This window comes from Ochotona princeps, chromosome 9, assembly GCF_030435755.1.
Source record: "Ochotona princeps isolate mOchPri1 chromosome 9, mOchPri1.hap1, whole genome shotgun sequence".
Classification (NCBI taxonomy): domain Eukaryota; kingdom Metazoa; phylum Chordata; class Mammalia; order Lagomorpha; family Ochotonidae; genus Ochotona; species Ochotona princeps.
In genome coordinates this window covers 14,611,678-14,739,557 of record NC_080840.1, presented here as the reverse complement: position 1 = coordinate 14,739,557, position 127,880 = coordinate 14,611,678, and the positions used below count along the sequence as shown (strand labels likewise).

The following is a 127,880-nucleotide window of genomic DNA, read 5'->3' as shown; positions in this document are numbered from 1 at the left end:
TTTAGATAAGGCCGGCCAGGAATTGCTTCTGGAAAAAGAGGATGTTTAGGCTGAGTCAGCCAGGCCAAGAGCTGGCAGGAGAGTTTTCCTATGCCAAGAAAACAATGTTGAACGAACTGGGAGCAAAAAGATCTCGACTGCAAATCTGGTTCATCATCCTACGTGGAGATTCCAGCCGATGAAATCTTTTTATTAGGGTCCGGCGCAGTAGCCTAGTGGCTAAATACTCGCCTTGCGTGCACCCGGATCACTTACGGGCACTGGTTCGTGTCCCAGCTGCTCCACTTCCCATCCAGCTCCCTGCTCATGGCCTGGGACAGCAGTGGAGGACGGCCCAAGGCCTTGGGAACCTGTACCCAAAAGGGAAACCCAGGAGAGACTCCTGGCATCTGGCTTTGGATTAGCTCAGTTCCGGATATTGCGGCCACTTGGGGAGTGAACCAGCAGACAGAAGATCTTTCTGTCTGTATCTCTTTCTCTCTGTAGCTCTGCTTTTCCAATGGAGGTAAATAAATCTTTGTTGTTGTTATTTTTATTAGCACTTTCCTGTTTTCACATTTAGGGTCTCCTGTATTCAACCAAGATTTATTCAGACACTTCACTCATGAACCTAGAGCCATCTCACTGAGCAAATGGGTCTTTATTGGATTATGGAAGTGTAGAGTTTGGGATTCAAAATTAAATGATGCTTTGATAGTCTAAAAGCAAGGCAGAGCTAGGTGTAGCATCAGGTTAACAAGAGGGTTGGGACTGAGCCGAGATGCCGATTCACAAAAGTCTTTCTCCTTGGAAACCTGAAAGCTAAGATCAATGTGCAATGTTGCAGTTTGCTACCTGGAACGAACGTCCTGCTTGAAGGGGGCCTACATGGCTCAGATTCCTCAGGCTTACACCAGGCGTCTGCTGACACCAGCACAAACAGCAAAGTTCTCAAGGGCCTGTTGCTTCAGAGAACACCTGCCAGCACCAGGCCCTTGGACTTGCTAGACGAAAGCAGGGTTTACCAAATGCGTAGGCACCAACCAGTCCACCCCTGATGGAGAGGACACAACATCCACGGAGCTGATGAATTCAGTACCAAGCACAGCAAATGTGGGAGGGAACTCCTCACTGATACACAGCAGGCAGGGATACAAATTGGTACAATCTTACAAGATCACATGATACAAAATAAAAGCTAGGGTATAAATAATAGGTCTAGAGATGCCTGAGGTACCTTCTCTGCATCTCCACCCCCCCTTTTTATTTTGTACCTGTTACTTATTATACCCAAGGTATGGTTGGAGGAGTAAACAAAGTTTGTCTGTTGGATTGGTAAGTACACATGCATACACACACAAAAAAAAAACACAAGAACAGCATTTAGTCAATGTCTGCAGTATGTATCACACTCTAGAGCAGAAGTTCTGGAATTCAACTTCAGGCTTTAGCAATACTGAAGTTAAATCATGGCAACAGCACTTACTGGCAGTAACACTGAAAAAAAATGATTTAACAGCTGTGCCCTTCAGTTCCTAGGTCTATAAACTGGGGCAAAAGAGCAGAATAACTCCCCTCTTGAATCCAAAGGACTGTTGTTAGGTTTTAAATGAGGTCAATTTATGACAGCCCAAAAATTCAAAATGGTGTCAGTTTTATCAGACCCTCTGAGTCTACATGAGTCTCAGGGCAAGCAGAGAAACAAGTGTTCAGTTAGGGACACATACGCAGAACCAGAAAAAGACATCTACTGCCCTCTTCCAAACAAGGCTAACTGGAAAAATAACCATTGTGTAAACCAAGCTTGGTTGCTTGCTTGAACTCCTCACTACCAAGTAAGATGTAGCTCATGGTCCGTGTAAACACTTACCCACCCATTGGATAATTTCACATAATTGACACTGTTATTGTTTCCCCTGGTGCTGCCTGGCAGTTGGGTTTCAAGTGGTCAACCTTCCTCTTATCCTCAGATTAGCACTCAGCCATAAAGTTTTCCCTGACAGGCCAGGCAAAAACACAAGTCTTTTAGAACCCTGGGAAGAAAGAGTGACCAACCTTGCAAAGACAAGAATTCTTAACTATTGCCCCTTCGTCACATTGCAACAATACTAGCTCAGTTGATTGGATAGTTTTTCATGCTAATGTGAGCTTAAAAGACCCTAAGGACAGGCTACAGAGGCTGCTCCTCTCTTCCATCTGTGTTGGTATCAGACTGTCTGCTAGTCTGCTAAATAAAGATTCTTGAGCTTTTAGGAGTCTACCTCCAGCTCATTTTGGGGATAGAATGGCCAGCTTGCAATAAATTGGTCTTAGCAATTGAAACTGTATCAGTGTTGTCGCTACCTTCTTTTCTGCTGTCTTTTCGAAATGTTTGACGGTGAAAGTGTTTTCACTTTCTAATTTTTAAAAGATTAGTGTGTGAGAGTACCTGTCTGCTTGCCAATTATCCTACCCTGAGGATGAAGCAATTGTTTGCAAATGACAGTGGGTGACAGGATTATCAATGAGTTCTCTATCAAAGATTTCAAATGCCCTAAAACTACTTTTTTTAAAAAAAAAAGATTTATTCATTTTATTACAGCCAGATATACACAGAGGCAGAGAGACAGAGAGGAAGATCTTCCGTCCGATGATTCACTCCCCAAGTGAGCTGCAACGGCCGGTGCTGTGCCGATCCGAAGCCAGGAACCTGGAACCTCTGCTTTCCCAGGCCATAAGCAGGGAGCTGGATGGGAAGTGGAGCTGCCGGGATTAGAGCCGGCACCCATATGGGATCCCGGGGCTTTCAAGGCGAGGACTTTAGCCGCTAGGCCACGCCACCGGGTCCCCTTAACTACTTTTGTATCCTTTCTTCCATTCTCCGTGCTGTTCTGAGGCAGACGATGTGCCCACGGTACTTGGAGAACCAGCAAACTAAAGAAGTCTCTGGGACTTTTGTATTTCTCCTTGTTTTTTAAATTATTATTATTGTTATTATCTTGATGATATTTACATAGTTGATTAGGGCGCAAAGGGTCAAGGGCTACAGAAAAGTGGGTAAGACCATTGTTTTCACATTTTTTTTTTCCTGTATTTGGGGAAAGATGGGAGATAAAGGCAGAAGCCACACCCAGCTTCCCAACCATCCCAGGTCCCCAATATGGGGCATGCTCTGAGGGCACTGCTCAAGTGGTTTCGATAGTTCAACAGTACTAAACTGCTGCCAATCTCGCCATTCCAAGCACGATGAAATTTCTCCAGAATCCACTGGCTGACATAGTCTACCTTAGAGTCTCCATTTGCCCAGATATTCACTGACAACACTTGGCTGGGATTGGGGATCGATTTGCTTTGTCCTCTGTTGTGGTACCAGGTGTTTTCTGCAGGCTCCAGTGGACTGCCACATCCTCCATGTACACCTGAATGTGCTATCCATTGCTCTGTCTGAGCCTCTGAAGATGCTCGGCTTTTTTTTTTTTTTTTTAACTGCAAAGTCAGATATACAGAGAGGAGGAAAGACAGAGAGGAAGATCTTCCCTCCGATGATTCACTCCCTAAGTAACCACAATGGCTGGTGCTGCACCAATCCAAAACCAGGAGTCAGAAACTTCTCCAGGTCTCCCATGCGGGTGCAGGGTCCCAAGGCTTTGGGCCATCCTCAACTGCTTTCCCAGGCCACAAGCAGGGAGCTGGATGGGAAGTGGAGCTGCCGGGATTAGAACCGGGGCCCATATGGGATCCCGGGGCGTTCAAGGCGAGGACTTTAGCCGCTAGACCATGCCGCCGGGTCCCCAAGGCTCAGCTTTGACACATGCATTCCATGGTCAGACCATGGAACTTGCACTTCTCTTCATGGTTAGGATTCTGAGTTCATCAGTTGGGGAGATCCCCAAAGAAACTTCATCTGAGGTGATCCCAGACCTGATTCTTGTGTGTGCTTGCCAGTACAGGGTTCAGCACAGTCCATCGCCCCAATCAGTTTAGGCATATGCTGGTGGTTGCAATTGCTGGGTCAGTTCTGTTCATGTCTTCTACATGAACCAATGGGTGTTGGAACCCATCTCCATCCTGCCCACCACACACTCGGCTCTCACACAAGCCAGTGGGAGCTGCAGCCTAGCCTAGCTGAAGCGACCCACAGTAACCCCACCAGGCCCGCCCCCTGCCCTGGTTCCTGTGCTTGCCAGTATGCACAACAGACTGGTCTTGTCTGTCCCACATCTCATTCAGCACTGAAGCCTAGTTCAACCCAATCAGCCCCACTATCCAGCCCACAAATGTGCCAGTGGGTGCCATTCTGTCTAGCCATGCCTGCCCAAGTTCTGGTTCTCATGCTCAACAGTGGGAGTGGTAATCCAAGTGGAAGGAGCTACTCCCACTCCCAGATCATACACTCTAAAGTTGGTTCTGCAGTTAAATTTGACAGAAGCAGCCACCAGTGTCAGTATCTGCCAGCTGATGCTGCAGCAAAGTCCAACCAACCCACACCCACTCTGATGCATGTACCAGTTGGAACAGTCAACCCAGCCTGGCTTTTCCTGATGTAGCTTCGCATGAGGCCCACATGTGTTGTAACCCTGCCCGGTCTGGTCTGCCCCCAGCCCAACTCATGCTGTCCAGTGGGAGTGGCTGTCCAGCAAGGGAGCCCTCCACATTCCCCCTACTGGCTTTGCCCTCTCCCTCCCTGGGTCTCATGTGTGCTGGCTGTGCACTGCGGCCCAGTCTGGCATGGCCACCCTCACCTCGGCGTTTGCCAGTGGGTGCTGCAGTCTGGCCCAGCCTGGCCCACCCCCAATTCCAGCTGACGCTGGTGGGAGTTACAGCCTAGCCCAGTTCAGCCAGCACCCAGTCCCGGCCCTAATGTGTACTGGTACATGTTGCGACCGAGCCTAGCCCAATTCACACTCTTTCTGGTGTTAAGAATCACCAGCGGGTAATGTGAAGAGGCCCTGCCTGGTCTGCCCCTGACCTGTGCCAAAAGGTATTCCAGTGGGTACAATTCCCTGGCAAGGTCTGGGTTGCTCCCTGTCGTGGTTCTTGCTCTCACTTTTGTATTTGTCTTTGTAAAATCACCATATATGGTAATAAGCGACTCAGGACATAAAACATATAGGTTGTTTTTTCTTAGCTATCTTGAATAGAGGATGACTTGCTGCTGCAGAGTTTAATCACTGCACTTTAAAGAAGTCCCAGTGTTTGGGTCATCAAAGCAAGCCATCATTTCAAAAAAAAAAATGCAAGTCCCAGGCTAGATTCTAGAAACGAAGTATGGCAATGTGGAACAAATGGACATGTGCGTGAATGATCACTGAGACTCTATTCATCCAATACCATGCAACATTTCATAGTGAAAGATAAGCCCAAAGTGGGATGCTCTCTAAGAAACAGTACTAAGGAGACACAAGTGATATGAAGCAAATACGAAGGTTCTAAGACTCCCAAGCATCGCATAGGTTCTGCTTCATAGCCTGCTTCAGCGCTAGTGGACACAAAGCACATCGGGAAGTGGAGGCATGTGTTTCCTTGAAACAGTTACCCCCGGGAGGCGGAGCTGAGGGTGGGCGGTAAGGTTGGGAAGCCGCTTCAACACATACCCTTTTGTAGCTTTTAAGTGTTGGCCCTGTACATGTATATGCACTATGTGGTCAAGAAATGAGTTTTTAAAACACAATTTATTTAGAAAGGAACAGGTTTATCAGAAACTTCAGAAAAATGAAGAAGTGAGAAAATGGTGTTTAAATATGTCTTTCTTGCCATAATGGAAATGTATTTTCTGTTGCTTCTCCTAAAAACAGAACTTAGGGGGGAAAAACTGGAAACTGTCAAGAGAACAGTATTGGGACCTGCACGATGGCTCAACAAGCTAATCCTCTGACTGTGGCATCAGCATCCCATGTGGGCACTGGTTCCAGTCCCATTGGCTCCACTTCCAACCCAGCTCCTTGCTTAAGGCATGGGAAAGCAGTTCAGGATCGCTGAAATCCTTGGGCCCCTGCACCCATGTGGGAGACCCACAGGGAACTCCTGGCTCCTGGCTTTAGGTCAGCTCAGCTCTGGCTGCTGCAGCCATCTAGGGAGTGAACCAGAAGAAGAACAATCTCTTCCTCTCTTCCTCTCTCTCTCTCTCTTTCTTCTTCTTCTTCTTCTTCTTCTTCTTCTTCTTCTTCTTCTTCTCCTTCTGTCTGTAAATTTGCCTTTCAAATAAAAATATATATATTTAAGAGCACAGTATTGCTTAACACTGAAGTATGGCACTGCGTAGTTGAAAGGGGGCTGATGACCCAAATATGCCATCCCAACAGTCACAGGAAAACGCCGCCCTGGGGGAGGCTGCCGCCTACTTAAGAAATTCAAAGAACATGGCAGATATGTAATTAATCTTCATGTTAATTAGAAGGCAGGTTCATTCGTCCCACCTTGCAGGTAAAACACTCCGTGGCAAGAACAATAACTTACCAATGTCATGTCCAGCAAAAGCAGTCCTGTTTTCAGACATAGGTCTGGGAAACTTTTCCAATTTTGACACACTGTACTAGGAGATATGCAAATGACTAAACAGCATACAAAGCGTTCTCGCTTGTTATTCTGATGCCTGGCACGTTTCTGTGCATGCCTGTGTACATGCATGTACAAGTGCGTTTACACCGATAAGGTTAGCCTTCTACACAGTGTACAGGGTGTCAGTCTGGGCTTCAGTCCTCTGCTGTCCTCTGTTAATTGTGTCACCCTGATCAAGTCACTAACTTCTCAACTGACTCACCTGAAGTCACCTGCTTTGAGGTGGCTTGCTCATTTGCTTTCCTTGAGAGCCCGCTGTTTGCACTATACTCCCATCATCTCACGTCTCCCTCATCCACATTCTTATGGGTGAACTGCAAAACAGACGAACTCGCTTAGCCATGGTCACAGAACTGGAAAGTTATGACCCAAATTCTGGTTTGCATAGTTTTATCACTCATCTTTAGTTACTAGACTTCCGTGGCAAATATGAAGGTTCTTAGACTCCCAAGCATCCCATAGGTTCTGGTTTTAGTTCTAATTGCACAGCAGATCCGTGCATGGGATGCCGTCAATGTTTTATAAATGAACAAGCCAGGCTGGCTAGTCAAAAGAGTTTCTATAGAAGTTCCCGGATGAAAATGATTCCTATAATATCCAATCCTCTTAGCTAAGAATTCTGCAAGTATTAGCAACAATGATTGATATTAATCAAATCAGCTTATGCTCATAAACAGAATAGTTAATGATATGCATTCAAGATCTGCCCTAAGGAAGGCCTGTACGTATCTGAAATGGCCTTCCTGGGAATCTAGTGAAAATTGTTGGAGCCCAGCAGAAGGTATAAAATGCCACAGGTCCAGCAGCTGACCTTGGGCCCAAGTCATCATCCTTAGCGTGGGCATTGCATAGACTCAAGGTCAGGCAAACTCTTCAGATGACTTCAGCAGGTGACACATCTAAGGAAGAACATGTTCAAAAAAAAAAAAAAAAAAAGAAGGGCATGTTCAACCCCAAGCCTTTGCAAACATAGCAAGTCTGTCTGTGGTGACAGGAAACAGCTGTCAACCAAAATGCAAATGGGCCTGAGCTTGTGGTTAGAAACACTAGGGCTGGGCCATTTCTTCAGACAGAACAAAGTACCAAGGAGTGATGGGAGGGAGGGTGCTTATCACAAAGGGAGGCAGGTATAAAAATCTTACCACCTCCCAGTGCTGGCTCACACACAGGTTGTTATCTGCCATTTACGTTTTTATAAAAGGCTATCTCTGCTTTTATAGAACCTTATCATTTTAATTGCTAATATCCTACCAGTAACATGGCATAATTTTTAACCATTTTGCTATTTCTAAAGTTTGTGGGTTTTTTTTTATTAGTATTAGTGGTATTTATTTGAAAGAGTGTTCACAGCCCCAGACACCATCAGTACCTGCAATGCTGAGACGGAGCCAAGCTGAAACCAGAAACCAGAGACTATCTGATCCTAGAAACTCAAATGGAAGTCATCATCCGCTGACATTCAAGGTACATCTTAGCAGGAAACTGGGTGGGAAGTGGGACTCAGTCCCAGGCACTCTGAAATGGTATGGGGCATCCAAGCAGCAACTTAACTCGGCGTGCCAGAATGACCACCCTTGTTTTCCTATTTCTGGTGTTTGTTGTTGAGAGCTAGATATAGCTCTATAGTACCATCCTTATGCATATTTGATTTTGTACATTAACTTTTTTTTTTTAACTGACAGCTAACCTTTGTGTGGAGCTTTACAGAAGCTTGACTCCCACACTGTCACACAGGGACGAGCTATATGCAAACTGCAACACCCTCACCAGCCTCCTGAAACCCTTGAGTAACTACCTCAAGGTGGCAAAGAGCATACACCTGCCATAGGAAGAGGACATGTCCAAGGTATCGAGGTGGGGTGTGCGTGGCACGCGCACCATACACTTGAAGAGCAGGGGTGGGCAGGCACTGTTGTGGCATAGCCAGTTGGGCTGCCATCTTCCATGCTGGTATTCCATATGAGACACAATTGCTTCTCTTTTGATCCAGCTTCCTGGAAGTGTACCTGGGAAGGCAGCAAAGGACGGTTCAACCGCTTAGGCCCTTGTGTCCATGGGGAAGATCCAGGAGAAGTCCTGGGCACCTGACTTTAGCCTGATACAGCCCTCACTGTATCAGCCATTTGGGGGAGTGAACCAGCAAGTGGAATATTTCTCTTGTTCTCTCTCCCTCTCAAATGTGTATATATATATACACATATATATATATATGAAGTGGAGCAGTTGAGACACAAACCAGTGCCCATATAGGATGCTGGCACTTGGAAGTGGAGATTAGCATTTGAGCTACCATGCTGGTCCCATATCCCAGCCTTTTCAGCACCCAAACAAGCTGATGTGTCCGCCAAGGGACCATGGCAGGCTCTGAACCCATCCACAGTCCACAGGACCAGCCCTCTCGCTCTCCGCAGGCAAACCATGAACAGGCTTAGGAAACCAGCAAAGCCACTCTGTGAATGTGTTCAGAATTCCCCAATAGAAGCCTATAGAATTTCTTCCATGAGCACTTTGAGCTTTAGGGTTATTTCTGATTTCTAATTACAAATAAGGATAAGAACCTTCATCTTTTTGGATTTAAAGTCTGCCTCTTCAAGTCTCAAACCAGGCCGTTTTCCTAATCAAGTCAAAGTTCTCTTCTTCTTTTACCTGTTGTTCCTCTTGGAAAAACCGAACAACTAACCAACCAACCAATGAAAACAAAAAAACGTCCAGGTTACCTGAGGAGATGGCATCACACCGTCCTCTGGCTACAGCCTGGCAGCATCAGTGAGCTTTGCCACATATACTGCAACAAGCACTAATTACTTGCACCAATACAGGGAAAGATCTCAGACTGTGTTCTAGAATGTGAGGAAGGAGACCTGTCTCTGTTCACTGAAATATTCCCGATGCCTAAAATTGTGTTTGGAATATTTGCTGTGTGGTTGAATTGTTAGTGTTTATTTATCCGAGCACTTTGTCCTCCCCCATGCCTGTCACCACCACCCAGGCTAGGGTTAAATGCCCGGCACCACTTTCACAGTACTCCTGAAACACTTTGCACAAATCGCCATTGCTGTCCCTATGCTGTGGGTGTGTGAAATGTGTGTCTCCTCTCAAGTATGTGCTAGCTCTAGGGGAGTATCGAGTTACAGGATTCAGCCCTCAAGATTAAAGAAGTTTCATGAGAGCCCCTGCCCTCTCCACCTTAAATATATCCCAGCTCAACCAGTGCATATCTTCCCATGCCACCTGCCAGCCCAGCCTACTAACAGACAGAGCCTGCACTCTGCCTAGACCAGCAGCTGGCTGCCTGCCGCGGCTGTGCCCCTCCACCTCAACTATGCCAGTCTGCCACTACTGTGGCCCTCTGCCACCCTTTTGTCCCCTTGCCACCTCTGTGTTCCCTTGCTGCCCCTGTGCTCTCTGTCAACACTGTGCCCGTCTGCCGTCTGTAACCACACACCAGAACCTAAACCAGATTGTGCCATTCCCTAGTTGGTTCATTTTAGTCCAGATGTAATGGAAAACATGCTAGAAACGTTGACCTCCAAGACCTGATACAATAGGAACGGCGGCTACTCCTGCACCTCATTCCTCCCGTGTTCCCTGTGGCTGTGCATCAACCTGCCCAGGACTGCCAAGGCAACTCCCAGACTTGCCCGAGGCATCACCCCATCCCCCAAGAGGAGCAGAACTCTACCCTGACCAAATGCCCTCTTTTTTTTTTTTAAGATTTATTCATTTTATTACAGTCAGATATACAGAGAGGAGAGACAGAGAGGAAGATCTTCCATCCCATGATTCACTTCCCAAGTGAGCCGCAACCGGCCAGTGCGCGCCGATCCGAAGCCGGGAACCAGGAACCTCTTCCGGGTTTCCCACGCGGGTGCAGGGTCCCAGTGCTCTGGGCCGTCCTCGACTGCTTTCCCAGGCCACAAGCAGGGAGCTGGATGGGAAGTGGAGCTGCTGGGATTAGAACCGGCGTCCATATGGGATCCCGGGGCTTTCAAGGCGAGGACTTTAGCCGCTAGGCCACGCCACCGGGCCCGCCCTCTTTTTAAAACAAATATTTGCTGTTCCTAAATGAAAGCCAAAGACAACAGATTACCAGTGCAAGAAAACACGTGAAATGCCTTCACTGTCACATGAGTGAACAATGAAAGGAAACGAAATTATGTCATGTTTTGTTTTTTATGTTAATAACCAGACACAACCATATCAGTGGATGTAATGAAGTCATCTGTCACTTGCAGCTATAAATAGTCACGCAGAATGAGGAGATACAAATGCAGACAGACCCGTGCTTGTCGTGTTCATGCTCCAACCACCACCAGTCACCGGGCCTGCCATGGCTTACATGATTAACTTGCAGAAAAGTTCTGAATATAATGGAATGCACCAAAATTCAACCGTGATAAAGTAAAAGACAGATTCAAGTATGTAAAAAAATTGCTTGCATAATCACCAAATCATATAGGTAGAAGATATATGACAAAGCGGGAGAAAATGTTTTCAAGGCATATCACAGATATCCCTGTGGTATAAAACATTTGTAAAAAATAGACCAAAATCTAAAAAGAGAAATGAATAAAATCCCCAAAATCACAAAAATATTAAATTATTGTAAAGTATATTAAAAGGTGCTCAACTCTACTTATAGTAAGATAAAATCAAATTAAAATTATATTTAGACACTGCCACTATCAAACTGGCAAAAACAGCACAAAAGGAAATTTAGAACAATAGAAATAATACGTACATTTACGCTTTGGCTCAGCAATGCTTACTTGAGTCATTTATCCTGACAATAAACCAGTAACGGCGAAAAGAGCTTACGCAAATCGGACACAAGGTTGTTCAATGTTGTATCACTTGAAATTACAGCTTGTTGGAAAGAACCCATGAGCTCCTACAAAGCAGATTGTTTTTATAAATTAGGGTGCGTGCACGCATGGGAATTTTTTTATTTGCAGCTGCAAATAAAAGATAAAGAAACTTCCACACATGCAGAGTCATTTCCAGGAAAGCTCACACAACAACACACAGCGCAGAACCGTGCCACTCTTCACGAGGAGGAAGAGGAAGACACAAACATCTTTTACAAGGGACAGGTGAGCATTGCCTTTTCTCAATGAAAACAGTGGGGACATTCCAGGAAAGTTTGATGTATGCTAAACTCCCGGAAATAATCTGTTGGTGTGTGACGGAGTTCATTCTAGGTTCCGATATTGCAAACAGGCTTTTCACTTGCAGGAGTAACTCAGGAACTTGCACACGGGTGTGTGACCACCTCATTCAAGGCAGACTACCTGCCTGGACACCTGGGTCCCTTCCCTAAATGTCCATTGCGCCCCCTAGTTGTTGTGATAACCTGATGGGGCTGGCGGTTGGATTGCTTTGCAAAACACGTATGTTGAAATCTTGACCCTTGGTACCTGTGAATGTGGCCTTATGTCGTCTTTGCGCATGTTTCAAGCCGAGCTGATCATGTGGGTTTAGGGTGAGCTTTAATTCAATGACGCGTGCCTTTATAGAAAGAAAAGGCCTCTGCCCACCCGCAGGGGACACAGCTGAGGGAAGACAGAGGCAGAGATCAGAGGAATGGGTATACAGCCAAGGAATGCCGCAGCTGACCAACAACCATCAGGAATGACAGCACGGGAATGGAACGCTTCCCCTTAATGTGCCCCATCTATTACCAGGCGCCTTGATTTTGAACGTTTGGCTCTAGAAATGTGAGAGAAGCAATGTTTGTGCTACTTTGTCACCTCATATTCGGAAACAGATACAAACCCCACACACCGAGCAGCCAGCACTTTCTGGAAAACCTGTGATTTTCACCATTCAGACACAGCCCTTCAAGGGAGTCTTCCCTGCACACCTTGCTCAAGGAACTTTTCATGCTCTCATTCTCTTCCCGTTCCTGCACTTAAATTTTCCCTTGCTTTTTCATTCCTTAACCCAATATGATTTGCTTATTATTAGTTTATTGTCCGTATCTCTAACTGGGAGGCAAGCTCCGTGTAAATGCAGCTCAGCACCCAAAACAGCTCTTGCACACAGTAGGAGCTCAGTAAGAATGTACTGAATGAATAAAGCTCCTCTTTTTTTGTGTGTCTTTTTTTTTAATTAATTACATCGTATTATGTGACACAGTTTCATAGGTACTTGGATTTTCCCCACCCCTCCCCAAACCCTCCCACCATGGTGGATTCCTCCACCTTGTTGCATAACCACAGTTCAATTCAGTTGAGATTCCCCCATTGCAAGCATATACCAAACATAGAGTCCAGCATCTTATTGTCCAGTCAAGTTCAACGGATGAAGCGCCTCTTTTTAACTTTTGTAACATAAGGAATAGAAAAATGCTGTTAACCTGGAAAACAGCACCAAGAGAGGCACAAAAACAATCCAAAGCCAGGAAACCAGGTAAAAACAGTTGGAGATGTGTTAGGGCAGCTCACCTGTGTAGCCCCTTCGCATCACGGGATATTATTGCTGTCACTACAGATGTGATGTGCAAATATGCACATGCTTGACTGGCACAGCGTTGAACCCCAGCTGCTACATCTGTCGTGTCGGTTTGAAGCCTCTCCAAGAACACACAGTAGGAAATGCTGACAGGATTTACTATCTAGCCCATGGTATCAAAGCAAAAGGGAGAAGCCTGTTGGGAAGAGAAAGCGTACATTGTAAACAGCCACGGTCGGGCATCTATTAAGTTGTGTACAACGTCCCTCAACCTGGAGGCTGGTTGCACTTTGCACTAGTTCTGCCTGGCTTCGAAGAGGCCATCTCAGATGCCTCTGGGTGATTGCAAGCATCCTTGCCTGTCATGTGGCAGCAGCAACCCTCATCCCAGTTCTGATCACCAGAACTGTGCACAGACATGGGCAAACAGCCTCAGCAGGCAAAACCTTGCCTAGAACCACGGAGTTCTACATGACACATGATGCCTGTTCACTCGCACACCGACACACGCCACTTACAGGACAGCCCCGGCCCAAGAAGAGTGGTTTGTTCTGTTTATATTCCTTCCAACTATGCTCCTGAGTCAACTATCACATGAGGAACCTCTAACAGAACCTCTCTGTCAGGATGCGTGCACTGTGTCATTCCCTGAAACGCTGATTCTGGTCTTTTTCAGCCAGTGCAGCCAGCCTTAGCAGGTGATACAAGCAGGACCCTGATGAACACCTGGGTGTGCCCTATTGTGACATACCTTTCCCAGAAGCCAGGGCCGTGTGAAGAAGCTCTATGGGACCACAGAATGGAGAAAGGCATTGGTTTGTGAGAGAAGGCGTCTTAATCCCCTGACAGGCTTCAGGTCAAAGCCATCTCCACTGTTCTGGGCCATATCAGGTGTATCAGAACTGTCCCTTTGAGCTCGGTTAACACACGAAATCCTGAGAAATATAGGAAATCATCGTATCACTTCTTGGCCTTTAGGCTAAGGTCAAGTGTAGGAAATCATCGTTATCCTTACCAGATCAATCTTAGGTGGCCTATTTTACCCCAATAAACAACTCCAATGTCAAATGTCTAAGGATGAGAGTGAGTCATGTGGTGTTAGAGCCAGTTCACACCAGCTTGCAGGATCCAAAAGCTACATTTCCAGAGTCAATTATCAAACGGCAGATGTGATTAAAATTAGGTAATAAAAATCTACATTAAGATAAATTGTATTTTAAATGCCTACACCTAGTATTGTACTCTTCACTCTTGTCTAAACTTGACATTGTTCACAGATTTGCAGTGTGCAGACCACATAGCAGCAGAGTGCGCTAACGCTCACCGCTTCATCCTGCTACATGCAGTGACGTCGCTTTGACAGCTTGAAATCGCCCATGGCAGGAGTATGCACACCCCAGAAACTGCCAAATGAGATCATCTGGATCCCTCACATTTAAGTATTGCACCTATATTTTTCAAAGTGTTACTCAGAGCACAAGACCTAACAAGTGTACACGTACTTACAGGGAGAACAGACTTGGTGCACTGGCCCAGTGAGTCCTCCTCACCTTGCAGGCCCAGGAGCCTATGTGGCCATTGATTCGTGTTTCAGATGTTCCACTTCCCATCCAGATCCCTGCTTGTGACATGGAGAAGCCGTGGAGGAAAGTCCAGAGCCTTGGGATCCTGCAGGAGGCCTGGAGGAGGCTCTTGGCTTCTGGCTTCTGATTCACTCAGCTCTGCCTGTTGTGGCCATTTGGGGAGTGAACTAGCAGATGGAAGATCTTTCTATTTCTTCTTCTCCCTGAATATGGATCTGATCTGCCTTTTTTATAAAAAAAAATTAAAATTCTATTCACACTACTCAATTAGAGGTTTTGATTTAATGTCAAATTTGAACAGGAGCTTTAATATCATTTGAAATCAAGAAGTAAGCAGAAAAAAAAAGAAGAAGCAAGCAAGACCAAAGAACAAATGGCAGTAAAGTGAAAAACAGTTAACCTAGTTAGCCTACCAAGTACAGGTGCTGGCACCCTACCCCAGCCCGGTGTGTCCACATCTACCTGCATCTACAGAATTCCCTGCAGGGTTAGGTAAGCAGATGCTCCCTGCATTGGAGCTTGGCTTCGCTGGCAAAAAGGACTCCGAGATTAAACCATTTCACACATGCCCTACCTGCTCTGTGTCCTGTCTCAAGTGGCAGGTTTTTCACAGTAGTTTTCAAAGCTATCGATGTAATCAACACAACAAAAACACTTGTGAAAGACAGTTTGTATGAACGAGGGCGCCTTATAGCCCACGTTAGGCCACAGAAGGGCCACAGAATCAGTGGGGATGTGATGACATGGGTCTAAGGAAGTGACTGTCAGGCACCAAATTCTTGCAGGTCAGCTGTATACAGGAACGTGCCCTTCTCCCTGGAGAAGGATGCCACAGCACCCAGGAACACTTAGCTGGACAACGCTTGTGTAGTTAATCAGCGTGTCTTCCTCGCTTCCAACATTCAGAGGCATTTTCTGCTCAGTTTGCAAGCATCCTGCAAGTTGGATTGATGGTTTATCCTCTGATCTCACAGGTGTGCTTAGGAGCCATGAGTCATGGAAACCATGCAGTTCGTGGGATACACTCCCAACAACCTCGGGCTGCACAGCCCTCGGCCCACAGAGGGCTCCACACTGGACTGTTGCCTGTCAAGTTTGGTTTGGAAGCTTAGCCATATGAGATCATGACCAGCGAGCTCATGCTACTGTCTGCACTAGCGCAGTGAGATGCAAACTGCTTCAGAAAGCCCGGCTGCCAGGAAGGCGTTTGGCGCGACTTTCAGCTATGCCTGGGATAGCTGGACCTCGTGTCAGAGGACCTGGTGGGAGTCTCAGCTCTGCTTCCCATCTAACTTCCTGCTTATGTGCACCTTGGGAGGCAGCCAGTGGCGGCTCAGGTACTTGGGTCCCTGCCACCCATATGGGAAACTCAGAATGAGTTCCAGGCTCCCAGTGTTGGCCTGGGTCAGGCACAGCTGCTGTCAGTATTTGGGTAGTGAACCGACAGATGTCTCTCTCTCTCTCACTACCATTCAAAAATAATTTTTTAAATACTCATGTATTTATTTTACAGTTACAGAGACAGAGGGAAAAACAAACACAGATCTTCCATCCACTGGTTCCCTCCCCACATGGCTACAGTGGCCTGGGCTGGGCCAGACTGGAGCCAGGAGCTAGGAGCTTCTTTAGGTTCTCAGCATAGGTGGCAAGGACTCAAGTACTTGGGCCATCTTCCGCTGCTTTGCCCAGGCCGTTAGCAGGGATCCGGATGAGAAGTAAAGCAGCTGGGGCATGAATCAGTGCCCACATGGGATGTCGGCAACTCAGGCAGTAGCTTAACCTGCGACATCACATTTATTTGTTTTTGTTTGTTACTTTATTATTGGAAAGTCAGATTTACAGAGAGGAGAGACAGAAAGATCTTCCATCACTGACTCACTCCTTAAGTGCCTGCAATGACCAGAGCCGAGCCAATCCGAAGCCAGGAGCTTCTTCTAGGTCTTCCCTCAGGTGCAGGGTCGCCAGGAGCTTCTTCTAGGTCTTCCCTCAGGTGCAGGGTCCCAAGGCTTTGGGCCGTCCTCCTCCACTTTCCCAGGCCACAAGCAGGGAGCTGGATGGGAAGTGGGACCCCTGGGACATGAACTGGGGCCCATATGGGATCTGGGCAGTTGCAAGGCAGCACTTTAGCCACTAGGCCCCTGCACCGGACCCATCCTTGTTTTTTTTTTTTAAATCCCACCCACCAACAATTGGGGAATTATATAAAATAATGCCACATTTACCAAAACAGAGAACGGCACACAGTTGTGCCTAGGTGCCAAGAAGCTCTAGCCTGGCCTAGCTTCTTCAGCCACCTTGAGACGTGACAGCCCAGGCTCAGGTTATTTGGTCGTGGAACGGATTCCCTGGCTGAGCACCTGCTCTCGTTACTGTGGAACAAGCCCTTAGAAGCCTTGAACCGTGTCAGCGTGTCCTCACTGTACTGGCATGTGAACTTCAGCCTCCGAGAAGCACTGACGTGGACTGACATGACCACAGGTGCCAAGTCCTTTGGATGAAGCCCCGTCCCTGGTCGCTTTCATGTGTGATGAGGACGCCTAGGTGTCCGTATCACTCCAGCAGCCTAGAACACATCGCTCTGCTTTTCTTTCTTTTTTCTCTGCTCTGACTCACACTGATGGGGGCAGGGACATGCATGATGCCGAAGTTCACCTCAAGTGGCTTCTGTCTCTTCCCTCCCCGCGCTGAGTCATCCAGGAAACAGGAGCCACGGCCTCAGCTGGCACCCCTTGGAACCATGACATGTCTTTCTCTTTTACTGATGCAACACAACTGCTTCTTTTGCAGTCTTTGTTTTCCTGCAGCACGTGTCAAGAGAGCATCGTCCAGGTGTGGCCTGTTTGCAACTTCCGTGCCAGGCAGCCTGCTCAGCCCCTCATCACTGCTGGTCCCACCTGGAACAGCCCCTCTCCTCTTCCCGCCCCAAGCCCCAAAGTTTGTTTTTTTTTAAGAGTTATTTATTTTCAATCAAAACGCAGATTTACAGAAAGAAAGAGAGACAAAGATCTTTCGTCTGCTGGTTCTTTCTCCAAAAGGCCACATGGACCAGAACTCAGATGATTTGAAGCCAGGAGCCAGGAGCTTCCTTTGGATCTCCCACATGGGTGCAGAGGCCTAAGGACTTGGGCCATCCCCTTTTGCTCTCCCAGGCCATGAGCATGGAGCTGGCTTGGAAGTGGAGCAGCCAGGACTAGAACCAATACCCATCTGGGATGCTGGTGCTGCACGTGGAAGATTAGCCTGTGGAGCCACTGTGCTGACCCCACCCGAAACTCTTTCAAGTGACCTTCCCACAGCACTCAGAGGGATGCATCTAGAAACAAGAAGCCTCTCCGGAACCTTGAAGGATAAGATCCAAACCCCTTAGCCTGACAGGTGGAGTCTTTCCTGTTCTCTCATTTTGCATATCTTACAGTGTGATTCCCCTGTCCATCACCCCTGTGGTAGCAATGGTAACTGTTATTGCTGAGTTTCCTAACTGCTAGGCATGTTCTGTTTTGGTCATTCTGTATTTTAAGAGAAACGCTCCTGTCCTTTCTGGAAGGTACCATATGCTTTCACAACCCTTGACCCCTCGCCTTTTGGCAGAGCCTGCTTCCTCCACTTCCTTCTCTGCCCTGATAACCCCTTTGTGATCTTCCAGACTGAACTTGGGTATCAATGTCTCCTGAAGCCTTCCCTCAAGGCCACCTATTTCAGAGAGAGAGAGAGAGAGAACGAGCAAAGAGAGAGTTCTTTCATTCCCTGGGTCACTTTCCAAATGGCCACAATGGCCAGGGCTGGGCCAAGCTGAAACCAGACTCAGTCTCCTGTGTGGATCTCAGCCTTCCTCTGCTGCTTGCCCAGACACATTAGCAGGAAACAGGATCAAGAGTCCCAGCCCGTGGCTTAACCCACTGTGCTACCACATTAACTAACTCCCAAGTGCATGCATAAATTCTTCTTTAAAAAAAAAAGATTTATTTATTTTTATTGGAAAGGCAGATTTACAGAGAGAAGGAGAGACAGAGAGAAAGGGCATTCATCCGCTGGTTTACTCCCCAAATGGCTGCAATGGCCAAAGCTGAGTTGATCTGAAGCCAGGAGCCTCTTCCAGGTCTTCTTTGCGGGTGCAGGGACTCGAGGCCCTGGGCCGTCCTTGACTGCATTCCCAGGCCACAAGCAGGGAGCTGTATGGGAAGTGGAGCAGCCAGGATACAAAGTGGTGCCCATATGGGATACCGGTGCGTGCAAGAGGGACGATCAGCCATTTGAGCCATCGCGCCAGGTCCTCATGTATTCATAAGGCACCGGAAGAAGGCCTGATCCCTGGGAACGCACCATAAAGGTACTAACAGAACTTTTACAAAAACAACTTAGGTGTCCATGCAGCTTACTGTTAATGACACTTTGCCTCTCGGGACTGCGACTGGAGGGCCTGTGATCCCAGAGCCTCTCGTCAAACTCTGAACTGAAAAATCCTGGCGATAGTGAAAGCGCCAAACTGAGCTGCAGTCACGTGTCACTTCACCGCTGGGAAAGTTCAGAGACAGGCGTGACTAAGTGGCGTGGCTGTGAGAACGCCAGGGAGTCTGCTTACCAAAAGCTCGATGTAGTAGGTCGCTGGACATCGAGGCTCTCGATGTACCCAGCATTGTACACCTGGGTCCACCAAGAGATGAACAACCTGCACGCAACGCATTTTCTGTTCCACCCAATGATTCTTCCGACCCAAACAGTTCTATGAAAGAACTTGCATCCCCAATGTGTTTGCCTCCTTGCTTCTCTGTAAGCTACCCCTTAATAATCCTTTCGTCCCTGAAAGGCAGTTTAGAATGGACTGCAGGGACCACAAGACAAAGTTATTTTTGTTGCCTCTGGCGAGAGACTAACACCCAAAAGCGCAGAATTCCCAAGCCCACACACACCCCACAAGAAAAACTACGATTCCCAGAAGGCTTTGGGATCCCAGTTGTAGTGGATTCAAAAAGGGGCGGAGTCTAAGGGAGGGTCGTTGGCCGATTCCATTGTTTGAAGGGGGACACCCGGGCGGAGTCTAGGAGTTCCGCCTTCCGGTTGGTTGTAAGTAGAAGTGGACGTCCCTCGCACGGTTGGTGCGGTCCAGGACCGGGCTGGAACTCCGGTCGGCGCTCGAATTTCCCGGGTCGGGAGCGCGGCGCCTGCCGGGAAGGCGCCGGGACGGTTACCCACCAGGTTCACGGCTGTGGCAGGTGGACCTCGCCATGCAGAGCACCGACCTGGGCAACAAGGAGAGCGGCAAGATATGGCATCGCAAGCCGTCCCCGGGCACTCGGGAAGGGTAAGGACGGCGGAGAGGAGAGGGTGCGCGCCGGTGCAGACGCGCTTGGACGGGCTGCGGCGGGTGCATAGGAGTTCGCCTTCTGCCTCTGCCCTGCATCCCTTGCGGTGGGGGATGCCTCAGGAAGCTCCGGACGCCACGGTCCTCGGGAAGTTCCTTCCGGGTCCTGAGGCTGCAGCCCGGGGAGGTTCGCAGCAGGGAGGCAGGTGCGCCTCTGTGTGCGCGGGAGCGTTTGCGTGTCTCGTGGGTGGATCCCGGCCCGGAGTGGTGGGTACTCGGATACCCGAGAGGACAGAATAAACTTCCGGTGCTCTGGAGTTGGTCGTGTTGGCCTGTGCGTCAGTGGCCGGGAGTTGGATTGTGTAGCTCAAGGCTGAACTTTCCTTTGGCCAGGCTGCTTTTGCTCCGGGCAGGCCCGGTTATCTCCTGGGCTGGAGGTACAGCCCCTTGGAAATTCCTAGGATGCATCCCCTTAGTTGCTGTCCCAGCCTCTCCCTCTGGTGGATTATTCTTAGCTCGTTGGGTTGCTTCTGGACTAATTACAACTTGGCCAAAGTACCAAAGCACGGTGCTGAGAGTACCAGCAGCTTGATTGCTTTCTGGTTGCTGTGACTGTCACATCGCAGCGCTCAGGTCACATCAGCTTTGCTGAAAAGACTTTTGTCTTAAGTGAGGATTCTTTGGGGTATCATGCCCAAATTTGGTGTGTTTGTAAATCCCACCCTCCCCTCTGCTCTAAACATTGTAATAGTTATTCTTTGATTCATTCTCTCTTACTGTTAGAAAGTATCTAGGTACACCTGCAGTATTTAAAAAAAAAAAGAATTGAAGGTGTTCTTTGTTCGAATGTCTTTATTGTTTGTTTCTTCTGCTGAAATGATAGCTTTCTGTTTATTCCCTAAATGCCTTTGCTGATGGTATTGCCAGAGAGGCAACGCACCCTGCGTGGGAAGTTAGACGAACTGAGTTGGAAATGCACTTTTCCCAGTGCTGTGACCTGACAAGCTGGTCGCTGCCTCTATCCCACAACCTCGGTTGCTGACGGCTGCTTTGGTCACCATCCTGGAAGCTGGGACTGGGGCTGAGGATCTTCCTGGATCATCCCATGGTGGCAGGACAGAGAGACTTACAAGGGGTTGCGGGCAAGAGGAGGAACTCTGCCTTTCAAACCACTCAGTCACTCTTTACAAACGTACTTAACATGGAACATATGCTTTTGTGTTTAACAGAATTATCGTGAACATCATCCACAGCACCTCCGACTACCATCCCAAAGTGTTGCGATTCTTGAACGTGGCTTTCGATGGGTCAGGGGATTCCCTCATTGCTGGAGACCATCAGGGAAACATCTATGTTTTTGACCTGAATGGAAACAGGTAAACAGAGCCTGGTGATACTTACCTCATTAACAAACTACTAATTCACTGACTTTTTTAGTTCATGCCATTGATTATTCACTCAGGAATTCCAAGTTGAACTATAATTCACTTAGCTTGCAAAACATAAGAAGTGCTGAGAAAAAATAGGAAAGGATGGAGAGCTACTATTCAGTATTTTTAGGGAACTAAAGTGCTCATCTTCACTGGTTTTGAAACAACTTAGTTTTTTTTAAAGATTTATTTATTTTTATTACAAAGTCAGATATACAGAGAGGAGGAGAGACAGAGAGAAAGATCTGCCATCCAATGATTCACTCCCCAACTGAGCCGCAACGGCCGGTGCGCGCCAATCCGAAGCCGGGAACCTGGAACCTCTTCCGGGTTTCCCACGCAGGTGCAGGGTCCCAATGCATTGGGCCGTCCTTGACTGCCTTCCCAGGCCACAAGCAGGGAACTGGATGGGAAGTGGAGCTGCCGGGATTAGAACTGGCGCCCACATGGGATCCCGGGGCGTTCAAGGCGAGGACTTTAGCCGCTAGGCCATGCCGCCGGGCCCAACAACTTATTTTTAAAATTTAACTGCCGGAAGTTTATCACTTTATTTCTGATATTTCATCAGGCAATTTAAAAAGAACACAGTTTCTTCTGTACGTTATCGTTACAGTGCGGTATAGGTAAGACTTCTGAACACTTGGTCTTCACGCTGTCCTCCTGCTCCTCTCCTTTTGCCTCATGGAACATTCTAGTCCAGAAGCAGTGAGGTGGTGGGTATCTGTGTGCTGGGGTTGGGTTGTGGTTCTGCCAGAGGGGCCGAGCGTGTCTGTGTGGGGCACACGGTATGGGCCAAGCTCGATTGACACGGGAACTGTGCTCCAGAAAGGAAATAACTTGGGAATAAGTGAGCCACATTTCCCTGCATTGGAAGAGGGTCTCACCTGGATATGGAAAACCGGGAATGGACACTGCTGTGAGCTTAGGATTGGAACTCCCGGTGCGCACTCTCCTGATTTTTCATGTCTACACACATAGGGGTGCCTGGGTGAGATCGGGGGAATTGTACAGGTGCGCCCTCCCCATCTTTATCCTCTTGAGGACCCGGGGGCAGTGCCATGCCAGCAGCAGTCAAAGTGTGTGCTGCCCAGTTCTGCTGGGGTACTCCGGTCTAACTGAAGGAGTTGGGTCAGGAAGCACCTCTTACCTGTTCGCTTTTAGAGCCGACAAGGAATTGTACTGTGTGCAAACGAGCTGGACGCCAGGTGGGAGGTGCCCCGAGTGACTGTGCTAGAGACCCCTAGGACCCCGAGGTGCGTAGTGAGAAACTAATTAATAAATAGAGAGTAATGGGTCATATCCATGGACGATAATCAAAATCTGTGAATCATGCTGCCATCAACAAACAGATGAATGAAAATGGGATACTAAATGGTATTTTGTATTTTCACCAAAATGCAGGAAAAGAAATTGTTGAATGAGCCATTGGCAGAATAAGGAGTTTCAGCCTCTTGGATTCTTAGCATTTCATTGCTTGCCTACTGATACTAACTTTTCCCAATTTCCTTGTCTTCTGGCGTGGGAGCCTACTCACCTAGCCCCTTCTATGTCCGTTACCTTAGTAAGCATGGTCTTAGTCTGGCAATACCAATCCCTGTTTGTTTTTTTTTTTTAAGATTTTATTTTTTCATTGGAAAGTCAGATACACAGAAGGAGAGACAGAAAGCTCTTCCATCTGCTATTGACCACAATAGCCAGAGCTGAGCCAATCTGGAGCCAGGAACCTCCTCCAGGCTGCCTATGCAGGTGCAGGGTCCCATGGCCTCGGGCCATCTCTGCTGCTCTCCCAGGCCGCAAGCAGGGAGCTGGATGGGAAAGTGGAACAGCCAAGACATGAACCAGTGCCCATATGGGATCCCAGGCATGTGAGGTGAGGATTTAGCTACTTAGCTACCATGCTGGGCTCCCAATCCCTCTTTTCTTTCTTTCTTTTTTTCCTTCTTTCTTTTTTTCTTTAAGGTTTATTTATTTTTATTGAAAAGACAGATTTACAGAGAGAAGAGGCAAAAAGTTCTTTCATCCACTGGTTCTCTGCCCACATGGCCACAATGACTGGAGCTGAGCTGTTCTGAAGCCAAGAGCAAGGCGTTTCTTCTGGGTCGCCCGTGTGGGTGCAGGGTCCTAAGAACTTGGGCCATCCACTACTGCTTTCCCAGGCCATAGAGGGAGAGCTGTAAGGGAAGTGGAGTAGCTAGTACACAAATTAACACGCATATGGGATGCTGGCACTTGCAGGTGGAAGATTAGCCACTTGAGCCATGGCACCCAGCCTCGCGATGTGTATTTTCCAGAAGTTCCTCCTGAGCCTTTGGATCACAAGTGTCCATTCTTGTGTTATCCTCTGTCTCCTTTGCTACCTATTTTAGTGCAGAAAAAATAATTTTTCTCTACCCTTCTAAACTCTTGGCTGGGGCTCCTGTTGGAAAGGAGAGACAGGACTGACAAGGGAAAGACAAGCAAGTTGTGCCCTTGTATCACAGTGTGACTCGTGGGTGTTAGACAGGCCAACCACAGGGAAGAAACACATCTTTAGATGGTCTTTATTCCAGGAGACCCGGGTCACCTGCTTTACTTCCCTGTGCAGCGGAAAGGCAGAGGTGAAGCAGGGAGCTACAGAGGTAAGAAAAGCTAGAAGGATGCATGCAAGGGAGTTTCTAATCCCTTTTGACATGAAAGCTGAAGCGGGAGTCGCTCTGGCCCTTATTTGACGGGGAATATTTCCTTCGGGGTCCCAGCCTGAGGTTAGAGTGATTCACCTGGATCGGAAGCAAGTTCTGCCCTCCTCTGGTCGCCATGGCAACCATCAGTGGGGCAGGCATCCAGCAATGAGAAACCCTTAGAGGTGACTTAGCACCAGCTTGTGTAGCATCTTGCAACACAGAATTTGTTGGAGATTTGATGGTCTCAGTTGACAGCAGGTTTCCAGATGGCGTTGATGTGAGAAACTCAGGTGGGTAAAGGCGGCTGAGTGATGTTTGCTTTGCTGCGGTCTCTAGGGTGATATGTCCCTTCTAGGACTCAAGCCCTGGTCCCCTGAGATAGGAGGTAGGGAGCGATGCCTTTGGAAAGTGACTCAGGCAAGCAGGGAGACAGCAGGGAGTTTCTCTTGTATCTGCTCCTCAATTGCTTTCAACTGAAAATAGTATTTATGGCAAGTACTAGATTGGGGGGGGGCTGTCCTGTCCCTCTACACCAGAAACATTCATGGCTGAACTGAGCAGTACGTGATAGAGGGAAGAGATGAAATTAGACTTGAATTATTTTATAAAGATTTATTTAATTTGTTTGGAAAGTAGACTTACAGAGAGACAGTGGGGCTGGAGGAAAAGAGAGAGAGAGGACTTTGATCTGCTGATTCACGCATCAGATGGTTCACACCTAACTTGGCCACAGCATCTGGGGTTGGGCCTACATGTCCCATGTGAGTGCTGGGCACACAAGGACTCGGGCCATCTCTCTCAGGTGTATTGGCAGGAAGTTAGATGGGAAGTAGAGCAGCCAGGACTTGAACTAGCACCTGCCTGGGATGCTGGTGTTGCAGGTGATGGCTTAACCCATCATGCAGTAATGTCAGCTCGCTAGACTGGATTCCTAAGGCCAGTATACTGGCTGCTTCAAGGCTTCCTCCTTGCCCAATCCAGTGATCGCATTTCAGTTTTCATTTTACCGAGGCGACTGAATGGCATGTCATCAACCCTTTGTCCTTCCGCTTCGCTGACTGCCCTGCCACACTGCCAGTTTTCCCTCTGTTTGGCTGGCTCTTGTCCCAGCCACTGCTGGCTTCACATGCCACCCAGTTGCCTGTCCTGGTGCTCTTCCTTCTGTAGTCCTGGGAATTCTCTCAAATCATCCCAGCGCCGTGATTCATGAGCTGTAGGGCCGGGTGTCTTGCACACGGACCCTTTGGTAGCCATGGGCTGCATGTGGCTCCTGAGCCCTTGCAGGGGGCTACTCCAAAGAAAGAAGTGCCGCAGATACAGCGTTGAGAATGCACCCTGAATTTTGGAAGCTTCATGGGAATAAACGTGCCATTTGATGAACTGTCAAAATGATGTTATTGTGGATATATTGTGAGTTAATAAAATGCACTTGAGATGAACCCCAGGTTTCTTTTTACGTCTTCCTGTGGCCTCCTGAAAAATGTCGAGTGACACGCATGGCCCACACCAGAGCATGGCCCTAAATGCTCTGCAAGACCCTCAATCTCAACATGCTTAAAATGAGACTTCTTCTAGTTCTTTTAAAAAGATATATTTATTTTTAATTGGAAAGGCAGATATTACAAGGAGAAGGAGAGACAAAGGTATTCTATCCACTGGTTCACTCCCCAAGTGGCTGAGCTGATCTGAAGCCAGGAGCTTCTTCCAGGTCTCCTGTGTGTGTGCAGGATCCCAAAGCTTTGGGCCATCCTTACCTGCTTTCTGGGCCACAAACGGATTTGGATGGTAGATGGAGCAGCCAGGACATGCACCAGGACCCCATAGAGATGCTGTGCCCCAGGTGGAGGCTTGGTCTATTACACCACATCGCTGGCTTCAAGAATTCTTATGTTTCACGGCGAACCTTGATCCCCTTTTGCCTAAGCTCGAAAGCTGCTTTGTTTCCAAGGTGAACTGCGTAGGCATTCAGTGTGCATTATTTCATGTAGTCATCACAACAGCCTTCTAAGATAGTGATTCTTCATCTGGTGAGAGCGTGGGGAGTGCCTGACCCCTCCGTGTTGACGTGGGTCGTGTACACGGCCTCTTCCTGCTTACCCTTTGGAACCGCTCCCGTCTGTGCCTTCCATCTTGTCCCAAGATCATTGGTTGGATCTCTGGTAGCTTCCTTTTAAGCCATGCTAGTTTATTTAAGAGGTCGAGGAAAAGTGCAAGTAAGAGGTTACAACAGCCGGGCCTGAGCTGGGGTGGGAGACATGCTGGAGCTCCCAGGTGGGCTTCCCGTGGAGGTGGTCAGCACCCAGCCACCCAACTGGCTGCTGCCTCCAGAGTTGAACCCAGTGCCTTAGCTGTGGAGCTAGCGCCAAACACCTGTCCCTCGAGTCTCTTTCTTTATGTTCTTTTTTTTTTTTTTTTTTTTAAGATTTATTTATTTTTATTGGAAAAGCAGATCAGATTCACAGAGAGAAGGAGACACAGAGGGGAAGATCTTCCATCTGCTGGTTCACTTCCCAAATGGCCTAAATGGCTAGAGCTGAGCTGATCCGAAGCCAGGAGCCAGAGTGGCTGGGTGTCCCATGTGGCTGCAGGGTCCCAAGGGTTTGGGACATCCTCTACTGCTTTCCCAGGCCACAAGCAGGGAGCTGGATGGGAAGTGGAACAGCTGGGACATGAGCCAGCACCCATATGGCACTTGAAGGTGGAGGATTAGCCTGTTGAGCCGTGGTGTCAATCCCCCAAAGATCTTTTCTTCCTTTTCCATCCTATTGGCGGTGGCGGTGGTGCTGGGATCATCTTCCTAAAAGGTATGTCTGATGACGATTGCTCTATGTGGAAATCTCCTGGTGGTTCTGCATTCCGTGACTGAAGCCCAAACCCCTGAGTGCATCGCATGGCACCCTTCATCAGCTGTCTTTGACTGAGCATAGTGGTAGGTCCTTCTGCCTCCCAGCGTCTTGCTCTCTGGACCCTATGACAGAAGGCTCAGTTGTGCCAGTGGAATTTCTGATGCTAACACAGTGATTTCTTCGTAGGTTTAACCTCGTTCAGCGAACGGCACAAGCCTGCACGGCCCTGGCCTTCAACCTCCGGAGGAAGTCGGAATTCCTCGTGGCATTAGCTGATTACTCGATTAAATGTTTTGATACGGGTAAGCAGTCCCCCTGTGTGTCTCGAGAGACGGTGCTGCAAGGAATGTAGCAGGCTCTGCAGGTTGAGGGCGCAGCCCCGCAGGCTGTCTCCTTTGGAGAAAGCAGCCACAGGATGTCTGCGGGGAGCATGCTCACTTCATGGCGCCTGGCTGCTGACTCGGCGTCCCTCACCGACCCTCGCATTGGGCATTTTACTGGAGCCACCCACAAGCCTTGGGAAAGCACTTGGGATTATAATGCAGATTACAACCAGGTGAAAGAAGAGGTGCTTGAGGTGGGGTGTGGAAAGTTCCAGAAGCAGAGCTCCCATGGTCCTCAGGGACAGGTGACCCTTGCTGCATGGCAGTCTGCGCCTCATACTGCTGGCCCAGGGAGGCTACCCAGGCTTGGGACCCGGGAGATGTTAGTGGACTCTGTGGCATAGGGGTAGTTATATTTTGTCCACATAGTTTCCAGCCCCCCTCTTCTCCTGAGGCTGACAGGGCATGGCCCGAAGTCCCCAACTTCTAATCACATGGTTGATATTTTTTGGCATGCCCAGCCCCGTCGTGTCTTCCTAGCGTAAACTAAAGCAGTGTCCTCTGACCTGAGAGACGCACCACGCATAATGCAGGGACTCCCGATTCGCTCAGGTTTGAAGGTTGTCTCCCACGAGCCTAGACAGAGGACACACTTCTGTTTGATTGCTAGATTCCTTAATGTTTGGACGCAGCAGTAACACTGCGGGAATCCTGTACATTTTGTGTCACATTACGCACACACGTATACACACATATGAATGTAGTTTGATTTAGTTGAAAAGCAGAATTACACAGAGACATATTTTCCATCTGCTGGCTCGCTCGCCATTGCAATGGCCAGAGCCTGAATCTCCATCAAGATGACCTGCGTAGGTGGCAGGGGCCCAAGCACCTGAGCTGTGTTCCGCCGCCTTCCTGGGCACATTAGCAGCGAGCGGCACCTGGACTTGAACAGATATGGACGCTTGGTGTCACTGGCAACAGCTTCATCTCTTGCCCCACAGTGCTGGCCCCATATGTGGAAATGGAGGCTTGTTTTTCCCTGTTTTGAGGATGAGGGAACTGAGGCACAGGAATAGCTTAACCGAGATCCCACAAGTGGAAAGCAGGGGAGCCCAGATTATGGCAAGGTAGTCTGGTGGGTGTTTTTACTCCATGCACACTTTGGTTGTGCCCAGAAACACAGTGTGTCTAGCTGTCCTCCCTGGGCTGTTTTATGGGGCTCCTTTCCCCCTGTTAAAAATTCATGTATTTCAAACCACCAGTGCCTAACTTTTCACCCTGCAACTGTTTGTGGTAACAGAATTGTTTTTTATATTATCCACTGTTGGACTTCTAAGCTGTTTGTACTTTTTGCCATTAGAAACAATGCTAGAACAAACATTCCAAAGTCAGCCTTTATGCATAGCTACGTTTGCTTTTCTTGGATTCCGCCACTGTCTTCCTCTCCTCTTGTAGTTCCCTCTTCACAGCCCCGCCCATCTTGCTGAAACGCTGCCGCCCAGAAAGCCCTTCCTTAGCTGCTGCTGCCACCCCCAGCTCCCCAGCGGCCTCCCTCCTGCCCCACTGTGTAGACCACACTCCCTCACCGCATCCTCACCGCATCCACCAATACACTGCTCTTGGTCCCACCACTCCAGGCTCTGCAACTTCTTCTGTTGTTGTGCCAGTTGTTTATGCCCTCTTGGTACCACCTGTCATCCCACGTGGTGGCACTCATTGTTCGGGGTGCTTTAAGAGGCCTTGGGGTTTATACTCTTTCCTCTCTTGGTTCCCCTTTCTGACTGCTTCTTTGTTGTCTATCCTGAATTCTTTCAATGGTTCATGTGCCTGCGGATTTTGTAACCAATTTCTTAAAAACTAGTCAATATTGTTTTGAGAATTTTTTTATTTTGCAAATTCATGTTGCAAAACAACATGGCTTCACTTCATAAAAATGAGAGACTTTTGGGCCTGGCACGATAACGTAGCTAAAGTCCTTGCCTGAATGTGCCAGGATCCCATATGGGTGCCGTTGTAATCCTGGTGGCCCCACTTCCCATCCAGCTTCCTGCTTGTGGCCTGGGAAAGCAGTTGAGGACGGCCCAAAGCCTTGGGACCCTGCACCCGTGTGAGAGACCTGGAAGAGATTCCTGGCTCTTGGCTTTGGATCGGCGCAGCAGCAGCCCTTGCGGTCACTTGGGGAATGAACCATCGGACGGAAGATCTTCCTCTCTGTCTCTCCTCCTTTCTGTATATCCACCTTTCCAATAAAGATAAATAATCTTAAAAAAAATTTTTTTTAAATGAGGGATTTTTTTCCAACATAAATTTAGAGGGACATAATACTAGCTAGAAGGAAAGTGCTTTCAACTTAGCTCTATGAAAAACTCCCTTTATCCCTCCTTTTCTCATGTCACTAAAGACAAGTGAAAAATTGATTGATCATTAGCAAATGCCACTTTGGGATTGGTGTTTGGAAACTGTTCTTGTTCCTCTAAGGAATTTGTCTATCCCTCTGGCTTCAATGTTGACCTACTTTTTGTATCCTAATTTTCCTCAGACTTTTCTTATTGTCTGACTATTCTCAGCTCTAACTTTCTGGGGCAAAAATTCTGATCACAGAAGGCAAACAGGCCCACTGTAGAACACTGGGTACCATATGGGAAAATGGGAAGAGAAAATAATAACCTAGTTGTCCACTGGTGACTAGCATGAATAGTTCTTGGAGGCTTCCCTGCCGTACCGTTTTTCTCTCCTCAGACAAATGCGCACATTAGAACCATTCGACTGCTAATTCCTTCTTAAAGCATTGATTGTATCACTAGTATCCTTCCATGTTTCTCCTTAATAGCTCTTGAATTTGTTCCTTTCTGCGCTTCCACTTTCTTGATTTTGACCTTGCCTGCATTGGTTTTTGCAGAAGCACAAATCAACTTGTCCAATTCCCTCTTCTCTCTCAGAACACCCACTGAATATCCTCAAAGTGTTTGTTCCAAACCATGAGCCACAACTGTGGCTCTTCCACATAAAGCTTACCCCATAAGAGAAAGCCCAAGCTTCCTAATATCACAGTCAAGATTGTTCTTTTTTTATTATTTAAAATTTTAAGATTTATTTAGTTTTATTTGAAAGACAGACGTGTTACACAGAGCAAGGAGGAGACAGAGAGAGGTTTTCCATCTAGTAATTCACTCCCCAAATAGCTGCAACAGCCAGAGCTGGACCGATCTGATGCTGGGACCCAGGAGCGTCTTCTGGGTTGCCCACTTCAGGGCAGGGGTCCAAGAACTTGAGGCATCATCCACTGTCTTCCCAGGCCCTAAGCAGGGAGCTGGGTAGAAAGTGGAGCAGCCAGAACACAAACTGATACACGTATGGAATGCTGGCACCACAGGGGAGGCTCAACATACTGCACCCCAATCCCTGTCTCCAGGACTGTCCCTGAAACTACTATTAGGACCGGGCACAGTAGCCTAGTGGCTAAAGTTTCCACCTTGCATGTCCTGGGATCCCCTATGGGTGCTGGTTAATATCCCAACTGCTCCACCTCCCATCCAACTCCCTGCTTGTGGCCCGGGGAAGCAGTTAAGGACAACCCAAAGCCTTGGGATACCTGGAAGAAGCTCCTGGCTCCTTGTTTCAGATAGGCACAGCTCCAGCCTTTGTGGCCACTTGGGGAGCGAATCAGTGACTGGAATATCTTTGCCTCACCTCTCTGTAAATGTGACTTTACGGTAAAAATAAGTGAATCTTTAAAAAAGAAGAAGAGATATAAGAACAGTTAATTCATTAGACTCACCTTCCAGGACCTCCCTGAAACACGGGTCCCTAATGTGATGCAGTTGCTGAGCTGCCGGAGCCTTGCACCTGCGGGGATGTTAGTGAGGGTTGCTCATAGAATACTGTCGTCGGTTGAATCCATTCCTGCAGCATTTCTGTGAAATGTTGTTCAGATGCTGCACGTGCATAACAGTCTTCCTTGTTGGCACAGTCACGAAGGAGCTGGTCAGCTGGATGAGAGGGCACGAGTCATCCGTGTTTGGCATCTCTGTGCATGCATCGGGGCGGTATGCCATGACAACGTCTTCTGACACTGCACAGCTGTGGGACCTGGACACCTTTCAGAGGAAAAGAAAGTTGAACATCCGCCAGTCCGTGGGGATACAGAAGGTCAGTGGGAAGTCCAGCTCGATCTCTCGCACTGTTAGCGTAGTTTCTTGGTAGGATTTATAGATGACATAAAAACAATGGTTCCTTTTGCCCCACGTACTGGAGCCGTGTCCGCACGATGCAGCAAGAAGCAAGGCACAATGGCCAGCACAATTAAAGGTGTTGCTTGTTGCTACAGTTTGTAAATTAACAAACTAAAGAAAACGAGTTATGCCCGTGAAACTGCAATGTTAATGGTATTCTTTATTTAGTTGGTGGGCTTTTGTTTGTGCTGTAACTTACCTACCTCGTCAGCAGATTTGTAAGAATTTCAGGGTGCACACATGTGGTGCCACCATCTGGAGTCTACCTTTTAAAGATTTACTTTAAAGCATGATGGCTCAGTGGCTAAATCTTCGCCCTGCAAGTTCTGGGATCTTACAGACGCCAGTTCGTGTCCCAGCTGCTCCACTTCTTGTCAGCTCCCTGCTTGTGACCTGGGAAAGCAGTGGAGGATGGCTCAACGCCTGGGACCTCTTGTGTCTGCGTTTGACCCCTGCTTTGGATTGACTCAACTCCAGCCATTATGGCCATTTGGGGAGTGAACCAGCTGATGCAAGATCTTTCTCTCTGTCTCTCTTCTCTTTGTAAATCTGCCTTTTCAATTATAAAATAACTTATTTTAGGGCCTGGCGCGATAACCTAACAGCTGAAGTCCTCACCTTGCATGTTCAGGGATCCCATATGGGCGCCGGTTCATATCTTGGCGGCTTCAATTCCCATGCAGCTCCTTGCTTATGGCCTGGGAAAGCAGTCAAGGACAGCCCAAAGCCTTGGGACCCTGCACCTGTGTGGGAGACCTGGAACAAGTTCCTGGCTCCTGGCTTTGGACTGGCTCAGCTCCAGGTGTTGCAGCCATGTGGGGAGTAAACCATTGGATGGAAGATCTTCCTGTCTCTCCCCCTCTCTGTTTATCTACTTTGTAATAAAAATAAATAAAATCTTTAAAAAATAACAACTTATTTTATTGGAAAGGCAGATCAGATTTATGCAAGGTGAGGATTTATCCACTGAGCCATAGCGCCAGGCCCATGTCTGTTTTAAAGTAAATTCTGGACATCAATGTACCTTTCCATAAGCATTGAAGCCTGTTTTTAATCAGCTATTCAATATTTGTTGATATAAAATTTATGTATAACAAATGCATATGTTAATGATTTTGAAAAGTGGAGAAACCTTTACAGCCTGTGTACATTTCGCGCTACCCCATCGTTTTCTTATAAACATAAACATTACCTTGAAGCTTTCCCACTGTACATGGGTTTTGCCCATTCTAAAATTTCATATAAATAGAACTGCTCATAATAGTTTTAGGCTTTTATCACTCAGCAGAATGTTTTTGAGATTTTTCCATCTGTATATGTCACTAGCGTGTTCCATTTTACTGCTGGTAAGTATTGTATTAATATACTACTTTTTTTATAAATTAAGTCCATTTTTTGAATTTTTTTTTTTGTTTGTTTTTTCAGTTAGCTACTTCTTCCAGAAATAGATGAGTATCCCATGTGATTAATTATTTTGCTTTAGGTTATATTATGCAGTGTTGCTTTTTAATTTCTTGGTTATTAACATGAACAACTTACAATGCATGTCAACCAAGAATTTATTTTGTAATCTCTGTGGGAATCCCAGAGTTCTTTATATTGTGCCTGTAATAATTAAAAAGAGATAAAAGTTGTGACCAGCTTTTTCATTCCAGAATTAGGCCAAATGTCTTAGTAGGTCTGTTCTTCTTTAATTGCTTTAGTACTTAAATTGAATTTTAAATTCCAAAACAGGGAGCGCATTGGGAGTTGAACCCACAATGGAAACAAAGTTATGAAACAGTGACATAGAAACCATCTGTTCTTTTTACCATGAAACTAAAATTAGTGCACACTGGGTGGTTGCCAGGCTAACCTTGCTTCATCTTTTAGATGTTTGAGTTTCCAAAACAGTATCATGAAGTGCTAGTGCTGTAAGAATAGGATTAAGTGTATGAAGAGAGTGATATATAAACTAGAAGTGTATTCTGCGTTAGCACACCAGGGTCGCAAGCAAGCTGTTTGGTTTTTGTTTGTTTGTTTGTTTTTTATGACCAAATAGCAAGTATTTTTGGCTTTGCAGGCCAAAAAAATATTATGTAACCATGTAAAAACCATACTTAGTGCTGGGGCTATGCAAAAATTGGAAGATGGCTAAATGGTTACCCCTCCTGGTTTTCACTGTTAAAAAGTAGCAAATAACTGATCTTAATGAAATCTTAAACTGTAGCTTTATTTCTTACCAAGTTTTTATTAAATCTATGTTTCATTCCAGTTTCTTATTCTGTATTTTCAGTAGAACCATCATACGGCTAGATGACCCTCGAGACTCTTGAAGTAACTGTCCTTGAGTTTTTTGCTGTGGAGCGCACCCATTTTAGGATGACTCTTCATGCGAAACAGTCCTCCGTTTCCTTCTCCCTGCCCTGCCCCAGGACATTAATTTTGTGCCGAGACCAAGCCAGTTGCTTAGCCAATGCCCCACATTCAGGATTTGTCTCAGTGGTTCATCATTGTTGTTTAACTTACTTTCCTATCCTCTACAGTTTAAAAGCTTTTGTAGGCTCAGATTAAACAGTTGGACAAACTGTTTACCTTGTGTATAAGATGATAGCAATAATAGATTGATCTGAGCATTGAATGTAAGCATCTGCCAGCCACTTCGCACAGTGCTGATTGTATAGTAAGTGCTAAGTAAAAGTCAAGCTCGCTGCCATTTCTTTTATAGTTAACTCATTCAGCTTATGGAATTACTTCTGTGCATTTACAGTTTTTTTATTTAATTTTTTTTTTTTTTTATTTTATGATACAATTCCATAGGCTCTGTTACAGTGTTCTTAACAACCCATAAGCAGAGGGTTTAGCTATCTCTTGAGATATCAGTATCCCACTCGAACCCAGAACTGGTTCAAGTCCCAACTGCCCAACTATTTCATCTCTTTATATATATATATATATATATATATAGTGTGTGTGTGTGTGTGTGTGTGTGTGTGTGTGTGTGTGTATAACAGGCAGAGTTACAGAGAAGGTGAAACCCAGAGATCTTCATCTGCTGGTCACTCCCCAAGTGGCTGTAATAGCTAGAGCTAGGCACACCTGAAGCCTGGAGCCAGGAGCTTGTTCCAGCTCTCCCACGTGGAGGCAGGAGCTCAAGGGCTTGGGCCCTCTGCCACTGATTTTCCAAGCATGTTAGCAATAATTTGGATCAGAAGTAGAGCAAGCAGAACTTGAACCAATGGCCCTATGCTGGCATCACAGGCGGAGGCTTAGGCTGCTTTGCCATAGTGCTGCCATCCTGCTGCCCTTCTCCCCCGCCCGCGGCTGCTTGATTTCTGGTCCAGCTTCCTGCTAGATATGGCTCAGGTGGTTGGGACCCTGCCGCACAGGTTGGAATTCCTGCTCTTGACTTCAGCCTGGCCCAAACCTGACTGTTTGCAGTCATTTAGAAAGTAAATCAGCAAATGGAAGCTTTCTCTCCATCTGTCTCTCCATATCTTTATCACTCTGTTTTCAAATAAATAATTTTTTAATAAGGAAATTATGTTTCATCTTAACCCATGTCATAGATGCACCATCTCGTATTATCCATTCAAAACTGCTCAATTAATCCAGTTAGTGCCAACATGTGATCTGACCTAAATTCCTTTAGTAGCAAAGTCTGAAATGAGTGGACATGAGGTTGGAGTATGAGTATATTTCAGTGTAAGTTGTTTCCCTAGGTACTTGGGCCTCATACATAATGCGTAGAGTCTGGCGCTGTGGTGTTAATGAGTTCAACCTGCACCTGTGTCAACATCCCATTTTGGCACCAGTTCATGTTCTGGCTGCTCCACTTCTGATCCTGCTCCCTGAAAGTGCACCTGGGGAGGCAGCGAAGGGTAGCCCCTGCTGTCCCCTGTGTGAGAGCTAGATGAAGCCCCTGGCTCCTTGCTGAGACCTGGCCCAGCCCCAGCCATTGTGACCATTCGGGGAGTGTCGGTGAAAATTTCCCTGACTCTGTAACTCTGCCGTTCAAATAAATAAAAGAATCTTTATTTTTAAAAAATCCACATGTTACTTTTAAAGAAAATATTAAATTACCTTTCTAAAATTGCAGATAATTCTGAAAGACACTTAGATTTTTTTAGATAAGGAACTATGAATCTTTCATTTCAGGATGTTTTTAAAACACCTAACCGCTCTAACTTCTCACTGATTTTTGTGTGTGATAGTAGTGGTGATTAGTAGCAACAGATTGCAGTTGCTGCATACTTCCTGTATAATTTTATACTTTACATAATCCTTTTATGCTTAAATAATACTGGAAGTATTTTTAAGCTGAGAAGGTGCAGCAGGGGACGCGGAAGCGCGGAAACACTGAGTTGTGTGACGGTCCGTAGTTTATAAAACAGCCATTGCACTGTACTGTCTTACTGCTGGAAACCAGTTCTCTAGAAAATCATAAATTCTGTTGTTGGCTTAGAGGTAGGATAGTCAGCTCTTTAGTTACTGAGTTTGAAATAAGCCTTGGGATTTGTCGCTGCTCCGGTTCAGTATATATTGAGACAGGGTCTGTGAGGGAAGTTAGGAAACATTGGATTGAATGTGTCATTGAATTTTTTCTAGTCTATGTGATGAGACCTCACTTGCACGTTTGACCCAAACTCTAAACTCTTTAAACTTTGTTTTGTTGTATTTTAAAGAGTTGCTTATTTATTTGAAAGGTAGAGTTACAGAGAGAGAGACAGAGTACAGGAGATCCTGCTCCTGCTGGTTCACTTCTCAAATGGCCACAATAGCCAGGGAGGGGCTTAGCCAAAGCCAAGAGCCAGGTACTGCTTCCAGGTCCAAATACTTGGGCCATCGGTCACTGCTTTCTCAGGCCACTAGCAATGAGCCAGATCAGAAGTGGAGCAGCCAGGCCGTGAGCCGGCACTGTATGGTATGCCGCCATGTCAGGCAGTAGGTTAACCATTAGGTCCCAAAAGCTTCTGGACCTTTAAACTGCAACTTGAACTCACATTCTACAGGGAAAATCTGCAGCCCTATCTTAGAGTCCATCCCCCTCCTAAACTACATTTTGTTAATGTTTTACAAAATTTTTTTATGCTTGTCAAGGGATGACACTGTCTAAATAATAATGACATGATTCATTAGGAACAATTTTATAACCATTAAAATATGGCAATTAAAATCAAAAATCGAGTAATGAATAATCATGCCAGCAATAATCTATCACAGCTATTCCCCTAAAATAGCAGTTGATGCTCATTAACTCATAAGCTTTTGCTTTTCCCAGTAGGAATAAACTTTATTACTTTTCTGGGAAAATGACTGCTAATTATAATAAGAATTTTCTAGAGTTATTTCTTGACATCCTCTCTGAGTTGGTGACTTTTTTTTTTTTAAATGAAACATTTATTTAAAAAGCAGAGTGACAGAGATAAAGAGACAGAGTTCTCTGCTGGTTCACTCCTCACGTACCCCAGCAGCCAGGGTTGGGCTGGCGGGAAGCTGGTGTCCTGGCTGGCGCCTGGAACCCAGTACTCAGTACTATGTGCTGTGTTCCCTACACTGTCACCAAGAATGAGCATTTTGTAAGATTTAGCTGTAGTTTTTTTTTGTTTGTTTGTTTGTTTTTTTATCCATTTTATTGTATTGTTGTTGACAATCTTTACATAGTTAATTACAGTTAAAGACAGAAAAAGAAAAAAAAAAGGTTCAGGGGGATAGGGAGGTGGGCAATGCTATTATGTCCATATTGTTTCCATCATGTATCTGAGGTAAAGGGGGATATTGAGGGAGAAGCCCCACCTGGTTTCCCGCCCACCCCAAGTCCCGGATGTGGGGCATGCTCTGAGATATGTGCTCAAGTGGAGTTAATAGTTCTCCAGTTATGAGTCACTGCCAGTTTCGCTTGATGAGGTGGTCCACTGATTGATATGGTCCATCATGAAGTCTCCATTTGTCCCATATTTCGCTGCCAACATGTAGCTGAGATGAATGATTGTCCTATTCTGTCTTCTGTCTTTTCTTGGTTAGAATTCTGAGTCCAGCAGTTCAAGTGGGGAGATCTCCAAAGATACTTTGAGGTATTCCCAGATTAGTTTCTTGTATGTTCTAGCAAGCACAGGGCCCGGCACAGTCCATCACCCTGATCAGCTGGTGGTTGCAATTGCTGTGTTGGTTCTGTTTTCAGTCCCGAGTTGCACTGGAACCAATGGGTGTTGCAGTCCAGTCTGGTTCGGCCCTTACATCAACCAGTGGGAGCTGCAGCCTAGTTGGGGCGACCCACAATAACCCCCACCAGACCGCCCCCTACCCTGGTTTGCCAGTATGTGTAGCAGAAGACCAGTCTGTCCCCCATCCCATTTGGCTCTTGTACTTGTCAATGGGTATTAAAGCTTAGTTTTATCTAACCAACTCAACCATCTAGCCCTCACAGATATTGTTGAGTACCTCTCTATCTAGCCATCCCAGCCCCCGTCCTAGTTTTCATGCCCTCCCATGGGAATAGTGACCCAAGAAGGGGGAACCCACTTTTTCCCTCCCAGGTCTCTCTGTCCCGGTTTATGCACTCTTTAGGTGGTCCTGTGATTTGACTCGACAAAATTAGTCCCCAGTGCCAGCTTCTGCCAGCTGATGCTGTGGCCCTGATCTAGTCCACATGCAGCGCACAGGTGTTGTAGCCTTGCTTAGTCGTGTCTGTCTCTATCCCAGCCCACGCTCTCCAGTGGGAGTGGCTGTCCAGCGAGGGGACCAGCCCCTTAACTCCCCCGCCAGCTCTGCCCCTCCCTTCCTGGATCTCACGTGTGCTGGATGGGTGCTGCATTCATATCCAGTACAGGCAACCACGCCCTGGCGTTCCATAATGTGTACTGGTTTTGTCGCAACCAAACCCGGCCCATTCCACACTCTGTTCTGGTGATCGGATTTGCCAGAGGATGACATGAACTGATTCAGCCTGGTCTGCTCCTGACCCATGCCGAATGCATGCCAGTGGGAAACTTTCCATGGCCTATTCTGGGCTGTTTCCAATCATGCTTCTCGCGCTTACCTGCAGGGACTGTGTCCTGCCAGAGGAGTTGCCCAGGCTCCTCCATCAGAACCCCTCCCAATGCCAGATTTTGCGCTTGCCAGGGGGTTCTTGAGCCAACCCTACTCAGTTCACCTCCTGTCCTAGCAGGAACAGTGGCTTTTCCTGGCTGGCTTTCACCCCATTCTGACTCTTGTTGTTGGATGTTTCAGCCCAGCCATGGCTCGTCCATACCCACATACAGCTCACACATGGCTCAGAAGGGGATTGAGACCCAGCCTAGTCAGTCCCACATCTACCCTGTTTCTCCATAACACTAGATGGTGCTGGGATCTGAACCGGCCTGGTGCATCCAATCCCAGCCCACACTAGTTCCTCGGGTGACTGCAACTGTTTCCTAGATAGAATGCAGCCCCCATTCCAGCACATACACCCCTTGGTGGGAACCTCATCCCAGCTGTGGCATCCCAGATTGGGACCGTTCCTAGCGGTAAATCACGCACCTGCACGTGGTTGCTCCGAGGACCATTAGGTGCCAGCCTGCTAGACAAGCCGGAGCTTATCGTTTACTTGATAGGTGTTCAAAGCTCAGCATTATTAAGGGATTGGAAGTTCTTCAAAGGAAGAGTTACTGGCATTGGGAATCTTTAGGATTGACTCAGATCCCAGAAACAGTGGGGTCACTCTAGAGCTATCTCAGCAGCGATTCAGACGTCCAATACCCCAGAGCTCCCCGGCCGGGCCCAGCCCGGGCCCAGCCCGCCATGAGCCATGGGCACATGGCGGACTGGGTTCGGGATCCGAGCTAGACGTCCTCTCCCGCAGCCCTCGGCTCGCCTCTCATTTAGCTGTAGTTAATATTTAATATAGTTTTATATTAATTCACAGTCAGTTTATGCATATAGTTTGTGTATAGGTATTTATATCACTTTTGAAAAGATGGTTTTTATTTTTTGAAAGACGTACAGAGACAAAGAAAAAGAGAGAGAGAGCTTCCATCTACTGGGTCACTTCCCAGATGGGCCAGGCTGAAACTAGGAGCCAGGAGCTTCATCTGGGTCTCCATGTAGGTAGCAGAGGCCCCAACACTTGGGCCACCTGCTGTTTGCTTAGGGCCTTAGCGGGGAGCTGGATGGAAGGTGGAGAGGCTGGGACAGCACCCCTAGGGGATGCCACAACTGCAGGTGGTAGCTCTACCCACTGTGCCAGAAAGCTAGTCCCATGTGCTTTATTTTTTAAACAAAGTTGAAACTCAAAATGGTACCGTATTTTCATTTAAGTCTTTTAATAGAAGGTAAAATTTCATAAATTGTTATTTAGAATTTTGTGAAATGCCTAGTCATTGCAGTTACCTTCTTGATTTAAAATTTTAATTAAAAATTATTTTAATTTTTAGTTTATGATAGTTTGTGAAATATCAGTGTTAGCCCTTATATACAAGCATGTTTTTCTCCAGTTTAAGGAAAGGTGATTTAAAAAAAGAAAGACTGACTACTTTGCTTAATTTAAATATAGAGAGTCCTCTATCAACTGTATAAAAAACAAAACAAAACCTTTTCCTGTTTTCCTTGTAGGTCTTTTTCCTGCCATTGAGTAACACCATTCTCAGCTGTTTTAAAGATAATTCCATTTTCGCCTGGGAATGTGACACTCTGCTTTGCAAGTATCAGTTGCCAGCTCCACCCGAAAGCTCCAGTATATCGTACAAAGTTTTTGCTGTGACCAGGTAACGCACCTTTTAAAACATTTTGAATTTAAATAAAACTTAATATATGATCGTCAACTTTGAAAGAAAGAGGCAGAGCTCTTCCACCACCTAGCTTATTCCCCAAATACCTGCAGTAATTGGAGTTGGGCCAGACCTAAGGCAAGGGCCACGCAGTTGGCGGCAGGGCCCAAACACCTGGGCCATTTCAGACTCGTGTCAGGGACTTGGCTTGGAAGTGTAACAGCTGGGTCTTGAACCAGCAGCTATGCGGTATGCCAGCATTGCAATGCTGGCCCAAGCATAGACCACTTTTGTCGTTGCGGGAAGTGCTGTTGGACAGGCTTGCTGGAATCCCTTAGCCGGTGGTCCTTGCTTTGTCGTCTAGAGACGGCCGAATCCTAGCTGCCGGAGGGAAATCGAATCATCTTCATCTGTGGTGCCTGGAGGCCACACAGCTCATCAGGATTGTCCAGATGCCTACCAATGTTCGAGCCGTCCGTCACCTGGAGTTTCTTCCCGATAGTTTTGATGCTGGTTCTAATCAGGTAACACAATAGCCAAAAATCTGTATTTTTGAGAAAGATCATATCCTTTTCTAATTCTAATTTGTATAACTCATATCCCTATAAAGGAATTTGCATTTGTTGATGTTATTTTTATATAGACTCTGGAATTGAAAATTTTCAAAATTTCGGGTTATTTATGCTGTTGACAATTCACTGTTTTTAAAAAAATCCATATATTTTAAATGTATGTTGTGTTCTCTGGAGTACAGGTTGCTTTAGCATTTTTTTTTTCAATGTGATACCTAATTCTTTGAACAGATACAGGGAAGGCATTCTCCCTATTAACATTGGGTAATTACGTAAGGATTAAAGATGGAACTATTTAAAATTGTCATGGTTTGTTATACTGTTTTATATATCATAACTAGTTGACTCACTTCGGTGAACCATTTTTTAAATTTTGCGTTAATTCACACATACTAATTGTGCCTACTTATGGGCTGCAGAAACGCTGTAATTCCAGTATTGAATGTCTTGATCACATCCAAGGATCATGCTTTATTTGTGTCATTTTGTAGCTTATGAAATGTTTGTTCTTCTTCCTTCCTCTCTTTTTTCTTTGTAATAGATTATCATGAATCTTGCAATCGAACAAACTAACTGGATATGTGTGTGTTTGTGTGTGTTTATTCATCTATTTCACTTCAGTTTTTGGAGAGATAATACTGTCGAGTGATTGGAAACAGAAAAAGTCAATAAGCCTCTCACTCCTCTCCCATTTGGCTGTTGACGCTCCTCTCCTCCGTAGTCACTGTCGTTACATGTTCTGTTGTGTTTTTCCCACGTTTAAAAAATGTGCTTTTTTGAAAGAGCAACAGAAAGAGGGAGAGATGGAAAGAAAAAGAGGAGAGAAGGGGAGATCTTCATCTGTTGCTTCACTTCTCAACTAGTCGCAACAGGCCAGGTGTTTTCCAGGGTGAAGCCAGGAGCCAGGAACTTCATCCGGGTCTCCCACCAGGCCTTACTTGGGCCGTCTTCCATTGCCTTCCTGGAACATTAGCAGGCTTCAGAAGCAGAGTGATCAGGACTTGAACCAGTGCTCCACAGCATTGCAAGTGATGGCTTACTGGGCTGTGCCACAGTGCCCATCTCCTTCCCACTTCCGTAAAAGCTGTATGTATGCATTTGATCGAATATTGATCATCTCTGGACCAGTTCTGTACAACGTAATACTTTCTCCTGGTGTTGGACAGCAGTGTCGAGCTGCAGTGCCTGCGCAGCCACATGGTCACAAAAGGAAATAGCTTACACTGTGCCATGCACTATATTGCAAACATAGGGTGTTTAGTAGTTGTATAAAATGCATTTTCAACTTGCAGTGAATTTTTCTGGATCAAATTCCATTATAAATTGAGGAGCGTGTGTGTGTGTGTGTGTGTAAATGAGTGTAGTTTGAAATGCTTGATTTTCACATTTTGGGGGCCTCTTGGTTTCTCCCCCCTTAGGTCCTTGGAGTGTTGAGTCAGGATGGTATTATGAGGTTTGTCAACATACAGACGTGTAAGCTGCTTTTTGAGATTGGGAGCGTTGATGAGGGTATCAGCTCCTCGGTGGTCAGCCCGCATGGACGCTACATCGCGTCCATCATGGAGAACGGGAGCCTGAACATATACTCAGTGCAGGCGCTGACACAGGAAATAAACAAGGTATGTTATCAAGGCAACCAGTTTCTTTTTTTTTTTTTTTCTTTTAAGTTTGATTTTATTTTTATTTGAAAGGCAAAGTTACGGAGAGGAGAAACAGATCTTCCATCCACTGGTTCATTCCCTTAACTAACCACTATGACCAGAAGTAAGCCAACCCAAAGCAGGAGTCAGGAGCTTCTTCTGGGTCCCCCTTGTTGGTGCAGAAGCCCAAGGCCTTGAACCTTCCTCGCTGCTTTCCCAGGCCACAAGCAGGGAGCTGGATGGGATGTGGAGCAGCCAGATCAAGTGCCGGCATCGCAGGTGGAAGACCAGCCTACTATAATGCTGGCCCTTCTAGAACTTCAGTTTTTAAAGAACACCTAAATATCATGTTATTCAGAATAAAATATTTTGCTCCTGTTCTAGTTCCCATAGGAACTTCCCGTTTTCCTGACTGTCCCTTGTTACTCTCACAGGTCACAGCTGCAGCCTTGATTTCTTACCTATGCTGCTCCATTCTGAAACCACTCCTCCTTCAAGGGCATCTGTCTACTGGGTGTCCCTGTGCGTTCAAAGGGTCATCTCTCTTTTTTCTTCTTTTCAGCCACCTCCTCCTCTAGTGAAGGTGATTGAGGACGTCCCTAAGAACAGGCTGAGTTCCGGTGACCTTCAGATGAAAGTGACAACAGGAAAAGTTCAGCGACCAGCCTTACGGCCCAGGGACCCCAGAATACAAACTAGAATATTAAAGCAAGACCTGACTGGTAATGTTGAAAACAAAGAGGTAAGAATCCATCCCAGTTAGACTGGCTTGGTCCTGATTCTGCTCGCTGGAAGCGCGTTATGCCTAAGTGGTCGTTACTCTTCCCTGTCCTCAGAATTAAAGGAATGTCACATCTCGAGAAGAGTTTGCAAGTGAAGTTACCATGAATTTTTTTTTTGACAGGCAGAGTTATAGAAAGCACACAGAGAGGTCTTCCATCTGCTGGTTCACTCCCCAAAATGGCCACAATGGCCAGGGTTGGGCCAGAGCACCTGAGTCGCCCACTTCGGTGCAGCGGCCCAAGCTGCAGGCCGTCCTCCACTGCTTTCCCAGGTGCGTTAGCAGGCAGCTCAGACAGGTGCCCGCCTATATGGGATGCCAGCACTGCAGGCAGCAGCCTAGCTCTCTATGCAACGAAACCGGCCCCACAATGCACTTTTTATACATTTTCATGAAAATATAAAACATTTCTGGAGAATTACACAGTCCAGGTTGCAAGCCATGCTGTGGCTGCTAAGTAACGTGGACGTGGCCAGTCTGAAGGTGGCTGTGGGTGTCGGGAACACAGAGTGAAGGCAGTTAGTACTTCTTTGTGCTGATACATGCTGAATTGGTACTTTGATTCTTTGGGGCTAAATATGCTACTAAAGGAGACATAGAGAAAGATCCTTCATCCACTGGTTCACTCCCCAAGTGTCCCAAAGAGCCAGAGCTGAGCCAATCTGGGACCAGGAATCAGGAGCTTGTTCTGGGTCTCCCACAAGGGTGCAAGGTCCCAGGCTTTGGGCCATCTTCTGCTGCTTTGCTAAACCATAAGCAGGGAGCTGGATAGGATGTGGAGCAGCCAGGACACAAACCAGCACATTCAGGGCAAGGAATTAGTCATTAGGCTATTGCGCCAGGCGCTGATTGCCTGTTCCTTATGAGAACAAGAGCACTGAACTCAGTCAGAAAATCTGGCTTCAAGTCTTGAGCCAAGACCTTACAGTTCTGTAAATGTGAGCAAGGCACTAAACTTTTCCAACTTTCCCACTTTCTGGAACACAGGAAGGGGACAGGCTTTGCAGTACAGTGGGTTAAGAGTTGCTTTGGGACACCCAAATTCCTGAGATGGAGTGAGTGCCTGAGATGGAGTCCTGCCTCTGCTTCGGAGTCAGCTGCCTGCTCATGGGTGCCTTGGAGACAGCGGGTGTGGATGCGCGATGAAGGTTCCTGGCTTTGGCCTGGCCAGACCCTGCTGTTACAGACATTTGGAATAAATATAAATAAATACCTTTCAAATAAATACAAGTAAATACCCTTGGAGAGTAAAGGAACATGACAAACCCATCTGTGTGATATAGTTGTTAAGATCCAATAAAATAACCAGTGAAAACCGGTTTATAATCAGAAATCCTATGAAATCATATTAAAAATCACAGTTGACTTAAGTTTTTTAAATAGAATAGATTATCAGGAAAAGCGTGTGATTATTGGTGCTTCATAAGGTGACCTGGAGAACTAGAAAAGTTCTCAGATTTGGCCTTCATTCTTTCTTCCTAGGAGTTATCCAAAGTTTTAAGAAAGAGGGCTAGCGTGACGGTGCAGCCCATTAAGCCACCATGCACAGCCAGCATCCCATGTAAGCACCAGCTGGAGTCCTGGCAGCTCCCCTTGCTGGTGCACCTGGAAAGGCAGCGGAAGATGACCCAAGGACTTGGGTCGCCTGCCACCCGTGTGGAAGACCTGGATGCAGTTCCAGGCTCCTGGCTTCAGCCTGGACCATCCTAGACTGCTGCAGCCATTTGCATAGTGAGCCTGTGGATGGGAGATTTCTTTCTCTGTCTCCCCTTTCTAAAACTCTGCCTTCCAAATAAGTAAGATAAATCTGAAGAACAAAAGGAAAAGGAAGGGCCTGTTGCGATAGCATAGTGGCTAAAGTTTTTGCCTTGCACATGGGCGCCGGTTCTAATCCCAGAGACCCTGCTTCCCAACCAGCTCTCTGCCTGTGGCCTGGGAGGACAGTAGAGGACAGCCTAAGGCCTTGGGACCCTGCACCTGTGTGGGAGACCCAGAAGAGCTCCTGGCTTCAGCTCGGCTCAGCTCCGGCCGTTGCAGCCGCTTGGGGAGTGGATCAGCAGATGGAGGATCTTCCTCTCTGACTCTCCTCTCTGTGTATCTGACTTTCCAATAAAAATAAATCTTAAAATGAAACGGGGGTGGAGGGTAGGGATGGGGAGAACATATTAAATTTCTTAGTTTTAATGCAGAAGATGCCAGTGATAGCCTGTGAGCCTAATCTGCTTACTTCATTCTTTTATATGTTTAAATGGCTATGTTTGAAGTTGTTATAAAAATACCTACATAATATTCTCAATTGTCACTCTTAGCCCACAAAACCTGACATTTCTACCAATTACCTGCTCACAGAAAAAGTTGCTAAGCCCCCATCTAGGGAAGACTGTATTCGCCATGTGCATGGCCTCATGGGAGTGAGGAGACCCGTGACAGCACATGGACCTTACTGTGTGTCGTGTCCAGAGCTGGAAAACCGCTGCGGCCTGGATTAGCATTTGTTCTCTTTTTCATTTTATGATTATACCACTTACTGAAACTTTTTTTTTTCTTCAGAATGAATTATCAGATGGGTTAAATAAAAAACGTTTGCAGATCTTACTAAAAGGCTATGGTGAATATCCAACCAAATACAGGTAACAGGTAAAATTTTTTTTTAGATAAAATTGGTTTTATTCAAAGAAATTTTTTTGATTAAAATTATGCTTTAATTTCAGGATGTTTATTTGGCGCTCTCTGCTACAACTGCCTGAAAATCATACTGCGTTCAGTAGCCTGTTGGATAAAGGTACTCACGTGGCGTTTCTGAACCTTCAGAAGAAATACCCCATCAAAAGCAGGAAGCTACTCAGAGTTCTGCAGAGGTGTGTTCAGCATGACCCGGGAGCCTAAGCCTGGCCAGTGGCTTTAAGCCCTCTCTTTATGACGTATTGGTCACCTTACATGATGTGTTGGTTGGCTTAATTTGAAAAACAAAATACGTCCAAATATGCATTTGTATTGTATTTGAGTATTCATGTCATTATTCTAGAGAATAGGACTTCCACATAATTTACCTAGAGTGGGGGAGCATCTGACAGGCAAGCTGAACAAGACCCCAAGAACCAAGGCACCTGGAGGCGGGACTTAAAAGTAGTAACTCTAGAGCAAACCGATTTTAAGTCAGCCGTTTCGGATGCCCTCGAGTGATGTATCTAAATGACCCTCAAAAGAAAAAGGGTGCCCCACCCCTGACAGGAAATGGGGATGCACAACTTGAAGAACTCTGAATTTGAAGGTAGAAGGTTTGGGTCCTGGTTCCATCACGAAATAGCTGTGGTATCTATCTGAAAGTGGAAGTAACAACAGCAACATCATAGAACTGTGTGGGGCTCAGGGGCAAGAGGCCACTAAGTCAATAAGATGGCGACTAACAGTCAAGGTCACTGGGTTACATGTGGCGAGCAAGATGGCGGCCAAGGACAGGCTACGCCATGGCCAGGGGATTCCGCGTTCATGCAGAGCAATGGGGTGCCAAGGGTCACTTCCGCAGAACTGCTTGGGGAAATAGGATGAGAATCTCTGAAGAAGTGCTACGGTATATCCAGTTCAAAAATGTACCCAGGAAATAATAATAATAATAATAGCTAATCATTTAAAAGGCTTTTCATATGGAAGACACGCTAAATATACACTTAATTTACTTTACAAATAGAGAAACTAAGTGGCTAGGTAACATCCAGGCATTTAAGTATTAGAGCTTGGGATTAAGCCAGGCTCAAGAGTCTAAAACATTTTTTAAAAAGTTTTCATTATGAAATTCTTCAAGCATAGATAAAAGTAGTATAATAATACACTCATAAAATCCTCCAGCTCCAACAACTTATTCAATCAATGGATTCTTTTTTTTTTTTTAAGATTTATTTTTTTTTATTACAAAGTCAGATATACAGAGAGGAGGAGAGATAGAGAGGAAGATCTTACGTCAAATGATTTATTCCCCAAGTGACCGCAATGACTGGAGCTGAGCCAATCCGAAGCCAGGAACCTGGAACCTCTTCAGTTCTCCCACGCGGGTGCAGGGTCCCAAGGCTTTGGGCCGTCCTCAACTGCTTTCCCAGGCCACAAGCAGGGAGCTGGAGGGGAAGTGGAGCTCCCGGGATTAGAACCGGCACCCATATGGGATCCTGGGGCATTCAAGATGAGGACTTTAGCCGCTAGGCCACGCCGCCGGGCCCCAATCAATGGATTCTGACTCCTTGTTTTTTCCTTGCAATTTAGTTGCTGAGGAAATTTGAAAACTTCCCCATATTCTGGATTTTGCTGATTATATTTCCATGGTTTCATTCAGATACTCCTCATTTTTTTTTAATATTTATTTATTTTCTTATTTGAAAGGCAGATTTACAGAGAAGAGAGGACAGAAAGATCTTCTATCAGGTGATTGACTCCCTAGTTGGCCACGATGACTGGAGCTGAACTGATGCAAAGCCAGGAGCCAGGGGCTGCAGCGAAGTGCTAGCTTGAGTCCCAGCTACTCGCTGGGCAGTACTTGGCTCCTGCCTCTCTGAGGGGACCAGGACGGAGCACCCGCCCCCTGGCTTCAGTCATGTGGGGAGTAAAGCAGAGGATGGAAGATTCTCTCCAAAGAATGGAGAACTTAGCTCATTGTTATTTTTTATTTTTTAAAAGATTTATTTCTTTATTTGAAAGTCAGAGTTCCAAAGAGAGGGAGAGACAGGGAGATGTATCTTCCTTTAGCTGGCCCCTCCCCAGATAGCCATAAGGGGCAGGGCTGGGCCAACTCAGGCAGGGCTCAGAAGCTGCTTCTTGGTCTCTTACGAGAGTGGCAAGGGCCCAAACACTCGGACTGTCCTCCACTGTTTTCACAGGCTGTTAGCAGAAAGCTGGATCAGGGGTAGAGCAGATAGGGCACAAACCAGTGCCCCGTGGGATGCCAGTGTTAAAGCAGGAAATCCGGCAGTGTTTTATCTTTTATTTTTTTAAGAGAAATGAAATTAGAAATAAATGTGTGAGAGTCATAATCCCAGGGTAAAATGGGTCTTTCTAAGCGTGGTATATCAAATAAGAGATTAATAAGAATGAAAATCCCTACATGTTAAAAAAAAAAGCTTCCTAGAGACACATGTAAAAATATATACAAAACATGATTAACAGAGGGATGATTTCCTTAACATGTGACGTACTTTTGTAAACATAACAAGAACCAGCCAACAAAAAATGGATAAAGAATATAATATCTAGTTCACAGCACTGAGAATGGCTCTTTTTTTTTAAGATTTATTTATTTTTATTACAAAGTCAGATATACAGAGAGGAAGATCTTCCATCCGATGATTCACTCCCCAAGTGAGCCACAACGGCCGGTGCTGTGCCGATCCGAATCCAAGAACCAGGAATCTCTTCCAGGTCTCCCACATGGGTGCAGGGTCCCAAATCTTTGAGTCATTCTCAGCTGCCTTCCCAGGCCACAAGCAGGGAGCTGGATGGGAAGTGGAGCTGCCAGGATTAGAACCGGCGCCAGTATGGGATCCTGGCGCATTCAAGGCGAGGACTTTAGCCACTAGGCCACACCTCTGGGCCTGAGAATGGCTCTTTTTGTTTGTTGCTTAAATTTATCTGGAAGAGAGAGGTGTCTTTCATTTGCTGGTTTATTCCATAAATGTTGTCAGCAGCTGGCCCTGTGCGACACATCAGGCAGCTATGGCGTGAGAAAGCACGTATGTCTTAAGGCACGCCAATGATGGGGATTTTTATTTTGAGGAAGGGTTCATCTATGCTCTTCACGGGCAATGCTTCTGCACAAGTGAGCTAGCTGATGGGGAGAGCTTCAAGTTGACCTGTGACAAAGCTTTCAGCATGTGCGGGTATTATTTCTTGGAAAACGTGTCAGTGAGTTCCTGTTTCCTGACCCTGGTTTCTTGGTCTCACTCCCAGAACACTGTCCGCATTAGCTCATTGGTCTGCCATCTTCAGCGACACTCCATATCTTCCACTCCTGGCATTTCCATTCGTAAAACTGTTCCAGAACAATCAGCTCATCTGTTTTGAAGTGATTGCTACGCTCATAAGTAAGTAGATCTTCATTACAGAATGAAACCAGGAGTGGATCCTTATCCGTTTCCCTGATGTCTTTATACCTTTGTAATGATTTATAGCTCTAGATTTCTCTGTTTTTAAATCAAAAAGAAAGAATGAAATGCTCAGGTCTGAGCATAAAATAGGATATTTCAACTCTTTTTTTTCCCCTTAGGCTGTATAGACTTTTTTTTTTTTTAGATTTTTTTTTTTTAATTTGAAAGTCAGATATACAGAAAGGAGAGACAGAGAGAAAGATCTCCCGTCCGATGGTTCACTCCCCAAGGAGCCGCAATGGCTGGAGCTGAGCCAATCCGATACCAGGAGCCAGGAACTTCCTTCCCGTCTCCCACGCAGGTGCAGGGTCTCAAAGCTTTGGGCTGTCCTCAACTGCTTTCCCAGGCCACAAGCAAGGAGCTGGATGGGAAGTGGGGCCACTGAGGTTAGAACCAGCGGCCCATATAGGATCCCAGGCAATCAAGGCAAGGACCCGAACTACAATGCTATTGCACTGAGCCCTGTATTGATTTTTTTATTGGAAAGAGTGCCCTGTATTGATTTTTTATTCACAGAGACCAGAGACAGAAAAATCTTCCATATTCTAGTTCACTCCCCAAATGGTCACAATGGCCGGAGCTGAGCTGATCCAAAGCCAGGAAGCAAGAGCTTCTTCTGGGTCTCCCACACGGGTGCAGGGTCCCAAGGCTTTGGGCCGTCCTGCACTGCTTTTCATTGCTTTTTCTAGGTTCATTAACAAAAAGGTGGGTCAGAGGGAACAGCTGGGACTAGACTGGTGCCTATGAAAGGATGCCACTGTTGCAAGCAGATGCTTGGCCGGCTGTGCCGTGTCAGTCCCGGGAGGGTCTTAGGGAAGGGTTTGGAAACACGCACAGGTGGGATGGTTGCACACAAGGACACTTTTAGAATGTTTCCTGAGAAATATATACTGTGAAAAAAATGGATGTAAATAATACCTCAGAATGGTATGGTTAAAATGGCAAATTACACGTAATTTGCCACAATTAAGAAAGAATACAAGCAGGTTATATCTAATTTAAGTAGGCAGGGAAAACTTTTTTATTTCTGGTACAGTCTTGTTGGAAAGCTAATATATGGTTGTGTGCTTAGGGAATTAACTTTTCTGACGTACATGAAAGCTTCATTGGGAGATTGCATCTTCTCCTGATGATCAGTCAGCATGGGTGACTCGTGACTTCCATCAAGAGTCTCACGTTAGTTTGATCTGATCTGGTACATAGGTGCTGAGCTCCCCTACCCGTCCCTCTCTTTGGGATATGCCCTTGCTCTGCCTTCCGGCTTCCAGTCTCGCTGAGACCTAAAAGAAATTTCAACGGAAAACATGATTTCTGTATATAATTTGAAATGGTTTTTTTTGTTTGTTTATTTTTGTTTTTAAGATTTTATTATTTTATTTTTATTGCAAAGTTAGATATGCAGAGAGGAGGAGAGACAGAGAGGAAGATCTTCTGTGTTGATTCACTCCACAAGCGGCTGCAACAGCTGCAATGGCTGGAGCTGAGCCAACCTGAAACCAGGAACCAGGAGTTTCTTCCGGGTCTCCCACGCGGTGCAGGATCCCAACACCTTGGGCCATCCTCGGCTGCTTTCCCAGGCCACAAGCAGGGAGCTGGATGGGAAGCTGGGCTGCTGGGATTAGAACTGGCACCCATATGGGATCCTGGCGTGTGCAAGGCAAGGACTTTAGCCGCTTGGCTACTGCACTGGGCCCAATTTGAACTGTATTTATAAAAGTCATTTCAGACAGTACCTTATGGCCAGGTGGCAATTCTTCGAGCAAAGAATCTCCATTTCATTGATCATTTCTCTTTATTTCACTGTCAGTCAGCTAGCTGTTTCCCCACACCTTCTGCCTCCTTGCCTGGTGGCACCAAAGCAGAATGGAAAGGCTTAAGAGGAGGCAGGTGGTCACCACCGGCAGGATTTGCCTCTCACTAGAAAGCAGGGTTCTGTTAATAAATACTAAATTGGAGGATCTGGACTTCGGGGATGTCTGTGGCTTGCTCCCTGTCTCTTTAGGATTTACTGATTTGAAAAGTAGATTGATAGAGGGGCTGGATGTGGGGAAGAGACCTTCCTCCGCTGGTTCCCTGCTCAGGTGGCCACAGCAGGTGGGGCTGGTGCAAGAGGAGCCTGGAGTTCCTTCTGGGTCTCCACATGGGTACAGGTACCCAAGCACTTGAGCTATCCATGGCTGCCTTCCCAGGCACATTAGCAGGGGGCTGATTCGGAAATGAAGCATCTGGGATTCAAACCTCTGCTGATATGGGATGCTGACATTGTAGGCATCAGCTTAGCTCACTACACCACAACACTGGCCCCCATGTGTAGCCTTTTAAATTCCCAGAACCAGTAGTGTCTGAGACATAACGGGACTTAGTAAGTATTGCTGAACCTGATATTTCTTCTAAAATAAATTTATTTAAGAGCAGAAGTTTGAAAAAGTGTTTCTTAGTCTTTGCAAGATCTTACTTGGCTTAATTACTAGCTCAAATTAAATATTCCTTGATTAATGAGGTAATGACTTTTCAGAATTGGCAGGTCCTTATGATCATATGCTATCCAGTATTCCTCTGATAAAGCCTTCTACTGGTAACTTTTTAAGCTGTATTTATTTTTATTGGACAGTCAGATTTTTTTTTCTTTTCTTTTTTTTTTTTTTTTAAAGATTTATTCATTTTATTACAGCCAGATATACACAGAGGAGGAGAGACAGAAAGGAAGATCTTCCATCCGATGATTCACTCCCCAAGTGAGCCGCAACGGCCGGTGCGCGCCGATCCGAAGCCGGGAACCTGGAACCTCTTCCGGGTCTCCCACGCGGGTGCAGTGTCCCAATGCATTGGGCCGTCCTCTGCTGCTTTCCCAGGCCACAAGCAGGGAGCTGGATGGGAAGTGGAGCTGCCGGGATTAGAACCAGTGCCCATATGGGATCCCGGGGCTTTCAAGGCGAGGACTTTAGCCGCTAGGCCACGCCGCCGGGCCTTGGACAGTCAGATTTACACAGAGAAGAAAAGACAGACATAGATGTTCCATCCTCTGGTTCACTCCTCAACAACAGCCGGAGCTGAGCTGGTCCAAAGCCAGGTCTCCCGTGTGGGTACAGGGTCCCGAGGCTCTGGGCCGTCCTCGGTTGCTTTCCCAGGCCACAAGCAGGGAGTTAGCAGAGAAGTGGAGCAGCCAGGATGCAAACCAGCACCCTATGGGATCCCAGCAGTTGCAAGGCAAAGATTTAGCCACTAGGCCATCACACTGGGCCCTCTACTGATAATGTTAAATAGAAGATCTCGTTATTATTGAAGAATAAAACTGGAGTTGACCGGGTGCTGCAGCAGTTTAAGCTGCCACTCGCATTGCTGGCATCCCATATGGGCACCAGTTTGAGTCCCGGCTGTTATACTTCCCATCCAGCTTCCTGGGAATGTCCCTGGAAAAAACAGTGGAAGATGACCCAAGTGCTTGGGAAAACATTCCAGTAAGCCTAGGATAGCTGAATTAATACAACGGAGTTTTTAAATCTATTCTACAATTTAGGCAGTTACATTTTTTATTTACTATTATTAAAAACATTAAGCCATATATTGAATATATTTAAGAATTGCCGCATAGAAGGGTATCTAAATACAGTATTCTTTTTTCCCTCATAGTCAATTGGTGTCAACACTGGTTTGAATACTTTCCTAATCCTCCTATCAATATTCTCGGCATGATAGAAAACGTCTTGGCCTTTCATGACAAGGAGCTGCTAAAGCACTTCACGGATCACAGTGTGACCTCGCAGGTAAGCAGGGTCCACGCTTGCCAATACTGTAGCTGATTTTGCAAACTGACATTGGTTCTAGCATGCATAAAAGGGTTTTCTTCAGAAGATATAATCAAAAGCATACTACATCTTGTATTTTTAACAGTATTCCATTCTTTTTCTTCATTCAATTGCATTCCTGAGAGTTTATAGAGGGGTCCAAGTTGAGTCAGTCCCTTTCATGCTTGTATTTTTAATATAATGATTTTCATCACTGAGGACAAATGTCAGAGAGTATTCCAGCCACTCTGGTTTTTTTCCCTTTGCCCCAGTCTGTGAGTGCATTTTTCCTTCTTCATTTTAGCTGTATGCGTGGCCCCTTCTTGAAACAGTGTTCTCGGAGGTTCTGACAAGAGAGGAATGGCTGAAGTTATTTGATAACGTCTTCTCCAACCATCCCTCCTTCCTCCTGATGACCGTTGTAGCCTACAACATATGTTCTAGGGCGCCTTTGCTCAACTGTAATCTCAAAGATGACTTTGAGGTAAGCATCCTTGTTCCTCAGAGGGAGTTCTCAGATCTCAACAGGAAAATCCACTAATCAAGTGTATACTGGGTGTGAGACACCAGGACCACGTGATAGGAACATTAGGAATAACAAGTTGGGCCGTATCCCCACCCTCATGCAGTTAGCAGAAAGAGCTATAATGGGAAGAGAGAAAAAGAAATCTTCCATCTGCTGGTTGACTCCTTAAATGGCTAACAAATGGCTAAAACTAACCCAAGCTGAAGCCAGGAGTCTGAAACTTCATCGGGATATGCCATGTGGGTAGCAGGGGCTGAGCCCAAGGGCCATCCTCTGCTGCCTTCCCAGGCACATTAGCAGGAAGCTGGAGCAAAAGTGGAGCAGCTGGGGCCTGAACCAGCATCCATTCTGGATTCTGGTATAACAGGTGGCGATTTAACCCACCATAGTTCCATGCTTCCCTCATCCCCACCATTTGTACGTCATTAAATCAACAATTATAGTAAGTATTTAGTCTTAACAGTTGCAGTTAAAAAAAAGTCATGATTGTAAGGTTTGAGTTCAGGTTCAGAGTCAGGCAATCACACAAAGTGGTGGTCGGCTCAAAGCAAGCTCTATTGGGAGTGCTCTTGGGTCAGGTTCACTGCTCTAGTACAGTCAGCGGGCCCAGGGGCTGTGGGAAGGACATAGCAGAGAGATGGGTAGTTGGAGGAGAGAAAGAGGGGGGCAGAATCTGGCAGATGGCTCCCTGGTGGGAGACAGCCAGGGACCACTTCTACGTGGCACAGTAACCGTGGGAGGGAAATGGCCTTGGAGAAGCTGCAGCTGGAGGGAGAGTAGCTTCACAGAGAGGAGGAGGTGGACAGGAGGAGCTGCTGAGGGAGGAGGGAGAGTCAGGGAGAGTTTAACCCTGAGGTGGCTGGGCGGGGACTCATGCATCATGAGTGCTAACCCTGGGGCAGGCTGTGGACCCCGCAGGGAGAATGGAAGTTGGACTACTGTCGGTTGTTGAGGCCTCAGATGCTGCTCCTGGCTGTGTTGAGGGTGGAACCTGTGCTGTTGGGGAAGGTGCTGTGCCATTGATGATGTGGCGGTGGAACTGATGGGCATCTGTGTTAGGAGGGCTGAGGGTGTAGGGCTGTGGAGCTTTCAGTGGGCACCCTGCTGTGTATTGTGTCAGGACTGCCTGGCAACCCTATCTAAACCCCACAGAGCAGACAGTGCTCTCAGGGCCAGCTTAGAAGGGCCTCAGGGTGAATGAGGTGAATGTTTGGGAGTCAGATTGGTTAGGGGAAGAGTGAGTTAAGAAGTCGTGGGTTTAGAGTGTGTTAGAAGAATTTGGGAAGGGAGAGCAGGATCGTCAACGGGTGAGAATGGAGAAACAGAAGGCGTCACCATAGAAGATCTCTAATCGTTAACCATCGCAATGACAGAACTTATCTAGGTCATGGAGAATTTGGAGGTCAATTGAGTCATTGATTTGTGTTGAGTCCCAGCCACACTGCAGAGGAAAGTCGGGTGGCACAAGATCTGAGTTGCAGGGTTTTGAGATTTTTAGGAAGCAGTGAAGTGGAGACTCTGCAGGTGACTCGAACTTTCCAGGCTGGCTGGAATGTCCAGAGCCCAGAGTGGCAGGATTTGTGTAAGCTCGGATTTTTGTAGGGGGCAAAGCCCAAGAGGAAACGTGGAGAGGAACCTGTTGACAAGGGGACAGGTTACGCTTCGCCCGTTACCCGCAGTGGGTAGTAGGTCGCCATCAGTCTGATTGGAGTAGTGTGCTGGGTCAGCAATGGCTGAGAGGCTGGTCTCCTTCACAAGCAGACCTTCAGACAGAGGGGGATGAAAGGGAGAGAAAGACAAAGGCAAGATCGTGGACAGATTTAGATAGGAGATCAAAGAAAGCCTAAACACGGGGAACTCCTTCCACTTTTCTGTCCTGTGGCAGCAATTTCTACATCGTGGAAGATGTTAAAATCGAAAGTCCCCTCCCAGAGGCCAGTGTGACTGGTTGTCCAGCTGTATTGTGGTCAGGCCACTGTGGAGTAGGAAAGCAGTGTTCTCTTGGCAAGGTCCTGGGACAGTCCCAAGGTGCCAAGGTTAGCCAGAAGGCACCCTAAAGGTGTCTTGAGATCAGCTTTAGACTCGGAGTTCCCCATTGTTTGACCTGTGAGGCTCCTGACTGGGCACGCGAGAACCATGGGTGTTCCTGAGGAAGAGTAGTTAGAGCAATCCCTCCGGGGGACATCTGCTCGACCGAGGGAGGCCCTGCGAGTAGGAGGAATTCCTGATGCAGCTGTGATTTTGGAGTTGTGGTACCTGGCCACAGTGCAGGGAGAAGCCTCAGAAGGGTTTAGGGGAGGACTTACCCCGCATATGACAGGTTGATTGGAGGGTGAGGTCAGAGGTCATGTCCTGGAGCTGGGGTCACGTCAGGACAAGGAGAGGCCTCGCGGGAGGGGCAGGTGTAGGTGGGGGTGCACGGCCCTCTTGGGTTTCAGCACCAGATGGTGTGGTTTGAGTTTGTGTTCATAGTCAGGCAACTACACAAAATACTGTTCAGATCAAAGCAAGCTCTATTGGGAGTGCTTTCCAGGGAGGTTCACTGGTCAGGGACAGGCAGCGGGCCAGAGAAGCTGCTCCCACCATGGGGAGGAGATAGATAGGCGGGGGAGAAGAGAGTCTGGCACACTGTTCCCTGGTGGAGACAGCCCGGGACCACCTCCACATGGCATGGCGACCCGTGTGAGGGAAAGAGCTGCAGGGCATGCAGCACTGGGCTTTTATACATCTTAGGGGTGGGGGGAGGCGACAGCTCCTCAGTTTGCGCATGCTTCTTGCCATGACGTGTCATATGGCGGGGGTTGGTCTTCTGTGCAGCGTCACACTGGAAACATTTCTGGATGGGAGCGTCTGCTTGACCTCCGCAACTGAGGTAACACTGAGGCCAGTGAAGCTCTCTTCTGTTGTTGGTGGCCAGAGGGAGGCGGGAAGGAGAGGTAGCACTGGAACTGCACTTGGTGTTCCCAGCTTACCAGGTTGCTCCTGGCTTGTAGTCATTTCTTTGTCCTTTGATGCACTCAGCTCCTCCAGGAATTGCTTCTGCTCAGCCTAACAATGATTTGAGGCTTTATGTTTCTTCCTCCCCCCCCCCTTATGGATACTGAAAACCCAGGTAGCTATTTTCCTGTGCTTGATCTTAAGAGTGGCCCATCTTGTTAACATGTTAAAAAAAGAAAACGTTAACCCTGGGACTTGTGAGTCTTGATGAGAAAGCAAGGCACTAGAGGTGGTTTCTGAAGAGAAGAGGCTCAGAGCGGGACTTGGCCTGGTGGCGGAGAACCCTGCATTCCACAGTGGGGTGTCCAGATTCCATTGCCTTGCTCTGACTCCTGCCACCCACTTCCTGTGCATGCAGTGGGACGAGGTGGTGCTGTCTCAAGGTCGCTGGATTCCTGCCATCATGTGGGAGGGCTGGATTGCCTCCCCAGCTCTGAGCCTCAGCTATCCCAGCCCCAGGCCAGCCCCAGAAAGCCCCAGCCCCAGGCCCAGGCCCCAGCCCAGCCTCAGCCCAGCCCAGCCCCAGCCCAGCCCCAGCCCAGGCCCAGGCCCAGCCTCAGCCCAGCCCCAGGCCCACGCCCAGCCTCAGCCCCAGCCCCAGTCCCACCCCAGCCCCAGGCCCAGCCCCTGGCCCAGGCCCAGCCCAGCCTCAACCCAGCCTCAGCCCAGCCTCAGCCCAGCCTCAGCCCAGCCCCAGCCTCAGTCCCAGCCCCAGCCTCAGCCCAGCCTCAGCCCCAGCCCAGCCCAGCCTCAGCCCAGACTCAGCCCCAGACTCAGCCCCAGCCCTGGGGGACTTTGGGAAACTGGACCAGTAGTCAGGGGCTTGAGCTTTCTGTCTCATTCCTCTCTCAGTCTTTCTCAAATAAGTAAAAACTGAAGGAAAGAGAAAAGCAGACTCTTTAGGTAAATAGGCTGAATTGGTTAGTTTTGTGTGGTATTTTTACCACTTATTTTGTAATTCTTATCAAATTGAACTTTATTTTTGCTTCATGGTCACGTGGTACGTATGTTTCTACTTTGGAATTTGGCTCTGCTGGTGAAACAGGATAATGTGGAACCTTTGCAAATACTGTTAAAAAAAACCAGGCTCATTTGTTTTCAGGGCCAGTTTATTTTCTGACTTTATTTTTGTCTGTTGAAACATTCTTTTTCTGTTATAATGGAAACTTTCATTTTTGAGTTAAGATGTAAATCATTTTATTTCAGAATGTAATGAAATCAAGCCATCTGAAAACAGGGTGGGCTAGTGGCTAAAGTCCTCACCTTGCATTAACCAGGATCCCATATGGGCTCCAGTTCTTGTACCGGTGGCTCCACTTCTCATCCAGCTCCCTGATTATGGCTTGGGAAAGCAGTGGAGGACAGCCTAAAGCCTTGGAACCCTGAGCCCATATGGGAGACCTGGAGGAAGTTCCTGGTTTCAGATCAGCCCAGTTCTGACCATTGTAGCCACTTAGGGAATGCACCAGTGGATGGAAGATTTTTCTGTCTCTCCTTCTCTCTGTAAATCATCTTTTTTAAAAAAAAAGGTTAAGAAAAACTTCAGTGAATTTGCCAAAAATATCTTGAAAATAAACTCATATTTAAAATTTTAATCTCTTTTGTAAATTCTGCCTCAACATTGCATTGTTCGGTAAATGTCGACTTAAACACTAAGTTTTCTTACAGTATTTTTTTCATCATCGGAATAACCTGGATATAAACGTTGTGATTAGAGAAGCTTATCATCTCATGGAGACCACGCCTAGCAGTATCCATCCAGACAGCATGCTTGATGCGTTCGCAGCACTGACCAAAGGGCAGTATCCCGTGTTTAACCAATATCCAACATTTATTGTGGACTATCAGACACAGGAGCGAGAAAGAATAAGGAATGATGAATTGGATTACCTAAGAGAGAGGTAAAAATTGAATAGTTCTTCTGTAACATTTTTAATGCAAATTGCATTTAAATTTTGAAACATTTATATGAAATTTAAGTTTGGTAATTCTTACATTTAGTAGTAAAACTCCTTTATGCACTAATCAGATACACGTTTTATGTTCCGACAGGGGACTTCAGTTAGTGCTTTTATTTGGATTTTTCTAACAATTAATCTTACTGATTTAAGGCAGACGGTGGAAGACATGCAAGCAGAAGTGGACCAGCAGCGAGTGGACGATGAGGCATGGTACCACAAACAAGAACTGCTTCGTAAAGCTGAAGAAACTCGGCGGCAGATACTCTTACAAGAGGAGGAGAAAATGATACAACAAAGGCAGAAGTAGGCTTTGTCCCTATGTCAAAATCTGGACTTAGCGAGTTAGTTGAAATGATTTTTATTTTCTTTGTTCTATCATTAAGGAACAGTGCTGTCTATAGAATTAGCCTGCTTCATTTCCATTAAGTAAATATTCAAAATTAAGAATTTATGCTTTCAAAAAATTGGTCTATAATTGTAAAATACAGAATATGATCTGAATGTGTATTGATTATTTTTCCAAATAATACTGACCTAATGTAGCCTGAAACACATTGCTTAGACGCAGCCTGAGGTGGGCAGAGTGCCTTGCTGTGGAGCGCTGGAGTCATTGTTAGTGGAGTATAATTTTTTTAAATTTTTTTTTTAAAGATTTATTTTTATTACAAAGTCAGATATACAGAGAGGAGGAGAAAAAAAGAGGAAGATCTTCCATCCGATGATTCACTCCCCAAGTGAGCCGCAACGGGCCGATGCGCGCTGATCAGAAGCCGGGAACCAGGAACCTCTTCCAGGTCTCCCACGCGGGTGCAGGTTCCCAATGCATTGGGCCGTCCTCGACTGCTTTCCCAGGCCACAAGCAGGGAGGTGGATGGGAAGTGGAGCTGCCGGGATTAGAAGCGGCGCCCATATGGGATCCCGGGGCGTTCAAGGCGAGGACTTTAGCCGCTAGGCCACGCCGCCGGGCCCTTAAATTATGTTTTAAACATGTCTGTTTGACCTGAGATTTGAAATATAAAATGCTTGCTTCACCATGCACTTAATACCTTACAGGACAAAAGTATTGCATGGTTATGTAAAATCTATGTTGTTAATGAGAAGTGCTCAAATTAGTTCAGTGTATCTAGTGAACATTGAGAGTAAGCCTAACCGGGGGAACCTCACCTCTCTGAGCTTCTCTGCATTCTTGGGGGCACTTTATAAAACAGATTTCTGTTGTGGATTTCAGAGGAGTTTCAGACCTGAGCCATTAGCATTCTCCTGAAATCCTCGAGGAGTAAGTATATGCCGCATGTGACACCCCTGGAGCATTTTCTTGGCATCCTTCCTTCAAATAAAGGAAAACAGTTACATTGAAGTGATCGGAGTACAATAAACCTGTTGGACGTTTGCATATGAAAAGCCTGGCCAACTTTGTCCTGAATACAGACATGTGTAATGGGTCCTTCTGTCTGTGTTACAAACAGTTGTGTCCAGGGGGCACCAATGAGTCAGGACAGCTAGCAGGGAGCTGAATGCCGTGGATGACCAGTCAAAGCTTTCCCTTGGTGTGTTTTGTGTGTAAGGCTAGCTGCTGTGAAGAGAGAGCTGAAGATGAAGGAAATACATCTACAAGACGCTGCAAGAAGGCGTTTCCTGAAGCTTCAGCAAGATCAGCGGGAAATGGAACTAAAAAGACTGGATGATGAAATCGAGAGAAAGGTTTATTGTTTACTTATTATTTTTCACAGTACAGTTTCATGTATATAGGGCTTCATCGCACCCCCTCCTCCTACTCCCCTCCCACTCTCTGTCCCCATGGTTTCAGAAAGGCACAGTCACTCGGATCAGCATTACAAGCTTAATTTTCTGATATTTAAACGCATCATGACACAATAAGCATAGGAAAAGGCAGAAAACCTAGTATCATAATATGGAGATGTATTTATAAGTATCATTGTCCTGCAAATGTTCCGGAGTAGAGCGCGTAGTGTGTAGGACCATTACTTCCCAGTGTGTTAATCTGTCATGGACACCTGGGCAGTGGTCCGGTGGATAGTGTCTGACCATTAAATAAATAACTTCCTGTCCAAGCCCACCTCTTCTCTGGCTTGGTTCCTATTCCTGGTGCACACTGGCAGCGACGGCAGCTTCATGATGCGGTGTGAACAGGCCCAGTTCTCACCTGTCGGCCTCCCTCGTCAGCGCTCCCCTCAGTGTTCTCGAATATGTACCACTGCAAGTAGCCTTGGGGGGATTTCGCCACTCTCTGAATTGCCACCTCCTGCCAGCCTGGAATTTGTATTAGAAATGTACTGAATTTAAGCTTGAGTTTAGGGAATTGCAAACCTAGTTTTGAGGAGATAATGGAATGTTGAAGTCTTGAAATATTTTTATACACTACTAGTCTGTTCCATTTTTGATCACTTGATACTCCTTTTGTCCAAAGCGAACTTGAAACTGGATTTTTAAACTATACAGTTCCTTTCATTTGCCTCATCTAGTAAATAAGATTTACATTATTGTAGAAATGTAAATGTTCTTCCCATAAGCCCACTGAAGCGCAAAGCTCTGCAGTCTTTTCTTGTAAACACTTGTAAGATGGGGCAGGCATGCACCGCTCCGAGCATCCCGTGACGCTTCAGGGCCAGCCTCTGGCTGCCCTGCCAGCCTCCTGCCCTTCTGCTGCCTGGTCTACTGGTGTGTTCTAGCTCTGCCAGGCTGCAGAAACTCCACTTGCCCTTCCGACTCCAGCAGGAAGGTTGCATGAATCCAGAGTGGCATGGAGGGAGCTGCGAACATCGGTTAGTGGCCTGCATAGTTCGTCTGTTTCCACGGTGGCACGCAGCTGTTTGCAGCTCCTAAAACTGAGACTCAGAACAGCTTTTGTAATTAAAATTCCTAAAATGGTGTGTGCTGTGCCAAACCTGTCCTCCATCTCAGCATTGCTGTTTCTTTCCTGCTCACAGTTCAGCTCGCCACTCCCCCAGTCACCTCCTTCAGTGAGCTGCTCTCTAAGCCGTGTTGGTTATACCCCTTGGATGTGTATCTTTGCATGTCCCACTGTATCCTTGTGTACGAAGAATATCTAACTCATGACCTACCCCTGAGTGCAGGGATCAGTGAATGGAGATCGATCGGTTATGTCTATTGTTAGTTTTGTTTTGTTGCATACACGTACTGTGTATTTTGTTCTCGCCCATTAAAGAAAACGGAGTTTTAGGCAGCCAAATATTCGAGATGAGTTTGCAGCTTCTCTTGTCTAGAGAGCGCCTTGCCCAAACCCTGCAGGAAGTAGGAGCTGCAACACTCAGCCACTGTGAGCAAAACCCATGAGACTAGGTAGTCCACAGTAAAGGTAACCCTGGACTATTAGCTGTCAGGGCAAATTTATAAACATGTAGAAGCTTCGTCCAAAAGAGCACTAGAAAAAAGTGTTACATTTTCTAAGGTTACGCATTCTGTATTTCTATCTACTCCAAATTTGAATGACTCAGGTTTTTCTAAGTCAGTGTTGGTTATGGAGAAGCTGCCGTCTGTTCCTCCAGGCGGCTGGATGAGCATATGGGAACCAGGCTTTCTGGGAAAAAAAATTAACTGGCTTTCATTCAGAGATGCTTCCTAGACTGCTCAGTGAGTATAAATATATTGTCAGCTACTCTGGCTTCAGAAATCCAGTTCCTATGATTTTAAATATTCTTACTTGATTATGCAAATTGAAAGATTGCTGAATCTATTTTAAAACTGTTTTTAATTCGTTTTGATGTTCACAGTTTGTTATTTGGCCATAGGTACAAATGAGAGACCAAGAAATTGCCAGCACCGCCAAAGACCTCGAGATGAGACAGCTGGAGCTCGAGTCACAAAGAAGGCTTTATGAGAAGGTATGAGTTGGTTAACTTCCAGGCTGTGCAGACCCTGTTTGGACTGTGGTCGCTCGCAGTGTCTTAATGGTCCCTTTGTTTGCTTTAAGCTCAATGTGAGCGCCTCTCGGGGTTGTAAGGTAGCCAGAGCATCTGAATGTGGAGGTTGTTGTAATTCTGCAAGCCCTGTTTCTGTTAGCAGCTTAGGTTAGTTTGTAAAGCACCAGATGTAAACTCCAGATTTTGCGTGAGGATCTTTCCACTGACTTACTGAGCTCTCCTGTCTGTGTGTGACAGTAACAACAAAATGCTCCCACTTCTCTTGCAAGACTTGGAAGGCAGGTCAGGCGAGAGCTGAAGTACTTTAAATCTGAGCCTTCTGAAATCCAACCAGTAAACATCTGCTTGGTACATACAATTCCATTTTCAAGAATTCCAGGGAAAAGGGGGCCTTGTTTATATCGATCTTCAATATTTGGGGGAAGTATTTTGTTACTCATTCATTTCATATTGAAAACATAAATTTTTATTTCTTTCGGCTTGAGCTGGATATCAGTAATAACTGAGTTCATAAGAGGTAATATACATTTGATGGTTAGTCACATTAAATAAATTGAAAACATTGTGCCTGTTTCTATCTCACAGCACTTAAAAAAAAAACACACTGGATTTCTGCTGAAACTAAGCAACGGATTTGGTTTGATTAGATCTCTTCTGATTTTGATTTAGATGTAATTCACTTATTACAGTAACCTGAAGGCTGGTTTGTCCTGTGCTTTTATGAGGCAGTTGGAAAATCCAGTAATTTCCAAAGTAACAAAATTTGCAAGAAAAATACTAAGGGTTTTCAACTATTTTCTGAGATTCTCACCCATTACATTTTTTTTGCTAAGTTTGCCCTCCCGTTCTCTAGACAAGCACATGGACACTTTTCTGAACTGTTGAAGATGGAGAGCTGTCCCTTAACTATTCCAGTGTGGATTTTCTTTCTCTCTTCTTCTTTCTAAAGATTCCTTTGTTTACTTTCTTCTTTTTTTTTTTTTTTTTTTTTTTTTTTATAATCCATTTTATTGTATTGTTGTTGACAATCTTTACATAGTTAACTATAGTTGAAGGAAAATCAAGAAAGAGAAGAAAAAAAAAAAAAAAAGGTTCAGGGGGATAGGGAGGTGGGCAATGCTCTTATGTCCATATTGTTTCCATCATGTATCTGAGGTAAAAGGGGATATTGAGGGAGAAGCCCCACCCGGTTTCCCCCCCCACCCCAAGTCCCGGATGTGGGGCATGCTCTGAGATATGTGCTCAAGTGGAGTTAATAGTTCTCCAGTTATGAGTCACTGCCAGTTTCGCTCGATGAGGTGGTCCACTGATTGATATGGTCCATCATGAAGTCTCCATTTGTCCCATATTTCGCTGCCAACATGTAGCTGAGATGAATGATTGTCCTATTCTGTCTTCTGTCTTTTCTTGGTTAGAATTCTGAGTCCAGCAGTTCAAGTGGGGAGATCTCCAAAGATACTTTGAGGTATTCCCAGACCAGATTCTTGTATGTTCTAGCAAGCACAGGGCCCGGCACAGTCCATCACCCTGATCAGCTGGTGGTTGCAATTGCTGTGTTGGTTCTGTTTTCAGTCCCGAGTTGCACTGGAACCAATGGGTGTTGCAGTCCAGTCTGGTTCGGCCCTTACATCAACCAGTGGGAGCTGCAGCCTAGTCGGGGCGACCCACAATAACCCCCACCAAGCCTGCCCCCTACCCTGGTTTGCCAATTTGTGTAGCAGAAGACCAGTCTGTCCCCCATCCCATTTGGCTCTGGTACTTGTCAATGGGTATTAAAGCTTAGTTCTATCTAATCGACTCAACCATCCAGCCCTCACAGATGTTGTTGAGTGCCTCTGTCTAGCCATCCCAGCCCCCGTCCTAGTTTTCATGCCCTCCCACGGGAATAGTGACCCAAGAAGGGGGAACCCACTTTTTCCCTCCCAGGTCTCTCTGTCCCGGTTTATGCACTCTTTAGGTGGTCCTGTGATTTGACTCGACAGAATTAGTCCCCAGTGCCAGCTTCTGCCAGCTGATGCTGTGGCCCTGATCTTGTCCACATGCAGCGCACAGGTGTTGTAGCCTTGCTTAGTCGTGTCTGTCTCTATCCCAGCCAACACTCTCCAGTGGGAGTGGTTGTCCAGCGAGGGGACCAGCCCCTTAACCCCCCCGCCAGCTCTGCCCCTCCCTTCCTGGATCTCACGTGTGCTGGATGGGTGCTGCATTCATATCCAGTACAGGCAACCACGCCCTGGCGTTCCAGAATGTGTACTGGTTTTGTCGCAACCAAACCCGCCCATTCCACACTCTGTTCTGGTGATCGGATTTGCCAGAGGATGACATGAACTGATTCAGCCTGGCCTGCTCCTGACCCATGCCGAATGCATGCCAGTGGGAAACTTTCCATGGCCTATTCTGGGCTGTTTCCAATCATGCTTCTCGCGCTTACCTGCAGGGACTGTGTCCTGCCAGAGGAGTTGCCCAGGCTCCTCCATCAGAACCCCTCCCAATGCCAGATTTTGCGCTTGCCAGGGGGTTCTTGAGCCAACCCTACTCAGTTCACCTCCTGTCGTAGCAGGAACAGTGGCTTTTCCTGGCTGGCTTTCACCCCATTCTGACTCTTGTTGTTGGATGTTTCAGCCCAGCCATGGCTCGTCCATACCCACATACAGCTCACACATGGCTCAGAAGGGGATTGAGACCCAGCCTAGTCAGTCCCACATCTACCCTGTTTCTCCATAACACCAGATGGTATTGGGATCTGAACCGGCCTGGTGCATCCAATCCCAGCCCACACTAGTGCCTCGGGTGACTGCAACTGTTTCCTAGATAGAACGCAACCCCCATTCCAGCACATACACCCCTTGGTGGGAACCTCATCCCAGCTGTGGCATCCCAGATTGGGACCGTTCCTAGCTGTACATCACGCACCTGCACGTGGTTGCTCCGAGGACCATTAGGTGCCAGCCTGCTACACAAGCCGGAGCTTATCTTTTACTTGATAGATGTTCAAAGCTCAGCATTATTAAGGGATTGGAAGTTCTTCAAAGGAAGAGTTACTGGCATTGGGAATCTTTAGGATTGACTCAGATCCCAGAAACAGTGGGGTCACTCTAGAGCTATCTCAGCAGCGATTCAGATGTCCAATACCCCAGAGCTCCCCGGCCGGGCGGCCAGCAGGCTGTGCCTGGCGCCAAATGGCGCACTGGCCGCCCGGGCCCAGCCCGCCATGAGCCATGGGCACATGGCGGACTGGGTTCGGGATCCGAGCTAGACGTCCTCTCCCGCAGCCCTCGGCTCGCCTCTGGCAGCCGGAGGTTAAATCCTGCAGGCCCGAGGTTGCGCCCCTCCCCAATCCCGTTCACCCACCACCCAATGAGGGTGTTGGGTGGGTCCCGGACATGCCCAGTCACGGAGGCCTCCCCCCTCGGCGTACTCACCCCAGAAGGAAGCAGGCCGCACCCAGGCATGTCCGGGCCCAGCCCGCCATGAGCCATGGGCACATGGCGGACTGGGTTCGGGATCCGAGCTAGACGTCCTCTCCCGCAGCCCTCGGCTCGCCTCTGGCAGCCGGAGGTTAAATCCTGCAGGCCCGAGGTTGCGCCCCTCCCCAATCCCGTTCACCCACCACCCAATGAGGGTGTTGGGTGGGTCCCGGACATGCCCAGTCACGGAGGCCTCCCCCCTCGGCGTACTCACCCCAGAAGGAAGCAGGCCGCACCCAGGCATGTCCGGGCCCAGCCCGCCATGAGCCATGGGCACATGGCGGACTGGGTTCGGGATCCGAGCTAGACGTCCTCTCCCGCAGCCCTCGGCTCGCCTCTGGCAGCCGGAGGTTAAATCCTGCAGGCCCGAGGTTGCGCCCCTCCCCAATCCCGTTCACCCACCACCCAATGAGGGTGTTGGGTGGGTCCCGGACATGCCCAGTCACGGAGGCCTCCCCCCTCGGCGTACTCACCCCAGAAGGAAGCAGGCCGCACCCAGGCATGTCCGGGCCCAGCCCGCCATGAGCCATGGGCACATGGCGGACTGGGTTCGGGATCCGAGCTAGACGTCCTCTCCCGCAGCCCTCGGCTCGCCTCTGGCAGCCGGAGGTTAAATCCTGCAGGCCCGAGGTTGCGCCCCTCCCCAATCCCGTTCACCCACCACCCAATGAGGGTGTTGGGTGGGTCCCGGACATGCCCAGTCACGGAGGCCTCCCCCCTCGGCGTACTCACCCCAGAAGGAAGCAGGCCGCACCCAGGCATGTCCGGGCCCAGCCCGCCATGAGCCATGGGCACATGGCGGACTGGGTTCGGGATCCGAGCTAGACGTCCTCTCCCGCAGCCCTCCTTTTTTTTTTTTTTTTAAGGTTTATTCATTTTATTACAGCCAGACATACACAGAGGAGGAGAGACAGAGAGGAAGATCCTCCGTCCGATGATTCACTCCCCAAGTGAGCCGCAACGGGCCGATGCGCTGATCCAATGCCGGGAACCTGGAACCTCTTCCGGGTCTCCCATGCGGGTGCAGTGTCCCAGTGCATTGGGCCGTCCTCAACTGCTTTCCCAGGCCACAAGCAGGGAGCTGGATGGGAAGTGGAGCTGCCGGGATTACAACCGGCGCCCGTATGGGATCCCGGGGCTTTCAAGGCGAGGACTCTAGCCGCTAGGCCACGCCGCCGGGCCCCCTTTGTTTACTTTCATTTGAAAGACTGCGTTACAGAAAGAGAGAGATTCTCCATCCACTGTTCACTCCCCAAATGGCTACAGTGACTAAAGTTTGAGCGATCCAAAACCAGGAGCCAGGAGCTTCCTCCAGTCTCCCACTCTGGTGCAGGGTCCCAAGGACTTGATGCATCCTCTCCTCCTTTCCCAGGCCAGAAGCAGGAAGCTGGATGGGAAGTGGAGCATCCAGGACTCAAACTGGCACCCGTAGGGTATACCAGTGTCACAGGCAGAGGCTTAGCATACTACGCCATGGCTCCAGCCCCAGTGTGTATTTTCTAAAGCAAACAGATCTTACAAAACCACAGTGTAATCACCAAACTCAGGAAATTAGCATAATGTAAGACTTACTAGCCTTATTCAGATTTGATCAGTTGTCCCAAAATTATTCTTCAGAGCAAAAGAAAATCCAAGATTGCCCAGATTATTTTTAAATATTTATTTTATTTTTATTACAAAGTCAGATATACAGAGAGGAGAGACAGAGAGGAAGATCTTCTGTCCGATGATTCACTCCCCAAGCAGCCGCAACGGCTGGAGCTGAGTCAATCCAAAGCCAGGAGCCAGGAGCTAGAAGCCTCTTCCTGGTCTCCCACGCGGGTGCAGGGTCCCAAGGCTTTGGACCGTCCTCGACTGCTTTCCCAGGCCACAAGCAGGGAGCTGGATGGGAAGTGGGGCAGCTGGGTTTAGAACCGTCACCCATATGGGATCCTGGCATTCAAGGCAAGGACTTTAGCCACCAGGCTGCTGTGCTAAGCCCAACCTAATTTTTTATGTGTTTTAAATTGGAGCCCTGCCTGAGTTTGCTCATAAGTGGTGGCATTGAGAGTGTTGGAAGCATGTGGCTGGCTGCCTCCAAGACCGCCCTCAGCCGCCACTTGCTCAAGGTGAGGTTCAAGTTCTGGACTTCAGCAGGGATGCCACCGAAGTGATGTTCAACTTCTTTCCATGTCTCGGGAATGTTTACTGATCCCTTGGGTGCTGTCTTGTGAAAGAAGCCAACCATTGGCTTAAAGAGGAGTTTATTTAACTGCTTAGGAACACGAACTTAGGAAGCCTTAATCTGATTAGTTAGAGGCAAAATGTAAGACTAAATGTTTTTCAGATTGGCTTTAGTGATTAACACTTTACCTGCCGAAGTGATCCCTACGTGAGTTTGATTCAGTATCTGTTTCTCGAAATGTCTCAGAAAAAAATGTTTGTGATTACCTTTATGGAAAATTTGAGCTCAACATTCCGTATGTACCCAGATAAAATATAATTTTTTAACAGAAGAACAAAGTTAAGCACAGATAAAAATAAAACGAGTAAATACCCACCAGACCCTGTCCGTCCTCCGTCTCATCTAGCCTGTCTTTTATGTCTCTCTGACAAGTGTGCCTCCACTCGGTACAATACCAGCCCCGCCAAGAGTGCCGGGAGGGGTGGTGTGAACGCCCCGGCGAGGACTCGCAACTCTCTTGGATTCCCAGTGACATGTATCACTGTAGAAAGATCTAGATTAAACCCAGCTCAGGTGGAGGGCACCCAGGGTGAGGTCCCGGAAGAGCCGGGCAGAGGCTTCCCCTGGGCTCTCCCACAGCACTTGGCCTTCCTCCAAGTGGAGTGACTAGGCCTGGGTGTCGCCCAGGACGGGCACCTTCCCCGGCTGCTTTCTCTCCTCCCGCCAGAGGGCGTGCTGGTGGAGGATGGCTCCCATCCTCTCACTGTGTGGGCACACTGAAGTGGCATGGTCCCAGGCATGGAGGTCACCTCCCAGGAGCTGCTCAGGGGTCAGTCTTCCCTTTGGAGTATGCAGGGTTTGAATTACTCGGGGCTGCGCCCGAGTGGGCCCATTACTGTTATGTCTGATCCTAGATGCCAGCTCCCTCCGCCCCCTCGGCCTAAGGAGGAAGAGCTCTGTCCTTTAAAACAGTTACTGACAACGCCCTCCACCCAGTGTGTGTCTCCTGCCCCGCGCCCACACCCCCACCCCGGGCATCTTCATTCCTTCTCAGCATTTTTCATTTTCTGCTGTTTTCCTTCATCTTCACACACACACACACACACAATTTTCTTTCTCTATGGATTACCTAAAATACCATGCTTGCTGCTTTTCTGTTTCACTTAATAAAATTATTTTTCTTTGCAGTTGTCATTTCTAGAGACTATTGAGGAACCACAACCTTAGACTTTTTTTTTCTGTTTGATATTTGTTTTATCATTTCTGTCTCTGAAGGTCATCCCTCATACAGCTCTTCCGCATATAATAGAGAACAAATTTATTTTCAGCTCCTTACAAAGGAAATTATGCTGCCTCTAGAGAAGTAGGAAAGTTTTGATCCCTCCATCAAGAAGCACCACTGGATGGTTTTGTAAATGAATCCAAGGCAGAGCTTGGGACAGGATAGGAAGGGCAATAATGCAAGTCCAAACGGCATAGCGTGCCGTTCCTGCTGGGCTGCGGGCATGTTTTATGAATCAATAAGTGTTCCTTAAATTACTACAAAAATGAGGCTAATTTCAAGGATCCTGAAAGTTTTTGATGAGTTCTGGCAGTGTTCTCAGCACCGATGTGGTTGGAGAATTCTCACAGGTCCTTCCTGGATGATTGTGGATGCTGTCACTCATGGTTGCTTTTCCCCTTGAAAATTATGTGGCTGCATTGTTCATTTGCGTGTATATTAGTATTTTGAAAAAGAAGTCTCTTTTTTTCATGTTCTAGCAATGTTCTATAGAGCAGTGACTTTTTACAAATGATTTTTTTAAACAAAGAATCTCACTAGAAGCCAGGAAGCCGTGGCCAAGGACCTGCGGGAAGACGCAGACGCCTACAGACGGAGAGTGGCTCTCGAAGAAAACCTGTTGCACAAACTGATAGAGAACGACCAGCGACAGAGCCGGAAAGCTCAGGAGGTAGGCGAGCGCCGCCCGAGGGAGGCATTCCAGCCAGCAGCCTTTCCTAAGACCTCGCGGGGCGAGGAGGGAAGCTGAGTGCATGCCCAGCCTCCCTGGGCAGGTCTTAGAATCTCACGTCCTGGGGGTATTCACAGGGTGGGCACTCCACGGACTGTCAAGTGGGTGCAGCTCCGTTCTGTTGGGGAGCTGTCCTGGTTAGCTGCGATGAAAAGGCACAGTGACTCTGAGTTGTACCGTTGGCTGGGCTGTGCCTCGGGAGCCGTTCCTGGCTTTGTTGAGACTGCAGAAGATCAAGGCCCTGCTGGCCACACAAGCCCCTTCGAAGAGCAGCCTGCACATGTCTGTTCTGTCAGGAAACGAGGGACGGGCCAGTCAATATCGGAAACGTGGTCTTAAAGTTAGGTTTCATAGAAAAATTTTCTGCCCACTGATTCACTCCCCAAATGGCCGCAATGGCCAGAGCTGAGCCAATCAGGAGCCAGAAGCCAGGAGCTTCTTCCGGGTCTCCCCTGCAGGTACAGTATCCCAAGCACTTGAGCCGTCCTCCACTACTTTACCAGGCCATAGCAGGAAACTGGAGCAAAGTGGAACAGCCAGGACTAGAACCAGTGTCCATTCGGGATGCCAGTGCCACAGGCAGAGGTTTAACCTATTCTGCCATGGTGTCTGACCCCCTCCCCGTCCTCAAAAAAAAAAAAAAAGAGGACTTATTTTCTGGAGTTTCCTCCTAGAATACTGACTTGAAGCCAAACTTGAGACATTCCAAAAAGAACTTTTTTTTCTCTTTAACAAAATGTTAAATGCGTAGATGTCTGGGCCTGATCCTAGTCCCAAAACTGGGAACAGTGTGAGGTACAGACTTTTCTCTTAGCTGCTCCCCCAAAAGACCCCACTTCCTTTTCGTACAGGCTTTTGTCCAGTCTGTAAAAATGGGTTCTTCAATCCTCTTTCAGAGGGTTGAAAACACAGGGGTTGTTGAGTCTCGCCCACCCCCGGACGTCCGTCACCTTGGCTGCCGTTCTAGTGGAGGGAAGAGCTTCTGCAGTGCAGCGTGTCCTGCTGGCGCCCAGCTAGATGTCCCTGTCGGGGCCAGGGTGCCAGCCTGTCTTAGCTCTCACATGGCGCCAGGGTGACGAGCCACTGCCCTTGCACTGGGCTGCACTAAGTGGGTATCCGCGTGACTGTGTGTCCCCAGTGTGACCTCGTTTCTGAAACTGACACCTTTTTCAAAGGCAGTTGAAGCAAATTTGGACCAAGCTGAACAAGCATGCCTAAATACCGACTGGCAGATTCAAGCTTTGTATAAACAGAAATGTCACGATTTACAGCGAAGTGAATGTTACCAGGAAGTGGCCAAACTCCTTCAGGAAAACAGAAGGAAGGAAGGAGAGGTTTTAAAGGCAATGATGGAAGAGGAGGCCCTGAAGGTAGGGATGCTGCCAGAAGGGTTTGCCCAGTGTGCGCTGACATGGTAGTGTGTTTTGTTGACAAGATAATAATCTAATTGTAATAGGCGCTTCTCAGAGAAGTCATCTATTCCAGTGCTGCTACGGTGACGAGCCATCTGGTCACTGTGTGTGTACAATCAGTGTTACTCCTCAGCCTCCTTGATGCGTTCTGGCTGATAGTATTCATTCTTGAATTTACCTCATCAAAGCCAAAGGATTTTGATCAGGTACAAAGTATATATAGCTGCTAGCCAGTATTAACACCCAAGCAATAGCGCCTGTACGCAGGTTAGAAATGTTTCCTTGTCAAGAAGCAGGTCTTTAGGTAGGCAGTGCAGGGTTGACATCACACCTGCAGGTCCTTGGGACAGCGACCTCCTCCCACCTTCCGCACTCCTTCCTGGCATTGGTGCTTCTCACGCACAGGAGTCCCAACCCTCCATGGTGACTGCTGGAGTTCCAGCCATCACCTGTGTGTCCCTACAAGATGAGGGAGTGTGGAAACATCCCATCTCCTGTCAGTCCACTCCTTTCCGAAGGCGAGTCTCCAGCTGGACGATGAGATGGTGACTCTGTGTGGGGACTGTCATCATCTCAAGTCCAGTTAAGGTTCAGTGGGCTTTGGAGGACACAAATAAGAATCTATGCAGCACATCCTGCCTCTTGGCCGATGATCCAACAGCTCTGCGATCCGTGCTTTGTAGGCAGGATCCCAGGTGCTACGGACTTTTTTTTTTTTTTTTAACAGATATATGTGTTTTACTTGAAAGAGTTACAGAAAGCGAGAGAGATCTTCAATCCGCTGGTTCACTTCCCAGATGGCCACAGCGGACAGAGTTGGACTGTACCAAAGCTCAGACTAAAGATTTCATCCAGGTCTCACACATGGGTGCCTGGAGCCATCCCTGCTGCTTTTGCAGGCCATTAGCAGGGTGGCCTCAAACCAGCGCCCATGTGGGATGCCAGATGCCAGCCCCGCAGGTAGAGGATTAGCCTGTATACCACCACCTACCTCTCCCGGGCCTTACAAGGCTTTTTTTTTTTTTTTTTTTTGGCCAAGTTTTATTTTTCTATTGGAAAGGCAGATTTACGGAGAGAAGGGAAAAGAAAAAGAAAGATCCAGGTACTGGGTCACTCCCCCAATAGCCACAATGGCTGGAGCTGTGCTGATCCGAAGCCAGGAGCCTCTTCAGGTCTCCCACGTGGGTGCAGGGCCCCAAGGCTTGGGGCTGTCCTCTGCTTTCCCGGGCCGCAAGCAGGGAGCTGGATGGGAAGTGGAGCAGCCGGGACAGGCACCAGCACATGCATGGGATCCCAGCAGATGCAAGGGGAGGATTCAGCCACTAGGCTGTCACACCAGGCCCCCCACAGGAGTTTATAAAGATAGGGTAAAACAGGGTGAGGTCTAGGTCAGGAGAAGTGGTTTTTCCATCCCTCTTTGTGCTGTGTCACCGTGTGTGTTGTGAAAGCATGCAAGTCATTACTCCCTGTTCATTTTTCTCCTCCCCATCCCAGAGGCCTGCGGCCCTGTCTTGTAGCCCTTTCCTCCAGGGCCCAGGATAGGGGGTCCTCAAGAGAGGGGTGATGTGTGCAGGGTCCCTCGGGCACACAGGAGGGGGTGCTGGCCCAGAGTCCTGACAGAGCACGCGGTGCAGGGGGATGCCCTGTGGGCTGCCCACTGTCTGCGGCTTCGCACCTCTTCCCCCTCCTTATGCCACGGAGAAACACGGCGGTCTGTCCAGGCTGTCACCTTCTGCCCTGTTGAGTTTCTCTCAAGCTTCATTTTCGTGCACCGGTATAGCCATAACATAGAAAAATTCTGTTATGTTTCCGGTATGACAGCGATGGGCTTTGTAGGCTTTTGGTTAACTTCAGGAGTTGGACTTCAATGTCGTTGTTTTAAGATCCAGCTGAAGATCATGTCTTCGTTGTCTGTGGAGAAGAAAGCAGGGGCTGCCCAAGATGCGTTGCCTACCCTCCCGTCATCCTGTGGGGTCACATCTGGGCAGAGGTGGTTCTCTGAATGTTCTAGACTTTATATGAAAGCAGAACTCTCAAACGTTCAGTCAGAGCCCAGTCTCAGGTTTGAGACTGCGAGCAAGTGGAGCTGAGCTGCCGTTGGGCAATGCGGGACCCACGCGTGCACTTCCTGGCGCTTCGCGGTGCTGGCTGGTGCCTGAAAGGAGGCTGTGTTCCAGCACGGGCAGTGGGGAGCCAGAGTCCTCTCCCCCTCCCTGGCCCAGGAGGTACATACACTGCCACAGGTTTTCTAGAATCTTCCCCACTGTCCCCCACACTCCTACACACACACACTTGTCTTTCAGTGGAAGGAAGCTGAAGAAAAAGAGTTCCATTTGAGATCAGAAAGGAAGGCTGCCGCCCTTTCAGATGCGTCTAGAAGGTGGTTCTTAGAGCAGCAGATCAGCGCTTCGGCAGAACACACTGAGAGTCCATCCCACAGAGGTGAGTATGAGGCCGGTCCCTCTCCACGTGGGCTTACAGGTGCATACTGCTGCTTCATTCTGATTGGCTGGGAAAAGGTGGCCCCGGTGCCTTTTGTGTAGTGGGGAGGAGTGAGCTGAGAGCCGTCACAGGCACCCCGTGGGGGCTGCTGAGCCCCCCAATCCAGGGGCACTTTGTTCCCAAAGTGCTGTGTCCAGCATTTCGTTTTCATGAAACTGGGTACTTTCCTAGTAGTTCTCAGAATGACAGCATATTAAAGTACCTCCAGGAAAGTTCTTCAGAGTTCATCAAACATTACAGTTCTGTATGAAGCTTACAGTGGCAAGACTACAATTTACAGTGCTAAACTGGAGTGCAGGCGGGTGGGACTTTTACTCCCTGTGTACTGTAGTGCTTCAGGCATTGGCTGTGTGTGTATCCTTTGAAAAATGGCAGCTTCACTGACTTAGCATCGCATACGGTACAGCTCGCCTAATTCAGGCGTCCAGTTGAGTGGCGTTGTATTCCTGTTTATCAAGAAGGATGTTCAGGAAGTGGGGATGGAGAGAGTAAAAGGGGAAATCCCCAAGCCTCTGGAAGTTTATCATGGGAAAAAAAAAAGTATGTTTGGAATTTTACAACCATCAGCAATTTTAGACCATTTTGTTATACTAACATAAACCTTGGGGGCCTCCACCATGGCATGGTAGGTTAAGTCTCTGCCTATAGTGCCAACATTCCGTATGGGTACCAGTTTGACTCCCAGCTGCTCCACTCCCAATCTAGCTCCTGCTGATGGCCTATGAAATAGTAAAGACTGACCTAAGGCCTTGAGTCCCTACACCCACGTGGGCGACCCAGAAGCAGCCTCTGGCTCCTGGCTTTGAGCTGGACCCTCAACTCTGGCCTTTGCAGCCATTTGGGGAGTGAACCAGCAATGGAAGATCTGTCTCTCCTGGTCTGGCGCAATGGCTCAGTGACTAGATCCTCGCCCTGCATGGACCTGCACCCCACATGGACACCGTTTCATGTCCAAAAGGCTGCAAAGGCCAGAGTTGAGGGTCCAAAGCTGGGAGTCAGGAGCTTCTACCATGTCTCCCACATGGGTTCAGGGTCCCAAGCGTTTGGGCTATCTCCTGTTGCTTTCCCAGGCTGTAAGTAGGGAGCTGGGTGGGAAGTGGAACAGCAGGGACTGGAATTAGCACCCCAGGAGATACTAGTGCCACAGGTGAGTTAGCTTGCTGTACTGCTGCAAGGACACAACAGTGCCCTCTACAGGGTATGTGTGACATTTCAACATGTATACACAGCAGCTGAGGCCTGGCGGTGTGGCCCAGAAGGTTAAGCCTTAGCCCACAATGCCAGCATCATGTTCTGGAGTGGCATTTCCAGTCTTGGCTGCCCGACTTGCTAGCCAACTGCCTGCTGATGCACCTGGGAAAGAAGGTTTTTGTTCACTAATGGGCTTTCTATCCTGTTCCATTACAGACATGTCCAAGTGGCGAGATGACCAGGGCGACCTGAGCAGCTTGCCCAGAACCTCACAGCTGAATGACATTTCTGAAACCGATTCTTCAACACAAAGTAAGTGGATGAGCAGTAACAAGTTCGTGTGTGATCCAACACTCATTCACCGCTGTTTACACCAAATTGTGGCTTACGTCCTATGACCCAGCTGTTTTCCATCCTGTGATAAAACAATCTTGGTGTTATTTTTCCCACCTATTGTGTGTCTTTGTTTTGTTTTGTTTTGTTTTGTTTTGGGGGCTCCTTGCAGCCACAGTAGGGAGGGTGTTTTGTCGCAGGTGCTACAGGCGCACTGAGGCAGCCCTGGCTCGCCGACTCAGGACCCTACATTGGATGCACCAGAGAGCGTGGTTAGGTCAGATGTCTGTTTTGTGTTTCCAGTCTGTTGTTTGGAATGCACAAGGTGGGAACAGCTTATAGAAATACAGTCGCAGCAGCTGCCCACCCAGGAGCAAGCATTGTTCTTGGCGAAGCATACCGTTCGTCTCAAAGAGAAGTGTCTTGCTCAGTCAAGCTGCCTGATTAATGAAGCAGAACTCAGCAGGGCCTTCTGAAGCGTGTTAGAGGAATGAAGTTTTTATTGTAATGGCATAGAGAAAAGGAGATACAGAGAGGAAGATCTTGCATCTGCTGGTTCGCTCCCCAACTGGCTGCAGCAGCCGGATCTCAGCTGATCCAAAGCCAGGAACCAAGAACTTCTTCTGAGTCTCCCATGTGGGCACAGGGTCCCAAGCCTTTGGCCCATCTTCTGTTGCTTTCCCAAGCCATAGACAGGGAGCTGGATGGGAAGCAGGGCCCATATGGGATCCTGGCATGTGCAAGGCTAGGACTTCAGCTGCTAGGCTACCATGCTGGGCCTGAGGAATGGACTTTTATGTGAGGCCCCAAAGAGGTTTCATGAGCAACCTAGCTCACTTGTCATGACAAGTCCTGGGGGGTGACTGTGTCATGGGAAATACTCCTGGGGTGGTCATGCTTTTTGATGTATGCCGCAGGTGTGTGCCGGAAACAAGCCAAAAACCCTTGGGAATCAAATGAGGTGCGAGAGATCTGGGCACTGTTCTCTCTCCTGAACTTGCTGTTAGAACTTGTTTGTCACAGAGAAATGCCAAGCCAGGGATGGCTTACCTGAAAGTTACTTGGCAGGAATACAAAATTCATGAAAAGTTCTAGTTCTTTGGGAGGGAAATATTTCCAAAAATTGGCCCTGACTGTTGGAATATGTAACTACATTTCAGAGAAGTACATTTTTGAAGTGTTTTTTCTCCTTCCGCCTTCCCCGCCTCCCCAATGCCCATGTCTGTCAGCCTTTGTAAGTCAGTGTGAGGCAGCTGTTCAAGCACGGACAGCTTGGTTCCTTGTACCTATTGGGAAAGGAGCCAGGCTGGACCCTGAGGTGTAACTCGGTGGGCTCGCAGCGAGGGGTCCCCCTGTTGGGAGCAGCTCATAGTCACCCCACACCCAGCTTGCTTCATTCCATAGCCCACAATGAAAATTGCTGAACAGCCAAAAAACAAGTGTGTTGTTTAGGAACATTCGTTCAACTCAGTGAACCAGTGCTTGGCTTGCAAGTGGGACCACCGAGGGCCCGGTACCAGGTTAGACTTCTCGTTCAAGCAATTTGGTTTTTAGGATCCTTCAGGATTGACTTTTGCCAGTATGCTTCCCTTTAAAATCCATGTGCTGTTATTCGCGGCATTTGGGAAATCCAGCTACTGTTTGCTTTGAATTTTGTCTTCAAGTTCCTTTCAGTCGGAAGACGGCGGAGTGGGACAGCTCAGACCAGAATCTCATGCGGAAGGTGAGGAATCTTCGCTGGAGACTGGCCACCCAGGCTCGCAGCAGGTGTCAGGCCTCGCGGCTTGTGGCCACGTAGGAGCCGCCGCGCCTTGAGTTCGTCAGAGAGAGAGCCCTCCTTTGCAATCAGTGACTGCTTTTTCCACTTATTTATTTAAAACTTTTTGCATAGCAGAATCTGTCCATGAAAATTATGTGTTCTATTTCACACCTTTTGGATTGTAAATATCTCCTTGAACTTTTCATAATAAAGATTTTGTAGAATCTGGGATAGCCGTGTCTGGACTTAAGTCCCGGGGGCTAGCGTCAACCTCCGAGCTGGAGGTGATGAAGGTTTTCTTTAAAGATGCAGCAGGAACCAAAGGACCAGGATCCCGCCACAGGAGTGGACGGGCAGGATGGAGAGCGAGGTACCCGAGCACCTGCCCTCCCGGAGCCAGAGGCCAGGGGCGCTCCCCGTGTCCCCTCGTGGCCCAGAGTGGCTGCCCACGGGACACGGACGTCTCCCCTTCACTCCCACTGCCTCCCCGCTGGCAGTGCTGTGGCCACCACCCGCCTCTCCACCCCTCGGCTCGGCCTCTCGGGCCTCCTTCCTCCCACTCACCCAAAGCAGAGTAGGAGAGGCTGGTGGAGCCGGTGAGATGAAGTGAGCTCGCGCCCGGAGCTCCTCCGTCGGGCTGGACACACGCGGTGCGATGTGTTTGCTCCTTGTGTTCTCCCAGGGCGGTGGCCCGAGTGACGCCGACATGGGCGGCAGGCGAAATGCTCCTGACTACGCTGGCATGCCAGCCTCCGCCTGGCGGTCCACACCAGTCACCTCGTCACAGGTCGGGCTGCCTGGGGTGGCAACAGATCGGGATTCTGGAAACCATTCCGATTCTGGAGTGCCCTGCTCCAGCGTGACGCCGTAAGCTGGGAAGTCCATCGGAAGCAGAGTGCAAGGTGAGTCTGGGACCCACCAGGATTCTGACTCTAACGTTGGGGCGGGGCCTTCTGGGCCCAAGCGAGAGTCCACTGACACTGCGGGAAGACTTACTAAATGACGGTACGGAGCAACTGTGAAGCCGCAGAGAACTCTAAGAGGGCCCAGGATGGTGCTAGGACAGGGGCCGCCTGGGCACGCAGCAGGGCATGCCAGGAGCCCGCGGCTGATGGCTCAACTCCTTGGGCCACCCCACCAAGACACAAGTTCTGGGCTCACCCAGTCCTGACTGGGAAGTGAAAAGTGAACCAGCCAATAGAAGACATTTTCTCTCTCACCCCACTTCTCCCTTTCAAGTAGATGAAAAAGAAGTAAACATTAGCAACAAGAGGGTGAAGTAGAAAAAGGATGAAGCCTCAGAGCCCCGGATGTGGGGAGAGTTGCAGGGTTATGCAGGCCCGAGGCGGCTACATCCAGACACAGTGGTCTCCATGAGCCTAGCACGGGTCAGAAGTGCAGGCTGAAGGCCAGGCCGGTGTGTGGTGGGTGTGCACAGTCTGCCAAGAGGGCCGCAGGAAGAGGGCCACACGTGTGAGCGCATCCAGACGGTGGTGTCCGATGGGGAACCACTGCTGGGCAGTGGAGGACTAAAGGGAGGGGTCTTTGGGCTGGTGAAGTCGGGAGGCCACGGTGTGCGCCCCCCCATCCCCGCCCCAGGGCGGGTCCTCCTGCGCACAGGTGCAGGAAGGGGAAGAGGGGCAGGAATAACCCAAACATCAGAGCCAGGAGAAGCGGCCCAGCCCGCCCAGCAGTGTCCCTCCAGCGCCCTCTATCGGCACTTCAACAGAAGACACTGTCAAGCTGGAACAGTCCAGAGCCCAGCTGCAAAGCCAGGACTGAAAAGTAAGCTTGGAGATGCGAGCCCGGTCAGCAAGCAGCGCGCTTAGCGCCTGGGAGCAGTTTACTGGGTTCTCTGACTGACAGAGACGCGGGTTTCCGGCTGGCTTTTATTCAGTAAGCTCCAGATGCCGTAATTTCCCTGGCATGAAGCTGTGTAGCTAAAGGCTTAGAAAGGTGGGAATGGGTGGGGAACCTAAAAAAAAGTACAATACAGGCGCCACCTAACAAAGGGGTGGTGCCTTGCAAATCTATCAGGAAAACACCACCTGCTGTCCCACCCCAGACCTGGAGTCAGTCCCCAAGCTCCTGTGTGGCAGGGGTGGCTGGGTCTCCAAGCCAGGGCTTGCTAGGCTTACTGGACCTGAGCGGAAGGGGATTTGCCTTGATGATGGCCACCCGGGCCCCCGTGGGGATCAGGTGACCCTAGGGCCAGAGAGCAGCCAACCTGCAACTGTGGGCTGTGTATTTACACACTGCAATCAGCCAGCACACAGGGCAGACAGACAGGAACCCCCACCCACTCTGCAGCCCACTGGGTCAGCAAAGAGCTCGGCAAATCCCAAGGAGCTAAATCTTTGGGACACTGCACCCGCGTGGGAGACCCGGAAGAGGTTCCTGGTTCCCGGCTTCTGATCAGCGCGCATCAGCCCGTTGCGGCTCACTTGGGGAGTGAAACATCGGATGGAAGATCTTCCTCTCTGTCTCTCCTCTCTGTATATCCGGCTTTCCAATAACAATAAAATCTTTAAAAAAAAAAAAATCCCAAGGAGCTGTCACAGCAACCCTGGGGAACTGCGGGGCCGCTCTGGCGGGGCTCCCCACAGCCATCCCTCTCCCCAGACCTCATCGCACCAGCCCACGTGCAGCTCCATAGCCCAAAGGAGCTTGCAAGGAAGGGCAGCACCAGACACCCCAAAGCCAAGCTCCGTCTACAACTCACCCAGCATCAGGGCAAGGAAGGCGGCAGGAGCAGGGGCAGGGTCAGTGCTTCTGTCTGGTTCTGTCATGTAGCATCTCGGGGGCAAGTTTTTCCCGCCATCAAGCCCCGTAATTTAATATCAGCAAATAAAATAGGGTTCTCTGGATGGAGAGAAAATTTGAGGGGGGAACAAAAGTATTGTGCCCCGTGTGAGGATCGAACTCACGACCTTCAGATTATGAGACTGACGCGCTACCTACTGCGCTAACGAGGCACCTAGTGGCAGCTGCCGTCCGCGACATAATAAGGCAATGACGGCAGCGCTGCGCATGCCCAGGGTGTTGCATCTTGGCACGCTGTTGCCTGTGTCTAGTGACCGGGATCTGCGGCTGCTGGCTTTCCGCGCGACTGCCGCTGGTTCCCTGGTTCCTCTGCCTTCCTCCACCCGCCACCGCGTCAATCGACAAACGCTGCTGCCTGCTCGCCAACGCAGCCCGGGGAGCCGGGACACAGCAGCGGGCTTCTTTTGGGGGTGTGTGGGCTCTGCGCTGGGCTGGCCTCGCGGAGCAGGGGTGCGGGCGCGGATGTGTCACCGTCTGTATCGATCTGCAGCCGCCGCCGCAGGCCCGGCCCCCACAGCCAGGCGCGGGAGCCACGGCCCGTGCACCTGCTCGGGGTCCTCCGCGCGCCGCGGCCCCTCGTTGCCACACACTGGTCAAAGGCAACTTCGATTCCCAAACGGGAAAGGTCGAAAGAGGTCAGTCTCCGAACCTGCCCAAGTGTGCAACGGCCGGGCGTGCGTGGCGAGGGGGTGAACCCACAGCCGGGACGAGCACCCCGAGACCTCAGTGCCCACCGGGCGGGGAGGCTCGCCAAGGGTAGGGAGGTGTAGAAGAGGCCCTTGTGGGAACAGAGTTTCCGCGCTCAGGCCGAGCCCCAGGAGGCCCGAGGCGCCCCTCACCAGGGGGAAGGACCCTGAGTTCCAGAGCAGGTGCAGCTGGGACCCCTGCCTCGCGCCCCTTCTCCACGGCCCCCGCTGCGGGACGTGGCGCGTTGCCAAGAGCAACGGGCGCCGAGAGCCAAGCGGAGTGGAGAGTGCGGGACGGCGACGCTGAGGTTGCCGGGTGCCGAGGTAGGCAATCCGCCTCCGGTTGCCAACGCCGCAGCCTCGGAGAGGCGACCAGGCGCAGGTGGGCGGCCTGCCCGCAGGCCGAGGTCCCAAAGTCTTCGAGTCAGAGTCCCTGCACGTGTGGTCGCCACGCGGGGCACCTGCTACTTCAAGCTCCCCCGATTTCCGCTCGCGGCCGGATCGGGGAGCCCCCGGACCTTGTCTGCGGTTGCGGTTTGAGGCTTGAGTCGCGGTCAGGGGTTTGTGGGGTGTCCACTGGACGCCGGGACCTGATGGCTGTTCTGGGATGAGGAGGATTTTATCAAATAAAGGAGTTGCGTTGATCCACTTAAAAGTCTATTTGGATTTGCAAAACTCCAGGCCTAAGGAAGAGAGCGGAGGATGAAGGAGAAGCTCAGGGGAGAAGAGGCTGCCCGTTGGGGAGTCAAGGCGCCAGGGATTGCGGGGAAGCGGTGGACGTCCCGAGTCAGGGGACGCAGCCTGGGACCCGCGCCCCCCACGCCGGCCCCCAGGCCTGCCCAGGCAGGCGGGCGCATGGGGAGAGGAGGAGCGCCTTTGGATGCGCGCTCCACCGGCTTCCGGGACTTGGCTGCGCTCGCACCACCGAAGGCAGGTGCCGCGGGGCTGGTTGCACCCTGACTGGGTCCGACATAGAAACAGAGGGCGAGCAGCGTCGCGGATGAGGCCCCAGCAGACAGCCACCGCCAAGCCTGACCAGGAGCTAGCGCCTGCTGGCCGAGGACCGTCCGGCTCAAGCCTCCCCTACCTCCTGGACCTGGCACCAGCCTGATTCGCCCCTGGTAGGTCCAGGCCCACCAAGATCACTTCTTGTCCCTTCTTGCCCTCCCACTGTGGCCCCTGTATTCCTGCCGGGACAACCTGCAAGGGGTACTAAGTCCCCATTTAAAAAGCAATACAACTTCGCTGGGGCCGGGCAGGCGGCGGCGGGGAGCCCGTGGGGGCCAGTGGATGTGGGCTTGGGATGGGGGAGGGCTAAGGAAATGGCACCGGTGGGCCTGTGGGGACCTGGGAGCTCACCTGTAGGCAGGTGGAGCAAACTTGGGGATTTCCTCATGTGCCTGGCTCTGAGTGGCGTGAGCAGAGGGGAGGGGAGAGCCCCAGGTCAGCATGCAGCCCTGCTGTGGTGGGGGGATCAGGCCTGGAGAACCTCAATGGGCCTGGCTCTTGGGCTTGTGGAGGGGTGGGGCACCAGGCCAGCGCATGTGCCAGGAACTTGGGACCTTGGTGGGTGAGGAGAGCTTTGCATCAGTCCTCACTTTGCTTCCAAAGCCTGGGCTAAAGAAGCCATGCACTCCTGGGCACAAGGATTTGTGGATTGCATAGAGAAAGGAGCAGGGGGATATGGGGTAGGGAGGGCTGCCATGGGAGTGTCTTTCAGGTGAGGAAGGACTCCTGAGACACTCCAAACAACAGGGTCACTGTACTTCGCAGGTAAGCAAGGGGACTGAGACCTGGTGGTTTGCAGGGGAGAGACCAGAAGACCTTTATGGGTTAGAACGATGGACCAGCCCACATGGGAGACCTGAGCTGGGCTTGTTAGCATGGATCATTGCTGACCATCACATGTGGCCCTGGTGGGCCACAGATCCTGCTGGTGATCCAGGCCTGGGTATAGGGCAGGCTGGGCAAGGTAGCTCCATCTGCCGGCAAGTGTGTGTGGGTTGGTTTTGGAAGGGGGCAGACCGGGAAGGACCAAGCAAACCTTATCCCACTGGCAAGTGCAGAAACAAGGCAAAAGCACAGGTCATGCCGGGCTAGGGCATCACACCTACTGGTTTATATGAGCCGGGGAAGGGAGCAGACTTAGCAAGGCCAGGTGCCAGCACCCACCAGTGAGAAATGGGACTGGGGGCTGGGTCAGGCCAGGCCAGGTTGCAGTATCCGAAGGCAAAGGCCAGGACAGATGAGGGGCTATGCCAAGCTGGGTCAGAGCAACCACTGGAACATGCAAGATCTGTGACTGGGAATAGGCCTGGTTGGGGAGCTAAGGGGACACCCTGGCCAGGTTGTGATTTCCCTTGGTGAGCGCGAGGGCCAGGCTGGGGGCTACTATCTGGTCTGGACATGGCTGCAGGGTCCCTTGGCACACATGTGTACTGGGTCTGGGATACACCAGACTGGGCTAGACTCTAGCACCCACTGGAGATCGTGAGAACCAGCATGGGTGTGGGAAAGGCTGAGCTAGGTGTCTGCCCCTGCAGAGCCACGTGTGAGCTGTGTCTGGGTGTGGACCAGACTTGGCTGGGCTGTAGCACCCAACAAGAACCAGAATGGGTAAGGGCCAGTCAGGAAAGGCCACTGTTCCTGCTAGGACAGGAGGTGGACTAAGCAGGGCTGGCCCATGGACCTACCAGTGTGTGCAAGATCTGGCATTGGTAGAGACCCAGATGGAGAAGCTTGGGGAACTCCTCTGTCAGAACACACTCCCTGCAGGTGAGTGCAAGAACCAAGATGGGAGCAGACTAGGCTAGATAATGCTATCCACTGGCATACATTTGGTGCAGATCAGGGACAAGCCAGGCTGGGCCAGTTCATATCACCTGCTGGCAAATTCAAGAACCAGAATGGAGTGTGGGTAAGACCAGGTTGGGCCACAATACCATCCAGTCCACATTAGGGCCGGGACTGGGGGCTGGCAGGGCTGGACTAGGCTGTAGCCCCCACCAGTGTGAGCTGGAATTGGGGGTAGGCCGGTCTCGGCCAAGCTACAGCTCCCACTGGCAAATGCCAAGGTGAGGCAGGCCATGCCAGACTGGGCCGCAGCACCCAACCAGCACACATGAGACCGAGGGGGGGCGAACCCTGTGGGGGTCTGCGGGGGACCCCTTGCTGGGCCACTACTCCCACTGGTGAGCATGAGAGCTGGGATTAGGGGCAGACCAAGCCAGGCAGGGCCACAACATCCGATGGCCTACATGTAAGCCAAATCAGGGGAAAGCCAGGCTGGGCTGACTACTTTCTGGTGCAGGCATAAGCCAGGGTGGGTGTGGGTGAGTTGGGCTTTGTCACAACATCAGCTGGAAGTTGCTGCCATGAGGGACAAACTCTTACAGGCTCAAGCATGGCTAGACAGATGGTGGCACCCTTTGGCACCAGTGCAGACCTGATAGTGAGGCTGGTTGGGATGAACTAGGCTTCAATGCCCATTGACATGTACAAGAGCCAAATGGGATGCGGGACAGACTGAGCCAGTCGGCTGTACATACTGGCAAGCACGTGAACCTGGCAGGGGACGGGCTTGGTGGGGGGCTACTAGGCTGCAGCTCACACTGGTTTGCGTGAAGGCCAAGGGGTGGTGGGCAGGATCAGGCTGGACTGCAACACTCCCTGGTTTGTGTAGAAGACAGGGCTGGAGACAGAACTGACCCAGCAATTGCAGCTACCCATGTGTGCACAGGCTGATTTGGGTGACAGACTGTGCCAGACCCTGTATTGGCAAGCACAAGAATCAGGTCTGGGATGGCCTCAGATGAGGTTTCTTGGGTGGTTCCCTACCAACTGAACTGCTGGACTCAGAACCCCAACTATGGAGAGAATTACAGGTTCCATGGTGTGACCATGGAATACATGTGTGGGAACTGGGCCTCCTCAGTAGCTCAAATGGAGCAGTGGACAGCATATCCATTTGCACATGGAGGATATGGCAGTACACTGGGGTCTGCAGGAGACACCTGGTACCATGACAGAGGATGGAGGGCAGAACAAATCGATCAACTACCCCAGCCAAGTGCTGGCAGTGAAGATCTGGGCAGACAGAGACTGTAGGATGGACCATGTCAGCCAGTGGATTCTGGAGAGATTTCATTGTGCTTGGAGTGGCAGTAACAGCAGCAATTCAAGACTGTTGAGCTATCAAGAGCACCGCGTGTGCCCCACATCGGGAACCCTTGGATGATTGGGAGGCTGGGTGTGGCTTCTCCCTTCATCTCCCGCTTTTCCCCAGATACAGAGAGTAAGAAAGAGAATGTGGTGGAAATACTGGTCTTACCCACTTACCTCTAGCCCTTGACCCTTTGCATTTTAACCAACTATGTAAAAATCATCAAAAAATAAAGAAAGAAAAATTTTAAAAAAGCAATACAACTGAGTTCATGGCCTCATAGCATTTTTTCATGTATCCCGGGAGAGCAGGTGTTTGGCAGAGCGACTGAATTCCCCTTTGGGGTGTCTGTGTTCCTTGGTCCTGGGTGCAGCTTCCTGCTGAGGTGTGCTGCCTGGGAGCTCAGCTTCCAACACCTTGACACATTTTGTGTTGCAGGTGTAGCCCCAGGCTGTGGTGCTGGGTCAGAGCGCCCTGTCACCCTGAGTCTCCTCATTCTAGAACGTCTGTCTCCTCCCAGTGACATATTCCACGGGGGGCTTTGAGGAACATGTAAGGTTCAATGGAAGTCTGGAGGGGCTTGGGAGCTGCCAATCACATGTTCTGTGCTTCGCCCCCTGGGGAGCCTGAGGAAGTCTCCACCTGCAGGTGCAAACCGGAAGACCCGCCCCCGCCCCGTACCCGCAGCCCATGGCTGGCATCTGCAACTAGGAATTGCCTTTCACCCGCCCTCCTGCCTGCACCTGCTGCTCCTCTCCGAGTCCAGGCCGCTCTCTCCACCTGCCTGGCAGCATCTCAGGCAGCCCTCCACCAGCCCAAAGTGCTGTGCCCGACCCCCAGGGGCTATCGTCATGGCAGTTGGAGGCATGGCCAGCTGAGCCGGTTCCCGGATCTGTGTTCCCGTTACTCGTTCCCATCTCCTTTCCAGCTCTCTCTGCTTAGAATTAAAATAGAGAGGGGCCAAGAAGCTGAGAGGAGGTAAAGGTCCTGGGGACAGGCAGGAAGCTACGGAGAAAGGCCTGCTGGGCATCCTCAGGCCTCCAGGAGCCTTCCCAGGCTTGGCGCCTGCCCAGTCAGAGCATGGGCACAAGGCGGGGCTTGCATGGGGGCCCAGGTGTCGTTCTAGGCTCCTGGTCAGCTGTGCAAGCCCGGGGCGGCCCAGGGGCTGAGGAGGAAACAACAGCCAGTGGTTCTTTTGTCCTCTGTCCAGGCCAGAACAAGGTCACGGTCCTCCAGCCTCAGCCCTGGCCGAGGGACAGTGCTCTGTGAGTCAGACTGTTTTGGAAGCAACCAGAAGGTCTTGCTGTGAGCCCTGCTGTGTGACCCTTGCTGACTCAGCACAGAGAAGACCACAGGCCCCACCCCTTGGCCCGCTGCTCCCCAGGCATCCCAAGGCCTCCAGAGCTGTTGCAGAGCGGCTCCAACCACGCCCCAACACTGGACACGCCTCCTCTTCTCCCCCAGCCAGTGGCTGCTCTCCAGTTGTCCCCAGTTCTTGTCAGAACTTAGCAGGACTGCAGTGGATCTATGTGGTGTCACCGGGATTGAATCATATCCCGTGTACACCTGCTAGTCACCAGGTGCGTGATCTCTCACTCCTGTCACCAGACTCGTGAGGCATGGACACTCAGGGCACTGCCTGCTCTCCCCATATGGGATGGGAGGTCCTGAGGGTCCCTGGGCAGGGGAGAAGCAAGGGTGACAGCTCCCCAGGCCCTCCCACAACACCTCTACCCCAGAAGAGACGGGTGGAGGCAATGGGGGTGGCCCTGACAGCCGTGAGGCTCTCACGAACAGGGAATGTCCCTTCCGGGTTCAGACATGCAACAGGGTGGTGATTTTGCCTGAGGTCCAATAGGTGTAAAGGGATGGCTGGGCTTGCTGTGTGTGTCCTGCTCCCCAGGCTGTGCTGGGTCACAAGGCCTGAGGTGCCCCCCTTCCCGGGGCAAGGGCACAGTTAGCCACAAGTGAGCCAGGTGTGTATGGGCTGGGCTGCCCCAGCACCAACCCTTTCCAGTGAATCAGCAAGCTTTACGCCCCACGCCTGTGCCTGAAGTTGCACAATGGTGTTAGGGCAAAGTTGCCTCACCAGCACCTGATTGAAGGCTTCCAGGCTTCCATGAATTTAGGCAGAAGACTGATGGCCAAAGGGAGGAAATCCCATTGCAAAGCAGCATCGACTGGGGGGGGAGGTCCTAAGACCAAGATTCTGCAGCACACGCCACTTGCACACACGTAGCAGGTGATCCGTCAGCATTTGTGGAAGGACTGAGTGATAACGTTTGCTCTCCTGAGTCTGTGAGTCCATTTATACTCAGGCTCTGTATCTTTTACTGGAAAGGCAGATATACAGAGAGGAAGATTTTCAGTCCAATGATTCGTCCAGTGATTCACGCCCCAAGCCAGTGCAATGGCTGGAGCTGAGCCAATCCAAAGCCAGGAGCCAGGAGCCTCTTCTGGGTCTCCAACGCTGGTGCAGGGTCCCAAAGCTTTGGGCTGTCCTCGACTGCTTGCCCGGGCCACAAGCAGGGAGCTGGATGGGAAGCAGGGCCGCCGGGATTAGAACTGGTGTCCATATGATATCCCAGCCCGTTCAAGGTGAGGACTTTAACCGCTACACTATTGTGCTGGGCCCTATTTTATCTATTTGAAAGGCAGACTTACAGAGAGAGGGAAGAAACAAGAGAGATCTTCTATCTGCTGGTTCACTCCCTAAGTAGACCCAACAACCAACTCTGGGCTAGTCCAGCCCAACCCAGGAGCCTAAAACTCCATCCTGGTCTCCCACATGGGTGGCAGGCATGTGGGCCGTCCTTGGCTGCTTTCCCATGCCCTCTAGCAGGAAGGTAGAATGAAAATGGAGCAGCAGGGACTTGAACAAGCCCTCTAATGGGGGATGCTGGCCTCTGCCATTGAACCACAACACAGGCCCTTCTGCTCTCTCCAGGAACAAGGACTGATAGAAGATGATCAGAGGTTCCATGGGTTATGTACTGAGCGTAGGTGTCGGGCGGGCCGTGGGGATCACATTAGTTCCTCCCTCACTGACAGGCACTAAGTAGGGAAACAAATACGTAAATAGGACATGACAGGGATGCGTGCTGTGATGGAGGTGGCAAGAGGAACGGCCTCTGAGCCACTGAAGAGACTATGGTGGAAGTTACCCTGGACAGTGCTTTCAGGACTAGCTGTTCTGCCACCTTCTGACCCCTCCCCCCAGCCATGAATGTGCCAGCACCCACAGATGCCACTGCCATGGGAGTGATGGCATCTCATAATAATGAGGATGACTTGGTCTCTGTCCCTGGATTCTGGAACAAAGCTTTTTTTTTAAATTCTAGTTCCATGTGTACCTTCATATACATTACTTACACGGTGATCCTGCCCAGGTCCCAGATGAAACTAGGGCATCCTAGGAACGCAGTATTGTGACAGCCAGATAGGAGAGAATGATATGAGGCAGGGCCTGTGGTTCCAACTCAGCTAGCTGCATTATCCCACATCAGGTTGCATGACAGTGTATTTCAAAACCCACACAAGTGCCCACAGTAGGGGTGAACCGTACTGCCTCCAAGTTCGTTTCCTAAAGGCTCCCACGTGTTTACTAACCCATGAACGGCAAAGCCCAGAGTTTTGGTGCAAGTTAGAAACTTCCAGGTACATCCTTGGGACTCAGAAGTAGGAAACAAGAGCACCAAGCATTTTGCTGCTGGGACCCTGGGCCTCCAGCCATGGTTTCGCTGGGTACTGGGACCCTGGGCGACCAGCTGTGGTTTTGTTGGGTGCTAGTGACAGAATCATAGAGGACCACCCTGGAGAGGCTACTCCCATGTAAAGCAATAGTAGAAGACCCCACTGATGGGTGGGTGGGTGGGTGAGCACCTGGGTGGGGCTTGGGGTGCCTGCCAGGATCCCCAGGCCCAAGCTGGCTCCCACCCTGCCTGCTGGCAGAAGCAGCAGCTGCCAGCTCCTTGTCCACCCTGTCTTCACTAAGCTGATTTAATGCCAAAAGGATTGATTGGTGTTGACAGGGAGCTATTTACCCATCTCATTAATTATGCCAACTAATTTTCAACCGAACTGGCACTTCTCGGGTCATCAGATGATGAGAGGAGGCTTTTCATGCTGCAGCAGGCCCTGATGGGGGATGGGGCAGGGAGGTACCCTCATCCTCCAAGCCTCCGGGGGACCTTGATCTGGCTCCCCATTCCTGGCTGCCCCCTCGAGAAGTAAGACATGATTGTTCAGCCAACAAAATGTGATTCTGCAGCATGAGTGTATTACAGAACTGCAAAAGACACACCAGGTACAACTGGCAAAGCTTGCATGGGGGCTGTGGATTTAAGAGGTGATCATGGTCACCGCTGATGTCCTGGGTGGTTGGGTTGGCTAGATTGTAATTGTAGGGGAAAGTTGATCCCAATCTGTAGGAAACACACCTGTACCTTCCGTGCTGACCTGTGAGTTGGGCCCTCAGCCAATTACTCACCTGCCTACTATGTGCCAGCTGTTAATGGGGACATGCCCTGCAGGTTGGAGGAGGCAAGGCCATGGCATGCGTGCCACCAGCCCACTCCTACACTCAGAGCCGACAGTGGGCGTTCCCCTATAGCAGCTACAGGTGTGGCTGCAGGCAGGAGCGAGGCCTGTAGGGGCCCACGGAGCCTCCCAGAGCTCCAAAGTCCTTGAGGGTGGTCATTGACTCAAGCATCCCAGGGCTGCTCCAGGGGGCAGAGGGGCTGCTGCAGGAGCCCTTTGGGGTCACTGTTCTCGTCCCCTCTCCGCCATCTCACAGAGAGAAATTTTTCTGAGTGGTACCTCCTTGTGGAATCACCCAAAAAACACTTCTAAAAAAATCAAGGAACTAATGTGGCATATTAGATGAAATTGCCACCTGGTATTCCATATGGGCTCAGGTTCAAGTCCTTGCTGCTTCACTTTGGATCCAGCTCCCTGCTAACGCACCTGGCAAAGCGGCAGGAGATGGCCCAAGTGCTTGGGCACCCACCACCCATGTGGAAGACCCAGATGAAGCTCCTGGCTTCTGGCTCTGGCCTGGTTCAAGCTCTAGCAGTTGCAACCATTTGGGAAGTGAACCAGTGGATGGAAGATGTGTGTGTGTGTGTGTAGCTCTGACTTTTGAATGAATGAATAAGATCTTCAGAGGAAAATCAAAAGCTTATTGAAATATTGCAAACACAGAATAAATGTCCTTTCTTCTGAGTCATGAGAGAGTGAGCTGCCTGCAGAAGGTGCTGTCACCCCTGAATGTTTCCCTGGTGGGTTTGCTGCCAACTAGACTTCTCTGCCCCGAGCAGCAGCTTCGGACACCAGCAGCACTTATCGCCTCCACTGAATCCTCGGACGCCACGCAGGCTTTGCCACTTGCGCTCACTGTGTCTTGGGAAGCAAAGGATCCACTTGGGGATCTCACTGCAAAATCACGTGCAGCTCTCAGGGTCTCCTTCCGCTGCACCAGCTCTGCAGCCCCTCATGACCCCCTGACTTTGATGCTTTGGAGGTGAATGGGCAGCTGCTGTGTAAGCGGGCTCTCGCCTTGGCTGCCTGATATTCCCTCAGAAATAGAGCCAGGTCGTGAAGCGTGGTAGGTAACCATGTGACTCTGTTTGGCTTTTGTTCCCATCAGTGGCTTGTCAATATTTCCCTTCGTCCCACTGTGGATGAGACTCTCGATACCTCGGTGAAGGTTATATCTCATCTGTTTGTGTGTTGCAAAATTTCTTGTTGCTTCCCTAATAAAAAAAAAAAGATTTGTTTATTTTGATCAGGAAAGCAGATTTACAGAGAGAAGGAGAGAAAGAAAGATCTTGCATCTTCTGGTTTACTTCATAAATTACCTCAATGACTGGAGTTCAGGCAATTCAGAGCCAGGATCCAGGAGTCTCTTCTGGGTCTCCACATGGGTACAGGGTGGCAAGACTTTAGGCCATCCTCCGCTGCTTTTCCAGGCTGTCAGCAGGGAGCTGAATGGGAAGCTAAGCAGTCAGGACATGAACTGGCACCCATATGGGGTGCTGACGCTTGAAGGGGGAGAACTAACTCATTGAGCCACAGTGGCGGCCCCCTGTATTTTTTTATTTTTATTTTTTTTAGTGTTTATTACATCAGGAGAGGATATCAGACCCATGCAGGCCTCCAAAGTAGGATGGGGAGGGAAGGTGGAGAAGATGGGTGAGAAAAACCCTTGCCATCCCTCCTGTGACCATGGGGTGGGTACATACTGCTCCACTCCTTGCTGCCAGATCACATCAACACCAGGGGACAAAGATGGTCCCCCTGAAATCATCCCAAGGACCCCAGTGGGGAGGGACATGTCCTGGGGTTGTTACCTGAGTAGTCTCAATTCTTCTGACATGGGATTGGCTTTGTTGTGCTGTAGGTGAGACCCAACCTCCCCACCCATTGGCTGTCCATGTCTATTTCACGGCCTTAGGTGCTGATGGGAGAACTAGACCTATAGTGTAGTTGTTCAACCTGCTGTTCTTTCCACCCTTTGATGAGGCACTCCAGGTCCTCGGGAGAGACAGAGAGATCAATTGTCCTGCCTTTAATGTGTTCCTTTCCATGTTTAAAAAAAAAAAAAAACTCATCTATGCATTTGAAAAATAGAGGCAGACAGCTTCTGTCTGCTAGTTCACTCCCTGAATGTCCTCACCAGCCCAGGCTGGACCAGGCCAAGGCCAGCAGCCAGGAGTTGCTTCTAGGTCTCCCACATACACACAGGGACCCAAGGACTCAAGCCATCCTCCACTGCTTTCCCAGGCTCATTAGCAGGGAGCTGGATTGGAAGTGGAGCATCTGGGCCTTGAATGGGTGCCCCTTTGGGGATACTGGCATCTCAGCTCACAGTTTAACCCTACGTGCTACACTCTGGCCTCTTTTTCACCATTCCTCTGACGGTGAGAAGCCTGGTTCCCATCACCCTTGCAATACATATGCATGAATCAGTGCCCCTGTAAGTAACCCATCTACCACACCCCTTCTCTCCCAGCTCAGGCCATGAAGCCCCCTTACAGGCTGCCCAACCCCTGCATGGACGCCCTGCCTAGACTCTAAGCACCAGCCCCTCCAAGACGCCCCCTCCCCACTCTCTCCTGAGGCCAGCTCAGCTCCACTCTCTACACCCCACCTGGGCTCCGACACCAGTCCTGGGACAAAGCACGGCTTCCCACCCCCTTGGCTCACCACGCTGTGACTCACCCAGCCACTGCATTGTTTCAGAAAGAAAGGGAGGGGAGAGTGGAGAGGGGAAACAGGCGCATCGTTAATGAGCCTGACAACAAGCTGGTGAGTAACAGCAGGCCAGGAACTTGCACACATCTGTGCGATCAGGCAGACCACGTACTTGGAAGGAACTTTGGGCCCCCTCCTGCCTGGAAGGACACCAAACCTTCTCCGCCAGGCTTCGCGACCTCTGCGCTGTGTCCTTCCTCCGTGATGTGGTTGCCACGAGGGTTAAGTGAGTTAGGCATACGGAGTGCCAAACTCTGTGTCAGCTGACGAGAGGGGAAGTGGCCAGGAATTCAGTGAGATCCTCAGGTCGCCCCACAGGCCACACATCAGTTTGGGCACAGGGCAGACGCGGAGGCAGGACCCCCATCACTGGCACACCAGTGAACAGACACAGGTCCTAGGAGTGCTCTGCCACTCAGAGCCAAGAGTGGCCAGGCAAGCTTGGATGCCAGGGATGTGTTGAACCAACTGTGATGGTGGGGCCAGGACTTCCTGCTGAGGGCCCAACTGGAGCGATGGCAGAGGAGTACCGCACCACATGTCAGCCACCCCCAGGGCCAGGAACCTAGACCAGCAGGCCCAGTGCCATCCACAAGACAGCCTTTTCCCAGGGTGCTACGCTGTGTGCTGCAGGACACAGCAGCCTGCGGGGCTTGTCCCCACGAATGCCAGCTGGCAGCACCCTGCCTGAATGACACTCAAGAATGCCATTCTGTCATTGCAGTGCCTGTGGTGGAGGGCTCTCTGACAAGTCCTCAGTGTGTGGGCACGTATGTGTGTGCATGTGTGTGGCTGTGCATGTGTGCATGCAGGCACACGGCTCAGCCACAGCCAGCCTTCCCGGGTCAGCAGCCCAGCTGGGATGAAGACACTTCCCAGGGCTGGGTTGCAGGGGAGGGGCAAGGCAGGACGAAGTGGATGACAAGCACTGCCTGGTTGGGTGACTCTGAATATAGTCACTTCCGTTCCTGGGCGACAGTCTTCTCACCGGTAAACCCGAGGGTTTCTCGCCTGGCTGAGCTTCCTTCCAGGTGAGGATGTGTGTGCAGTCCCCAGAAAGGGCTCATTTCCAGTCACTGTGCAAGAGTTCCATGATCAGCTAGCCAGTAATGTCTGCAGGCGTGCTGGCATGGGGGATGGGAGCGCTTGCTTGTTCTGAAGGACAGGATTGGAAGAGGTGGGAGGTGTCTGTGGGAGGTCAGGAGGAAAAGTCTCCTGCAGGTCCCCACCCTGCCTCAGGGGGCGCTCACTCATTTCTTCGTGCAGCAGGAATTAGGTCCAGGTGAGAGGAGACCCCAGAAAACCTTCCACCTCCTTCATGCCCCCCTTGAGCATCCTGGGAGGGATCCGAGGAGCCGATCCACTCTGAGTGAAGACAGGAGCAGGTAGTGAAGCCTGTGCGGGTCTCTGCCAGGGTCAGCGTGCTATCTGGAGCAAACTGCTCCAGCGGCATGAGCCTTGCTTTGCTCTCCTGTGAAATGGATCCTGAAGGACCCCAGCACAGTAGCCTAGCGGCTGAAGTCCTTGCCTTGCACATGCCAGGATCCCATACAGGCACCTGTTCGTATCCCAGCGGCCCTGCTTCCCATCCAGCTCCCTGCTTGTGGCCTGGGCAAGCAGTCGAGGACAGCCCAAAGCCTTGGGACTCTGCACCCATGTGGGAGACCCAGAAGAGGCTCTTGGCTTTGGATTGGCTCAGCTCCAGCCGTTGCAGTCACTTGGAGAGTGAATCAACAGACGGAAGATCTTCCTCTCTGTCCTTCCTCCTCTCTGTATATCTGCCTTTCAATAAAAATAAAGTAAATCTTAAAAAGAAAGGAAGGAAAGAAGGAAAGAAGGAAGGAAGGAAGGGTCGGGCCCTGAAGTCCTGCCCCCACCCAAGTCGGCAGGCCCCCATGCAGCAAGCACTCAGCGGTGTCCACATGGGCACTCTGTGTAGAGTCCCAGTGCTAGGCACGCTTGGGACCCCATGTTTCTTTTGGCAAACAATGGGGAGCCATGGATGGCTTAAGAGTCATGGCATGGGCCCAACAATTCCCACAGATTATTACCTCCTGCACAAGAGCTGGAGGTGATAGACAGGAGGCCCAGAAGGACACTTCCTGGACTGGAGGGAGGAGGGGATGTCAGGGAGAGCTCCTGTCAATCTCCATCAGCAAGAGTTGGTGGGGCCCAGCGCAGTAGCCTAGCAGTTAAAATCCTTGCCTTGAATGTGCGCCGGGATCCCATATGGGCACCAGTTCTAATCCCAGCAGCCCCGCTTCCCATCCAGCTCCCTGTTTGTGGCCTGGGAAAGCAGGCCGTGGGACCCTGCATCCATGTGGGAGACCCGAAAGAGCTCCTGGCTTCAGATTAGTGCAGCTCCGGCCGTTGCGCTCACCTGGGGAGTGAATCATTGGACAGAAGATCTTCTTCTCTGTCTCTTCTCCTCTCTGTATATCTGATTTTGCGATTTAAAAATAAATCTTTTAAAAAAAAAAAGTTGGTGGAAGATGGAAGGGAGCAGACCCGGTAGGAGGCAGTGAAAAGAGAAAGCTGACGGTGTGCTCCCCGAGGCTCCGGGCATGAGCAGGAGGAGAGGAAAGAGAGGATGGCCAACAGTCTGACTTACTTTCTCTGCCTTTTTTTCCCTCCCAAGATTTATCTTATTTTAATTGGAAAGGCAGAGTTACAGAGGAGAAAGAGAGACAGAAAGATCCATCTTCTGGTTCATTCGCCTAACGGCCACAATGGCTAAAGCTGGGCCAGTCTGAAGCCAGGAGTCAGGAGTTGCTTCTGAGTCTCCCAAGTGGGTGCAGGGACCCAAGGACTTGAGCCGTTCTCTGCTGCTTTTCCCAGGTACATCAGTAGGGAGCTGGTGGGAAGCGGAGTAGCCGGGACACGAACCGGCGCCCTTGTGGATTGGTGGCATAGCACATGGAGACTTTACTTGATAAGCCACAAAGCTGGCCCTTGAATGTAACTGAACACCTACTGTGCTGCTCCTGAACTGAACTCCACGGGGCGCGGCTGCCATCAGCTCCAGGCAACCACGCTGCCATCCTGGGAGGAGCGCTGGCTCCCGGACACTTGGGCTGTCATTGGGGTGGTGGCTCTGAGCAGCCCCTACATGGCCTCAACATCCCGGCAGGTCCTTGGCAGGTCCTTGGGGCTCTGATCCCAGCACTGGGGCCTCCCCGCTCCCACGCAGCAGCCTCCTCCTCCTGGAACTCACAGGAGAACACTCTAGGCAGGAGCCGGAAGAGCTGGGACCTGACTGGCTCTCAGGGCACCTGGCCCCTGGTAGGTGGGTGTGGATGGATACAAAGCTTCCCCCAGGGCAGGATGATGCTGGGATGTATCGTACTCTGTCACCTAGCAGTCTCTCAGGGGCTGAGCTCCAGTGTCCCCGCATACATCCACTGCATGGAAGACCCACTCATTCCCTTACTCTGTGCTGGCTGCCTCCCCTTCCAAGCTCTGAACCCCAGCCCAGCCTCACAGTCTGCACCTAGCACAGCCCAGGACTCCCCATCAGGCTCTGGGGGCATCCAGCCCAGGAAGGAGGTGCGGTCACTCCTGCAACATTCATCCCTTCCACCCCACTTGCCGCCCCTCCCCTGTGCAGCAACCAAAGGGTCTGACCCTGTGAACCCCGGGGGGGACCCAGCCTGGATCCTTCTTGAGCCAGAACACCCCCCTCAGCTCAGCACGGGCTCTTTGCAGAGTGCAAACCCCACCGTACCTAGCCCAGGACGGCAGAGTAGAGAGAAACACCTTCGTGGGACCAGGAGGCCACCTGGAACCTCACTAGAGAGGCGCCCAGGCCCCTCTACTGCAGGCTCCTACCTGGGCAGCATTCCCTCCTCTGCCCCAGGGAAGTCTGAGACTTTGGACCAATTAGCATCTGAGCTGAGGGGAGCGGGCAGATCCTTCCAGGCCAGGGGAGGCTCCGGGCTCTGCCCCAAGCGCCCCGGGCCTGGGAACTCCAGATGTGTTGTGCAATCAGGTGAGCGGGAGAGCCGGCTCACCCCGGCTGGCAGGGAGCAAATATCCCAGGCTGGCAGTGCCAAGGCGGGGCCTGCCCCAGCCTCCAGCCCGCAGGCAGGGAGGCTCCCTCCGAGATAAGCCCGCCCTGGGCTGCGGGGGCCCAGAGCCAGACTGCACAGAGTCGCTTTTCTGAGCAGCGGGAGAGTGAGCCGGAGCTCTGCACACCAACGCCAGGTAGCCTCCCAGGAGAGCGCCGGCAGCGGTGTGGTCCAGAAAAGCGCTCGGGGCGCCAGCATGAGCCGGTCAAGACACATGGGCAAGATCCGGAAACGTCTGGAAGATGTCAAGAGTCAGTGGATCCGGCCAGGAAGGGCCGACTTCAGCGACAATGAGAGCGCCCGGCTGGCTACAGATGCCCTCCTGGACGGGGGTCCCGAGGCTTACCGGCGGGCGCTCAACCAAGAGGGCGAGGTGGACTTCCTGTCCTCGGTGGAGGCCCAGTACATCCAGGCCTGGGCCAAGGAGCCCCACTGTGCCTCCGATGCTGCCGCAGGCGCCGCCGAGGCCGGGCCCAAGGCCCTAGACGCCAGCTCCCTCCAGTCAGGTACCTACTTTCCCGTGGCCTCAGAGGGCAGTGAACCGGCCCTGCTGCACACGTGGGCTGCGGCCGAGAAGCCCTACCTGCAGGAGAAGTCCACCGCCACTGTTTATTTCCAGACGGACAAGCACAACAACCTCAGGGACCTTGTCCGCCGCTGCATCGCCAGGAGCAGCCAGGTAGCGGTGGCCCAACCCCGTGCCCGTGGCCCTGGGTGGGAGGAACACAAGATGGGGGTGTGGAAGACTGGCGCCTGGGATGGAGGTGAAGGCCTGGTGCTGTCTGGCCCTGGAAGGCTGACCCGCTGACCTCCTGACCCTGCCTGTCGCAGCCCTGGGCCAGGCCACGCCCCCTCTCCACCTGCCACCCTTCCCAAGGGTCCCGTGGACCCACCACGTTGCAACTCAAGGCCCGTGCCTGAGCTGTTCCTCACACTGGGGTCACTTTTTCCTGCATTTTACCCTGCTCACGTCATTTGCTGCGGCCCCCCTGGGGACCCAGCAAGTGCAGCTGTGCTGAATTCCTTAGGTGGGGCTAGGCACCTGCTTCTGTCCTTGCTGATGAGGGGGCCCACTCCCTGGAGACACACTGCACCCAGCCAGTGGCCAGTCTGGGTGTCCCTGTCCCCAGAGGATGTAGATCTTTACAGGTGACTGGAAGAGAACAAGTCCTAAGAGAGAAGTGTTTGGGCTGAAAGAATTCCAGGCCCCCTGAAGGCAGGTGCCATGTCCCGCCAGAGACCCTGGAACCCCAGGCCCTCGGTGGATGCCTCTCCCAGCTTTGGAAGGTGTAAGAGGGATGCAGCCTGGGACACAGGGCAGGGGATGCCCACCCTTTCCCCCCTCACCCCTCACAGCTGGACAGGGGCAGGGGCAAGAGGGGACTCCCCGGGCAGAAATTTATCACCTGTAAAGATGGACACATTCAGTATCTGTCAAGACTGATTTTTCTCTGTCTCTGAAATGTTTTATTTGGATACATCTTTTAAAAAATGATTTTTTAAAATGCTGATATGTGGCTAGGGTCCCAGTCTTTTCAGTATTTCTCAAGTTCAATACTTGAAGTTCCAGGAAAAGCCCACTATGGGCAGAGAGGCAATGCATGGTGCGAGCTGTAGGAAGTTCTGGAAAAATCCACTGGAAGGGGATGCAGATGGAGCAGGCACTGTTGGTGTGGCTGGGCTGCTTGGGCACCAGCACAAGGTAGTATTAACAACTGACAGCCCACTGGACTGCAGGGAGCCAATCAGCAGCCGTGGGGCGGCCTCACTGCCTGTCAGGTCTGCGCTCCCTTCCTGCTCCCAAGTGTGAAGTTCAGGGCAGTCCCAGGAGCAGGGCTCAGAGGTGTTGCAAGACACCTGGAGGGAGGCCAGGCTGGGGCTTGTTAAACTGGTCCTGGGCTGAGCCACTTACCTTCCTCCACTCCCCATCTGCCAAGACTTCCTCCCACCTCCGTGGCCCTGAGCACACTCCCCCCTCCACCAGGTCCTTCTCACTCACACAGCATGTTATGCCTCTAGGACAGCTCTGAGACTCCAAGGACTTCACTGAAAAGCGAGCATGCCCGAGGGGCACAGGCAGGCAGGCAGGCAGGCAGCAGGTGGACCTGGCTCACTTGGAGTTGAGTTATGGCCACTTCTTCAGCTTGATCCTCTTTGCTGCCGTCCCCACCCCTCTATTGCATTGCACCTGTTTGTGTTGCTTGCCAGACTCCTGCAGTCAGGGTTTGTGCTAGCCACTCATGCACGCATGCAGAGGCAGAGGGCTCAAGGAAGGTCTTCTCGCACGGATGTGCTGGTGGAGGGTGGTGGAGTCAAGGACTAGCAGGATCCCCAGCCAGGGCTGTCAGGGAGGTAGGAGAGTAGAAGGGGCACTGGGACCGGGAGGGCAGGTGTGGAGAGAAGCTACAGGGAGACTCCTGGGGGAACCTGCCTGCGCCGTGTTCTCCTGGCTGCTTCTCCTCTCATCTGACAGCAGCGAGCCCAAGAGAAAGGGAAGGGGTGTTAGGAACAGCCCCCTGGGGTGCTGAGTCCCAGTGCCTGACTCTGCTGCTTCCTGCTTGTGGGCACCATGGAAAGCATCCGACAATGGCCCTTCCCTCCACATGCGAGACCCAGATGGAGTTCCTGGGATTTGGGGGAGTGAAGCAGTGGATAGAAATTCTCTCCTATCATAGCTCCTCAAATTAACACACGATAAGTTGTAAAATTTGTTTTAAAGAATGCTGCAGGGCCTAACGCAATAACCTAGTAGCCTTGCATCTGCCAGGATCCCATAAGGGTGCCGGTTCATGTCCCGGCTACTCCACTTCACATCCAGCTCCCTGAGAAAGCAGTCGAGGACGGCCCAAAACTTTGGAAGCCTGCACCTGTGTGGGAGACCCAGAAGAAGCTCCTGGCTTCAGATCAGCTCAGTTCCAGCCACTGTGGCCACTTGGGGAGTGAACCAGTGAATGAAAGAGCTTTCTCTCTGTATCCCCTTCTCTGTATATCTGCCTTTCCCATACAAAATAAATCCTTAAAAAAAAAAAAAAAAAGGATGCTGCAAAAGCAGTGAAATTCTTAGTGCCCCTTGGCTGCCAGCCATGTGATTGTAAACCCATGGAGGAAGGGGTCCTGTTCACCACCCCCTTCCCTGAGCTCAATGAGAGCAACCCTCCTCTGCTGTCTTCCCAGGCACACTAGCAGGGAGAGCATCAGAGGTGGAACAGCCAAGACTCGAACAGGTGCCCATATGCGTGTCGGCACTGCAGGCGGCAGCAGCTTTAGCTACCACACCACGATGCCAGCCCCAGAACCTTTGCTTTCTGTGGTACTCATGTTACACGCAGGAAGAGGCTTTCTGGATGCACAGCATCTGTCCATGAGGAGACCGGGACCCAGAGAGGCCGAATGACTTGCTCAAAGGCACACAGCTGGCTTCTAGCAGCTTCCAGTAGCACCAGGTCTGGAGCCAAAGTGCCCAAACTCCTGGCAGAGCCCTTGCCTCTGGATCACGTGGACTGTTCACTACGGCTTCCACAGCAACCTGCCACAGCTTCTTCTGGATCTTCTGCAGGGTCTCAAGGCTTTGGGCCGTCCTCCACTGCTTTCCCAGGCCACAAGCAGGGAGCTGGATGGGAAGTGGAGCTGCCGGGATTAGAACCACCCCCTCCAGTAGAACAGCACTGGGCAGGTCAGCCACTGGGGCTAGCGTGGGGCCCCAGCTCCTCTGTGACCCTGCCCTCCTTCGTGCCAGGTCCTGGCCATCCTGATGGACGTGTTCACTGACGTGGAGATCTTCTGTGACCTCCTGGAGGCGGCCAACAAGCGCAGGGTGTTCGTCTGCGTGCTCCTGGACCAGGCAGGTGTGGCGCTGTTCCAGGAAATGTGTGACAAACTCCAGATCTCTGACGGTCACCTCAAGGTAGGGCCCCAGGCAGAGTCCCCAGGGTGCTGCGTGTCAGGCCGGGGAGGGGAGGCGTGATTGTAGATGCCTCCGTGTTTGTCCCCTTGCTTCACCTCCTCCATCTTCCATCTTGAGCTGCACCAAGGCGTCGACACAGAGGCAGGATCCTGTAAAACTGGCAGCAGGCAGCATCACTGCCCCTTTCGCCTGTCGGCTGGGGAAGCCCAATGGGAGAGCCTCCTGGGCCAGGGCAACCCGTGGAACCCACAGGAGACAGGGTAGAACTTCTTGGCCCCAACAGGACGTGGGTCATCTCATTGAAGAGAAGCTACATCCCCACCCATCACATCCCTTTCCGGGCAGGGAGAAAAGAAACCCCAGAGGACAGGGCACATAGGCACCCAAGTTCAGGAGCACCTCATGCAAGGTCAAGTGTGACCGCCCCACTGTAGTTTCCATGAGAGGGTCAAGGGTGGTCCACAGGCTTCCTTGGTTGACTCCCCTCTCACTCTAGCCCCTCTTGACTAGGATGAAGCCCCCATCCCCACCTCCTCTTCCCTGCCCTCCCCATTACATGCAGCTGTGTTCAGGGGCCCTCCGGACACCTCACGCCCTTTGCCTCTCTGCTCTGATTTGACCTTGCTGGGTCCCATCTCCCAGGTATGAGGCCAGCCAATAAGTCCAGAGGCCTTGTCTTTAAGGGCACCACAGGACAATGGGATGTGCCTTTCCTCTTGGGAGACTGCCACCTTCCCCTCTGGTTTCCTCAGCTTCAGGGCTGGGGCAGCAGGTGCTGCTGGCAGGGCACAGGGGACACATGTAGCTGTGGTATGAGCTGAGGAGTCACCCTGGCTTGGGACAATGGAGAGTCCGCTGGACCTCCACAAAACCACCCCTTTGGTTACGCTGGGCCATCTCTCTGGCCAGCTTAGGGTCAGGACCTTGTCACCGAGGCCACTTATAAGACAGAGTTGGGCCTTGGCGTCCCTGGGGGCTTTGGCTGGGAACTTCACGGGCGTCAGCTCCTTGTTCTCTTTCCTGCCTCTTTGAGTTTCTCCCCTCTTCTCTCTCTCTCTCTCTCTCTCTCTCTCTCTCTCTCTCTCCTCTCTCTTTTTTACCACCAGCAAATACCAGGATAATGAAGAAAAATTAGGAAAGTCAGCCAAGGAAGACGCTTAAACGGCCCATAATCCCACCACACAAGAAATCACCTGTGTTTACATCTTTAGTAAAAATTCTTCCAGCATTTTCCTTTTGCCAACTGTTATGGCCTGTCTGGGCTGCTGCCATGGAATAGCCATGGAATAGGTGGCATGGCTTCAAGACAATGGAGATTCCTTTCTCACAGTCTGGGGATGGAGGAGCCCTAGCAGGACAAAGCTGCCTGGGGGCAGGGCCACTTCTGCTTCAAACAGCTGTCTCCACTAGCCTCATCCAGGGAGCTCTCGGGGGTCTCTTGTAGGACACTAACCCTGCTCCCAAAGGCTGTGCTGCTGTGAGCTGTTCACCGTCCCCCGCGAGCCTCACCTCTCAAAGCCGCCACCTTGGAGGTGGGAACCCCCCAGTGCGCACCTGTAACCACACTGCAATAAGCGACGCCTGTGCCCCCTTCCTGCAGAACATGTCTGTCCGGAGTGTGACGGGAGAGGTGTACTGTGCCAAATCAGGCAGGAAATTCGCCGGCCAAGTCCAGGAGAAGTTCATCATCTCCGACTGGAGGTTGGTCCTGTCTGGCTCCTACAGGTGAGCACTGGGTTCACTTCCTGTCAGTTTCCTGGAGGTGGTGCAGAGCAGCTCCCCACTGCTAGTGTGCACACATCAGCACCGACCCAGGACACGACCTGGCTGAGCCAGATCTCCTGCCCAGGGCAGCAGCCAGAGAGGCTGGGCCTTCTCTCGGGGGACTCCCGGGTGAAGTGGCACTGCCAGGTGTCACCTTTCCTAGTAACTGCAATGAGACATGGTATCTTCTTTTCCTCTCCTCCATTGGAAGGCAGAGAGAGACAGAGATCTTCCATCCACTGGTTCACTCCGCAGATGGCCACAACAGCCAGAGCCGGGGGCTTCCTGTGTGTTTCTCATGTGGGGGCCACAGGCCTCACTCCTTGAACTACCATCTGCAACACTCGGGACCCACAGTGGTATGGGGCTGTGCCAGAAGTGAAGGAGCTGGGTCTAGACCAGGGCCTCCACCACGGGATGTGAGTGCCCCCAGCAGTGACGCAGCTACTGTGCATGTGGTTGTAGGTTACCCCATCAAAGGCATCTCTCCAGGCAGAGGCGGGAGCAACAGGAAGCAAAGAAGCAGGGACGACTGGCTCTCCCAGGGGGCCATGCCCGGAAGCCCCAGAAACCAGCCAGGGAGGCAGTGGAAGAGGAACAGACACATCAACCAATGGGACAGAGGGAAAGTGCAGATACAGACCCACCCACAACAGGGGACACGGACCCATGGGGGAGAACAGGAAGTAGGTCATTCCCCCGCTGGAAAACCAGGTTCCTTCCTCACACCTACTTTCCTAATATCAGCTCCCATGGGGCCAGCAGGCTAATCCTCCGCTTGTGGTGCCAACATCCCTTATGGACATTGGTTCGTATCCTAGCTGTTCCACTTCCAATCCAATTCCCTACTAATGTGCCTGGGAAAGCAGCGGAGGATGGCCCAAGTGCTTAGGCCCCTGCACCCACATAGGAGACCAGGAAGGAACTTCTGTCTTCCAGCTTCAGACAGGCCCAGCTCTGGCCATAGCAGACATTTGGGGAGTTTTCCAGGGAATAGACGATCTCTCTCTCTCTGTCGCTCTGATTTTAAAATAAATATATAATTTTTTGAAGAATTACTTGTTTATTTGAAAGAGTTAGAAAGAGGAAAGATAGGCGAGCCACCCTCTGCTACTTTGCTAGGTGCATACTCAGGGACCTGGAGGGGAACAGGAAGCGGAGCAGCCAGGACTCAAACTGGTGCCCCTATGGGAAGCCACTGCAGCAGGTGGCAGCTGTGGTGGCTTAACCCGCTGTGTCACAGCACCAGCCCCCAGATGCCTTAGGTCTTCTTGACACAGCCCAAGCCCCCAAGGACAGTCCCCTTTATGCTGCTTCCCCCAGAGCTCTGTGTGGGTGGAGGAGGCGGGTGTCCCACTTCACAGGTGGAGACACTGAGGCTGGGGCTGCTGCACCTGAGGACGCGGCTTCCCTGCAGCCCCTCCTGCTTTCTTGGGGAGCATCTAGGGTCACCAGGAGGCCACACATGTACGAACTAGAGCCGCAACCCTTCACCTGCAAACACCTGTAAGAACCAGGCCACTAGGCCTTGACTCTGTCATCTGTGAGTAGGGGACTCAGCATCTCCTTCCCTCCAGGGGGAAGGGAGTCTCCCTCCTGCCCTGCGCGGAGGGGGCCACAGGCCCCCTCATCCTCACCCTCATCCGGTCCCCTCCTCCTGTAGCTTCACCTGGCTCTGTGGACACGTGCACCGGAACATCCTGTCCAAGTTCACTGGCCAGGCGGTGGAGCCATTCGACGAGGAGTTCCGCCATCTCTACGCCTCCTCCAAGCCCGTGATGGGTCCCAAGTCGCCCAGGCTGGCGGCCCTGGTACAGGCTCGAGTTGGCGCCAGCCCTCCCCGCGGTGGCCTCAGCAGCAGCAGCAGCAGCTCAGCCAGTGATTGCTCTGCCTCCAACGCCTTCAGCAGCCCCTCAACCAGCAGTAATCCCCAGAATCAGAGCCTGTCCCCTGGGCCCTGCAGTCCTGGGGCCCCACAGCCAGCACCGCCTCCCAGGGCTCAACCCTACAACAGTCCCTGGGCAGCCTTGCTCTGTCCCAGGCCGCCTGCTCTCTACAGCAACTTCAATGTCTACAGGCCCACACGGCTGCAGCTGGAGCAGCTAGGCCTGGTGCCTGCCAGGGGTGCCCACACCTGGAGGCCCTTTCTGCAGGCCACACCCTACTTCTGATGGCCCCTTGGTCCAGATACTCTTCCTGGAGCGAGCTCTGGATGTGCCTGGAGCTTCTGGCCCAAACCACCCTGCAGCTTTGAAACCACTTTCCAGTGAACTGAAGGTGCTGACTTGAAATGGTTGCCTGGATGCAATGTTCCCAGGCCTGGACCTCCATGTGCTGACACTCCCTTTCCTACCACTCCTACCCATCCTGGTGACTAGCTAGTCTGGCCTATGTAGAACATTCCAGAAGGTTCCAGGGAGGTGATGGGAAGCCCCAAGAGGTAGATGGATGGTGAGACCTTCTGCTTCCCAGTGCCCAGGAATGGGCCTCCTCCCAGAGAATCAGAAGGGAAAGAATCAGCTGCGGAGGTGCAAACATTCTAGAGGTTGCTAGGAAAGTTGATAAGAAGGGGGATGGCTTGCTCTCTCCAAAAAGGCTGGTATCAGTGTATCCCTGGGCAGCCCTGTGAAGTAGAGGCAAGGTCCCAGAACTCCCTCTGGGGCCATGTGAGCTGTAGACACTGGGGACAGAGCCAGCCAGGGACCTGGGGATCCCAGTGAGACCAGGCAGCTTAGTGCATTACAGAGCCCTGGGTTGCCACCCGGGGCTTCCTAGGATCAGAGCTGGATGTTACAGATGGAGCCGACAGGCCCTGGGATCCGCCTAGGGAGGCCTGGCCTTCCCCCAGACCCAGGAGCCTCTGCCTGGCCTGGTAAGTGCCTGAGCAATGAATGCTGCACCTTCACAAGCCCCATCATTCCTGTGATTTAGGAAGTTAACCAGCAAACAGAAGCTCTCTCTCGTCTACCTTTCTGTATCTTGGAAATAAAAGTTTTTAATAAAAGAAAGAACTTGCCTGCCAGACAATTTATAGGGTACAGCAATGGCCTTCTGTAACCGGAGACAGGGCTATGGATTGGCGGTGCCGTGCTACCAAAAGGACAGGGTAATGACAGCCCCCCGAGTCACTCAAGCGGGTGCGTCTTGAGAGTAAGGCACTCCGGGCTCTGTTCCAGCCCACCTTTTTTTTTTTTTAATTTATTTACTTTTTTTTTTAAAGACTTATTTTTTTTTTATTACAAAGTCAGATATACAGAGAGGAGAAGAGACAGAGAGGAAGATCTGCCATCCAATGATTCACTCCCCAGGTGAGTGCAACGGCCGGTGCTGCGCCGATCCAAAGCCGGGAACCTGGAACCTCTTCCAGGTCTCCCACACGGGTGCAGGGTCCCAAAGCTTTGGGCCGTCCTCGACTGGTTTCCCAGACCACAAGCAGGGAGGTGGATGGGAAGTGGAGCTGCCAAGATTAGAACCAGTGCCCACATGGGATCCCGGTGCGATCAAGGTGAGGACTTTAGCTACTAGGCCACGCCGCCGGGCTCCCAGCCCATCTTCGAAGCAACGGCTAGAGAGCCAAAAGCCTAAAACAGGAGACCATGGGCTGGTGTTCATCTAATGGTTAAGCTAGAAAATTTGTCCCTCCTCTCTCTGTAACCTTTTCAGATAAATTAAAGAGAAGAATTTCCTGAAGTCAGGGTTCCGTGGCCCACTTCACACACATTACAGGAGGCAGCACCGCACACTCCACACATGGCACAGCAGAGACTCCTGTGTGTCCAGACCCCGCGGCAGGAGGAACCGAGACCGACCCGCTGCAGCAGACCCGGCCCTGCGGTCCTGTCAGCACTGAGGGGCCGGCAGGCCTCCTCACCAGCGGGCAAATCCTCAGATGCTTGGTACTTCCTGACACACTCTTGTTAGGCCACGTTCTGGGTCATCCATCCCTGAGGAATTTGTCCCCACAGTGTGGACTCTCCCAGTGCCAGCTGTAACACTGCAGCTGCCTTTAAAAGGCCCTAACACTCAGGGTCCTTCATAGCTGGCCAACAGCCACTGGCTGAGGGGGAGCGAGTGTCAGGCATGGTGCTGTGAGGAACGGAATAACACCCAACGAGGAAACGGAAAAGAGGCTGAAGATTGCAAAAACAACCTGAGAAACCATTTTTTTAAACAAAGATTTATTAATTAATTAAGATTTAATTTTTATTCTTATTGGAAAGGCAGTTTTCAGAGAGAAGGAAAGACAGAAAGATCTTCTAGCTGCTGGCTCACTCCCCAAGTGGTTGCAATAGTGAGAGCCAAGCTGATCCAAAGTCAGGAGCCAGGAGCTTCTTCCGGGTCTCCCACCTGGGTGCAGGGTCCCAAGGCTTTCGGCCATTTTCCACTGTTTCCACAGGCCACAAGTAGGGAACTGGAAGGGAAGTGGAGCAGCCAGAACATGAACTTGTGCCCATATGGGATCCTGGCACTTGGAGGTGGAGGATGAGTCAACTGAGCCATCACGCTGGGCTCAAGAGAAGCCATTTTTATGAAACACAAGTCGCCAGCTTTAATCCTCTGTGTCCTGTGAGTACCAGGGGATCCCATCTGAAGCAAACCAGGACCCTTCCATCTCCCTGCGGACAGGCCCGCTAGGCCGAGGTGTGGATGTGCACGCCGAGCTGACTGTGGCAGGCCAGAGCTGCTCTCTGATCCTGTGGAACCACCTGGCTTCGAACTCCTCAGGAGAGGCAGCCTCCCAGGCAGTTAGGGCCGCGGGCCCGACACTCTTCACCTCTGAGTGAAGCTCCTCCTTGATTTTTTCTGGAACTATGTCTTCTCCCATGACCTGTAGCAGGAGAAAAACTCCGTCCCAGGGCACAGGCAGCAGATGAGCCAGGGCCGACCGCCCAGTCACCAAGCCAAAGGCTTTCACACCCACAAAGAAAAGCTCCTGAGCCATCGGAGGGATTCCCAACACACTGAAAAGACACTTGCCCAGAAGCAGCTACTCAAGGACCATAGTGAGGAACTTTAAAACATTCATGGAAAATATACCTAAACGCTTATTCTGGGCCACTAAGTGTTGTGGCATGGCACCCAACGTTGCTGCCTGCAATACCAGTATCCCACTTGGGCACCAGTTCAAGACCCAGCTGCTCTATTTTTTTTTAAAGGTGGTTTATTCAATATTTTTTTTTTTTAGATTTATTTTATTTTTATTACAAAGTCAGATATACAGAGAGGAGGAGAGACAGAGAGGAAGTGGAGCTGCCGGGATTAGAACCGGCGACCATATGGGATCCTGGCACGTTCAAGGCAAGGACTTTAGCCACTAGGCCACGCCGCTAGGCCCAAGCTGCTCTATTTTTGAATCAGCATATGGGACAGCTTTCTCTTTTTTTTGTTTTTATTGCATTTTATTTTACAACATCGTTTCATAGGCTCTGATGTTCCCTCGTCCCCTCCCCGTACCCTCCCCCCATGGTGGATTGCTCCACCTTATTGTAGTATTACAGTTCAAATCCAGTCTTGTTTCTTTCATGCAAGCATGTGCCATGCACAGAGCCCAGCATCTTATTGTCCATGGGGGAGCTTTCTGTCTCTGCTCTCTGTATATCTCCCTTTCCAATAAAAAATAATAATAATTAAGTTGGGGTCCGGCGTGGTGGCCTAGCAGCTAAAGTCCTCACCTTGATCGCACCAGGATCCCAAATGGGCATCGATTCTAATCCCGGCAGCTCCACTTCCCATCCAGCTCCCTGGTTGTACCCTGGGAAAGCAGTTGAGGACGGCTCAAAGCCTTGGGGCCCTGCACCCGCGTGGGAGACCTGGAGGAGATTCCTGGCGCCTGGCTTTGGATCAGTGTAACACTGGCTGTAGTGGTCACTTGGGGAGTGAATTATCAGATGGAAGATTTTCCTCTTTTTTTTTTTTAAGATTTATTTTTATTACAAAGTCAGATATACAGAGAGGAGGAGAGACAGAGGGGAAGATCTTCCATCCGATGATTCACTCCCCAAGTGAGCCGCAACAGGCCGGTGCTGCGCTGATCCGAAGCCGGGAACCTGGAACCTCTTCCGGGTCTCCCTCGCGGGTGCAGGGTCCCAAAGCTTTGGGCCGTCCTCAACTGCTTTCCCAAGCCACAAGCAGGGAGGTGGATGGGAAGTGGAGCTGCCGGGATTAGAACCGGCGCCCATATGGGATCCCGGGGCTTTCAAGGCGAGGACTTTAGCCGCTAGGCCACGCCGCCGGGCCCAGATTTTCCTCTTTGTCTCTCCTCCTCTCTGTATGTCTGACTTTACAATAAAAATAAATAAATCTTTAAAAATAATAATTAAAAAAATTTTTTTTTAATTTAAATTTATTTTCATTTGAAAGGGCAGAGTTAAACAGAAGATGGACAGAAAGAGAGACCTCCAATCCACCATTCCACTCCTCAAATAGCCACAATGGCCAGAGCTGGGCAGGTTTGAAGCCAGAAGCCAGGCACCTCTCCCGGGTCTCCCTCGTGGGTGCAGGGGACCAAGGACTTGAGCCGTCCTCCACTCCTTTCCCAGACTATTAGCAGAGAGCTGGATCACAAGTGGGGCAGCTAGGATACAGATCAGTGCCCACAGGGGATGCCAGTGCCACAGGTGGAATTTCAGCCGGCTACAGCACAGAGCTGGCCACGCCCTTGGCTCCCTGCCACCCCACAGCACATCCTACTGGAGTTCTGGGCTCCTAACTGCCTTGGCCAAGCCTCATGAATCAAAGATCACTTTCTCTTCTTTCCCTAAGCAAACAAACCTCTTTGTTAAAAAAGAAAAGCAAGAGGAAAAAGAAACTGCAGAAGGACAATTTACAAAAAGCGAAGGTTTTTAAAGAGATAGACAGCGCTGGTCTCCCTGGGGAGGGGAACGGGGTGGAAAGCAGAGGCACAGCTGGCACAGCTGCCTCCCAGGCCAGCTCTGCCTCAAACGGGAGCGTAGATTCCTTTGTCAACCGGGCGGTCGACACACAGGAGAGGCATTTACACTGTGTCCACAGGCCCAGGCTAGCAAGCACCCCAGACACACACAGCACAGCTGCCGCCGCCCGGAGCAGAAGCCGCCCCTCTGCTGACGAGTGATCCACAGGCACGGACAGGCGGAGACAAGTTCCCCAGCGCAGGACACTTGGCTCTGTTTCTTACAGAACAGTTCTGGAGCCAGCACCAATATCCAGGAGGCCTGCTTTCACGCACACCCAGGGGGATTCACTCACCTCAGCCATCAGCAGCAACGCGTCTTCTTTGAAGCTGAACCCTCTCATTCTGTCTTCAATTTCCCGCTGAGTCCTTAGGTTCTTCTCCAAAGCAAATGATGTTTGCTGTGACTGTGTAAGCTGAAGCAAAAGCCTGAAAAGCAGAGGCATGCGGCTGTGCGGAGCCCAGCTGCGGGTCGGGACCACCAGGCTGCGGGGACACTGCCAGGCCTGCAGGGCCCAGCTAACCCCCTGAAGCGCTCCGAATAAATCCCCCAGCTTTGCAGCACAGATGCACCTTTTCAGAAACAGACCGAAACTTTTCAAAGAACTCCGTGGAGAACAGCAGCAGCTCCAGGGAGTTTCCTGGAAAAGTCATGTGCTTGAATGTGTAATTGGCGGAGCGAAGAACAGGCCTTGGTCATCTCCCTCCATGTGGCATCCGGGATCTGCTCTGTGCCTGTCCCGCTCCCAGACCCTGCAGCAATGTGGCCTCCAGGCCCTGCTACATTCACCAGCACACACTCTCCCAAAGAGGCCAGACCCGCGACGGCCCTCGGGTGAGCACCCCGCAGCCCTCTGCCCACCCCTCACTGTCAGGTTATAGCCTGATTCCCTCTCCTGGTCTTCCCCTTCCTGTCCTCCTCACTCGGCTCCTTGTGTTTTTCCAGATCCTGCAAGTGCCTCCAGAGTTTCCCAATTTTCCTCAAGTTTTCCTGCTCCCCAGGAAGCGGGCATTTCCATCAGTCCTCTACCGTAAAGATGAAGAACCTAGGAGCAGAGACCTGCAGACATGTGTGAGGGAGGACAGCCGGCAAGCGGCAGAGTCCAGGCTCACTCGTGCACAGCCACCACTCACCGAATTCCTGACCATCAGCTCTGCCGCCCTCTTGGCCTGCTGCTGCAGCGTGCCTGGAGCGCCCGCTTCAGGGCTGCTCTCGCTGCCACCCCTCGGGGGACCACACCTTCCCACCCTGGCTTGTAAGGCCTACAGACTCAGATGACACTGAAGTCAAGGGGTACTGTGGAGACCATCAGCAAAATCCCCCAGTCCAGCCTAAGGTCTGAGGGTTCAAATTGGAAAAACAGAAGCCTGACTACGAGCCAAGGTAGTCGGCTGCATGCAGCTCACCTCGGCTTACCTGGTTCGTATAAAAGAGGCGCAGGCCTTCATCTGCATGTCTCTCAGTGCTGCCTCTCTCTTCTCTGCTACACAGTGTGGACTGTTCCCCGTCGCCGGCTCCTTTTCCTGGCTGTGACTGCTACCTGCTTCCTTGGCCAACACAGAGGTCCCAGGCAAGGTTTCAGGCGAACACAAAAGGCCCCCTCTGCCTGAGTGCAGAGAGGGGGAGCCGACCATCTCGGCACCTGAGGGGAAGCTGTTCTGCTTCTGAGATGACGCAAAGGATGTGGTGAGAGCTAGCCCCAGACGCAGGTACGCCTCTGCCAGCCTGCCCCAGTTCCAGGGATTGAAAGGATGCAAAGAAATCAGTTTCTGCAAGCAGAAAACTGTCCTCTCCACGTCCTGCCAACTGGAGAATATAGCAAATTGTAGGTACAGCACGGTGGTTAAATGGTCTGTGTTGGTGGCTTTATTTTCCTAAGAAGAAAACAAAAAGTTAAAGTGTTAGGAAATGTCACCCATTCAAAATGAAGGTGTCAGGTTGTGTATGAGCATCTTCCAGCAGCTTTGTAAGTGGAGTACACTAAACAGACTCCCACTTGAAACTGCAAATCTAGAGAAATACATACTATCTAGCAAAACAGCCATCAGCCACGCCTGCGCATCCCAACCTCCCTTAGCCACGCCGACCTACTCGTTCACGTGAGAGCAGCCAAAGTTAAGTAACAAACTATGTCATCTATGTTCCATTTTTACTATAATCTTTAGCATCTCCAGAAGAAACATCAAAGACGAGGCCAGTTCTCCCAGACCCTGGGCTCATGGTTCCATTTTCATATTCAAGCCTTTCTAACCATCCAAATGAGCATTTCCTTGAGCATCTGGACCAAGTCCATATCCAAATTGTCCCTGGCTTCGCCATCTCCAGGACGGCCCTGCCTGCGGCTCTCGGCGCTCCGGGAGGCAGCGTAATTGAACCCAAATGCCTGCTCTGGGAGCGATTTGCCAGGCTCATTATTTTTGGCTCGAGAGGTTGCTTGGTTTCCTTCTGATCAGAAAATCCTTTTCAAGTCTGCTCAACCGCATCCAAGTCCTCTGGCCTGACCTGCCATATGGTAAATGCCCTTTGGGTTAGCAAAACAGGCCTGCTTTTCCTTTTCCTTTCTTCTAAAAAGATTTACTTATTTGAAAGGCAGAACGATATTAAGAGGAGGAGCAGGAGGAGGAGGAGGACTGGAGAGAGGGAGGGAGGCAGAAAGGAGAGAAAGGACATCTTCCCTCTGCTAGCTCACTCCCCAAATGGCCACAGTTGCCAGGGCTGGGCCGGGCGGAAGGCAGCAAGTGCAACTCCATCCTGGTCTGTCATGTAGGTAACAAGGCTCGTAGTCTGTGGGCCATTGTTCGTTGCCTTCCAGGTGCCTTAGCAGGAAGCTGGCCCAGAAGCATGGTAGCCAGGACTCCAACCAGGACTCCAGGTATTGGCTGCCAGTGATGGAAGTGGATGTTTAACCCACAGTGCCACAATGTGGGCCCCCGGGGTTCCTTGTACAAATGAAAGTCCGTGGAGAACAGGCAGCAGACGGTTAGTAGACACGGAGCCTCGGGAAAGCAGGGACAGACTGCTGGCCTCCAAGTCAAGTACTCACAGAGCTACTATGCAGGCCAAAGGAAGCAGCAGATGAGCAGGTGAAAGCCCACGCCTGAGCCTGCTCCTTGGTCTCCCTAAGGCGAAAGACACAGACCACAGCTCCAGACAGCTGTCTGTCCACCTGCCGCCCAGCAAGCTTCTTACGCGCTTCTGTTCAAAGCCGAATTCCACTCCAATAAGCACTCGACTCTTAAAGTCACACCTTGTCCTTTTCTTGACATACAGACAGCCACCCATATAGACTGTCCCAAGGGCCACTTCCTTCCACAGCACGTCCCAGCGGGGAGAGCCAGCACCATGCCGGCACACACCAACTACAGGGCTTCCTCTCTGGAAATTTAATTCCACTGAAATGAATCCAAGGGATTTTTCCTTCTACAATAAAGTGATGATGACGATAACTAAGATTGCCCGAGTGTTTACACTCATTTTACAGCCCATTTTAAGCTGAGGTGACTGAGTCAGAGTAGGGAACTGGCCCGAGGTCACAGGCCAGAAAACAGCAGAACTGGTCGATGGCAGAGGAGGGCACAGAAAGGAAACACAGGGGGAGCTGCCATGCCCTGGCCGTCCCACCTGGCAGACACTGGCTCAGCAGTGCACTCAGGGCATGAGCACTGCTTATGCTCCCTGAACATGAACCCAGAGGAGGCATAAAGACGACTGAAAAAATGCTTATTGTGGAGCAGATGAGAAACAGTTTCTTATAAATAGAAAATGTCTTCCTGGGGCTGGCGCGGTGGCTCAACAGACTAGTCCTTTATTTCCAAGTGCCAGGATCCCATATGGGCACAAGTTCATGTCCTGGCTGCTCCATTTCATATTCTGCTCCCTGCTTGTGGCCTGGGAAGACAGTTGAGGATGACCCAAAGCCTTGAGACCCTGCACCCGTGTGGGAGACTTGGAAAGGAAGCTCCTGGCTCTTGGCTTTGGACTGGCTCAGCTCTGGCCATTGCAGCCACTTGGGGAATGAACCAGAGGATGAAAGATCTTTCTGTATCTCCTTCTCTCTGTAAACCTGCCTTTCCAATCTGAAAACCAAACCCCAGGTATGAGGAAACCAAAGCATACACACAGGCAGCATGCAGAACACACCACTGCGGCCCCATCAGTCCTCCCCTCCCCGGTCAAAGTGCCCAAGGTCCTGGCGTGTCCCACATGCCTTCTAATCAAACTTCCTTCTGCCAGAGAACCACCCTAGGAGGACATGGGAGAGACCTGCAGGCTGGCCCCGACCCTCCTGGGAGCTGCAGACAGACATGCACCTGGCTGGATGGGCCACAGCAAAAACTAGGAGGACATGAGAGAGACCTGCAGGCTGGCCCCGACCCTCCTGGGAGCTGCAGACAGACATGCACCTGGCTGGATGGGCCACAGCAAAAACTCGGCTCCGTGGCTCCTCCAGTAGCTCCCGCCTTTAGCAACCACAGCCAAAGGCACAAAGCACGCACTGACGTGCAAGAGGTGTTGCCAGCAGAGCGGGCAGCAAGGGCACACAGGCAGGCACCAGAAGCATTCAACATGCTGCCAGTCTGCAGAGCAGGAAAGCCAGGAACAGACAAAGCTAAACCCCACAAGTTCACTGCTCATGCCAGTGCTTCCTGGGCAAGGCGTCTGACGCCAACACAGAACGAACCTGTAATTAGTACAGAAGGGAGAAGGAACAACACCCAGCTGTTCTCTGCGTCCAGTCACTACAGGGACTGACTCACTGCAAGGCCAAGGCCAACCTTCCTCAGACTGGGCAAGCCAAGGTCAGTGAGATGGAGCCAGGCTGCTTGTGGGATGGCCTCTGGGTGACTGCATCCACAGAGTTCAAGTTCAGGGCCACAGTGCCTTGTAAAGGCCCTCAGAGGAAGCAAACTGGTCATCACAAATGAAGAATGGCCTACTTAGAATCATTTCCATACAAAATTTTCACAAGGTAACAGAAGTAAGCCATAAATACCTTAATCTAAAAAACAGAAATAAATAATAAACTCTAGAATTACAAACAACTGTCTTTCTTTTTCCTCAGTAAGCAATCTGCAATTGTATTTAAAGACAGAAAATACTACCAGGTTTTCTTCGCCTAGTCAGTCCTTTTGGGGTAATTTCTTTTCTGTTCACAAAAGCAGTGCATGTTTCATTTCATACAGTTTAGAAAATGAAATCTAAAAAACCTAACGAGCAGTGGTCCCTGTGGCACAGCAGGTGAGACCACCACTTGGGACAGCGGCACCCCATCTGCAGTGCTGGGGACCCAGTGCTGCCTCCACCTCGGCCTGAGACTCAGTTTGCTGCTAACACACCCGGGGGTCCCCGTCACTGAGACCCCAGCTGATCTCTCGCTCTGGCTCAACCTCAGCAGCATACTTGCAGAGTGAATCAGCAAACAAACAAACTCTCTCTGTTGCTCTGGCTTCCAAATAAAGCTGGATAAGTAAACCTTAAAAATTAAAAATCTAAGGAAACAATCAGGTCACTTAAATTCCTCCCCAACCTGGGGAATATTTATTTCTGATAGAAGAAACACCTCTGAAGAGATCTGTACAAGGCCAAACGCAGAACTGCTACAAGAAGACAATTATGCTAGGTGCTCGTGTTCACCTTAGCAAACTTCTTGTGCCACTGACAACTTCCGACTTAGCCAGGTCCACAGATTACAGTGCCAGTGGGAGGCTCACTTTTGGCTTCATTAATTAACACGCCGACAATGACCGATCGCCCTGCCACCACTTCTGCTGGAGAAAGCCAGCGGCCACAGCCCTCAGCAGACTCACCAGGCAGGTGGCCACCGCCAGCGCTTCCTCGTGCCGCCCAAGCCGAGCCAGACAGCGGGCCTGGCCTTCCCAGACATCCCTCTGCATGGCAAAGTTGGTCAGTGACAATTTTTCCGCGATGCTGGAATACTCCTGCAGTGCTGCCTGCCAATTATTTGGAAAATACAAGCCATGAACAGAAAGGAAGAAAGGGAAGGTGGGCAGCGCCCTCAAACAACTGGGCCCCCTCTAACAGCATGCCCGCCTGGGAGGGTGGCACAGGGTGGAGAACTGACCAGGCACTGACGCCCGCATCGCCACTACTGTGCTGGGTCACCTTTCCACCAGCAACTAATAAGAGGATTCTGGCAAAGAGGAATCATGAGGGCACTGCAGCAAATTCTGCGAGAAGTGGAATTAAAAGACAGGCTTTTTTGATGCAGAAACATTTAAAGTCCATTCAAGGATTCTGGTAAAACACATTTCCACAGGCTTTTTTGCAGCCCCTTCACGTGTCCGGTTTCACAGCCTCTGCACCACAAGAAACTTATCTTTCCATTCCGTTCTCTGCAGACATTCCGAGTCCCTCACACACACAGCCACCAGTGAGTTCTTGGCTTTTTCCCGTAGCTGGGGGCTTGGCTCCTGTCGCCACGAGGAGCCTGGGCAGCTGGCAAGTAAAAGGAGGCGACAGAGAGCCTGGGGAAAATAGACCTAAAGATCTCTGGTGGAGTTAGAAACCCATGGGGCCTGGAGCCACGCAGAAACAGGGGAACCTGGGAGGGTACAATGCTAACTGCCCGTCACCAAAGACAAAACCTGCCTTCGTAAGCAAGCCCCACCCAGCCAGTACGCTGCTGGCTGCTGCCACTGACAAGCCAGTGCCCACACCAGCGCCGCCCTGCACCGTGAGCCCTACCTCATATTCACGGCGGCGGTAGGCCAGGTCCCCTCGGAACTTCTTAGTACTCAGGGCCTCCACATCATCACTGCTCTCTGTTTCTTCGCAGAACCACTGGAAATTGTGAAAACGCCACGTTACAGAGTGAGGCTGTGGGGGCCCATCTCAAGCTTGGAAGCATAACCAGCTAAGCCTCCAACAGAACACACCTCTCCAGGATAAGCCTCAGTGGAAAAGTGTAAGAGAGAAGCAGCTGAGACAGGCAGACAATTTCAAAGATGCCCGAGGGGTCAGCAATTATGGCACAGCAGGCCAGCTGCCAGATAGTGTCCTGGGAGAGAAGCAGCCGAAGATGGCCCAAGTGTTTGGGCACCTGCCCAGCCATGGCAACTGCAGCAGCCTCTTAGACAGGAGACCACTGCAGCCCCGCCCTTCTCTGCACCCCCATCTCCTTCTCTGACTTTCAAATAAATAAATAAATCCTTTGAAAAAAAAAAAGAGGGCCTAGTTTTTATTAACACTGCCACAGCATAGGGCAAGAACGGTACCTCTTTCACCTCTCTTAAAAAGCCACTCAGCAACGTACAGCTGCATCAGCAGCATTTCCAACAGGGGCTGTGGTGCCTGGCAGCCGCCACCTGACCACTCCAGTTCACACTGGTTCATGCAAGTGAAGCATGTTCGCCAGCGGGGAGACCATGGAGAGGATGAAAGAGCAGGGCACCAGTCCTTGTGGAAGGAATTACAAAAGCGCTGTGCTACAATGAAAATGTTGCAAAGGGAAAAAAAAGAAAGGAAAAAGGATAGCAGAACCTAAGCAGAGAAGATATAAATTAAGGCTGAAAAGTATAACCAAGACTGCAGGGATTAGGCAAAAAAGGCAGGGTGAGGGGCACAGCATGGGGGCAGAGAATTGGAAGGTTTCTGCTGGCTTGATTTTAGACACTCCAGAAACTCCTCTGACCACACTGTTCTGCCTAAGCACAACTAGGCCAGCTGCGGCAGCCCCACGGGAGGCAGAGTCTTGGACATACCAAGCATGTGTGAAGACACGATGGCCAGCAGGAAGGGCCCTCCCACTGCCCCTTCCCCGCATCCTGGCCCTGCCCCTGATCCCCGCTACAGGAGGGAGCTACACCTTCCCACCGTCTCCTTCACTTGTCACAGAAAGCTCAGAACTCCGGCTTAGGGTCCAGGATCTGCTGACACCCCAAACCAATCAACCCTGCAATCAAATATCAGACCAATGGAAGAAAAGTTTGAGGAAACAGTTCCATTTGCTTTTCTAATTTAAAAATATTTTGAGAGTTACAGACAGACTTGTAACACAAAGTCCACATTCCCATCATCAGTTCACTCCCCAAAGGCCTGCCTGACTGGGGCTGGGGCCGAGGCTCGGGCTGGGACTGAAGTCAGGGCTGGGGCTGGGGCTGGGGCCGAGGCTCGGGCTGGGAACTGAAGTCAGGGCTGGGGCTAGGGCCAGGCTGGGCTTGGGGACAGCCAGAACAAGGAATTCAATCTGGATCTCTATGTGCATGGTGGATGTCCGGCTGCTGGAGCCATCATCACTGCCCCCCAGGGTATGCCCTGCCAGGAAGCTGGAAAGGGGAACCAAAGTGCAGGCACACCAGCCAGCTAACACCTCACCCCAGGGACCAAACAAGGAGCTTTCTCTTGATTTAAACCAGAAAAGTGACGCTGAAACTCCTTGACTGTTAAGTAAAACACCGAGGTTCTAGGCAAAGTGCTCTTGAGTGGTGGGTATCTCTGCACTGAGCAAAGCACCCGATGCTCACTTCACGCCCAGTCCCAAGCATGCCAAGTCACAGCTTCTGGGCACGAGCGTTCTGATGCACTGGCTGAGCCACCACAGGCAGCCCCATGTCCTCTATCCCAGTGAGCACTCGGGTTTGTGTCCCGGTTAACACGGCTTTCCTGCTGGTGCACACCCCAGGAGGCGGCAACAGTGGTTCATGTAGTTGAGGTTCAGGCCCCACTTCGGCCCAGCCCAGCCCTGGCTGCTGCGTGCATTTGGGGAGTGAGCCAGCAGATGCAAGACCCATCTATCTCTCTGCCTTTCAAATAAATAAAATGTTAAAACCAAAACAAATTGAGCCTGGCGTTGTAACCTAGTGGTTAAAGTTCTCACCTTGCATAAGCCGGGATCCCATATGGGATCCAGTTCTAATCCTGGCAGCCCTGCTTCCCATCCAGCTCCCTGTTTGTGGCTTGGGAAAGCAGCTGAGGACGCCATAAAGCCTTAGGTCCCTGCTAGTACGTGGGAGACCCAGAAGAGGCTCTGGGCTCCTGGCTTCGGATCAGCTCAGGTCCGCCTTTGTGGTCACTTGGGTAGTCTATCAAAGGACAGAATATCTTCCTTTCTGTCTCTCCTCCTCTATATATACCTGACTTTCCAATAAAAATAAAATATTAAAAAAAATCAACTTGGGGCCAGCATGATGGTTCAACTGGTTAATTCTCTGCCTGCAAGCACCAGCATTCCATATGTGCACTGGTTCAGGTCCTGGTTGCTCCACTTCCCATCCAGCTCCCTGCTTAGTGGCCTGGGAAAGCAGTGTAGGATGCCCCAAAGCCTTGGGACCCTGAACCTGCATGGGAGACCAGGAAAAGGCTGCAGGTTCCTGACCTCAGGTTGCCTTAGCTCCAGCCACTGTGGCCACTTGGGGAGTGAACCAGCATACGGATGATCTCTCTCTCTCTCTTCTAACTCTGCCTTTCCAATAAAAATAAATAAACCACTAAAAACGAAAATTACAACTGCCTGGCCCTATTTCTCAAGGAATCACCTGAATATCCACACCCTTGTTATCTTGGCAACGCCTGCTTCTCTCCCTGGCCAGCGCGTGCCCTGGAGAAGGCTAGGAACCCCTTTTTTCTGCTCTCCCTTTAAGTGCTTCACCCACACTGTCCTCCGTCACAGTATGCTTCAATCGGCCAGTTTTCAAGCATCCTTCAAGTGGCCATGACCTTAATGGCTTTCAAATGACGGTTTCTGTCCTACATAATCTGCAGGGCTGCGAAGAATTCACACAGGGGACGCCTCAAAATACCCCCTAGAAGGACAGAAAAGCGTGGACACATTGCAGTGCCCGGCTCAGGCAAGCAGGCAGGGCCAGCAGCCACCTTCTGAGCCAGGCTCCTGGGAGACGAACAGGCCTTAAGACTTTTCTGGCTTAGTGTATGAGCAGGTTTACCTCAAAACAAATTGCCAAGCCAAAGGATTCTGCTCTACAAGGACACGGCACCCACTGGCCCCGGACGGGGTGTTTCTGTATACAGTATCTCCCGGAAGGATCAGCAGCAACTCCTTGACCCAGCAAGCGCTCTCTTCCCAAAGACAACCGACCAACCGACCAACGCAGGTCCTGGTTCCTACCCAGAACTTCCTCAGGCCCCAGCACAAGCCTTCCCAGGCCCATCTCTGCTAGGGGTCCCTGAAGCCGACTCTGAGAGACTGCCCAGCGTCGGGAAAAAATGAGGCAAATAAAATTTCTAGGAAGTACCCGTGCCCAGCATCTGTTCAGTCCAATCCTTGTAGGGGGAAGAAATGCCAACAACATGGGAAAGGCAAAGCAGCACAGCGTCCCCAGCACCTCGGCTGCGGGTGGGGAGGTAACACGCAGTAATCCTCCAACTCAGCACCGCTCGCGGGGCGCCGGCTCTGTCTCCGCACGGGTCACGCCCCGCAGCGGCCATCGCGTGGACAGCCGGCGAGCGGCAAACAGAAGCTGCACGTGGGAGGGGAGGAAACACCAAGCTGATAGAAAGAGAGGACCAGGAAAGACTTCCTGGAGGTGGCGCGTTTAGGATGCGTCTAGCAGTGTGACGGAGGGGTCAGTGGCGGCAGCGGGGCTCGCCCGGCCTGCAGGGCGGGACGGGCCGCTGGACCCGGGAAGGCGACCGATGCTTCCCGCAGCGCTCACGGCAAGAGCCGACCCGAGGGCAGGCGGGCCGTCGGCGGCTTGGCCCGGCCTCTCACCTGCGGCTCGCAGCGCTTAGCGCGGTAGGGCGCGGGCGGCCCGAGCCTCCGCTCCGGTCTCTCTTCGAACACCGAATCCTCGAACTCGCCGCCGAACAACCAGCAGCCAGACTCCATCGGCCGCAGTCCACCCGCCGGACACCAAGAAGCGGCCGCGCCCACGTGCGGACCAAGCGGAAGGGGCGGTGCCGTCGCCGGGAACGCGGCATGTCGGGAGTTGTAGTCTTTGGGAAGGGCCCGCGAGCTGTGTGGCCAGCGGCTGGCTGGGGAGTGCAGGTTGAGCACAGGATTATTCCCACTCACGAATTGACAGGACCCTAGCCTAAGGGTTTGACTTCCGTGTGCCCGGAAACGGACAGAGCCGTCCAATGACAATTTCATTGCATTGTGTTAAGTACTGTTTTTCCACGTTTTGTCTTCTACCAACTGTGTGAAAGGCACAGTCAGTCGCATTTTGCAAATATTGGGGCTGGAAAACGTTAAGTGCCTTGCTCAGGACCGGTTATTACTGGGCGCAGAACCAGGAAATCCAGAAATGACTCGGTGTCCCTATGTGTCTGGAGAAGTGCCACCATCACCAACACCAAAGGCCAGGGTCAGGCAGGCATTTACAAAACCCAAAGCGCAGAAATGTTCTCTGGGGACGCCGGTTGGAGTGAAACACCAAGCCCAGAATTCCAAGACTGGCCTTTCCTAGCATTCCTACACCTTCAGGCGCTTTTCTTTGGAAACTGGACGTTGTTAAGCACGGGCCAGCACTACCGCTCTGTCACGTCCCGTACCAGGGACTCAACGTGGAGGTTCACCCAGCTGGCCTCTCTCCCCCAGGCCTCCACCACCATTTGTCTCGCAAGTTTTTTCTTTCAACCCAATTTTCTACTCCACAATCTCACCCTAGGGGAACTTGATTTATTCCCCCTTGGGTTCAAAACCCATCTCTGTGCTGACTACTCCTGGAATCCAAACAGCTCCAGTTGTCCAGCTGTCCAGCTGTCCCGTTGTCCAGCCCCTTCGTGTGCAGGCTCCAGGCGTTCAGCCTCCAGCCTTTAGCTACCAGAAATCATCACAAGCTTTTGCGCAAACATCCAATTGTTTTGTTTTTACTTCATGGTTAAAGATTACAAACACAATTCTAAAAAACATTTTACTTTAGAGAAAACATTCTCAGCAAGCCATTACTCATTCAAACCTGCAGTCACCCGGCTGAAGCCAGGAACGTCACGGTTGGCAGCACATCTGGTTACATAGTGATAGGCGAGTTCCTTATATCCAAAATCAATTTTTACTAAACTTAAACTAATATTATGTAAAAATCAGGCATGCAAAATTAGCAAGAAAGCTTACAAATGAAAGGCATTTATAAAGGCACATATCATAGATTCTTATTAAATCTTATAATCAATCATACACTGACTACCATCACCTTCACCTAGTGCTGATTCAATTGTTTTTTGTTCTTTGGTTAAAGGGCAATGGGAAGCATCAGGGCAGCTCGACCTTTCTATGAATGGAAAGCCTTCACAAGAAACTTCTTTTCATCTTTCCAAACTATTTTCTTTCCCTAAATGTAAGTGCCAATATAAGGTAGAAATGTCAAACCATTTTCCTCAGTGGCCTCACATTTCAGGGGCTCACCTCCCTCTTAGAAGATGTCCTATGTTCTTTCTGCTTTACGTGGTGAGAAGCCAAAATGTGTCATTCCATGTAATGCAGCAGTTCGAGGCTGCACAGTAAATAAACTCTTTGTACCTCCATAATTGTCATATGGTTCTAAGATATTATCAAGCCATTTCTTAAGGAGAACATTATGTGTCTTAGAGTAAATTCTAGGACAAAGGTGGGTACACATAAGACATTTGGGAACAGGGTGGGCTCAGTTGTACTACTGTATGCTTTTAGCTGTGTCTCATTGTCTTAAGTTACTGAAAACCCTTTTACCATAAAATGATTGATTAGGGCCCAGTGCAGTGGCCTAGCCGCTAAAGTCCTCACCTTGCACACACCGGGATCCCATTAGGGCACCGGTTTTAATCATGGCAGCCCTGCTTCCCATCCAGCTCCCTGCTTGTGGTCTGGGAAAGCAGTCGAGGACGGCCCAAAGCCTTGGGACCCTGCACCCGCGTGGGAGACCAGGAAGAGCTACTGGCTTCTGGCTTCGGATCGGCGCAGCACCAGCCGTTGCGGTCACTTGGGGAGTGAATCATTGGACAGAAGATCTTCCTCCCTGTCTCCTCTCTGTATATCTGACTTTGCAATAAAAATAAGTAAATCTTTTTAAATATGATTGATAAAATCAGTTTCAGGCATTATAGCAGTTTCAGAAATCACATTTGCAGAGAAACAACATCCTCAAGAGAATTCCCAGAAACATCAAAGAAATGATTGAGTGTCCACACAATGGAGTGAGGCAGCAATGAGGTGATTATAGAGGTGCAACCAGAAACTCCTTGTAGCCTTGCCAACAGGGGAGCAGGTCTCCTTACACCTTTGCATGGTTTCCCACACTAATTCACTGCCCAAATACGAAAGTTGGGGATGGGCCAAGACCAAAGCAGGAGCCTGGAACTCATTCTGGGTCTCCCACATGGATTCTACGTTCTTGAGCCATCACCTGTTCCTCCTCCCACCCCAGGAAACCAGAATCAGAGTCAGAATGCAGTCATTCAAATGTCGGATGCAGGTAGGTATCCCAAGCAGTATTTAACACTGCACCAATTGCCTGCCCTAAAACACCCACTTTTTAAAGATTTTATTATTTATGATGTTTACATAATTGATCAGGGTGGGAAGGGTCAAGGATCAGGGGATAGTGGATGAGACCCTTGTTTACACATTTTCTTCTTCTTCTTCCCATGTTTGAGGGAGATGGGGGATACAAAAGGAGAAACCATGTGCAGCATCCCAACCACCACATTACGGGGGATGGGGAACTGCCACCCAATGTCAGCTGCTGTTTGGGCCATCCGCTACTGCTTTCCCAGGTGATAAACAGGGAGCTAGATGGAAAGCGGAGCAGCTGGGACACGAACCAGCAGCTATATGAGGTCCCAATGCTTACAGGCAGAGGATTAGCCAATTCAGCCATTAAATTGGCCCAATTCAAACCCTCCTTTCAGAATGCAGGATACAATAGTAAATTCAGACAGCCCTGATCCTTGCTGCCACGGAATCTAAGTTGTACTGGGAAAGGAATAAACTTGTCCATGTTCTTGGTGTGTGACCCTGGTCCTTTACAGGGAGCAGAACACATCTTATTCACATAAGAGATCATGGAAATATTTAATAATTTACATATTATTAAATGTCTGTTTGACGGTTATCTAAAGGACCGACACAAGATGTTACATCTCTGATTTGCCCAACTTGGATCAAAGATCAATGAGCTCTGCTCAACAATACTGCAAAAAGAATAAGCAACCTGTGCACTCCGGAGGTAGATGAATACAGTGAGACATACAATACAATAGGTTACGAAGGCCTGGAAGGTAACATTGGGGGAGAATTCTTTGATAAATTAGGAAGAGTAAAAATAGCAGTGTGTATGGAAGAATTTACAATGTCAAGCATATGCTGAGGGCATGATGTAAACTCACACACACACACACACACACACACACACACACACACACACAAATCTAAGAAGACCCTAAGCTTTCCCTTTGAGACACCTGTTAGAACACCACAACACAGAGCCAGTGGAGAAGGGAGATGTGTACTGCTATTCGTTTTTCCAATGTGGTGCTAAAATGTCTATGTAAAGCGATGACGCAGGCAAACAGACACATCCAAACTAGAAAGGGTATCTATTTACAGGTGACATGATCCAATGGACAGAAAAACCCCAAAGAACTCACAAGAAAGCTCCAGATGGGCCCAGCACAGTCCTCACCTTGAATGTGCTGGAATCCCACCCCATATGAGCGCCGGTTCTAATCCTGGCAGCCCCACATCTCATCCAGCTCCCTGCTTATGGCCTGGGAAAGCAGTCGAGGACGGCCCAAGGCCTTGGGACCCTGCACCCAAGTGGGAGACCCGGAAGAGCTCCTAGCTTCTGGCTTCGGATCGGCTAAGCTCTGGCCATTGCACTGGCTTGGGGAGTCAATCAATGAACCGAAGATCTTCCTCTCTGTCTTTCCTACTTTATGTATATCTGACTTTTCAATAAAAATATATTTTTTAAAAAGCAAAGCTACCAGAGCTATTAAATAAATTCAGCTAAGTCGCAGATTACAAGCACAACAAAAATCATTTGTATATATATATAATATATATATATTTGTTGTATATATATAATCAGTTATATATATCAGCAATGAATAATTTGAAAAGGAATTTAAGAAAGCAATTCTGTTGGGCCCGGCGGCGTGGCCTAGCGGCTAAAGTCCTCGCCTTGAACGGCCCGGGATCCTATATGGGCGCCGGTTCTAATCCCGGCAGCTCCACTTCCCATCCAGCTCCCTGCTTGTGGCCTGGGAAAGCAGTCGAGGACGGCCCAATGCATTGGGACACTGCACCTGCGTGGGGCACCCAGAAGAGGTTCCAGGTTCCCGGCTTTGGATGGGCGCGCATCCGCCCGTTGCGGCTCACTTGGGGAGTGAATCATCGGACGGAAGATCTTCCTCTCTCTCTCTCCTCCTCTGTGTATATCTGGCTGTAATAAAATGAATAAATCTTTTAAAAAAATAATAAAACACAGAAGAATATACTTAACTACATGGTGAAAGGCGCAGGTGTTCGGCCTAGTGATTAAGATACCACTGGGTAGTGCCAGCACTGTGGCATAGTGGGTTAAACCACTGTTTTCTATGCCAGAATCCCATATCAGAGTCCTGGGTAGGGTCCTATCTGCTCTGCTTGAGGTTTAGCATTCCTGTTGATGTGCCAGGGAGGGCGGACTACGGCTCAGACCTGGGTACAGTTCCTGACTCTTGGCTTCAATCTGGCCCAGCTCTGGAGTGAACCAGCAGATCTTGTCTGTCTTCTCGACATTCTACCTTTCAAGAAAACAAACATTAAGTTTAAAAATCCATTTGCGACGCATCCCATACCAGAGTCTCTGAGTTAAAGTCCTGGCCCTGCTCCCTACTCCTGCTCCCTGCTTCCTGCTAACATGCCCCCTGGGAGGCAGCAGGCGATGGCCCAAGAACTTGCCTCCAAGCCACTCATCGGGGAGACAGATGGAGCGCTCAGCTCTGGCCTGTCCTAGACCCAGCTAACTAAATACTTCCTGCAAAAGGCAAAAGACTTGCACACTGCAAACTACAAAGCATGGTTGAAAGAAATTAAGCCCTAAACACATGGATGACGTTCTGTGGTTATGGACAGGTCTGGTTAAGATATTGATACTATCCAATCTACAGATACAACATAATCCCCTTTTAAGTGGATAGGCTAACCCCCAATTTCATGAAATCAGAAGGGGAGCCAGACTGTCAGGATTAATTGAACAGATGAGAAGATGCTTAATGGAGAAATGATTTTATTAATCTACTTCACGGCCATCATCCACTTTCAGGATGACGCTGTTTGCTTAAGAATACACAGCCTTTTACATCCCAAAAGAACCCGGGCGTAACACAAAGCTTTCATTAATCCTTACCTAATGTAACCTAGCAGTTTTTAAAATAATTCTTCTTGTGTTAGCAAAACTAAAGAAGAAATGGGGGAGAGAATATATAAACAGTCTTCATTTGCTTTGATTCATCACTTGTAACTCATAGACGGAAAGAGGAAAAGGTGGTATTGGGGCCAGGGATGCCCTCTTCTGTTATTTGTAACCAGAGGGGGGCAGCTCAGAAAGACAGCACCGCGGAATTCGCTCTGCCGCTTGGTGTCCCAGGCTTAGTCACAAACCCACGTGTTCCTGACCTGTGAATAGCTCTCTCGTCCACCGATGCACTCAGCTCCTTCACCAGGAATGAATCAACAGATGGAGCATCTTCCTCTCTGTCTCTCCTCCTCTCTGTATACCTGATTTTCCAATAAAAAAAATTACATCTTTAAAAAAATATATATAGCAATACACCCGGACCTTGGATTTGGTCATGGATTCTTAGATTTGATAGCAAAAGCTCAAACAATAAAATAGAGAAATACAGAACACTTTTGCACAACAAAGCATATTATCACAAAACTGAAAGTACAACCCACACAACAGGGAAAATACAGCCAGTTCTCACTATTCACAGTAATTGTGTTCTAGAATGTAACTGCAAACACTGAATTAGCATGTTGAACAAAGGTTTCTCAGGTTAAGGATCTAAGAGTCTGGGTCTGGTCACTTTATTTTCATCAACAGATCAATACATAACATTGTTTTACATGAATTCATAACATTAAACTGATGGCCAACAGTACTAGAAAGTATATATTTAATGACATTTTTTTAAAAGATTTTATTTATTATTTTTACTGGAAAGGCAGATATACAGAGAAGAAAGATAAAGGAAGATCTTCCATCTGTTGGTTCACTCCCCAAGTGACCGCAACGGCCAGAGCTGAGCTGATCCGAAGCCAGGAACTAGGAGCCTCTTCCAGGTTTTCCACGCAGGTGCAGGATCCCAAGGCCTTGGGGCCATCCTCGACTGCTTTCCTAGGCCACAAGCAGGGAGCTGGATGGGATGTGGGGCTGCCAGGATTAGAACTGGCGCTCATATGGAATCCTGGCACGTCCAAGGCAAGGACTTTAGCCGCTAGGCTATTGCGCCGGGCCCATGACTTTGGTTAAAAAAAGTTTGTTTTTATTGGAAAGGCAGATTTACAGAGAAGAGAGACAAAGATGACAAACAAGACCTTCTGTCCTCTGCTTCACTCAAGCAATGGCTGGAGCTGCACCAATCCAAAGCCAGGATCCAGGAACTTCTTCCTGTCCTACTACATGGGTGCAGGATCCCAAAGCTTTGGGCCATCCTTGCTGCTTTCCCAGGCCACAAGCAGGGAGCTGGATGGGAAGTGGAGCAGCTGCAGCACAGTCAACATCCATATGGGGTCCCTGTGTGTGAGGCGAGGATTTAGCCACCAAGCCGTTGCATCAGGCACGCCCCCTCCAGTGACATTTATGTAATAAGTACTGCCTCCATAGTGCACGTGACAATCTTGGATGATGGCAGGAAGGGGGTGTGGCACAGTAAGTGAAGCGGGAACTTGAGATAATCGCATTCCATGATCAGAATTCTAGCTTGAGTCCTGACTACTCCACTTCTTACCAGGTTCCCTGCTAATGTTCCTGGGAAAGCAGCAGATGATGGCTCAAGTGCCTGGGTCCCTCATCACACAGGAAACTTGAAGTTCCGTGTTTCTGGCCTTGACCCCACCCAGCCCTGGCTATTGTATTTGGGGAATGAAAGAGCAGATGGAAGATCTCTGTCTCTCCCTCTATCACTGAGTCTTTTAATAAACACATTTTTATAAAGAAAATTCTATAAGTATTCATTTTGCAGTCACACATTTCAAATTTGCATATACAGATTCAGTGAATATTGAAAATTGACTACATTTGCAAACTATATATCTGGTGAAGCAGTAATATCTAGCATATATAAAGAACTCTTAAAACTTAACTAAAATCTGGGCAAAGGGACTGGCACTGCAGGGCATCAATTTAAGCTGCTTTCTCTAAGGCCAGCTCCCATATGAGTGCCTATTTCAGTCCTGACTGCTCCTCTTCAAAATCTGGTTCCTGTTACTAGGCCTGGGAAGGCAGTGGAAGACTGCCCAAATACTTAGGCCCCTGCCACCCATGCGGGGGACCCCGTTGGAGTTCTAGACTCTGGCTTCAGCTTAGCTGGGCTCCAGCCTCTGGCGAATGAACCAGTGGATCTCTCTGTGTGTCTCTACCTCTCCAAGCAACTCTTTCCAATATATGAAACAAATCTTAAAAGAAAAAAAAAACTGGATAAAGTACTTGAACAGACATTCCTCCAAGCAGATGCAAAAACGGTCAATAGTCACATGAAAAGATGTAGGATTTTTTTTTTTTTAAGATTTATTTGACTTGAAAATTAGAGTTACACAGAGTGAAAGACAGAGGGCTCTCCCATCCTTGGGTTCACTCCCTCAACGGCTGCAAAATCCAGAGCTGGATGAGTCTGCAGGTGGCAGTCAGGAGCTTCCTCTGTGTCTTCTACTTGGGAGCAGGGATGAAGGCTTTGGGACATCCTTCGCTGTTTTCCCAAGGCATCAGCAAGCAGCGGGGTTAGAGGTACAGCAGCCTGGACTAGAACCAGTATCACAGGCTCCTCAAAAAGATTTTTACTTTGATCTGCATTTCCTTAGTGATTAATGTCTTTATACTATGTGAATTACATAATAATTTTCTTAAAATGAAAGGAGTTGGCAAGGATGTGGAGAAACCGAGACCCTGCTTGTGCAATGCCATAAGGTACAGAGGCCGAGCACCGTG

General features: G+C 50.1%; 3 protein-coding genes and 1 non-coding gene across 9 annotated transcripts; 2 read left to right on the top strand and 2 right to left on the bottom strand.

Moving 5' to 3' along the window:
* Positions 1–19,644: 19,644 nt before the first annotated feature.
* TBC1D31 (TBC1 domain family member 31) lies at positions 19,645–77,431 on the top strand. Of its 6 annotated transcripts, XM_058668506.1 has the most exons (22): positions 19,645–19,851; positions 21,081–21,227; positions 26,974–27,089; positions 31,084–31,262; positions 39,917–40,068; positions 40,436–40,595; positions 42,062–42,262; positions 42,846–43,025; positions 45,615–45,694; positions 45,776–45,922; positions 48,996–49,129; positions 52,823–52,956; positions 53,282–53,461; positions 58,169–58,401; positions 58,612–58,764; positions 60,027–60,162; positions 62,232–62,324; positions 69,803–69,943; positions 71,179–71,373; positions 73,719–73,857; positions 75,325–75,420; positions 77,106–77,431. In XM_058668506.1, exons 1-22 carry the CDS (start codon positions 19,775–19,777, stop codon positions 77,237–77,239), a joined length of 3,207 nt encoding a protein of 1,068 aa, XP_058524489.1. In that variant the 5' UTR covers positions 19,645–19,774; the 3' UTR covers positions 77,240–77,431. The 6 variants fall into 6 exon arrangements, 5 of the variants coding, with proteins under 5 accessions (XP_058524489.1, XP_058524491.1, XP_058524492.1 ...); XM_058668507.1 differs by lacking the exon at positions 71,179–71,373 and having other exon boundaries at positions 19,646–19,851; XM_058668508.1 differs by lacking the exons at positions 71,179–71,373; positions 73,719–73,857 and having other exon boundaries at positions 69,814–69,943.
* A 2,671-nt stretch (positions 77,432–80,102) lies between these two features.
* TRNAM-CAU (transfer RNA methionine (anticodon CAU)) lies at positions 80,103–80,175 on the bottom strand. The gene has a single exon. It is a non-coding gene; the product is annotated as a tRNA-Met (tRNA).
* Positions 80,176–96,274: 16,099 nt separating this feature from the next.
* FAM83A (family with sequence similarity 83 member A) lies at positions 96,275–104,600 on the top strand. Its single transcript, XM_004580709.2, has 4 exons — positions 96,275–96,871; positions 99,929–100,096; positions 101,697–101,821; positions 103,524–104,600. The coding sequence occupies exons 1-4, from the start codon at positions 96,389–96,391 to the stop codon at positions 104,029–104,031; spliced, it is 1,284 nt and encodes a 427-aa protein (XP_004580766.2). The 5' UTR covers positions 96,275–96,388; the 3' UTR covers positions 104,032–104,600.
* Positions 104,601–106,051: 1,451 nt separating this feature from the next.
* Positions 106,052–119,707, bottom strand: C9H8orf76 (chromosome 9 C8orf76 homolog). The gene is made up of 6 exons (XM_004580827.2): positions 119,480–119,707; positions 115,498–115,593; positions 114,600–114,743; positions 110,209–110,666; positions 109,088–109,220; positions 106,052–106,688 (listed from the first exon to the last, which is right to left on the bottom strand). Exons 1-6 carry the CDS (start codon positions 119,594–119,596, stop codon positions 106,410–106,412), a joined length of 1,227 nt encoding a protein of 408 aa, XP_004580884.2. The 5' UTR covers positions 119,597–119,707; the 3' UTR covers positions 106,052–106,409.
* Between the last annotated feature and the right edge of the window lie 8,173 nt (positions 119,708–127,880).

What these genes read in the sequence shown, in the direction of transcription:
- TBC1D31 (XM_058668506.1), top strand. Translation starts at nt 19,775, where the DNA reads ATGCAGAGCACCGACCTGGGCAACAAGGAGAGCGGCAAGATATGGCAT. An exon ending in GATTAAATGTTTTGATACGG is followed by an intron (nt 27,090 to 31,083) that starts GTAAGCAGTCCC and finishes TTGTTGGCACAG; the next exon opens with TCACGAAGGAGCTGGTCAGC. An exon ending in AGTGATTGCTACGCTCATAA is followed by an intron (nt 49,130 to 52,822) that starts GTAAGTAGATCT and finishes TTTCCCTCATAG; the next exon opens with TCAATTGGTGTCAACACTGG.
- FAM83A (XM_004580709.2), top strand. Translation starts at nt 96,389, where the DNA reads ATGAGCCGGTCAAGACACATGGGCAAGATCCGGAAACGTCTGGAAGAT. An exon ending in GCATCGCCAGGAGCAGCCAG is followed by an intron (nt 96,872 to 99,928) that starts GTAGCGGTGGCC and finishes CCTTCGTGCCAG; the next exon opens with GTCCTGGCCATCCTGATGGA. An exon ending in TCTCTGACGGTCACCTCAAG is followed by an intron (nt 100,097 to 101,696) that starts GTAGGGCCCCAG and finishes CCCTTCCTGCAG; the next exon opens with AACATGTCTGTCCGGAGTGT.
- C9H8orf76 (XM_004580827.2), bottom strand. Translation starts at nt 119,596, where the DNA reads ATGGAGTCTGGCTGCTGGTTGTTCGGCGGCGAGTTCGAGGATTCGGTG. An exon ending in ACCGCCGCCGTGAATATGAG is followed by an intron (nt 114,744 to 115,497) that starts GTAGGGCTCACG and finishes AATAATTGGCAG; the next exon opens with GCAGCACTGCAGGAGTATTC. An exon ending in GCCTCTTTTATACGAACCAG is followed by an intron (nt 109,221 to 110,208) that starts GTAAGCCGAGGT and finishes TCTGCTTTTCAG; the next exon opens with GCTTTTGCTTCAGCTTACAC.